The sequence below is a fragment of the Macaca nemestrina genome, chromosome 3, assembly GCF_043159975.1.
Source record: "Macaca nemestrina isolate mMacNem1 chromosome 3, mMacNem.hap1, whole genome shotgun sequence".
Classification (NCBI taxonomy): Eukaryota; Metazoa; Chordata; class Mammalia; order Primates; family Cercopithecidae; genus Macaca; species Macaca nemestrina.
This window is the reverse complement of record NC_092127.1, coordinates 181851623-181973518: the sequence shown is the minus strand read 5'-3', so window position 1 is coordinate 181973518 and position 121896 is coordinate 181851623. Positions and strand designations below refer to the sequence as shown.

Here is a 121896-nt window from a genome sequence, read left to right as displayed (position 1 = left end):
AAAACTTAAAGAAGGTACATAATTTGCCCAAGACTACCCCATTAAGAAATAGCAGAGGCCGGGCGCGGTGGCTCACGCCTGTAATCCCAGCACTTTGGGAGGCCGAGGTGGGTGGATCACAAAGTCAGGAGATTGAGACCATCCTGGCTAACACGGTGAAACCCCATCTCTACTAAAAATACAAAAAATTAGCTGGGCGTGGTGGCGGGCGCCTGTAGTCCCAGCTACTCGGGAGGCTGAGGCAGGAGAATGGCGTGAACCTGGGAGGTGGAGCTTGCAGTGAGCTGAGATCAGGCCACTGCACTCCAGCCTGGGCTACAAAGGGCTCAAAAAAAAAAAAAAAAAAAAAAAGAAAAAGATATAGCAGAGCCAAGATTCAAACTTGGGCAGTCTGGCTTCAGAGCTTCTATCTTTTTAGGTAAACACACAATACTGCTTCTAGAGATTTTGGAGTTATCTTAAAAGCTTTCGTTTTTCCATCATTCAGTATCTTAATAAGACACATAGTCCTCTCAAACATCTCTAATTCACCCCTTTTCTGCTTACACTAATACAGACCTAGTATGGGCCCTACTTACCTTCTGCTTGAACTACTAGTTTCCCTGCTTTTAGCTTCTCATTTCAATCCTTGCACCAAACCAGCTAGCCAGCAATGTTTCTAAAACAAAAAATCTAATGACTCTCGCTCAGTTAAAAACATATTGGCACACTAATTCCTACTGAACAGGACTCAGACACTCTTACGTGTCGTCCGATGAGGTACCTATTACAGTACCTCACTTATAAAGTTGAATATACTGCTTTTTATTTTATTGACACAAACATTTTTCCCCCCACCAAAGTGGGCCCTTTTTGAAGGTGGGGACACAGTTTTGCTCATCTTTTTTTTTTTCTGAGATAGAGTTTCACTCTTGTCACCCAGGCTGGAGTGCAATGGTGCCATCTCAGCTCACTGCAACCTCTGCCTCCCGGGTTCAAACAATTCTCCTGCCTCAGCCTCCCAAGTAGCTGGGATTACAGGCGCCTGACACCACACCCCGCTAATTTTTGTATTTTTTAGTAGAGGCGGGGTTTCACCATGTTGCCCAGGCTAGTCTTAAACTCCTGACTTCAGGGGACCTGCCCACCTCAGCCTCCCAAAGTGCTGGGATTACAGGCATGAGCCACCATTCCCGGCCTGCTCATCTTTAACCCTTATTTCTGCAGTCCCCAACAGCCTACAGGTACAAATGAGGTCACAATATCATTAATATGTGAATCTTAATGATTCATTAAGGTTGAAGTTTAGAACCTAAACTTCAGCAAAATCTCCCTACCCTTAATGCAAAGGGCTTCTGAATTATCAGAAATGTTTTTCATGTGCTCAGTCATAAATTCACTCCCGCTACAGCTACATTGCTACCCCATATGAAAACTGAGCCACTCTCTCTCTCCCATTCTTCCTTGAACCCTGTATTTTCAGGTAGCCATTATGAGCTTAGCTGCCAATGTAGGAAAGAATGGCTTTCTTGTGACATATTGTTAAAGGGGTTCCAGTGGCGGGTTGTTTCAACTCATGTGTTTATGTGAAGTAGCTTTCAACCGTATTTACTTAGAGCCCCTTACCTCCCTGGGCATCAGATATGGTGTCAGGGATCTTAGTCAAGGCAAACTTGAGGTACAGCCATACCACTATAATCAGAATCCCTCCTTCACTCCAACAACGGCTTATTATTAGTACAGCTCATTTCTTCTACCCTTAGGATGGTCTACCTTGCAGGAGTTACCCCAACCAATTCAGTAAAACTTAATTTGGAACTACCTTACAAACTTGCGAGATGTATCTAAAATTGTTTGAATGCTAAAGCATCCACAGCTAATATTCAAATATAACCAAGCTTATATTTGTTTCACTCTTTCCCACTCCTCTCCCCAACTCCACTGCCTTGCCTAGAGCATTGTACATACTAGAGCCCAATGTGTTTTTTAATATGTAATAAAAAATAAAATTCTATGCTAGTTGAGCAGAACTAGTTTATCTGAGAAAAGAAACACAAACATAGGATGAGAGTATCTGGCCCAAGTCCAAAACTACACCAAAATTATTCAATTTAAGGGGAAAAAAGAACCCAGTAAAATACATGGTTCTCAACTGAGATGGATTTGGTTGTTGGTAGGAATCCGATGACTAGTGTACCTGCACCTGTTCTGACACCCTCCAAAGGAATCTGGATCACAAGTGAACTGTCCAAGACCATAAGCCACACCCTTGGGCTAATGCAAGAGGAAGCTGAATCACTTCCTTGAGGCCAAATGCATACAAACAGAATTGCCTCAATTTCCTACTGACACCTTTTTTTTTTTTTAATGACCATTTCCTTATCTTGTTCTTGTAATAGAAACCTTTTAGGGTGATTTGGCTTTTCAGTTTAAAAATATGAATTTTGGGACTTGGCATGGTGGTTCACACCTATACTCCAAGCATCTGGGAGGCCAAGGCAGAAGGATCACTTGAGCCCAGGAGTTCAAAACCAGCCTAGGCAACATAAGGAGACTCCACCTCCACAAAAAAGTTAAAAAATTAGCCAGGTATGGTGGTGCATCCCTGTAGTCCCAGCTACTCAGGAGGCTGAGGTGGGAAGATTGCTTGAGCCCAGGATGGTCCAGCCTGCAATGAGCCATGATGGCGCCGCTGCACTCCAGCCAGGGAGACAGAGCAAGACCCTGCCTCTAAAAACAAAATAAAATATAAATATGAGCTTTTGTTGCTTTGTGCTGTGTTGGTTTTGGTGAAACTGAAGACTTTTAGGGAATGTAGTATTAATGTAGTACCCATCCAATTGCTGACTAGATTATGGTTTGAAATACTGGTAGTGTTTTCATTCAATGGTATTAAATAAACTTCATTTAAAAAGAAATTAGTATAAACGAGGCACAGAAAGACACATACCACATGATCTCACATTTGTGGAATCTGAAAAAGTTAAACTCCTAGAAGTAAAGAGAGGATGATGGTTACCAGAGGCTGTAGGAGTGGGAATGAGTTGTTGATCAAAGGATGTGAAGTATCCGGTAGACAAGGGGAATAGGTTCTGAGATCTATTGGACAGCAGGGTGACTACAGTCAATAATAATGAATATTTAGAGAAGCCAGGGAAACGTAGTGAGACCTTGTCTCTACTAAACATCAAAAAAACTAGCCAGGTATGGTGGTGTGTGCTTGTGATTCCAGCTACTTGGGAGGCTGAGGCTTGAGCCTGGGAGGTCAAGGTGACAGTGAGCTGTGATCCTAACAATGCACTCCAGCCTGGGTGACAGAGCTGCCACCTGTCTCAACAAACTAAACCAAGAGTAAATTTCAAATGTCCCACCATAAAAAAAAAAGATAGGCAAATGAAGTGCTAGATGTGTTAATTAGCTTGATGTAATCATTCCACATTGTAGACATATATCAAAACATCACATTGTATCTTATAAATGTATACAATTATAAATTATCAATCAAAATAATCATAATTTAAAAATTACTAAATGTTGCATAGTTTCTAGTTTAATGTTAACATTATAAACCATATTTGTACCCATTACAAATTGCAGCTATTAAATAATCTTGAAAATCGCATCCCCCCTTTAATGATTTGAAACATGGGACAGTGCAAAGGGCACCTGAATACATGTCATAGTACTTAGGTTCTTGGCTCTTTCACTAAACAGTCACATGATCATGGGCAACCTCTTTAACCTTGATGGCAGTCCATGAGAAAACATGTACAAGTACCTAGTCCAATGCTTGGCATATGATATAGGCACTCAACATCTGTTAAAATTGAAGTTTAACTCATATGAAATAATTTCTATTTTTTAGGAGTTACATACTAAGTTGTAGTATCCTCTTATTTGACATGTAGATCTGGAAATATTCATTTCATCCAAATGAGACTAAGCAAAATGATGTATTATCTGAAAACACTGAATCAAATGGAATAGTATAGTGCTCTTTTTTTTAACCCGCAGATCACAGGCAAATTATAGATTGAAACCACGATATCTTTTTAATAGAAAAATGCCACAGCAATTTAATCAAAGTCTAAGCAAGGACTTTGCCTGCTGCCACAAATACCATGACAAACTGTGGCATTATGAGAAGCAATTAATGAAGAGGATATGATAAATAAAACATGAGTTGGCCAGAATATTTTTACTGATGTCTTCTCATTTGATTTCCTGGTATAAGATGGTCAATTTATCACACCTATAATCCCAGCACTTTGGGAGGCCAAGGTGGGCAGATCGCCTGAGGTCGAGAGTTCGAGACTAGCCTGACCAACATGGAGAAACCCCATCTCTACTAAAAATACAAAATTAGCCAGGCGTGGTGGCGGGCGCCTGTAATCTCAGCTACTCGGGAGGTTGTAGCAGGAGAATCACTTGAACTCGGGAGCTGGAGGTTGCGGTAAGTCGAGATCATGCCATTGCACTCCAGCGTGGGCAACAAGAGCAAAACTCCATCGCTAAAAAACAAACAAACAAAAACAGATAGTCAATTTAACTATCAACTTAATTGAAAAGCCAATGATTGTAACAATTAAAATTTTGGTTAATAAAATTCAATTATTTGTGACTTCATGTGTGAAGGATTTCATCTGCTACTAACAGAAGTATAAAGACAAAAAAAAGTATCAGTTGTAAATGGTCAGTTCATTTGTCAAAACACATTATCTAGTATGGTATTTTCGAATTTATAACTTGTAACATTTTAATCCAACTACAAATTACACTTGAACCACATTTTTAAAAATAAAGATAATCAAGAATGATGAAGTAAAAACCACTCAAGTTCAACTGCTGGATCTGGGATGTAAAATAAGTGACAAAACAGAGAAAGGTGTTGAGTTTTTAAACAGCAAATTTTGACTTTATTCAAATCACATTTTTAAATTTTTTTTGTACTTGGTTTTTGTATTGTTCTTTTGTTTATTTCAAACAACAGCCAACATCATACAAATCACATTCTAAAAAGAAAAAAGAAAGTATAAAAGATTATAATGAAGTTAATTTAATATGTGCATTTATCAAATGTGTCAATGGTATTCTTGAAATAAAGGCATAAAATCTTCAAAATTAAAAAAGCTATTTGGACACAAGAAGCTGAACTTATTGACAAAGGAAAAAAATACATTCAAGTTCCCAGACTAATTTCTTAGTTATTGCACTATTGTTAGTGATAAAGCCTTATTATCATCATTAAAGCATATTGTGAGACAGAAAACAACTCATGTATTTTCTTCTAATATGTCTGGATATGATATGTACAACTTTAAACCTCAGCTAATTAATTAAAAACTATCCAGAGTGACAACACAGTAGCTTATTTAGTTTTTACCACTGCAGAACATTTGGAAGCAATATTTACTATAAGTCTGTACAGACTTCATAATCCACCTCGTTGAAAATAAGCTGCATAACACTTGTAGAGAAATGTAGGAAGATCCGTTAGTACAGGATACACCATGTTGTTTAAATATAACCTCAGACACAACTGAATTAGATATACAGTTAAGTATTTGTTACTTAACAACAGGATACATTTTGAGAAATGTGTCATTAGGCGATTGTCACTGCCCAAACATCTGAGCATACTTACACAAACCCAGATGGTATAGCCTACTACATACTTTGGCTATCAATATAGCCTCTTGCTCCTGGGCTACAAACCAGTACAGCATGTCACTTTACTGTAGGCAATTGTAACACGATGGTTAAGTATTTCTGTATCTAAATGTATTCAAAACTAGGAAAGGTACAGTACAAATACAGTATTACTTCATGGGACCACCATCATATATGCAGTGTTTTGTTAACAGAATGTCATTATATATCAGACAACAGAAATGTATTTTCAGGAATAGAATATCTATTGCTAGATAATATAAATTTTTTTAAATGTTGTGCTACTGCATTCCAGCCTGGGCAACAGAGACCTTATCTCAAAAAAAAAAAAAAAAAAAAAAAGCTTTATGATAAAAAATTTCAAACATAAAAGTAGAAAGAATGGTAATAAATACTCTCCTTTTACCCAATACCTGGCATCAATGATCATCAGCCCACAGAAAATGCAACAAAACTCTGGCATCCAAAGACAGTCTGCTGATTTTACATTATGAAAAGTTATTTTTATTAAATACTCAATACTCCTTGGTCAGTACTTATTTTCTTATTGAAAAGCAATTACTATTTGGCAAACATTTTCAAAGACAATACCTAATAATACCACATATTTTACTGATATTTTCAGCATTTTTTATGAACTATATTTATAATTACAGGGATTTCAACATTCCAACTTATCCAAGGGTTCCAAAAGACATTATTGTTAAAGGCAGTAATCACCCTAGGTACTACATGCTCCCAAAATTTTGCAACATATAGAAAAGGACATTATAATAGAAATTTTGAAATAAAATAAAATCAGAGCTACTGTATTGTTATATCTCACTTCCTGACTCAAGCTTATACAAGCTTTATGGAGGTATACTTGAAATGAATTGCACATGCGTATCAACAGTTCATTCCTTTTCATTGCTGAGTAGTATTCTCATGTGTTCCATTGTATTCCAGTTTATTCACTTGATAGGCACTTTGGTTGTTTCTAAATTTTGGTCATTACAAATAGAGCTACAATGGACATTTGTCTTTGCATGAACAAATATTTCATTTTCTCTTGGGTAAATACCTACAGGTAGAATGGCTAGATCATATATATGATAGATGCATGTTTTAACTTTACAAGAAACTGTCAAAGTATTTTCCAGTGGTTGCTACGTTTTGCATTCTTCATCCTTGGCAATATTCTTTGCTCTAGAATCTGCTTTGTCTAATAATACAGACATTCCAGCTTTAATTGGTGTTACCACGGTATCTTTTTTCAACCTTTTAACCTATTTGGGTCTTTACGTTTAAAGTGTGTGCCTTATAAGAGGCATAAAATTGGATCTTGTTTTATCCAATGCAACAACCTCTAGCTTTTAACTGGGATGCATATATAGCCAGTGGTTCTCAACTGAAGGCAGTTGTATGTCCCCTGCCCCTTTTCCCCCTCCCCCCACAAAAGAAACAGTGGGCAACATCAGGAGTCATTTTTGGTTTTCTTTTATAACCCTTGAAAAAAGGAGGAAAAAAAAAAAAACTTTCTTAGCCTGCAGGCAGTCAAATAGCAGCTTGCAGACCATGGGTTGCTGGTCCCTAGTGTATTTCTACCTGCCTTACTTAACTTCCTTTAACATTTCTTGTACTACACATCTACTGATGAATCCTTTCAGCTCTTGTCTGAAAAAGTATGCTGCTTTTTTATTTCAAAGATATTTTCTCTGGGCATAGACTTTTTTTTTTTTTTTTTGAGACCAAGTCTCCCTCTGTCGCCCAGGCTGGAATGCAGTGGCGTGATCTCAGCTCACTATAACCTCTGCCTTCTGGGTTCAAGTGATTCTCCTGCCTCAGCCTCCTGAGTAGCTGGGATTACAGGTGCCCACCACCACACCCAGCTACTTTTTGCATTTTTAGTAGAGATGGGGCTTGTCCCTGTTGGCCAGGCTGGTCTCAAACTCCTGACCTCAAGTGATTTGCCAGCCTCAGCCTTCCAAAGTGCTGGGATTACAGGTGTGAGTCACCGCACCTGGCCTGGGCACATAATTTTAGGTTGACAGGGTTTTTCTCTGTTCTGTACTTGAAATATGTTGCTCTACTGGCTTCTCAAATTGTTCCCTTTAAGAAATCTAACTTCTCACCTTTGTAACTATTTCCAAGTCACTTGAAAACAGTACCTTTTTGCCACTAGTCCATTTAAGATTTTATCTTTATCATTGGTATTAAACAATTTGATTATGGTGTACTCTGGTTTGGGTTTTTGTGTAAGAGACAGGGTCTCTCCACGTTGCCCAGGCTAGTCTCAAACACCCAGCCTCAAAGCAATCCTCCTGCCTCAGCCTCTCAAAGTGTTGGAATTACAAGCATGAGCCACCACGCCTGGGTAGTATGGGTTTTTTATGCTTCTTGTGCTTGGAGTTCATATCTTCTTGAATCTGTGGGTTTATGGTTTCTATCAAACTTTTAAGCTATCATTTCTTCAAATACTTTGTATGCTCCCTTCCCCTACTCCCATTACACACTAGGGTGCTTAAACTTGTGTACAGCTCACTGATAGACTATTTTTTTTGGTGTGACTTTGATTTGTTTCTATTGCTATGTCTTCTTCAAACTCATGAATCTTTTCTTCCACAATGTGCAATCTGCCATTAATCCCACACAATATGTTTTACATTTCACACATTGCAGTTTTCATCTCTAGAAGTTGGATTGGCATCTATCTTCCAGGCCCCTACCTAACTTTTTGAAAATATGGAATACTGTCTGAATTCTAACATGTCACTTTTTGTCTCATTATGGGTCCTATTTTACTGCTTATTTGCATCCTTGTTAGTTTGGAGATGACACTGTGGATTTTACCTTTCTAGGTGCTGGATGTTTTTGTATCCCTATAAATCTTGAGGTTTGTTCTAGAATTCAGTTAAGCTCCTTAGAAATAGTTTGATGCTTTCAGGCCTTGCTTTAAACGCTTGTTAGGCAGAACAGGGACAGTGTTCAGGCTAGGGCTGTTTCCCACAACTGAGGCAAGACCCATTGTATGTACTCTACCCAATGCTCCATGAATGAGGCTTTCCAGTCTGTCTTGTGGAAACAGCCAATATTCCCAGCTGTCTCTGAACACAACACAATTATAGTCATGTGTTGCTTAATGACAAGAGATATGTTCTGAGGAATGCACCTTTAGGTAATTTCATCATTATGTAACCATGATAGAGTACTTACACAAACCTGGATGGCACAGCCTACTACACACCTAGGCTATATGGCACTGCCTATAGCTTCTAGGCTACAAACCTGTACAGCATTCAGTTACCATACTGAATTTGTCACACATGGTATTTTTGCATCTAAACATACAAAAGGTATAGTAAAAATACAGTATGAAAGATAAAATGGTATACCCGTAAAGGGCACTTACGATGAATGGAGCTTGCAGGACTAGAAGTTGTTCCGGGTAAGTCAGTGAGTGATGAGTGAATATGAAGGCCTAGGACATTATTATAACACTACTGTAGACTTTATAAACACTGCACACTTAGGCTTAAACACATTAAATTTATTTTTAAAATGTTTTTCTTCAATAGTAAATTTTTATTTTATAAACTTAAAAAATTTTTTTTAAATTAACTTTTTGACTCTCTTGTAATAACATTTAGCTTAAAATACATGTTGTACAGCTGTATAAAAATATTTTTTATATCCTTATTTTATAAACTGTATTTAAAACTTTATTTTTACGAGACACAAATACATACACATTAGCCTAGACTTACACAGGGTCACAATTCAACAATATCACTGTCTTCTACTTCCAGATTTTGTCCCATGGGAAGGTCTTCAAGGGCAGTAACATGCACAAAGCTGTCATCTATGACAACAATGCCTTCATCTGTAATACTTTGAAGGATCTGCCTGAAGTTGTTTTACGGTAAACTTCTGAAAAAATATATAAGTAGAAAAAGTATACTCTAAAATAACAATAGGGCAGGTGCAATGGCTCACACCTGTAACCCCAGCACTTTGGGAGGCCAAGGTAGCCAGATCACTTGAGCCCACAAGTTTGAAACCAGCCTGGACAACATGGCAAAATCCCGTCTCTACAAAAAATACAAAAAATTAGCCGGGCATGGTGGCACGTGCCTGTAGTCCCAGCTACTTGGGAGGCTGAGGTGGGGGATCACCAGAGCCCAGAAGGTTGAGGCTGCAGTGAGCCAAGAATGCACTACTGTACTGCACCCTGGGCAACAGAGTGAGACCTCACCTAAAAAAAAAAAAAAAAAAAAAGATAAGAATATTATCAGCAAGACAGTAGACCAGCATCACCACAGACACATAAGACATCATGATTGAGATCTATGACATCACTAGGTAGGTGGTAGGAATTTTCCAGCCCCATTATAATCTTATGCAGTCCATCATTGAACAAAATGTCTTTATGTGATCCAAGACTGTACTGTAATATTTTTGGATGATCCTTTCCTTGGCCTCAGGTCATTTCCTTACATGCAGTGGTCAATACTTACCTGAAGAATCAGGAGCGATTCATTCCAGACCACGAGAATTCTCTTTCTATGCAGCTTTCTCCCTTCTAGCAAACTCTGGCTGCATTGGTCTCACCAGGCTCTGGGCTCTATCAACAGAGGGATTCCACCAGGCTGATATGTTCCTCTCTCCTTGTACTATGGCTTAGAAATTCTCCCAAGGCACTAAACTGAGGCAAACATAGGACTCACTTTGTTTTCTGTTGATCAAGCTTCACTGTCCTTCATTGCCTGATATCCAATATCTTAGAAAACATTGTTTTATATATTTTGTCCATTTTTTATTGTTTCTGGCCTGTCTCAAACTTTTAACCATTACATGCCCGAACAAAAATTAATGCATTCAAGAAAAAAACTGGATAGATTTGTTTTCCACCACTCTGAATCAAAAACTGATTTATACTTGGTGCCTGAAGAATAGGAAATATTATAGCTTACTTCTTTGTAAATATTAAAGAATGATTATGAAACATCAAATGTATATATTTTTTTAAAACTTTCTAGCCCTATGTCATAATGATGTATCATTCTTTTGGAGGAAACAGGATTGTTCATTGCTAAGTAGAATGTAGTAACAAAGAAACAGATTTAACACTGCACCAGGTATGTGAGAACTGCACTTGAGATCCCAAACTGAAATAAACTTATGAATACATAGCACACTCATCACATTAAATAAAATGTTCCCCAATTTTTATTATATTGTTATTTATCTGGGATTATTTCTCCATTTTACATTTAAAAATTAGTGAAATTATATGTAATCATAACTTTTTTCCTTACAAAATAAAGTTATTCATGAAACTTTCACTTTAATCTTTTTTTTTTTTTTTTTTTTTTTTTGAGATGGAGTCTCGCTCTGTAGCCCAGGCTGGAGTGCAGTGGCCGGATCTCAGCTCACTGCAAGCTCCGCCTCCCGGGTTCACGCCATTCTCCGGCCTCAGCCTCCCGAGTAGCTGGGACTACAGGCACCCGCCACCTCGCCCGGCTAGTTTTTTGTATTTCTTAGTAGAGACGGGGTTTCACCCTGTTAGCCAGGATGGTCTCGATCTCCTGACCTCGTGATCCACCCGTCTCAGCCTCCCAAAGTGCTGGGATCACAGGCTTGAGCCACCGCGCCCGGCCCATTTTAATCTTAAAACCTTTTCTCCTTATCAACTCATTTCTTTCATCTTAGAAGATTATCAATGTTATATTTTTTTTGTTTTTTTGAGACAGAGTCTCGCTCTGTTGCCCAGGCTGGAGTGCAGTGGTGTGATGTTGGCTCACTGCAAGCTCCACCTCCCACTTCACACTATTCTCCTGCCTTAGCCTCTGGAGTAGCTGGGACTACAGGCACGTGCCCCTACGCTCAGCTAATTTTTTGTATTTTTAGTAGAGACGGGGTTTCACCATGTTAGCCAGGATGGTCTCAATCTCCTGACCTCATGATCGGTCACCTTGGCCTCCCAAAGTGCTGGGATTACAGGCATGAGCCACTATGCCCGCCCAGTTATGGCTTTTAATGATAAATTAATTTGTCATATACCTACAATCATTGTTTGCATAAATTCCCATCAGTTCACTAGGAATCACAAGAAAAAAAAGCAGTGCGTCTGCCACTACAAAACACTTTATGCATCAAACAGATTAAGCAACCATAAGGTATTTCTGTGATGTGTAACCAGGCTTGTAGAAGACTTTTCCACATCATTGATTTTTTATGTTAAGTCACATAACTTATAGAGGAAAGCTACCTCCCTCTAGTTTTCACTTCCTATATTTTGTTCCATAATTCATTTTCTTCAAATTAAGATTAATTTACACTTAACATTTATAAGACAAGTAGAAATTAACACGGGAAGCAAAGCATACTAGTATATAAAAATGAGGTGAATAAGTACCACAAATAAAAATTATTTAGAACTAAATGACCAACTACTATTATAGTCTATAAAGATTTTCTTGCATTGTTCCTATCCTGGATTTACCAGGCTTCAGGCTTAGATCCTATCTAACCTCTCTAACTATTGCTTTCAAACTTAAGTTTCAGCTACCACACAGGCAGTGCAAAAACAGAACCACTCAAGGAGATGAACCTTCACTATGTCTTAACTTCTCAGTCACAAAACTCCTATTCTGTTTTTTGTTTGTTTGTTTGTTTCTTTTTGAGGCGGAGTTTTGCTGTTGCTGCCCAAGCTGGAGTGCAATGGCGCCATCTCGGCTCACTGCAACCTCTGCCTCCCAGGTTTGAGCAATTCTCCTGCCTCAGGCTACCAAGTAGCTGGGATTACCGGCGCCCACCACCACGCCCCGATAATTTTTTGTATTTTTAGTAGAAATGGGGTTTCACCATGTTAACCAAGCTAGTCTCAAACTTCTGACCTCAGATGATCCGCCTGCCTCAGCCTCCCAAAGTGCTGGGATTACAGGCGTGAGCCACCACACCCGGCCAAAACTCCTGTTCTAGTTGAATAGGCAGAAATGCTATTCTGACTACATCAAACAGAATTCTTTCTGATCCACAGATATCAAAGGTTTATGAGACAAAATTTTAAAAGGGGCAAAAGGTGAAAAAGAGCCCTACTTTTACTATTAAATTAGCTGTCTGACCTTTGGCAAATACTTAGTTTCTCCATCTAAAACCAGAAAGGAGGTTAGAGGAGATATGACTATAGCAGAACATGGCTTATGGAAATTATGCATTATTGCTCTATAATCCTTAATCCATATATATTAGGACACTGTTTCGAAAATATTATTGAAGCCTTTAACCTCCTGGTATGATGCAATAGGATGTTTATAAACTACCACATAAGTAGTATTTTTGCCCTTGCGCCCAAGTAGTCAAACCTGAACCTAATCAAGCATCTAAATTTTACTATTAGTTTACAGAAAATAAACATGAGAGAACAGGTTGAATGATTGTATGAGGATGGAAACAGCCAGATCCTGAATATGGGAAATTCAATCAGACAAATGACCTAACCTCTACAACAAATAAATGTCAACACAAAAAAGGGGGACTCTGTTATATATTAAGAGAGACAAAGATATATCAATAAAATGAACTATGTGGACATAGTTTAGCTTCTAATTCAAAGAAACAAGTTTAAAAACATTTTTTGGCAATAATTATAAAAATCCTAACACTCAATATTAGATATTAGATAAAAATGTTACAGCGTCATATATTTCCTTCAAAATAGTTCTGGCTGACAGAAGGGTAGAGTGCGTGTATATGTGAATGAGTATTACGGTAGGGGGAAGGGGGGGACTTGATAATGGTTGGAGCTAGGTGTTGGGTTGTTGGGTTCATTATACAATTCTTTACCTTTGTGTATATTAAAGTATGATTTTCAATTCTATTAAGTACACATTACCTAATATATCACTAGTCCATGTTAAGGAAATGAAATTCTCGAAGCTAAGAACAAAATCTTAAGAAAACAAAAAGACAAAAAAAGTAGTCACTAACAGCCCAATATAATTATCTAACAAATGATATGTTCTATATTTATTAACAAAATAAACCATGGAAAGCATACATGCAATACAACTCCATTTATATTAAGGTCAAAAAGAGGCTTATTTCGGATATACCGCTAGACAGCCTTAAAACTATAATAAACTCTGAAGACAAGCAAGATAATAGATAACATGAAATTCAAGATGATGGTTTCCCCTGGGAAGGAGGGGAAATATATTCACAAAGGAACACAAGAGGCTTAAAAGATACCTTTATGTTTCTTAATTTGGATGCTGGGTATATATGTTCATCTTATTACTCTTCTGTGGTATAATAAAAAAATATATTTATTCTTTGTCCTTGGTTCCTGGAAGAAAGCTCCTAAAACCCTTACAATTTCCTGATAGGAGGTGTCTTTTATACTTCATAATGTATCCCTTTCAGTTATACCTGAGTTTATGTTAATGAGATGACTCATAAGGGTTGGGAGATAGAGAGGGACCCTAGGTATCTTCAGGATGGAGGTTGGTTACCAGAAAAACCAACTAGGTATTTATAGGACTGAAACTTTTAGCCCATCTCACTATCTCTGACAAGGAGAGAAGAACTGGAAATTGAGTTCAAATAAGTGACTAGTGATTAATGATTAATGAATCATGTCTGATCAATGAAACCCCATAAAAAAACTTTGAAACCATCTGGCTTAAGGGGCTTCCAAACACATTAATGTGCTGGGAGGGTGGCACACACAAAGAGGACATGAAAGTTTTGCATCCTCTGTCCCCCATACCTTCCCCGATGTGTCTCTTCCATTTGGCTGTTCTCGAGTTGTATCCTTTACACAAAAACTGTAGTAGTAAAATAGCGCTTTCCTAAGTTCTGTGAGTCATTCTAGCAAATTATCAAACCTGGGGGGTAGGTCATGGGTATGCCCAAATATGGGGTCAGCCTGGAAGAAGTCCAAGTAGGTTGGGAATACCTGAGACTTGTGGCCGGGCATGTGAAATGGAGGCAGTCTTGTGGGACTGAGCACTTAACCTGTGGCATCTGTGCTAACTTCAGGCAATTAGTATCAAAATTGAATTGCATTGCAGGACATCCAGCTGGTGTCAGGGAATTGCTATTGGAATGATGTATCACTAAATGGGTAGGTGGGTGTGTTTCATACATACTTTCTTTTCTCATAAATGACATATTTAGTAGGAATAATTCAACTACTGTGAATTTAAAAATCAAACAAAAAACTATGGAGTTGCACATACTTTTTAACTTATGGGACAAGTCATTATTCATAGGTCTTAAGTCTCAAAAGAGGCAGGATTGCCTGGATTCTCTCATTTGCAATTTTATCTTTCAATCAAATAAGAATGGCTTCATTAATTTTTTACACAAAACATTATCAATCTGGGCATTTTCTGGCTTATTTCCCAATAACTTACTCAGAATTTGGCACATCAAAAACTTCATTGCTGTTTACCACAGTACTGAAACAAAAACAAACGAAAACTTATTCCCAAGTGGCATTATAACAACTGCTTGATTTTCCCCAAGTTCAGAATGAAGACTTTAATAACTCAAAAGGGGCTACAATTCATGCAAACTAAGAAAAGCTACAATGCTACTTTCATGCATAGGTATACTAAATACACATTTATATAGTCTCAAAATAGTCCTTGTCTGAAATATTTGCTAAATAACAAGAATGCAACAACTTTTTGACCAAAAAAAATGATCTTTTGCATTCCTTCCTAGGTAGGGCATTAATTTATTTACCTAAAATTGGTTTCTTATAATTTTATTTTAAATGTAAGCTACTATTACCTAACAAATCAGCTTTTAATTATAATCTTATTTTAGCCTACAGAAAAATATGTATAAGGTCCTTTTGTTTGAAATGTCACTGTCTTCATTTTTCTCTTTATCTTCCTTCTGTTTGGTGAAATGACATAACAAACTGCTGCAAATTCTGTTTCTCACTCTGCTGTTGGTTCGTATTTGCAGATCATCATAGCTTAATTGATACAATGAACAAATGCCTCTTAAAAAACTGTTTTACTGGCCAGCAGAAATAAAAAACAAACCCTTCACAAATTACACTGATAAAAGTCTCTGTCCCTAACACTATCATAACTCTCAAGAATCTTAACAATTTCACTCTCACCAGGCTGGAGTGCAGTGGCGTGATTTCGGCTCACTGCAACCTCTGCCTCCTGGGTTCAAGCGATTCTCCTGCTTCAGCCTCCTGAGTAGCTGGCACCACATCCAGCTAATTTTTGTATTTTTAGTAGAGACAGGGTTTCACCATGTTGGTCAGGATCTCCTGATCTCATGATCTGCCCGCTTCAGCCTCTCAAAGTGCTAGGATTACAGGCGTGAGCTACCGTGCCGGGCTAAAATCTCTTATCTCTACTCTTTAATAATTATTAATTATCCATCCAGTAGAAAAAACTGAGAAAAATAAACCTGGGTAATATTTACCCAAGTCTCTTGTTTTCGAATTGCTTCTGTCATGGAGCAAGGTGGCACAGATTTTGATCACAAGAGATTTTGATTTTTCTACACATCCTTGAATCTATCTGGAGAAATGTGCTACAGGTACAGTTCAGGAACAACAACAAAAAAAGAAAAAACCCAACACCCAATGGTCCCAATTCAACACTGCTTTTTAAAATTAAGCTATCACACAACGATTTGTTTTTGTTAAACATTTTATCATTCTAACTCATATTCCCAAACTTTTCAGGATTTTACTTATCTATCAAAAAATCCCAATTATATTCCTGTTCTTTCCAATCCCACACCCCCACCCCCCCCACAAAAAAAGCAATACCTCTCATGCTCTTCTCTGCCGATAGGAGTGTAGAACGGATCACTCCATGAAGGGCAATTGTAAATATCTATCATATTTGCAAACACATTTCCTCTTGGATCCAGCAACTCTTTAATTCTTTTCAGAATCTGACAGTTACCCCTGCAAATGTAGAAATGACATGTATTCACTGAACAATTGTTTCTAATATCTAAAGACTGGAAACAACGTCAAGTGTCCACCTATGTGTGATTTACTGTATAAACTGGAGTATATCTACAAAATGGAGTATGTGACAGAAAAAATAAGTTTAATTGAATACTGATAAGGAGGAATATCCAGAATATACAGTAAAACGGGGGGGGGGGGGGGAACATGAACAGTGCAGAAAATATTGAAGGACAGACCCAGCGAAATGAGACTGTATATTCTCATCTGCTTGTATCTCTGCATGAAGACCGGAAGGATAAATAAGAAACTAATTTAAAATGATTACCCGTTGAAGACTATTAGAAATGGTACTGTACAGAGACTAGGAAGTGTTTCTCACTGCATTTCTTTTCATGTAGTTTGAGCCATGTAAAATAAATATTTGCTAATCTTTTGATTAAAAGCTTTAAAAATCCAGTGGGAGAGGCTGGGTGTGGTGGCTCACCCCTGTAATCCCAGCACTTTGGGAGGCCCAGGCGGATGGATCACCTGAGGTCAGGAGTTCGAGACCAGCCTGGCCAACATGGTGAAACCTCGTCTCTACTAAAAATACGAAAATCAGCCGGGCGTGGTGGCGGGCACCTGTAATTCCAGCCACTCGGGAGGCTGAGGCAGGAGCATCGCTTGAACTGGGAGGCGGAGGTTGCAGTGAGCCGAGGTTGTGCCACTACACTCCAGCCTGGGCGAGAGTGAGACTCCGTCTCAAAAAAAAAAAAAAAATCCAGTGGGAGAATCAAAATTTTTTAAAAATTTGACTGTGTAATCCTACAAGAAGTAAGTAGCTTGAGGAAGAGAAATGCTGATAAAGTCGCATTAAGTTTCAGAGTTGAAATTCAAGCTTCGGTATCTAACATTTGTTTCCCTGTTTCTTTAAGGTAGAATTACAAAAAAAACCATATATATGACATATATATGTCAAACCAAAAAATAAAGTATATATTATAAATATATAAGAATATATATATTCTCCTTTATATATTTTTTGTCTCATATATATACACACACACACATATATATAAACTCCAGAAAAATACTTGGTTTGTGACAAAGATGCACTTATTTGCACGAACCTATCTTGTTAATGACCAAGAAATGTGCTCTGTTACAATCATTAGAGGACAGAAATACACATACATATTTAAATCTATGTAATGAAATGCAGGTTTATGTTAAAAAACCAATGACCTGCTAACTGAAAGAGTCGCACACTAATACTATGATTATTAAACACAATGCTATTCTCTAAAGAAGTAAATAGGTGAAATGATATCAGAGTTCAAAATTCTCTAACTCTTCCACAAAGACTGTGAAAATCACCTTGGAGTGTATGAACCAGCGTCCTGGCCCCGCCAGCTCCGGGCTGGGGCGGGCGCGGGCCGGGAGCGCTTACCCCGCCGCAGGAGCGATTCAGCGCCACCACCAGCTTCGCCTGGTTGTGGTGCGGCTGCTGCGCCAGCCGAAAGGCCTCCTTAATCCGCAGCAGTCTCTTTACGCTCCCATGGCTCTGGGACTCTGTCCGGACAAGCCCTGTCGGCGTTCAGCTACAGCCAACCTGCCCACCAATCCAGAGGCAGAGCTCTCCGCGGCGTCTCCTCAGGCTTCTTGTCAGAGGGCCCCAGGCCCCTAAGGAGTCGTTACCGCGCAGGCATTCAAATAACTCCCGCGACAGGAGGAAATCCCGCGAGACTGCCGGCATTGACTAGGGAAGTGGAAATGTGGAGCGGGCACCGCCGACTCTCTCGACTCCCGGACACCGCCCCGGTCTCACGCATGCGCAGAGGGCCTATCCAGGTCTTTCCGGCTGGAATGTGGAATTTGTGAGGTAAGCCGGAAGTGGTGTTGCGCGGGGAATTGTGGGGAGAGTTGAGGTGTACCTCCGCTGCAGGGACCTGAGGTTTGCGGCGCTGGGCCCGGCCGGGTTGCTGCGTCGGGGCTGGAGGTGAGGCGAAAGAAGGACAACCTCTGATGGGAGTGGACCAGAGTCCGCTAAAGCGAAACATTCCAGGGTTCGTTGCGGGGAAATACAGTCTGGTTTTGCCCCCCGTATGAATTGAGGGAAGGTGAGAGCAGCAGCAATCCGGGCCTGAAGGGCGATTGTGCTGGGGTCGGCCGAGGGGTTCAGGCCAAAGTTCTTTGAAATCCTAGTTGGGTACCTGGAGGACGAGAAAACCGGTCAGGAGTCTCCTGGGAAGAGGGTCATATTTTAATCTAGCTAAAGCTGGTACCTGGCAGTTTCCACTCTTAAGGCCTAGTGTACTAACTAATGTGTGCGTAATATCAAAACAGGAAACAAAGGGAAATGCAAGAGATGGAAGGTAATTTTAAGTTAGTGGCTGTATGACAGTTTCGCAGTGCCTTCAGGAAGGTATCCAGCCTTATAAATCCTTTTTTAAAATAGACGATTTCAGACAGACAAAAGTAGAAACGAAACTGTAATACATGTGTACTCACCACTGAATTGGAGAAATAAATGATTATATTAAGTGATTGAAGTCCTTTGTCAGCTCTACCCCATCTCATTCTCTTCCCTTTTGCCCAAGGAAACCACTCTCCCAACCACCTTTATGCAATCAGTAATGTGTACATCTTTTTGCAGCTAGCTTGTTTTACATAATGTTTTTGAGATTTGTCAGTGTTGTATAACTCCACCTCATTCATCTTAATAGCTGAACGGATATTCTATTATTTTAATATGTCACTGTTAAGTATCTCCAGTGCCTGACATACTTTAGGACTGTAGGTAGCTAAATGTTAGTTGAATGTATGACTGCTGTAGCATTTGAACTAAGTAAAAAAGAATAAATAGGACTTCATGTGACCCAACAAGAGTATTCCAGGCAAAGGGAATAGTAGCCAAAAGCAGAGACATGAAAGTGCATGAACTATTTCAAGAATGTCCATACTTTTAGTACTGAAATGTGGAATGTATGGAGATCATGTGATGAACGAGAAACCTGGAAAGATGAGGCTTAACCTTAGAGGATATTATCCTGAAGAGCTTACACAAGCTCGGTGCCATTAAGTGCTTTTCCAGTTATGAAGAAGCTGATTAGAGCTGTATTTTCAGAAGATGATACTCACAGCACACTAGAGATATATCTTAGGATATAAAAGATTAGAGATAGGGAATTTTAGACTATCAAGCATTATAACAACAATCATTGCATTAAGCAAGTAAGACAGCCAGCCAGACTAAAAATCCTAAAACATTCTCCTAGTCCATCATATTATCACATTCCTAAACAATTATTAATATTTCATATTTTCTTCTGACAAACTTGCAACATTTTCTACTTGGGCCTTTTGCTTAGATGATACCTCGCATCCTATTCAGTTAAAAAAGAACTTCCCCATGCTTTCATCACCACATCTACGAGATCCGTTCCCTAATATACTGCCACTGCTATTACTGTAGGTGAACTGTCTGATTTAGGAGGGAGAGTAAACCCTTTAAGAATAACTTTTTAATACAATAGTAACTGAACTAGTGTTATAAACTTCCAAGGGGGCATTGAAACATGAAAAGTAAGAATATGAAAGAATAGAATGGTTAAAAGACAATTGCTTCTAAGAGAATAATGATCCATATATGGAGTAATGTAAAAATAAGATACTCTTTTAATGTATGTTTCTTTTTTTCAGGTAGATTTAGGTTCTAAGCTTTAAAAGCTAAATCTAAATTTACATGTATGTTTTTATAGGATCTTTGTTTCTACTATTTCTTAACATAAGCAGTTTATTATGAAATAGAATCTTCAACAATCCTATTTTAAATAATATGTTGTATTAGCCTTTGTCTTACATATTTCCAAATTGTCCAAATATAGTTGGATAACTTATATGTTACTGACTGTGATAAAAATAGAATGTACATTGTACAGTTTACTACAGGTGTCATTAATTTTCTCATTCTTTCAAATACATTGAGTAACTACCATACAGCAAGCACTGTTCTAGGAACAAGTAGATAAGATTTATTAGTGGAAAATCACTAACCTGAAACCAATCATATGACCATGTTAATGCACCTTGGTGTATGGGAAACTTTCAGCTACAAATATTTGATTACCTTAATTGTAATTCTTAAGGGAGGCTAAATAGATGGATAGCTGAATAAAGTTATTACTTGGAAATATTGCCATGTAGCCACAGGAGCCAATTTCAGTGCACACATCTTAAGCATCAGTGTACACATTTATAGGTCTTTGGTGTTTTTGACCAGCAGAACCCACCTGGGTTATGGAATCACACTGGTGTACTTGATCGTGTTCAGGTATGAACATGCTCTGATTTACATTGAGTACTAATTGAGAATGTCTATTTAAATTAAAGTTCCAGAACTTATGGTTAGGCCAGAACCTCAGGTTTGAACTTCTCTCCTAAAATTCCTCTGGCTTCTCATTAAAGCTGCTTTCAGGCCGGGCGCGGTGGCTCAAGCCTATAATCCCAGCACTTTGGGAGGCCGAGACGGGCGGATCACGAGGTCAGGAGATCGAGACCATCCTGGGTAACACAGTGAAACCCCGTCTCTACTAAAAATACAAAAACTTAGCCGGGTGAGGTGGCAGGCGCCTGTAGTCCCAGCTACTCGGGAGGCTGAGGCAGGAGAATGGCGTGAACCCGGGAGGCGGAGCTTGCAGTGAGCTGAGATCCGGCCACTGCACTCCAGCCTGGGTGACAGAGCGAGACTCTGTCTCAAAAAAAAAAAAAAAAAAAAAAAAGCTGCTTTCAGAGATGTAAGTAAAGAAAGTCAAACAAAAGACTTTGTAGCACATTTTGTTTAGCATGTTTTGTTTAGCACTGTTTTTCTTGAGCTATATATGATAAATATCTAGGGAGAGGTGGCAGAAGGACAAAATTGTAGTATTTTGAGGTTTCTTGGGGGAAAGTTGAAGCATTAAAACATGTTAGCATCCGTACATGAACTTTTAACTATGGAAGGAAGAGTCAGTATTCCCTTTCAGGCAGGTGTTTATCTGGTTTAGACTGCCTCAAGGCTGTATATTGCCCTTCAACTTTTCTTATGCATTAAAAAGAGATCTACATGCATTTGCCTTCAGCAGTGTAGTTCTGATATTGATGACCACCCACTGTGCTGGGACATCCAAGACATATGTACCATAAACTCTTTAGTCCTGCTATTGTCCTTGGCAGAGGACATAAAACCTAATAAGAAAATCTTTTTCCCTTTCCAGCCAAGGTTAGGAATTTGTAACATGTCATCTTTCAAGGAAGCATCTAACCAAGATTAAGTCAAAGGCATCTACCAGGTCCTGAATTCTCTCCCAGATGCACACCTTTTAAGGTACAATCAGGTACCATATGTAATAAATCTCTAGCTATTTAACCATCATTAAAGCATTTAGGACTTTGATTTCCTAGAAAAACTCATGGTCCGCAAAATAATTGTGTTAAACGGTAAAAAACCTGATCAGGAAAAAGAGGTTTAGGGCCAAACTGTACAACTTTGTAACTAGACCAATAATACAAAATAACAGTGTTTTTAAATGTACCCAGGATTTATTTTAATCAGATATGGTAAGATATGCAGATGTGAAAATGATTATCATGAAAGAAGAAATTTTTATACTCCTGGATCCCTAGAAGCAGGAAGCATATAGCACCTTACACCATGCAAGGGTGCCATACCTAGAAGCAGCAGGGTCAGTGGGGAGAGAAAGTACAAGGAATCTGCAGGAAAGCCTTTATTCGGTTTTCTTAGGAAGGAGTGGGCAAAACTGGATAAGCAGGCTTGAACAGGTTTAAAATTGGCTAGTTTAAATAATTTTGGCTGACTTGGGACATAGGGGATATCCCTAGTTGCCTGGTAGCTCGTCCTGGAGTGATTAGGACAGGGCAATATTGGCCAGGAGTGTAAGAACCCAAGATGTCTTGTGTTGGGGGTGGGGGGATTCTGGACTGGTTAGTTTGCATAGGAATTAGCTAACCCTGGGAGAGGTAGTACCTCTGCAGTCATCAAGGAACCACCTAGATACCAGATCATTAACAATACAAAGATAAGAAAATACAATTAATGTAAACAGTCATAATAAACATACAGTATTAACACAGTTAAGACATGTTGAATTTTTAATAAATAAACACTACAGTAAATGTAAGACTGCACCCCTCCCAAAAAATTTGAGGTATTTTGATGGAAAACTATATAAGGAAAAGTTGAAACTACTGTTATGGTCATAAGACTGAAATATACTATGATCCAAGAGAGCAGTGCATCACTACCAAGGCAGGCATGACCAAGATAGGTGCAGCCAAGCAAAAAGGAAGTATGTATGGCGAGTAAGCTATAGTCCTTCATGGCTTGCGGTATTCTGTGTTGCTAATATACTTTCCAACTCCTGATGCCAACTTCTGGGTTTTACTGTTACTGTTTTTCTATTTACTAATCTCGAAGTGGTTTGCCTTACAGAAATAGGCCTAAGCCAATATAAGATAGTGATAAAGAGAGCTATAGACTTTTTGCCTCACCGTCGATGATCTCGGATGTCATAAAGGCCCCCATAGCTGGCAGTAATATTACTTTGTACAGTGATTCTTTAATGTCTTATCTCTGGTCTTATTCCCAGGTCAAGGATGCATTCCAGGAAAGTTCCATAAAAATATACCATCAGCTCCAACCCGATATTTGACCTAGCCATGGAAAACCTCATTGGCTCCTCACTAGATCAGACCATAAAAATGATTCAGGAATGAAAATCTAAGATAAATTCCCACCACTTCAAGATGTTCTTATACAAGTCAACAGTCTAGCAGATCAGCTAGTCTCTTTCATCATCAAGCAGACATACTCAAGGTACCAACACAGCAAAGGCACAAAATGTCTCTATATCAGTGTTTTTCACAGTATATGTGAGACCCATTAGTGAGGCATGAAATCAATTCTGTGAGTCACAATGAACTTTTTTAAAAAAAAACAAAACAAAATAAAATGTAAAATACCAAAGTGTTGAATCCTTTGCCTGAATTGTGCACATTACAAGGAATGCTGAGTTCAATTTCAATATGTGAGAGGGTTATTTGATGGAGGGGATATGATGAATAGAATGTATATTGGCTAAGAAATGGTTTTCAGTCATTTATTCAGGGGTGTCTTGCTTGATTTTTATAATAGCAAGGTTAATGTTGTACAGTCACATTTTATATTACAATTACTTGCAACTAGTTGTGAAGTCTGAGATACTCAGTTGAGATTCAATTGCAAACTTTGAGTGTAGTTTTTGAAAATATGTTATTTAGACTATATATATTTTTTTCTTTTTTGAGTTAATGCCAATTATAACATTTTAATCAAACTGGAACAAATTGCTATTAAAATGGATCATTTCTTTATTAAAAGAAAGAGGAATAGTGAAGTGAAATATACAGAAGCATGTTCAAGTTCATCTGTTGAATCTGGAATTGTGAATAGTGACAATATTGAGAAAAATACTGACTCCAGTCTGCAAACTTCAAGTTCATTTGAGCCGCATTTCAAAAAGAAAAAAGTAAGTGCAAGACGTTATAATGAAGATTACTTAAAATACGGCTTTATCAAATGTGAAAAACCCTTTGAAAATGACAGACCTCAGTGTGTTATTTGTAATAATATTCTTGCAAATGAAAGCTTAAAACCTTCAAAATTAAAAAGGCACTTAGAAACTCAGCATGCTGAACTTATTGATAAGCCTCTTGAATATTTTCAAAGAAAGAAAAAAGATGTAAAGTTATCAACACAATTTCTTAGTAGTTCTACTACTGTTAGTGAGAAAGCCTTATTATCATCATATTTAGTTGCATATCGTGTGGCAAAAGAAAAAATAGCTAACACAGCTGCTGAAAAAATTATTCTTCCAGCGTGTTTGGATATGGTGCGTACAATATTTGATGATAAATCCGCTGATAAATTAAAAACTATACCTAATGATAACACAGTATCTCTTCGAATTTGTACTATTGCAGAACATTTAGAAACAATGCTTATTACTCGGTTACAGTCTGGTATAGATTTTGCAATCCAGCTTGATGAAAGCACTGATATTGGAAGCTGCACAACACTTTTAGTTTATGTCAGATATGCGTGGCAAGATGATTTTATGGAGGATTTTTTGTGTTTTTTAAATTTAACCTCACACCTAAGTGGATTAGATATTTTTACAGAATTAGAAAGGCACATAGTTGGCCAATATAAATTAAACTGGAAAAACTGTAAAGGAATTACAAGTGATGGCACAGCAACCATAACTGGAAAACATAGCAGAGTAATTAAAAAATTACTAGAAGTTACTAATAATGGTGCTGTGTGGAATCATTGTTTTATACATCGTGAAGGTTTAGCATCCAGAGAAATTCCACAGTCTCTCATGGAAGTATTGAAAAATGCAGTGAAAGTTGTTAATTTTATTAAAGGAAGCTCATTGAATAGCCGGCTTCTTGAAACATTTTGTTCAGAGATTGGAACTAACCATACCCACTTACTTTATCATACCAAAGTTCGCTGGTTGTCTCAAGGGAAAATACTAAGCAGGGTTTATGAGCTCAGGAATGAGATTCACTTTTTTCTCATTGAAAAAAAATCTCATTTGGCAAATATTTTTGAAGATGATACTTGGGTAACAAAATTGGCATATTTAACTGATATTTTTAGCATTCTTAATGAACTGAGTTTAAAACTACAGGGGAAAAACAGTGATGTATTCCAACATGTTGAACGTATTCAGGGATTTCGAAAGACGTTATTGTTATGGCAAGTAAGACTTAAAAGTAATCGTCCTAGCTACTACATGTTTCCAAGATTTTTGCAACATATTGAAGAGAATATTATTAATGAAAACATTTTGAAAGAAATAAAGTTAGAGATATTGTTGCATCTCACTTCTCTATCTCAAACTTTTAACCATTTCTTTCCAGAAGAAAAATTTGAAACATTAAGGGAAAACAGTTGGGTAAAAGATCCATTTGCTTTTCGAAACCCTGAATCAATAATTGAGCTAAACTTGGTGCCTGAAGAAGAGAATGAATTATTGCAGCTTAGTTCTTCATATACGTTGAAGAATGATTATGAGACCTTAAGTTTATCAGCATTTTGGATTAAGGTAAAGGAAGACTTTCCATTGTTAAGTAGAAAGAGTGTCCTGCTATTACTACCATTCACAACAACTAGTTTGTGTGAACTAGGGTTTTCCATCTTAACCCAGTTCAAAACAAAGGAAAGAAATGGGCTGAATGGTGCAGCAGCTATGCGGGTAGCATTATCTTCCTGTGTTCCAGACTGGAATGAACTTATGAACAGGCAAGCACACCCATCATAGTAAATAAAATCTTACCTAGTTTTTGTTTTTGCCTTTCTTATTTTGTAGTATTTTTCTATGTTGTATTTAAATGCTACTATAACATTGTGATACTTTTGTTATGTTTTAATTTTTGTTGTATTTAATAAAATTATGTTCATTGAACAAAAATTTAATGAATTTCTGTTAGAGGCCAGGAATTGTTCCAGAGACATTTGGGTTACAAAAGTGAGCAAAACAGATAATTCCCTAGTAGAGTTTATATCCTGGCAAGGAGAAATTGAAAATAAACCTAATAAATAAGCTTTATAATATCTAGAAGCTATTAAGTGCTACAGAAAGAGTAGTAAAAAGGAAGATCAGGGAAGTATTGGGGAACCAAACCATGAAGGGTTCTGAAGACCATTATTGGGCCTCTGGCTTTTGTCAGTGGACTAGAGAACATTGAAGGGTTTAAGCAAAGGAGAGAAATGATCTGAGCTAGGTTTTAATAAACACTCTGGTCACTATTTTAAATGCTTAGGATAAGTCTGAATTAAATGTTACTTTCCCCTCACTGGGCATGGTGGCTCAGACCTGTAATCTCAGCACTTTGGCAGGCCATGGCAGAAGGATCAGTTGAGCCCAGGAGTTCAAGACCATCCTGGGCGACATAGTGAGACCTTGTTTCTACTAAAATTTTTAAAAAAATAAACCACAGGTGTGGTGGTGCACACCTGTAGTCCCAGCTACTCGGGAGGCTGAGGCAGGAGGGTCGCTTGAGCTCAGGAGTTTGAAGTTGCAGTCATCTGTGACTGCACCACGACAGTCCAGCCTGAGCAAGAGTGTGAAACCCTGTCTCAAAAAAATTAAATGTTACTTCCCTAAAGAAAACCTTTTCTAACCACCCTAGGGTAAATCCTCCATTATTACTTTTATTTATTTGTTTTCCTTGTAGTGTATAATATGTAATAATTTTGATTGCTAATTGTCATTCTGCCACCTTGGAGTATATGATTTGTAATTATTTGATTACTATTCTTCCATAGTGGGGGAGATGATGTCCATTTGCCTGATACATAGTGTGTATTCAATATACATTTGCTAAAGAATACATGAATCAATAATACCTAACATCTCTAATTTGCAGTCATTCCCAAGAGTAATTATTAAATATGTGGCAATTTTCTTTGCCTTTTTTACTTTCAAAAATCTAACTTTGACATAACTTCTGTAACCATCCAGAAATGACATTGATGTTACTTCTTCACATTGTTGCTGATGCTTAAGCAATGTATATTGTGTAATATACAACATAGTCTTCAAACTAATTTCAATCTCTGCTTCTCTGTGTACTCCGTTATCCCACTGGGTGATATCATTTGGCATGGTCATTCTCATTAAAATCATACAGCGTAGCAGTACCTTTCCATCTGCTACCGTGCCTAGCCTTATTTAATTTTTCAGATTTTCTATTCTATTGAAGGTAATTGATTTTTTCTTTTTTGATGCTTGAAATAAAGTGTTGAAAAACAATTCTCTGTGAATAGCTCGTATTTCTGCACAGTCTGAATCCCGTGTTTGACCATGTTCGCATCCAAATTAAGAATGTATAAAGGAAACATTCCAGGATAGTGAAGCTAGAGATAGCACCTCCCGTAAACACATCCCAGGGAAGTAAAGATAAAGCCTTCTCTTTTCTCACACCAGGAGGTGAATTTGCCTACATTCCAGAAATAATGAGTAATGTCTCTGGAGAAGATGGGCAGACATGTCAGCAACCCTATAAAAGCCTAGAAACTTAAAATTTGGGGCTCCTGTTCTGTAGTGCAACCCACTCCATGCAGAGGTAACACTTGGCCCTTAGTGTATTACATTACAGGAATTGGAGCATGGGGAACACACACAATGCTACTCTGGCTGCTGTTGTGTTTTGTTTGTTTTTTGTTTTGTTTTGTTTTGTTTGAGACGGAGTCTGGCTTTGTCTCCTAGGCTGGGGTGCAGTGGCGCGATCTCGGCTCACTGCAAGCTCCACCTCCTGGGTTCACGCCATTCTCCTGCCTCAGCCTCTGGAGCAGCTGGTACTACGGGTGCCTGCCACCACGCCCGGCTAGTTTTTTTTTGTATTTTTAGTAGAGACAGGGTTTCACTGTGTTAGCAAGGATGGTCTCGATCTCCTGACCTCGTGATCCAGCTACCTCGGCCTCCCAAAGTGCTGGGATTACAGTCGTGAGCCACCGTGCCTGGCCTCTGGCTGCTGTTTTTATTGTAAATAAGAAACTGTGTCTCTGATCCAGAGGTTTGTGTGTTTCTGTGTCTCCTTTGTAAAATCTCTTTTACCATGTAAGGTAATATTCATGGGTTTCAGGGAGTAGGATGTAGACATCTTTGGGGAGACCATTGTTAAGCCTACTATAGTCCACCCTCTGGTCCCCAGAGACTCATCCATCCCATGTGAAAAATACATTCACCCATCCTAAGGTCCCCATACATCTTAACCCATTATAGCATCAGCTCAAGTGCAAATCTCATCTAAGTTTCAACTAAAGAGTCCCAAATCTTGTATCTAAATTAGATATGGGTGCAGTTCTGAGTATAAATCTATTCTGGGGCAAAGTTTTATATCTAAGGACCTGTGAAACTAGAAAGCAAGTTCTGTGCTGTAAAACAGTAGTGGGACAGAAATACGGTGACAGTCATAGACGTTCCCATTCAAAAAGGGAGAAAATGAAAGCCAAAAAGAAAACACCAATCCCTTTTAAAGTCCCATGGGCAAACTCCACTAGGTTACTAAGCCTGAGAATAGCTGTGGCTCCTACCCTGCCCTCTGCTGGGGCTCCAACCCTCAGAGCCATCCTTTTTGATGAGGAGTACCACATGTCTGCTACTGAATAGTTTTATCAGCCCATTTCCTGCTGGTAGAATTTAGGGAGCTCGATTGCCTTCTTTCATTTCAACCACTCTGTCTCTTTTAGTCGAATTTCACAGTGTTTCTATTGGTAAACAAAACATTGTGAGTCATAGGGATTCACTCCATTGAGAGAGAGGCTCCTCAACAGATGTTTCCTGAATAATCCTAGCTCTACTTGGGGCTTCTGCTGAGATTGGTTGAGGTGGTTTGTGAGTCACATGCCTCTTCAAAGAGCCCTCTGTGTATCAGAATACTGTAATCTTTTGTGCTTCCTAAGCAGCAGCAAAAGACTACCCACACTTACAAATAGTTAAGATAATAAATTTCATATTGTATATATTTTACTACAATTTAAAAATCAAAAACTTTTTAAAGAAGGATATGCAGCCACATTGTTGGCTTTCTCACCAGAGCATGTTTTCCTTACAGTGGATCTCTTAGCTTTGGCATCTTTTGCAATCTGGATGGGCTGAGAATTTCTCAAATCATTAAATCATGGTTTCATTTTCTAACAGTTCTCTCAATTTATCCCTTTTCTCATTTTTCTAAAAGCAACAAGAAAAATCCAAGTCAGACCTTCATCACTGCTTGGAAACTGCAACTATACAAGTTCATTGCTTAAAAGTTCTGTTTTCTTACAATTATAGGACACAATTCATCTAAGCTTTCTACCACTGTATAATAAGAACCCTCTTTCCTTTAGTTTCCAAAAATATGTTTCTCATTTTCTTGTGAGCTCTCACCAGCAGCGCTTTTAACATCTATATTTCTACAGTTTGTGGTGTGTGAAGATTTTTTCTGATATGATACAGGTTTTCTCTACCATGCTTTTCACTTACTTCCAAGCCCTCATAACACCCATATTTTTACTAACAGCCTATTCAAGCATATTTAGGCCTCTTCTATCACATTCCTAAGACTTTTTCCAGTCTTTCTACAGATTATCCAAACCCAAATTATTTCTATAACTTCAGTGTTTGTTACAGCAAAGTTGTCATAATTTTGGGGCCAGAAAAATCTTTCTCTTGACTGAACTCACCTATTCTCCAATCTTGCTTTTTCTTTGGGGTGCCTTCCTCATGGACTCTGGTCAGGATTAAACAAGAATAATAGTCCTACTCCTGGTGACTGCCAAGTTCAACCTTACAAATGAAGAGAAAAGGGGGCAGAAAGAGTGACGGTTTCAGGTACCCAAATCTGTATTTGTTTCCTATTGCTGCTTTAGCAAATTGCCACATAGTGACTTAAAGCAACATAAATTTATTCTTCTTTGGAGTCAAATGTATACTGGGTGAAAGTCAAGGTGTCAGCAGTATTCATTACATCTGGATTATTCAGGGAAGAACGTTTCCTTACCCTTCCAAACTTCTGAAGTCTGCCTACATCCCCTGTCCTATGGCTCCTTCCTGCATCTTCAGAGCCAGCAGCATAATATCTTCAAGCATCTCTCTGCTTTTGCCATCTCATTATTTTCTCTGTGTCTCTGATTTACCTGACTTCCTCCTGTAAGGACTCTTAAGATTACATTGGACTCATCCAGATAATCCAGTCTATTCTCCCCATCTTAAGATCCTTAATTTAATCACATCTGCAAAGGCCTTCTTACTATGTAAAGTAACATATTCGTAGGCTCCAGGGTTTAGGACATGGACATCTTTGCTGGGTTATTTTTCAACCTTCCACAACAGACAATAAACATACAGAACATATAAGATAAGCATTCAAAACCATCATTGAGAGCACCCTACGGAACACATTATTCTAAGGCCTTTAAATGCATAATCTCTCTTCATTCTCTGGCAGTCAAGAATTCTGGCCAAGAAAAGAAACACAGTTTTCAATAAGGAAGCTCAGAAATTACTGATAATTCATAATGATCAAAAGAACAAAGTGAAAATACCTTAGCATTGTGCTCAATTGCTTTAAGTTATAACCGTAATTTTCCTGTCCAATCTCCATCTGCATCCTGTTTACCAATCGAACTAAACTTTCAACTGTTTTCAGAAGTTCCATAGTTTTTCCTTTTCTGCCTTTGCTCAGGCAATTCATTCCATCTGAAATCTCTTTTCCTCCAACTGTATATATCAGCATACTACTATTTCTTCTTCTAGATATTTATATAAGTGGAGTAATAAAGTTTGTGTTCTTTTACATCTAGCTTCTTTCATTTAGGATATTTTTTAAAGATTTGTCATTATTTTGTATTGCTAAATAATATTCTATTGTATGATGATGTTGCAAGTTATTAATCTATTCTCGTTGGACATTTGCATTATTTACTGTTTTGAGTTATGAATTAAGTTTCTACAAACATAGGCACAAATCTTTGCATAGATGTATTTTCATATTTCCTTTGGTAAATACATAGGAGTGGAATATCTTCTTGGGTGAAGTATTTGCTCAACTATTTTTCCAATTTTAAGATGTGGTTGTTTTTCTTATTTTTGTGTTTGTTGGATATAAAATGCTCCAGAAATAAATGCCCGGTGCCACGAAGTAAAACCAGCACTCGGGCAAAAGTTTAATCCTCTCAGCAAGGCAATTGACTTCTGCAGAAGGGTGCCACCTGTGCCAATTAAGATCGCAAGAGCACAGAGAACAAAGGAGACTAGGGGATTTTTATATCCTTAACGCAATTCCTACCTCTGTGTCCCTCCCCCATGGGCTAGGGTCCGACTGCACAATCTGAACTGACCCGACTGGCTACTTGTACGTATTTTTCTAAATATAAAAGGGGAGGGGGACGTGAGGTGCAGAGGTAGAACAGGTGAGACGTGCAGTTTCGGGGACACAATGGGTGCAGGTAACCAAGGGAACAGATGTGAGTTATTGATTAGGGATGACGGAAAAGGGGTAGGCTGTTTTACAGTAACTAGGGGCAAGGAGGAACAGGAAAGTTGAATTTGAGAACAAAAGACAAGGAAGTTAGCAGGCTAAATTTTTGAAGAGAAACTCAGAGAAATTCGTTGTATCTTACAATTCCTCCTTTTTAAATTTTCTTATGATTTTTCTCTTCAAACTTTTTAACATGTCTTGGCTTTGCAGTTTGTTTTGATCTTCTAACAGGAAACGCTTACTTGAATAAGGTGGAGGAGAACTAAGGGAGGCTTTAGTAAGTGCTGTTTGTACAATTTTTTGTATTTGCCCGTGGATGCATGGTATGACACATCACCTAATGAGTACACCTATTATGATTGCAAGAGAAATAAGAATTGAGGCTATGATTCCTTTCTATTTACGAAACCACTTTCCTAGCCATTCTGAAATAGGGTCATCGGCTTCAGAATTTTTAGCTAATTGATTGGATAAAGCAGTAAATCCCTGCAAGGCCTTTGTTATACTTCCATTGGGAGCAGTGTTGTTTGGGATGAAGGTACAATGTTGGGTTTTAATTATAACACAAACCCCACCTTTTTTTGGCTAATAACATATCTAGAGTTATTCTGTTTTCCCAAGCCATTTGGCTAGTAGGCCTTAATTGTTCGGCTGTTCCTTTGATAGCATCCTTGGTATAATTAATAAACTGCTGCTGATTATAATAGATGTAATTTATCCAAGCTACATTTTTATTAATAGTTACCTGTGGAGATATGGATTTAAATCCTGCAGCTATTTGGTCATGGGCTTTGAATCTGTTAGGCACTTCTTGTGGAACTCCGATGACATCTATGTTAACTTGAGAGTCTATTTTTTGTGTGTGTTCTGGTTTTTCTTTTTCTGGTTGGTGAAATGCCAGGGTTAAAGGGATAGCCAATTGGATAAGAGCATAAGTACTACTCTCCAATTACCTGGCAGAGTGTCCAGTAAGTGTCCACCACAATACCACCATACATCTGTTTGAGGATGACTAAGGGCAGACTGATGGGCAAGCTCTTGGAAACTCTTAAGCTCATGGCATCCCGTTAAGCTTCCAAGGAATGCAACATTATCCCCCTGTCGTGACAGACACAAGGTGAAACTGACATTGGGAAAAGGAAGCTGAATGGTCCTCGGGGGCTGATCTGCAGGGTGTTGGACTTCGGGATATAGCAGAGAGAGAGCTTGGCATGATTTGTTGCCCCAAGCCATAGAATCCTGGAAGAGAGCTACCATGCAGCCCATTCCTGGTCAACTGGGAGGCAAGTGGAAAGGGGACTCTCTGGCCCTCCAGCTAGCCGTGCACACAAGCGTAACAACTGCTTTTATTTAATGTGCTTGGGAGGTGAGCATGCGCAATGTGTTTAGGAAGCTGTATGCATGCCATCTGAGGCTTTCTTCCATTTTCCAGGAGAGTGCCCCTGGAAGGTCATACTCCACCATTTTGTCTCTTAATGTACATGACCTGGAAGTTGCTTCTCCCTGGTCTCTGCATTCAATTAACAGTTTAGTGCCTCAGGTGTGGACCATCAGGAAATGGCCTCTCCCTGGTGTCAGCTGCCAATTTATCACTTTTAAAGAGGCAATGTAATAAATGTAATAACCGCCAGACCATCACCCAACATTCCTAGTGGGCGGGGGAAGAACCCTCTCCTGCCCCACTCATGCCTAATTACATGTAACACACAGAACTTTTTCTTTTTTTTCTTTTTTAAGCTCATCAGCTAGTGTTAGTGTTTTTTAATGTATGGCTGAAGTTAGTGTTATATTAGTGTTAGTGTTTTTTATGTGTGGCTTATTCCAGTGTGGCCAAGGGAAGCCACAAGATTGGACAACCCTGTTTTTTGGATACATACCTTTGTCAGATACATGTATTGCAAGTACCTCCCAATTTGTGGATTGCTCATTTTCTTAGTGGTGCTTTTTGAAGAGCAGAATTTTTTAGCTTTGATGAATGTCAATACATAAATTTGTGTTTTGGCTTTTAGTATGTAGAACAAAAATTAAATTTTAAGGCCTTCAACCATCCGAATGGATCCTTCCTCTAGCGAAGGGCATTCCAGAGTTACCTGAAAATCTAGTTCAGGCCATGATGCAAGAGGGGCTTGGACATTATACCCCTCCAGCATTAACATCAACACAGACCTTAAGTCTGATAAGACACATTTACAGTCTATTCTCTCTAAAGCCTACTAACACTGGAGGCTTCATCTGCATGATAAAACCTCTCCACAACTTCTTATTGTAACCTAGACATTCCTTTCGACTGATAGTAACTCTTTCAACCAATTGCCAAGCAGAAAATTTTTAAACCTACCTATGACCTGGAAATTCTTCTCCCCAGCTTTGAATTGTCCTGCCCTTCCACATCGAACCAATGTAAATCTTACATGTATTGACTGATGTATTATGTCTCCCTAGTACAAAAGCAAGCTGTACCCCAGCCACCTTGAACACATGTCATCAGTACCTCCAGAGGCTGTGTGACAGGTGTCACTGGTGTTGTCCTTAACCTTGGCAAAATAAACTTTCTAAATTGACTGAGACCTGTCTTAGGTATCTTAGGTTCATAGGTGTTATAACTAAGACATTTTTGCTTATAAGTTTTTATATTTTCAGATTTTATGTTACGCCTATAACATATTTTTTGGTTAATTTTTATGTATGGTGTGAGGTTCTTTTTCTTTTTTTATGCAGATATTCAGTACCATATGTTTAAAAAGACCATCTTGGTCAGGTACTGTGGCTCACACCTATAATCTCAGCACTTTGGAAGGCCGAGGCAGGTGGACTGCTTGAGTCCAGGAATTGGAGGACAGCCCAGGCAACATGAAAAAACCCCATCTCTACTAAAACTAGAAAAAGTAGCTGGGTGTGGTGGCACACATCTGTAGTCCCAGCTACTGGGGTGGGGATAGGGGCTGAGGTGGGAGGATCACCTAAGCCCAGGAGGTCAGGTTATAGTGAGCTGTGATCATGCCATTGCACTCCAGCCTGGCCAGCAGAGTGAGACACTGTCTCATAAATAAATAAATAAATAAATAAACTACCTATAACTCCACTGAATTACCTTGATGTCTTTATTGAAAAGCAATTGACCATATTTATGTGGGTCTATTTGTAGAACGTTTTCTTGCTGTATTTACCTATACATCTATCTTTACACTAATACCATGATGTCTTTGTTTTTGTAGCTTTATAGTAAGTCTTGAAATTAGACAGTAGTATAGATCCTCCAACTGTGTTCTGATTTCTTAAAATTGTTTTGGCTATACTAGATCTTTTACATTTCCATGTAATTTTTTTTTTATTATTATACTTTAAGTTCTAGGGTACATGTGCACAACGTGCAGGTTTGTTACATATATATACATGAGCCATGCTGGTGTGCTGCACCCATTAACTCATCATTTACATTAGGTATATCTCCTAATACTATCCCACCCCCCTCCCCCCTCCCCAAATAGGACCCGGTGTGTGATGTTCCCCTTCCTGTGTCCAAGTGATCTCATTGTTCAATTCCCATCTATGACTATGAGTGAGAACATACGGTATTTGGTTTTCTGTTCTTGTGATAGTTTGCTGAGAATGATGGTTTCCAGCTGCATCCATGTCCCTACAAAGGACACGAACTCATCCTTTTTTATGGCTGTATAGAATTCCATGGTGTATATGTGCCACATTTTCTTAATCCAGTCTGTCACTGATGGACATTTGGGTTGATTCCAAGTCTTTGCTATTGTGAATAGTGCTGCAATAAACATACGTGTGCATGTGTCTTTATAGCAGCATGATTTATAATCCTTTGGGTATATACCCAGTAATGGGATGGCTGGGTCGAATGGTATTTCTAGTTCTAGATCGTTGAGGAATTGCCACACTGTTTTCCACAATGGTTGAAATAGTTTACAGTCCCACCAACAGTGTAGAAGTGTTCCTATTTCTCCACATCCTCTCCAGCACCTGTTGTTTCCTGATTTTTTAATGATTGCCATTCTAACTGGCAATTCTAACTGGTGTGAGATGGTATCTCATTGTGGTTTTGATTTGCATTTCTCTGATGGCCAGTGATAATGAGCATTTTTTCATTGTCTGTTGGCTGTATGAATATCTTCTTTTGAGAAGTGCCTGTTCATATCCTTTCCCCACTTTTTGATGGGGTTGTTTATTTTTTTCTTGTATATTTGATTGAGTTGTTTATAGGTTCTGGATATTAGCCCTTTGTCAGATGAGTAGATTGCAAAAATTTTCTCCCATTCGGTAGGTTACCTGTTCGCTCTGATGGTAGTTTCTTTTGCTGTGCAGAAGCTCTTTAGTTTAATTAGATCCCATTTGTCAATTTTGGCTTTTGTTGCCATTGCTTTTGGTGTTTTAGACATGAAGTCCTTGCCCATACCTATGTCCTGAATGGTATTACCTAGGTTTTCTTCTAGGGTTTTTATGGTTTTAGGTCTAACATTTAAGTCTCTAATCCATCTTGAATTAATTTTCGTATAAGGAGTAAGAAAAAGATCCAGTTTCAGCTTTCTACTTATGGCTAGCCAATTTTCCCAGCACCATTTATTAAATAGGGAATCTTTTCCCTATTTCTTGTTTTTCTCAGGTTTATCAAAGATCAGATGGCTGTAGATGTGTGGTTTTATTTCTGAGGGCTCTGTTCTGTTCCATTGGCCTATATCTCTGTTTTGGTACCAGTACCATGCTGTTTTGGTTACTATAGCCTTGTAGTATAGTTTGAAGTCAGGTAGCATGATGCCTCCAGCTTTGTTCTTTTGGCTTAGGATTGTCTTGGCAATGTGGGGTCTTTTTTGGTTCCATTATGAACTTTAAAGCAGTTTTTTCCAATTCTGTGAAGAAAGTCATTGGTAGCTTAATGGGGATGGCATTGAATCTATAAATTACCTTGGGCAGTATGGCCATTTTCACAATATTGATTCTTCCTATCCATGAGCATGGTATGTTCTTCCATTTGTTTGTGTCCTCTTTTATTTCACTGAGCAGTGGTTTATAGTTCTCCTTGAAGAGGTCTTTTACATCCCTTGTAAGTTGGATTCCTAGGTATTTTATTCTCTTTGAAGCTATTGTGAATGGGAGTTCGTTCATGATTTGGCTTTCTGTTTGTTACTGGTGTATAAGAATGCTTGTGATTTTTGCACATTGATTTTGTATCCTGAGACTTTGCTGAAGTTGCTTATCAGCTTAAGGAGATTCTGGGCTGAGACAATGTGGTTTTCTAAATATACAATCATGTCATCTGCAAACAGGGACAATTTGACTTCTTCTTTTCCTAACTGAATACCTTTTATTTCTTTCTCTTGCCTGATTGCCCTAGCCAGAACTTCCAACACTATGTTGAATAGCAGTGGTGAGAGAGGGCATCCCTGTCTTGTGCCAGTTTTCAAAGGGAATGCTTCCAGTTTTGCCCATTCAGTATGATATTGGCTGTGGTTTTGTCATAAATAGCTCTTATTATTTTGAGATACGTTCCATCAATACCGAATTTATTGAGAGTTTTTAGCATGAAGGGCTATTGAATTTTGTCAAAGGCCTTTTCTGCATCTATTGAGATAATCATGTGGTTTTTGTCTTTGGTTCTGTTTATATGCTGGATTACATTTATTGATTTGCGTATGTTGAACCAGCCTTGCATCCCAGGGATGAAGCGCACTTGATCATGGTGGATAAGCTTTTTGATGTGCTGCTGGATTCGGTTTGGCAGTATTTTATTGAGGATTTTTGCATCGATGTTCATCAGGGATATTGGTCTAAAATTCTCTTTTTTTGTTGTATCTCTGTCAGGCTTTGGTATCAGGATGATGTTGGTCTCATAAAATGAGTTAGGGAGGATTCCCTCTTTTTCTATTGATTGGAATAATTTCAGAAGGAATGGTACCAACTCCTCCTTGTACCTCTGGTAGAATTCGGCTGTGAATCTATCTGGTCCTGGACTTTTTTTGGTTGGTAGACTATTAATTATTGCCTCAATTTCAGAGCCTGCTATTGGTCTATTCAGGGATTCAACTTCTTCCTGGTTTAGTCTTGGGAGAGTATAAGTCTTTGGGAGAGTCCAGGAAATTATCCATTTCTTCTAGGTTTTCTAGTTTATTTGCATAGAGGTGTTTATAGTATTCTCTGATGGTAGTTTGTATATCTATGGGGTCGGTGGTGATTCCCCTTTATCATTTTTTATTGCGTCTATTTGATTCTTCTCTCTTTTCTTCTTCATTAGTCTTGCTAGCGGTCTGTCAATTTTGTTGATCTTTTCAAAAAACCAACTCCTGGATTCATTGATTTTTTGGAGAGTTTTTTGTGTCTCTATCTCCTTCAGTTCTGCTCTGATCTTAGTTATTTCTTGCCTTCTGCTAGCTTTCGAATGTGTTTGCTCTTGCTTCTCTAGTTCTTTTAATTGTGATGCTAGGGTGTCAATTTTAGATCTTTCCTGCTTTCTTTTGTGGGCATTTAGTGTTATAAATTTCCCTCTACACACTACTTGAAATGTGTCCCAGAGATTCTGGTATGTTGTATCTTTGTTCTCATTGGTTTCAAAGAACATCTTTATTTCTGCCTTCATTTCGTTATGTACGCAGTAGTCATTCAGGAGCAGGTTGTTCAGTTTCCATGTAGTTGAGTGGTTTTGATTGAGTTTCTTAGTCCTGAGTTCTAGTTTGATTGCACTGTGGTCTGAGAGACCGTTTGTTATAATTTCTGTTCTTGTACATTTGCTGAGGAGTGCTTTACTTCCAACTATGTGGTCAATTTTGGAATAAGTGTGATGTGGTGCTGAGAAGAATGTATAGTCTGTTGATTTGGGGTGGAGAGTTCTGTAGATGTCTATTAGGTCTGCTTGGTGCAGAGTTGAGTTCAATTCCTGGATATCCTTGTTGACTTTCTGTCTGGTTGATCTGTCTAATGTTGACAGTGAGGTGTTAAAGTCTCCCATTATTATTGTATAGGAGTCTAAGTCTCTTTGTATGTCTCTAAGGGCTTGCTTTATGAATCTGGGTGCTCCTGTATTGGGTGCATATATATTTAGGATAGTTAGCTCTTCCTAATGAATTCATCCCTTTACCATAATGTAATGGCCTTCTTTGTCTCTTTTGATCTTTGATGGTTTAAAGTCTGTTTTATCAGAGACTAGGATTGCAACCCCTGCTTTTTTTTTTTTTTGTTTTCCATTTGCGTGGTAGATCTTCCTCCATCCCTTTATTTTGAGCCTATGTGTGTCTCTGCATGTGAGATGGGTCTCCTGAATACAGCAAACTGATGGGTCTTGACTATCCAGTTTGCCAGCCTATGTCTTTTAATTGAACCATTTAGTCCGTGTACATTTAAGGTTAATATTGTTATGTGTGAACTTGATCCTGTCATTATGATATTAGCTAGTTATTTTGCTTGCTAGTTGATGCGGTTTCTTTCTAGCCTCGATGGACTTTACATTTTGACATGTTTTTGCAATGGCTGGTACCTGTTGTTCCTTTCCATGTTTAGTGCTTCCTTCAGGGTCTCTTGTAGGGCAGGCCTGGTGGTGACAAAATCTCTAAGCATTTCCTTGTCTGTAAAGGATTTTATTTCTCCTTCACTTATGAAACTTAGTTTAGCTGGATATGAAATTCTGAGTTGAAAATTCTTTTCTTTAAGAATGTTGAATATTGGCCCCCACTCTCTTCTGGCTTGTAGAGTTTCTGCCGAGAGATCTGCTGTTAGTCTGATGGGCTTCCCGTTGTGGGTAACCCGACCTTTCTCTCTGGCTGCCCTTAACATTTTTTCCTTCATTTCAACTTTGGTGAATCTGACAATTATGTGTCTTGGAGCTGCTCTTCTTGAGGAGTACCTTTGTGGCATTCTCTGTATTTCCTGAATTTGAATATTGGCCTGCCTTACTAGGTTGGGGAAGTTCTCCTGGATGATATCCTGCAGAGTGTTTTCCAACTTGGTTCCATTTTCCCCGTCACTTTCAGGCACACCAATCAGACGTATATTTGGTCTTTTCACATAATCCCATATTTCTTCGAGGCTTTGTTCATTTCTTTTTAGTCTTTCTTCTCTACACTTCTTTTCTCACTTCATTTCATTCATTTGATCTTCAATCGCTGATACTCTTTCTTCCAGATGATCGAGTCGGTTACTAAAGCTTGTGCATTTGTCACATAGTTCTTGTGTTATGGTTTTCATCTCTATCAGTTCTTTTAAGGACTTCTCTACATTGGTTATTCTAGTTAGCCATTCATCAAATGTTTTTTCAAGGTTTTTAGTTTCTTTGCACTGGTTACGTAGTTCCTCCTTTAGCTCTGAGAAGTTTGATCGACTGAAGCCTTCTTCTCTCAACTCGTCAAAGTCATTCTCCGTCCAGCTTTGTTCCGTTGCTGGCAATGAGCTGAGTTCCTTTGGAGGGGGAGATGCGCTCTGATTTTTTGAATTTCCAGCTTTTCTGCATTGCTTTTCCCCCATCTTTGTGGTTTTATCTGCCTTTGGTCTTTGATGATGGTGATGTACTGATGGGGTTTTGGTGTGGGTGTCCTTTCTGTTTGCTAGTTTTCCTTCTAACAATCAGGACCCTCAGCTGTAGGTCTGTTGGAGTTTGCTTGAGATCCACTCCAGACCCTGTTTGCCTGGGTATCAGCAGCGGAGGCTGCAGAAGATATAATATTGCTGAACAGCAAGTGTTGCTGTCTGATTCTTGCTCTGGAAGCTTGGTCTCAGGGGTGTACCCTGCCATGTGAGGTGTGAGGTGTCAGTCTGCACCTAGTCGGGGATGTCTCCCAGTTAGGCTACTCAGGGGTCAGGGACCCACTTGAGCAGGCAGTCTGTCTGTTCTCAGATCTCAGCCTCCATGCTGGGAGATCCACTGCTCTCTTCAAAGCTGTCAGACAGGGGCATTTACCTCTGCCGAGGTTTCTGCTGCTTTTTGTTTAGCTATGACCTGTCCCCAGTGGAGGAGTCTACAGAGGCAGGCCGGCCTCCTTGAGCTGTGGTGGGCTCCACCCAATTCGAGCTTCCTGGTGGGTTTGTTTACCTACTTAAGCCTCAGCAATGGCGGGCACCCCTCCCCCAGCATCACTGCAGCCTTGCAGTTAGATCTCAGACTGCTGTGCTAGCAATGAGGGAGGTTCCAAGGGCGTGGGACCCTCTGGGTCAGGTGTGGGATATAATCTCCTGGTGTGCCGTTTGCCACGACCCTTGGTAAAGCGCAGTATTAGGGTGGGAGTTACCGGATTTTCCAGGTGTTGTGTGTCTCAATTTCCTTTGGCTAGGAAAAGGAATTCCCTTCCCCCTTGTGCTTCCCATGTGAGGCGATGCCTCACCCTGCTTCAGCTCTTGCTGATAGGGCTGCACCTGTGGACCAGCGTCAACTGTCCGACATGCCCCAGTGAGATGAACCCGGTACCTCAGTTGAAAATGCAGAAATCACCCATCTTCTGTGTTGTTCATGCTGGGAGCTGGAGGCTGGATCTGTTCCTATTCGGCCATCTTGGGCACGCCCCCCCATGTAATTTTTTAAATGTGCTTTTCAATTTCTTTTTTTTTTTTTAAATATTTGGGATTTTGATTGGAATTGCACTGAATCTAAAGATCAATATGGAGAAACTTTACATTGTAACAGTATTGAGTCTCCCAATCCATGAAAGTGATATATCTCTCAAAGTAGTCAAGTCTTCCCTCAATTCTTTCTCTCTCTCTCTCTCTTTCTTTTTTTGTTTTTTTAGAGACAGGGTCTCACTGTGTCACCCAGGCTAGACTGCAGTGGTGTGATCTCAGCTCACTGCAACCTTGGTCTCATGGGTTCAAGCGATTCTCCTGCCTCAGCCTCCCAAGTAGCTGGGACTATAGGTGTGTGCCACCACTCCCAGCTAATTTTTGTATTTTTAGTAGAGATGGGGTTTCACCATGTTGGCCAGGCTAGTCTTGAACTCCTCACCTCAAGTGATCTGCCCGCCTCAGGCTCCCAAAGTGTTCTCTCAATTCTCTGAGCAGTGTTTTGTAATTTGCTGTGTATGTGTATTGAATGTCATTCTTGATCTGGGTGCTGGTTATTCTTTTTGTGAACATTCATTGACCCATTTAAGATTTGTGTACTTTTCAGTATGTTTGTTTTATTTCAATAAAATGGTTGAATTAAAGGATATGAAATACCTACCTTAAAAGTCCAAAAACCTTCTATTAGGGAGAATCTCAAACATATATAATAGTAGAAAGAATTTTATAATCAACTCTCATATACCTTTCAACCAATAATGATAAACATCAATGCAAGGCCAATCTTGATTTATCTATATCACAATTCCTTACCATTCTCCCCTTTCCTAGATTATTTTGAAGCTAATCCCAGACCTAATTCCATCTGTAAATGTTTCAGTATGTATTTCTAAAAGATAAGCACTATTTTAAAACCACAATACCATAATATCATTATTATAACTAGAAAAACTTAACATTGGTTACTGAATATTTAGACTGTCTAAAATTCAAATTCATTGGTTGTGTCATAATTTTTTTTTACAGTTTGTTTAAGTTAGTATTTAAACAAACTTCACAAAATGCATTTATTTAGTCTTGTAATTATCTTTTAATTACAGATTAAAAGATAATTTTAATCTGTAAAATTATTTTACATATTTTACATACATATTTTAAACCTTTAGGTTTCCCTCCTTTTTCTTTACATTTAATTATTGAAGAAAGTGAATCATTTGTTCTGAAAGATTTTCTACATTCTGGATTTTGCTAATTACAATACCTGCAGTCAGTGCTGTGCTAGTAATTATATAATAATATTTCTGGGTAGGGTTGAGATGGGGTGAATGGGCTCTGCTTTGTAGTATTTTCTGGTTTTCTTGATGTAAATACTACCACCATAGTGATTTCAAGCTGCCAACATGATGCCACTGAATGCAGAATTGGGAAAAGATGTGTAGTAGCACAACTTTACATAATATTTCTACTGTAAAAATGAAATAGATATAAATATCCCCAAGAGCATAAATAGCAGCAACATGTAGTAAAATAATTAAGAAGTTATGTATTTTGGATGTTTATTACCTTTGCTTTTATTTATTTATTTATTGAGACAGAGTCTCGCTTTGTAGTCCAGGCTGGAGTGCAGTGGCATGGTCTCAGCTTACTGCAAGCTCTGCCTCCCAGGTTCACACCATTCTCCTGCCTCAGCCTCTCAAGTAGCTGGGACTACAGTTGCCAGCCACCACACCCAGCTAATTTTTTGTATTTTTTGTGGAGATGGGGTTTCACCATGTTAGCCAGGATGGTCTCAATATCCTGACCTTGTGATCCACCTGCCTCAGCCTCCCAAAGTGCTGGGATTACAGGCGTGAGCCACCGCACCCAGCCTGCTTTTTTTTTTTTTTTTTTTTTTGAGACGGAATCTCACGCTGTTGCCCAGGCTGGAGTGCAGTGGCGCGATCTCGGCTCACTGCAAGCTCCGCCTCCCGGGTTCCCGCCATTCTCCTGCCTCAGCCTCCTGAGTAGCTGGGACTACAGGCGCCCGCCACCGCGCCCGGCTAATTTTTTGTATTTTTAGTAGAGACGGGGTTTCACTGTGGTCTCGATCTCCTGACCTTGTGATCCGCCCGCCTCGGCCTCCCAAAGTGCTGGGATTACAGGCTTGAGCCACCGCGCCCGGCCCAGCCTGCTTTTAATATAATTTATTTTGTTATAGGTTTATATAATTTAATTTTTAATTATGACTGTGTTTAACAAATGGCTCACAGATTTTTGAAAATGTATCTGTCAAATATTGTCAGCCAGTTTCAGTGCATGGCTGCCTGTAGTATCATTTAACATATCCCTCTATCCCCTATATTTCCTGAAAACTGTAGTTAAATCTGAAGGTTTGCTAGATTCAGATTAGACAGATAGATAGACAGACAGATGCATGGATACTTCAAAAGTAGTGCTGTGTATTTCCTGTTGCCTCACACATCAAGATAAAGTCATGTTTTGAGGGTTTGTGAGGTATAAAAGACTTCTTCCCTCAAAAAAAACTCATCCCCCATTACAATAAACAAAATGAATATGAACAAAATGAAAAAGGAGTAAACCATGAGGGAAAAGAGAAAAGAAGAGGAGTTGTCAGGAACAGAATTTGGGATGATGGAAAGAAAATGAAGAAGGGGTAACAATTTAGTTGGCCAGTGAAGGACGAAACCTCAGCTGGCTAGTGGGGAAAGAGAATGTAAGCTGTGAAGAAAGTTGTTTGATACCATGAACCCTCAAAAGAAAGAGGAATTGGAAGAACAGTCTGTCACTAAGATGGAAGTGGGAGTGAATGTAGGGCTGGAAGTCAAAAAAGTAGTTGTAAGTCCAAGAATGCCCTCCCTAATCCTATGCAGCAATATATTTCCTGAAGAATGAACCAAGGATTCTAGGTTGTGGGGTACCAGGCATTGCTGAGGCCAGAGCTTCTACTAAAAATGTGGTGAGAGAGGAGGTATAAGTGAAAATCTTTATACTGAATAGTGAGATTCCTCCGTCCACCTTCTCCCACTCAGCTCCACATTGCTAGCATCCAGGCTTATATCCTTCCAGGTAGAAAATAGGAATATTAGGCTGGGCACAGTGGCTCATGCCTGTAATCCCAGCACTTTGGGAGACCGAGGCAGGTGGATCACGAGGTCAGGAGATCGAGACCATCCTGGCTAACACAGTGAATCCCTGTCTCTACAAAAAATACAAAAATTTAGCCAGGTGTGTTGGTGGGCACTTGTAGTCCCAGCTACTCAGGAGGCTGAGGCGGGAGAATGGTGTGAACCCAGGAGGTGGAGTTTGCAGTGAGCCGAGATCACACCACTCCACGCCAGCCTGGACAACAGAACGAGACTCTGTCTCAAAAAAAAAAAAAAAGGAATATTACTCTCTGGAAAAATGGACTGTCAAAGAGAAAATGACAGGAATCTCTTAGTGATAAAGTGCAGTATGTTAATCCTACAGGGCAGCCCACCCTTTGATAAATTCTAACCATGTGCCTTGAGCCTGCTTCTGATTAGTGCCTGATATGGTATGGCTCTGTCCCCACCCAAATCTCATCTTGAATTGTAGTTCCCACAATTCCCTCATGTCATGTGAGGGACTCAGTGGGAGGTAATTGAATCATGGGGGTGGGTATTTCCCATTTTCATAATAGTGAATAAGTTTCACAAGATCTGATGGTTTTATAAAGAGGAGTTCCCCTGCGCAAGCTCTCTCTTGCCTGCTGCCAGGTAAGACATGCCTTTTGCCTCCTGCCATGATCATGAGGCCTCCCTAGCTATGTGGAACTGTGAGTCCATTAAACCTCTTTTTCTTTATAAATTACCCAGTCTCGGGTATGTCTTTATCAGCAGTGTGACAATGAACTGATACAGTTCCTTATATTTTTCTGTGTTTGTAAAAATAATCAGCCAAAAGTCATCAGTTTATTTGAGGGAAACTTCTCACATTAAAGTCAGTCATCAAAATGGAAATATGGCATTCAAAGGAAACAGACGTTGGCAGAAGAAAATTTAAAAGAAAAATGAAAAACCTACATCTGTAATAAAAGCTTCAGAAATATTCACAAAACAGCAAGAGAAGATTATAAAAAGCAAAAAGACCTGAACAGGTAGAACACAACTGTATATATGTATATATAGATATATAGATATAGTATAAATAAAAAAACAGTAGAGAAGTTGGAAGATAATGATAAATTTATATTCAAGAAAGCATAAGAAGACAAAGTAAATAAAAAATAGAAGGGGAAAATATAGAAAATTAGGGACTAGGAAATCTAACAAGGAAATCATTCCTATATGAGTAATAGGAATTTCAGAAAAAGAAAACAAATTTGGAGGAGGGAAAATTACCAAAAAAATTGACAAAATATCTCAGTATTTAAAGACATGAGTTTGCAGGTTAAAAGGGCCCATGGATTGTCCAGTACAATGAAAAACAACTACCTTTGCCCAAGTTCATCTCTGAAATTTCATACTCCTAAGAATAGAAGGAAATTCTGAAAACTTTCAGATGGAAAAAAACAGCCCAAAGAACAAAAAACAAAGCAAACAACAACAAAAAAAGGTCAAATAAACAGGAATAGGAAAATGGGTTCAGATTTCTCAACAGCAACACAGAAAACAATGGAACACAGTCTTCAAATTTTTGAAGGGAAATGCTTTCCAATGCAAAAATCTTCCCAACCAAATTCTCAATCAAATGTGAGGTTAGAATAATGATACTTTGAATTCTTATGCAAAAATCTCAGAAACCCAACCAAATTCTCAATTAAATATGAAGGTAGAATAATGATATTTCGAATTTTTATGCAAAAATATCAGAAAGTTTAGTCCCTATGTATCTTCTCAAGAAGCTATTGGAAGATGTGCTCCATAAAACAAGAAAGAGGAGGATGTGAGATCTAGTTGTATTAGTTTGTTTTCATGATGCTCATAAAGACATACCTGAAACTGGGAACAAAAAGAAGGTTAATTGGGCTGGGTGCGGTGGCTCATGCCTGTAATCCCAGCACTTTGGGAGGCCGAGGCGGGCAGATCACTAGGTCAGGAGATCGAGACCATCCTGGCTAACATGGTGAAAACCCGTCTCTACTAAAAATAGAAAAAATTAGCTGGGCATGGTGACGGGTGCCTGTAGTCCCAGCTACTCAGGAGGCTGAGGCAGGAGAATGGTGTGAACCTGGGAGGCAGAGCTTGCTGTGAGCTGAGATCGCACCACCTGGGCCACAGAGCAACTCAGTCTCAAAAAAAAAAAAAAAAAAAAGAGGGTTAATTTGACTTACAGTTCTGCATGGGTGGGGAGGCCTCAGAATCATGGCATGAGGTGAAAGGCACTTCTTGCATGGCAGCAGCAAGAGGAAAATGAGAAAGAAGCAAAAGTGGAAACCCCTGATAAACCCATCAGATCTTGTGAGACTTATTCACTATCACAAGAATAGCACGGGAAAGACCAGCCCCCATGAATCAATTACCCCCACCCAGCTCTCTCCCACAACACGTGGGAATTCTGGGAGCTACAGTTCAATATGAGATTTGGGTGGGGACACAGCCAAACCATATCACTCCACCCCTGGCCCCTCCAAATCTCATGTCCTCACATTTCCAAACCAATCATGCCTTCTCAACAGTCCCTCAAATTCTTAACTCATTTCAACATTAGCCCAAAAGTCCACAGTTCAAAGTTCCATCTGAGACAACGCAAGTCCCTTCTGCCTATGAGCCTGTAATATTGAAAGCAAGCTAGTTACTTTCTAGATAATGATTACCTCCAGGGTAAACAAGAGGTTTACAACAAATAAAATGTAATAATGTCCCAAACAGAATAATGTCCCAAACAGAAACATCAAAAAATAGCATATAGGCATTGTATTAGTCTGTTCTTGCATTGCTATAGATACCTGAAACTGGTAATTTATAAGAAAAAGAGGTTTAATTGGCTCACAGTTCTGCAGGCTGTACAGGAAGCACAGTGGCTTCTACATCTGGAGAGGCTTCAGGAAGTTTCCAAATGTGGTGGAAGGCAAAGAGGGAGTGAGGGGTCTTACATGGTGGCCAAAGGGAGCAAGAGAGAGAGGGAGGAGGTGCTACCCCCCCCCTTTTTTTTGAGACGGAGTCTCACTCTGTCACCAGGCTGGAGTGCAGTGGTGATATCTCAGCTCACTGTACCCTCCACCTCCCAGGTTCAAGCGATTCTCCTGTCTCAGCCTCTGGAATAGCTGGGATTACAGGCACATGCCACCACACCCAGATAATTTTTGTATTTTTAGTAGAGATGGGTTTCACCATGTTGGCCAGGATGGTCTCAATCCCTTGACCTCATGATTCCCACCCACCCCCCTGGCACCAGACTCCAAAAGTGCTGGGATTACAGGCGTGAGCCAAGGTGCCCTGCCAGTGCTACACAGTTTAAAGCAACCAGATCTCACTCACTATCATGAGAACAGCACCAAGGGGATGGTGCTAGACTATTCATGAGAAACCCATCCCCATGATCAAATCACCTCCCACCAGGCCTTACCTCCAACAGTGGGGATTACAATTTAACATGAGATTTGGTGGGACAAGCCATACCAGGGATGCATGAAAGGAAAATCTTGGGTTTCCAAAATTACTAAACTAAAGGGAAAAGTCAGGCTGGGAACTGCTCAGGGCAAACCTGCCTCACATTCTATTCAAAGTCATTCAGCTGCTCACTGAGATATATGCATAGTCTGATGGCCTCCTTTGGAAAGGTTTATCAGAAACTCAAAAGAAGGCAACCATTTGTCTCTTACCTACCTGAGACCTGGAAGCCCCCTCCCTGCTTCAAGTTGTCCCTGCCTTTCTGGATGGAACCAATGTACTTCTTAACATACATTGATTGATGTCTCATGTCTCCCTAAAATGTGTAAAACCAAGCTGTGCCCTGAGCACCTTGGGCACATGTTGTCAGGACCTCCTGAGGCTGTGTCATGGACAAGCGTCCTCAATCTTGGTAAAATAAACTTTCTAAATTAACTGAGACCTGTCTCAAATTTTGGGTGTTCACACATGTTATTTAGAAATATGGAAGTAAACACCAGGAACAAAACTTGAAAGGATTAAAAATGCTTACCTCTGGAAAGTGGATTTAACTTAAGGAGGAACTGAACAGGAGAAAGCAGATTTTGGTTATAGAAAGAAAGAGATTCAAATAAAACAGTACAGAACACCTGTTCTGTCCTCCCTTGTGTTTATCAAGTGCTTGCCAGGCACTCAAAGTTCATTGCTGTCATTACTTTAAGAATTGAGGACTTGGGCCTCCACGTGGTATTCTATTAATACTGGCTCTCTTAAACTGACTGTCTCCAGGATTTTGCATCTATCAGGAAGGGAGATTGTGACCTCTAACAAGTTACAGTGGGCAGTAGGTATCCATGGAGAACTGGTTCCAGGACCTGGACAGCAAAATCCACAGATGCTCAAGGCCCTTATATTAAATGGTGTAGTACGGTATTTGCACATCCTCTCCTATAATTCACATCATCTTCAGATTCCTTATAATATCAAGTACCATGTAATTGTTACATAAGTAGTTGTTACATTGTATTATTTAGGGAATTATGACAAGGAAAAAAAGTCCGTACATGTTCAGTACAGAGGCAAGCATTCTTTTTTTCCTCAAATGTTTCTCATCCGTGGTTAGTTGAATTTGGATGATGAATCCGCAAATCTGGAGGGCCGAACATGCTTAACTTCCCTAAGGTTAAACATTGCTAAAGCGAGAATAATTATAAACTTAGCTAGGAAGGGTGTTGCGGAAAGCAATGAATATTATACTTGCAAAGTGCTTGGCACGTTATTGTGGTTATTATTTCCTGAAAACAAACAGAAACCACTTATTGGTTGGTGTGAAAGAGGGCATCTGTCAAAGTTGTTGTCCTTTGGAGCCAGAAAAGTCTTTCTTCTATGATGACTCACCTCTCCTCACCTCTCCTCCAACCTCGCAGCTTCTTTGGGGCTCCCTCCCGGAGGACACCGGTCAAGATTAGCCTGGGCCACAGTGCACCGGTCCTGTTCTGGGTGATGTTCCAAGCTCACTTTTTTATTTTTTTAATTTTTATTATTTATTTATTATTACTTTTTTAAACAGGGTGTCACTCTGTCGCCCAGGGCTGGAGTGCAGTGGTGCCATCACTGCTCGCTGCAGCCTCGATTCCCTGGGGTCAAGCCTCCTCCCATCTCAACCTCGCAGGTAGCTGAGACTACAGGTGCGCACCACCAAGACCGGCTAATTTTTGTATTTTTTGTACAGAGGAGGTTTGTTACCTATATGTTACTCAGGTTTGTCTCGATCTCCTAGACTCAAGCGATCCGCCCGCCTCGGCCTCCCAAAGTGCTGGGATTACAGGCATGAGCCACCGCACCCCGCCCCAAGCTCAGTCTTGAAATAGACTGGAACGGGAAACGGAAAACAGCAAGGTTTTCCTCCGACCAGCGAGAGTCGCTCCTACGAGCGAGAGTCCCGCCCTGCATCAGTTTGCGGAGCCCCTTTAGTAGAAGGAGAGAAGGGGAGTCGAGGAGGCACGGGACTGGAGGGACCGAAGTTCCCCAATGGCGGCCCGGGGGTGCGCGGTCTCGCGGCTGCTCCAGCTTCTGCTGCTGCTGCTGCCGCTGCTGGCTGAGGGCGGGGCGCCCTCGCCGTGGCACGGGGAAGGCACCAGCCCACAGCTGCGGGACATCTTCCTGGGCCGCTGCGCCGAGTACCGCGCACTGCTGAGCTCGGAGCAGCGGTGAGGCCGCGGGCCGGGTGGGAAGGGAAGCGGGGGGCGGGAAGAGGCGACAGTGAAGAGGGCCTGGGGAGGGGAATACTGGAGCTAAAGGTCGGGGTGAGGGGACAATGAGAGAGGCCTTGAGGGGAGAGGTGAGTGTGGAGACAGTGATGGTCCTGAAGGATGCGGGCAAGTGAGGAGGGGACTGTGAAGTGTGTCTGCAGGTGAGGGGTGCGCTGTGCGGGGTCTAGAGATGAGGAGTGTGTGTGTGTGTGTGTGTGTGTTCTAGAGGTGAGGGGTGTGTGTGTGTTCTAGAGGTGAGGGGGGTGTGTGTGTGTCTGCTCTAGAGGTGAGGGTTTGTGTGTGTGTGCTCTAGAGGTGACGGGTGTGTGTGTGCGTGTGTTCTAGAAGTGAGGGGGTGTATGTGTGTTCTAGAGGTGAGGGGTGTGTGTGTGTGTGCTCTAGAAGTGAGGGATGTGTGTGTGTTCTAGGGGTGAGGGCTGTGTGTGTGTGTGCTCTAGAGGTGAGGGCTTGTGTGTGTGTGCTCTAGAGGTGAGGGGTGTGTGTGTGCACGTGTGTTCTGGAAGTGAGGGGTGTGTGTGTGTTCTAGAAGTGAGGGATGTGTGTGTGTGCTTTAGAGGTGAGGGGTGTGTGTGTGTGTTCTAGAGGTGAGGGGTGCGTGCGTGTGTTCTAGAGGTGAAGTGTGTGTGTGTGTTCTAGAAGTGAGGGGTGTGTGTATGTGCTCTACTAGTGAGGGGTGTGTGTGTGCACTCTAGTGGTGAGGGGTGTGTGTGTTTTCTAGAGGTGAGGGGTGCGTGCATGTGTTCTAGAGGTGAAGTGTGTGTGTGTTCTAGAAGTGAGGGGTATGTGTGTGCTCTAGAGGTGAGGGGTTTGTCTGTGTTCTAGAAGTAAGGAGTGCGTGTGTGTGCTTTAGAGGTGAGGGGTGTGCATGTGTGTTCTAGAGGTGAGAGGTGTGTGTTTGTGTTCTAGAGGTGAAGGGTGTGTGCATGTGTTCTAGAGGTGAGGTGTGTGTGTTCTAGAGGTGAGGGGTGTGTGTGTGCACGTGCACTCTAGAGGTGTGTGTGTGTTCTAGAGGTGAGGGGTGTGTGCGTGTGTGTGTTCTGGAGGTGAGGTGTGTGTGTGTGTGTTCTAGAAGTGAAGTGTGCATGTGTGTGTTCTAGAGGTGAGGGGTGTGTGCACGTGCGTTCTAGAGGTGAGGGGTGTGTGTGTGCACTATAGAGGTGAGGGGTGTGTGTGTGTGTGTTCTAGAGGTGGGGGTGCTTGCATGTGTTCTAGAGGTGAGAGGTGTGTGTGTGTGTGTTCTAGAGGTGAGGGGTGTGTGTGTGCACTTGCACTCTAGAGATGGGGGGAGTGTGTGTGTGTTCTAGAGGTGAGGGGTGTGGGGTGTGTGCATGTGTGTGTTCTGGAGGTGAGGGGTATGTGTGTGTTCTAGAAGTGAGGTGTGCATGTATGTGTTCTAGAGGTGAGGGGTGTGTGTGCACGTGCGTTCTAGAGGTGAGGGGTGTGTGTGTGTGCACGTGTGCTCTAGAGGTGAGGGGTGTGTGTGTGTTCTAGAAGTGAGGGGTGTGTGCATGTGTTCTAGAGGTGAGGGGTGTGTGTGTGCACTCTACATGTGAGGGGTGTGTGTATGTTCTAGGGGTGAGGGGTGTGTGTGTGTGTTCTAGAGGTGAGGAGTGTGTGTGTGTTCTAGAGGTGAGGGGTGTGTGCATGTGTTCTAGAGGTGAGGGGTGTGTGTGTGTGTGTTCTATAGGTGAGGGGTGTGTGTTCTAGAGGTGATATGTGTGTGTTTGTTCTAGAGGTGAGGGGTGTGTGTGTTCTAGAGGTGAGGGGTGTGTGTGTGTTCTAGGGGTGACAGGTGTGTGTGTTCTAGAGGTGAGCAGTGTGTGTGTGTTCTAGAGGTGAGGGATATGTGTGTGTTCTAGAAGTGAGGGGGGGTGTGTGTGTTCTAGAGGTGAAGTGTGTGTGTTCTAGAGGTGAGGGGTGTGTGTGCATGTGTTCTAGAGGTGAGGGGTGTGTGTGTATTCTAGAGGTGAGGGGTGTGTGTGTAGTCTAGAGGTGAGGGGTGTGTGCATGTGTTCTAGCAGTGAGGGGTGTGTGCATGTGTGTTCTAGAGGTGAGAGGTGTGTGTGTGTGTGTTCTAGAGGTGAGGGGTGTGTGCATGTGTTCTAGAGGTGAGGGGTGTGTGTGTGTGTGTTCTGGAGGTGAGGGGTGTGTGTTCTAGAGGTGAGATGTGTGTGTGTTCTAGAGGTGAGGGGTATGTGTGTTCTAGAGGTGAGGGGTGTGTGTGTGTTCTAGAGGTGAGGGATGTGTGTGTGTTCTAGAGGTGAGGGATGTGTGTGCGTGTGTTCTAGAGGTGAAGGGTGTGTGTGTGTGTGTGTTCTAGAGGTGAGGGATGTGTGTGTGTGTTCTAGAGGTTAGGGATGTGTGTGTGTTCTAGAGGTGAGGGGTGTGTGTGTGTGTGTGTGTTCTAGAGGTGAAGGGGGTGTGTGTGTATGTTCTAGAAGTGAGGGGTGTGTGTGCCTGTGTTCTAGAGGTGAGGTGTGTGTGTGTGTTCTAGAGGTGAGGGGTATGTGTGCATGTGTTCTAGAGATGAGGGGGGTGTGTGTGTATTCTAGAGGTGAGGGGGGTGTGCATGTGTTCTAGCAGTGAGGGGTGTGTCTGTGTATTAGTCTGTTTTCACACTGCTATGAAGAAATACCACAGACTGGGTAATTTATACAGGAAAGAGGTTTAATTGACTCACAGTTCCTTATTGCTGGGGAGGCCTCAGGAAACTTACAACCATGGCGAAAGTCAAGGCAAAGGAGAAGCAGGTGCCTTCTTCACAGGACGGGAGGATAGAGCGAGTGCAAGTAGGGGCAAATGCCAGACACTTATAAAACCATCATATCTTGTGAGACTCACTCACTATCAAGAGAACAGCATGGGGGAAACCACAATCATGATTCAATTACCTACCATCTGGTCTCTCCCTAGACACCTAGGGATTATTGAGATTACAATTCAAGATGAGATTTTGTTGGGGACACAAAGTCTAACCATATCAGTGTGTGTGTGTGTGTGTGTGTGTGTGTGTGTTCTAGAGGTGAGGGGTGTGTGTGTATTCTAGAGGTAAGGAGACTGTGTGTGTTCTAGAGGTGAGGGGTGTGCGTTCTAGAGGTGAGGGAGGTGTGTGTGTTCTAGAGGTGAGGGGTGTGTGTGTGTGTTCTAGAGGTGAGGTGTGTGTGTTCTAGAGGTGAGGGGTGTCTGTGTGTTCTAGAGGTGAGGGGTGTGTGTGTGTGTTCTAGAGGTGAGGGGGTGTGTGTGTGTATTCCAGAGGTGAAGGGTGTGTGTTCTAGAGGTGAGATGTGTGTGTGTGTTCTAGAGGTAAGGGGTGTGTGTTCTAGAGGTGAGGGAGGTGTGTGTGTGTATTCTAGAGGTGAGGGGTGTGTGTGTGTTCTAGAGGTGAGGGGTGTGTGTGTGTTCTAGAGGTGAGGAGTGTGTGTGTGTTCTAGAGGTGAGGGGTGTGTGTTCTAGAGGTGAGGGGGGTGTGTGTGTGTTCTAGAGGTGAGAGGTGTGTGTGTGTTCTAGAGGTGAGGGGGCTACGTGTTTGTTCTAGAGGTGAGGGGTGTGTGTGTGTTCTAGAGGTGAGGGGTGTGTGTGTGTTCTAGAGGTGAGGGGTGTGTGTGTGTGTTCTAGAGGTGAGGTGTGTGTGTTCTAGAGGTGAGGGGTGTCTGTGTGTTCTAGAGGTGAGGGGTGTGTGTGTGTGTGTGTTCTAGAGGTGAGGGGGTGTGTGTGTGTATTCCAGAGGTGAAGGGTGTGTGTTCTAGAGGTGAGATGTGTGTGTGTGTTCTAGAGGTGAGGGGTGTGTGTGTGTGTTCTAGAGGTAAGGGGTGTGTGTTCTAGAGGTGAGGGAGGTGTGTGTGTGTATTCTAGAGGTGAGGGGTGTGTGTGTGTTCTAGAGGTGAGGGGTGTGTGTGTGTTCTAGAGGTGAGGAGTGTGTGTGTGTTCTAGAGGTGAGGGGTGTGTGTTCTAGAGGTGAGGGGGGTGTGTGTGTGTTCTAGAGGTGAGGGGTGTGTGTGTGTTCTAGAGGTGAGGGGGCTACGTGTTTGTTCTAGAGGTGAGGGGTGTGTGTGTGTTCTAGAGGTGAGGGGTGTGTGTGTGTGTTCTAGAGGTAAGGGGTGTGTGTTCTAGAGGTGAGGGAGGTGTGTGTGTGTATTCTAGAGGTGAGGGGTGTGTGTGTGTTCTAGAGGTGAGGGGTGTGTGTGTGTTCTAGAGGTGAGGGGTGTGTGTGTGTGTTCTAGAGGTAAGGGGTGTGTGTTCTAGAGGTGAGGGAGGTGTGTGTGTGTATTCTAGAGGTGAGGGGGGTGTGTGTGTGTTCTAGAGGTGAGAGGTGTGTGTGTGTTCTAGAGGTGAGGGGGCTACGTGTTTGTTCTAGAGGTGAGGGGTGTGTGTGTGTTCTAGAGGTGAGGGGTGTGTGTGTGTTCTAGAGGTGAGGGGTGTGTGTGTGTGTTCTAGAGGTGAGGTGTGTGTGTTCTAGAGGTGAGGGGTGTCTGTGTGTTCTAGAGGTGAGGGGTGTGTGTGTGTGTGTGTTCTAGAGGTGAGGGGGTGTGTGTGTGTATTCCAGAGGTGAAGGGTGTGTGTTCTAGAGGTGAGATGTGTGTGTGTGTTCTAGAGGTGAGGGGTGTGTGTGTGTGTTCTAGAGGTAAGGGGTGTGTGTTCTAGAGGTGAGGGAGGTGTGTGTGTGTATTCTAGAGGTGAGGGGTGTGTGTGTGTTCTAGAGGTGAGGGGTGTGTGTGTGTTCTAGAGGTGAGGAGTGTGTGTGTGTTCTAGAGGTGAGGGGTGTGTGTTCTAGAGGTGAGGGGGGTGTGTGTGTGTTCTAGAGGTGAGGGGTGTGTGTGTGTTCTAGAGGTGAGGGGGCTACGTGTTTGTTCTAGAGGTGAGGGGTGTGTGTGTGTTCTAGAGGTGAGGGGTGTGTGTTCTAGAGGTGAGATGTGTGTGTGTGTGTTCTAGAGGTGAGGGGTGTATGTTCTAGAGGTGGGGGGGTGTGTGCGTTCTAGAGGTAAGAGGTGTTTTAGAGGTGAGATGTGTATTTGTTCTAGAGGTGAGGGGTGTGTGTGTGTTCTAGAGGTGAGGGGTGTGTGTGTGTATTCTAGAGGTGAGGGGTGTGTGTGTGTTCTAGAGGTGAGGGGTGTGTGTGTGTGTTCTAGAGGTGAGGGGTGTGTGTTCTAGAGGTGAGATGTGTGTGTGTGTGTGTTCTAGAGGTGAGGGGTGTATGTTCTAGAGGTGAGGGGGGTGTGTGTGTTCTAGAGGTGAGAGGTGTTTTAGAGGTGAGATGTGTATTTGTTCTAGAGGTGAGGGGTGTGTGTGTGTGTTCTAGAGGTGAGGGGGTGTGTGTGTGTTCTAGAGGTGAGATATGTGTGTTTATTCTAGAGGTGAGGGGGATGTGTATGTGTAGTCTAGAGGTGAGCGGTGTGTGTGTGTGTGTGTGTGTGTGTGTGGTCTGGAGGTGAGGGATGTGTGTGTGGTCTAGAGGTGTGGGGTGTATGTGTGTGTGAGTGTGAAGGAGGGTGGAGAGGTATCCCTCTAGAAGTGAGGGTGGGGTAGAGGTGAACTGGGTAACAGCCCATTGCCACCCAGCAGATGTTCGGTCTGAGCCCTCAGAACCCAGAATGTGGTCTCAGGTTGAATTCCTTGAGTCCAGTCCTTCCGGAATTCAAATTTCAGAACCCCTAAATCTGGAGGATTTCTGAAGTTTGGGTCTTTCTTACCAGCGCTGCATTTCTTACTGATTTTTGTTCCTTCTGTGGGCCCCCCTTTTCTTGTGTTTGCGATGTCTTTCTTGTGCTGATCGTTTTTACTGTCGCACATTTCAGGCAAATAAAAAACAGCAGAGAATAATATAAGAACCACCTGTGTTACACACCACCCAGTATGAGAAACAGAAAGTCACAAATGCCGTGGGAAATATTTTTTGAAAACTAGGATGGACCTCAAGAGGGGCTGGCACTGGAGGGTGCACCTGCTTTGCCAGGGGTGGAAGCCTCTTGCAGCGTTGGACCTCCCTCCTAACATCACACATCCTGCTGGCTGGCCTGGCCTGGCCTCACCTGGTCCCCGAGGTCCACAGTGGACCTGAACAACGAGACTGCCCCCACTGTTAGTTCTAAATGAAGAGGCACCTGCTGTATAGTTGACTGAAATTGTCACCTCCTGCTAGGTGCCATTTCTACTCGTCTTTGTGAGCCTGGGGGCAAGGCTGTATTCCTTAGCTCTGAGAAATCTGTGCAGTGCCTTCTGAGAGGCAATTCCAGTGTCAGATTTCTGAATCTGTCACCTGAGCCGTGATAATTTGTTGTCTTTTTTGTAAGCCTACTTCCACAGAGTCACTATATGACAAAATCTCTTGTAGAGCTCTTAGAGAAATGGAAATACTTCACATTACATCATGATGTGCATGTGTGTGTTCTTCCCAACTTGTACTTTTGCACAGGAACAAGAACTGCACAGCCATCTGGGAAGCCTTTAAAGTGGCGCTGGACAAGGATCCCTGCTCCGTGCTTCCCTCGGACTATGACCTTTTTATTAACTTGTCCAGGCACTCTATTCCCAGAGATAAGGTAATGCTACAACCGTCTTGGGTAAAACTTTGTTCTCTGTCTCTACAGAAGTGGATGGTGCATGGGCCAGGTGTGAGATTAGCTGTCCCCTGCATCCTGCAATGTCACAGAAACATCAAGCAGCACACATAATGTGTGTGCTGAGCTCTCTGTGGGAAGCTAGCTTTGTTTCTGTATTAGTCCGTTGTCACATTGCTATAAAGAAATGCCTGAGACTGGGTAATTTATAAAGAAAAGAGGTTTAATTGGTTTCACAGTTCCACAGGCTGTACAGGAAGAATGGCAACATCTACTTCTGGGAGGCCTCTGGGAGCTTTTACTCCAGTGGAAGGCAAAGTGGGAGCAGGTGTCTTACATGGCACGAGCAGGACCAAGGGCAGAGGGAGGTGCCACAGGCTTGTAAATAACTGGATCTTCTGAGAACTCCACCAGGAGAACAGCACCAATGGGGGAAATCCACCCCCATAATCCAATCACGTTGCACCAGGCCCCACCTTTAACATAGGGGATTACAATTTGACAAGAGACATAAATCCAAACCATATCAGTTTCCAACAGTGGTTCTAGATCTCCAGCTGGTTGTGGGCAGAAGAAAAATTTCCTAAGTTTGCAAGTCAGTGTGAGAATCAGCACAGGGACATAAGGACATGGCCGTACCTGTCACACTGGGCCTCCACATCTGGTCAATTCTAAATAACCTTCATCCTAACTGGCCCAATGGCCTGAACCTTGAGTAATTCAGAAAACTCTCAATCTCAGTATCCTTCTGGGAGACCAGTCTCTCCATTTAATGGGTCTTAAGATTATATTTATTCAGTACCAGTTGATTTAAGAAAACCACATATCTATATTCTGTCTACAGTCTAAGGTCTAATAAAGTGAAAATAAATGAGAAAATTTCCATAAACCCTTGCTTAAAAAAATACCTCAAGTTTAAAGAATGCTAGACACCATTTTTGTTTCTGTGACATAAACATTCTTAACCTGATTTTTTTCCACTGTGTGTTATTTGTAAAGGCAAGTAAGTGGAACTGTGAGGTTCAAAGATAGAAGAGACTGAAAACATGATTTTGAGTATATGCTGTTCTTTGAACCTCGCTGTCTTCCTGTCACTAAAAGCGCGGAAGCCAACTTTTTTACCTTCTCTTTCAGAGATTCGGTGCTAGTTGATGAACTCAGTAAATACTTCCTGGGCTATTTGTTTGCCCAGTCATTGGTACTAAGGGTTAAGGCTGTAACAGTGAAAAACAGCCCCCACCCTTGGGGACCTTCTAGTCTAAATATAAACTGATTGGACTACTGAGGATCAGATGAAATAGTGACTGGGGCATTTGGGTTATTGTTATATGAAAACACTATAGTGGAAACTATGAAGTATAATATGAAAGCAATGTGTTTTTGAGGCACTTGACACTTTAGGAAGTGCTTTCTGTGGCTTCATATTATCCTGGCCACAGCTGTGGAAGAAGATAAAGGGCTCATGCTCTGCATTTTCCAGAAGTAGAAACTGAGAAACAGGGAGATTGCATGCCTTGGTCAAGATTACATATCTAATACATGACAGAGCCAGGATTCCAGCCCAGGTCCCTTGATCATTCTTAATGCAGGGAATCTTACCACATGCGTGTATATTTAGTACTAGTGAGAAAATATTCCATTAACATTTGCACGATACCCTGGGAATAAAGGGAGGAGAGATGCTAGCAGTCTTTGAATGAATAAATAAAGACAACGAATAAGAACGTTCAGTTGTTGTGCAGCAGGTCAGAGTTGAATGAGAACTGGATTGCCCAACCTGCCTTGATAATGCTGTGCCTGAAGAGTCTGATTTTGTGTTGTATTTTGATGTTTTGTTTGTCTTTCCTTAGTCCCTGTTCTGGGAAAATAGCCACCTCCTTGTTAACAGCTTTGCAGGAAACACCCGTCGTTTTATGCCCCTGAGTGATGTTCTGTATGGCAGGGTTGCAGATTTCTTGAGCTGGTGTCGACAGAAAAATGCCTCTGGTAAGACTCCTGCACAAATCACAGGAGACTTAAGACCTCCTATTTACTATGCATTACCATTTGTGCTAAATGCTTTCATATGCATTTATTTCACTTGATCCTCTCCGAGTCCTCTGAAATAAGTGACAAGAATAGTTAATAATAACAATACTGGAGAATACTTATCTTTTGCGGGTGCCAGTCTAAGCACTTTGTGTGTGTGTGTGTGTGTGTGTATACACACATATATACATATAAATGAGTGTGTGTGTGTGTGTGTGTGTATATATATACACTCATTTAATGCCCACAACAGCCTCATGGGATCCTATCATAATCCCCATTTTGATAAATGAGGAAATTGAGGCACAGCAAGATTAAGAAAACTGCTCGGGGGGCATAGCTAGTAAGCAGCAGACAGTCTGACTCCACAGCCCATTTTCTCAAGCTTGCACAACTCTGCCTTACTATCCTCACTTGTCCAGAGGGGGAAGCTGAGGCTTAGAGAGGTTAAATGACTGGAAGTGGTAAGGCTGGGTCTCAGCCCTGTCCTGATGGATTCTGAAGCCTGTGCTCTTTAACACCACTCCAGGCCGCCGGCAGATATTTCGAGATCCAAGTTACAAGGAAAGTTAGAGTCACAAGAGCTGGCCTGAATGCTCTGCAAACTCTCCTCATTCATCCAACTGTGGTGCTAGGAGCTGGAGACACAGCAGTCCCTATCTTCGGGGAGCTTATAGTCTCATGGGGGGCATTAGCTCGAGTGATATAATGCAGGAAAAATGGTGTTCTGAGGAGTAGCAGAGTGAGACACCAGCCTCACCAGGGCATCAGGGAAGCTTCAGGAGGGAGGCTAGCAAGAAAAGGAGGTGAGGGAGTGTTCCCATCATGAAGACTGGAGATCCTTCCTGGGTATCAGAGTCACTTCAAAAGTTAACTTAATATCAGGCCGGGCATGGTGGCTCACGCCTGTAATCCCAGCACTTTGGGAGCCCAAGGTGAGTGGATCATTTGAGGTCACGAGTTCGAGATCAGCCTGGCCAACATGAAGAAACCCCATCTCTACTAAAAATACAAAAAAATTAGCCAAGTGTGGTGATGCATGCCTGTAATCACAGCTACTCAGGAGGCTGAGGCAGGAGAAACCCTCGAACCCTGGAGATGGAGGTTGCACTGAGGTGAGATCACACCACTGCACTCTAACCTGGACAGCAGAGTGAGACTCGGCACAAAAACGAAAAAAAAAGAGTTAACCTAATATCAGTTCTGTTTATTTCTGCTCCATTTGTCCATCAAACTAAAATTTATAGTGTCTACTATGTGCTTGACCCTCATCTTCTAGACAGTAGGAACACAGCAGAGAATGAAAGAGGAAATTAATACCCCATGCTTACATTATAGGAGGGCAGAAAAAACAATAAACAGGCAAGTGAAATATATAGTCTGTCTTAAGATTATAAGGACTATGGAGAAAAATAAAACAGGTAATAAGGACAAAAAAGGTTGAGAGTGGAGGGCTGGGGAGAGGAAAGTGTTGCATTTTTACCTAGATGCCTAAGGAAAACCTCACTGAGAGGCTGATATTTGAACAACGAGATGAGAAAGAACATTTTCTGACGGGAGAACAGCAATTGCAGAGACCCTGAGGTGGGAGCGTGTGTGACATATTTAACAGCAAAGAGGACAGTGGGCAAAGAGGAAAGTGCAAGCTATGAGGCTGGAGGAATAAAGGAGGGCCTGGTGGCACAGGATGTTGTGAGGCCTCTGCTTTTCACTGTGAGTGAGATGGGCAGCATTGCAGGTTCCAGGTCAAATGGACACAGCCAATCTTTCAATGGAGAATTTCCAGGAAGTGTTTGTTTGATGATGATGCAGAGGGTGGGGAGAAGGAGGGGAGGAATGTGATGAAAAACACATAAAGAAAGGAAGAGCATTCCAGAAAACCACCAGTTATTTCTTCCTCACTTCGCTGCCCTTTTCTATCTATGCCCTCCTATCAGGGCTCTTTGTGTCAGAAAGAAGCGAACTCCAGCAGTTCAGGTCAGCCAAGTAACTGTATGTGTATGTCATGGAATCCTGTGGGGCCAGTAGCAATGGTGATGAGGTTTTTTATTTATTGACCCAGAAAGAGGCATATTTTTAAGCGAAAAATAAACTTACATAACCCTGTGATAGGTATGAGGCTATTCAAATAGAAACACATATACACAATACATCTATGAAAATATACACACAGAAAAAAGTCAAGAAAATAGCAAACCCAAACCATTGACAGCAGCTCTTTTTTATTTTATTTATTTTTATTTTAAAATCAGTGTTATTTTTTGAGACAGGGTCTCACTCTGCCGCCCAGGCTGGAATGCAGTGGTGTGATCCTAGCTCATTGCAGCCTTGAACTCCTGTGCTCAAGGGATCCTCTTGCCTCAGCCTCTTAAGTAGCTAGACTACAGGCACACACCACCACACTAGGCTGTTTTTAAAATTATTTTTGTAGACATATGGTCTTGTCATGTTGCCCAGGCTGGTCTTGAACTCCTGACTTCAAATAATCCTCGTGCCTCAGCCTCCCAAAGCACTGGGATTACAGGCATGAGCCACTGTACCTGGCCTTGGTTCTTTTTTCAAATTTTTATTTTTATTTTATTTTTGATTGACAGATGAAAATTGTATATATTTATGGCATACAATGTGATGTTTTGATACATATATACATTGTGTAATAATCAAATCAGGGTAATTAGCATATCCATCATCTTAAACATTTACTATTTCTTTGTGGTGAGACATTCAAAATCCTCTCTACTAGTTATTTTGAAATATGCATACACTATTGTTAGCTATAGCCACTCTATTGTGCATTACAGCCCCAGCGCTTATTCCTCCTATGTAACTGTAACATTGTTGACCAGCCTCTTCCCATCTCCCTTATCCATTCCCCTTCCCAGCCTCTGGTAGCCACTATTCTACCCCCAACTTCTATGACATCTGCTTTTGAAGATTCCACTTTCAAGTGAGATCATGCAATATTTGTTTTCCTGTACCTGGCTTATTTCACTTGACATAATGTCCTCCAGGTTCATCCATGTTGTTGCAAATGGCTCAATAGTATTCCGTTATGTATATATGCCATATTTTCTTTTTTTTAAATGGAGTCTCTGTCTGTCGCCCAGGCCAGAGTACAGTGGCACGATCTCAGCTCACTGCAGCCTCCGCCCCCCAGGTTCAAGCAATTCTCCTGCCTCAGCCTCCTGAGTAGCTGGGACTACAGGTGCATGCCACCACACCCAGTTACTTTTTGTATTTTTAGTAGAGATGGGGTTTCACCATGTTGGCCAGTCTGGTCTTGAACTCCTGACCTCAGGTAATCCACCCACCTCGGCTTCCTAAAATGCTGAGATTACAGGCATGAGCCACTGTGCTCGGTCTATTTTCTTATCTATTAATCAGTTGATGGACACAGATTGATTCTGTATCTTGGCTATTATGAATAATGCCATTAATAGCAGTTCTTGCTAGGAATATGAGGTCAACTTGTAAATCAGAAATTTTTTTTCTTTATAGAGTATATGGTAAGCATGTTCCACATCCCATTGATCTGCTGGGGTCTTTAATCTGTCCTTAAACATTTTTAAATGTAATATATTTTGACATTTTGTATATTTTTCAATTGTATAAAATTTCTGTTCTCTGGCTAAGCATTATCGCTCTTAATCCTTTTTTTTCCTTGCATTTACTACTAAGATAATGGCTAACGATTTAATTTTTGGAGACGGCACTTCTCCCAATAAAGCAAAGGGTTTTTGTTGCTGTTTGTGGGTTTTTAAACATTACTTTACTAGTGCTCCAGGAGAGAAATAACCCAGCTAATATGCTGAGGCTCAGTGGTCAGCTAGGCTCACTCACTAGCCAGCTATTTAGTTCTCTGCCTTCCTCACATTTGTGGTGAGAAAAATGACCAACGTCTTTAGTATCATGGACAAAGTGGTCCCTCACCAGGCTCCTTGTGGATCAAGTGGGAAGAACTGTGGATGTTAAACTTGTACACATTGTACAGAATGGAGGCTAAGTACGCGTCATGGAACTGGGATATATTGTAAGTTAATTCTTCTCTGAGATAGATAATCTTTGGAATAAAATGTGTTTGTCTACTTACCCCTTAGGACTCGATTACCAATCCTGCCCTACATCAGAAGACTGTGAAAATAATCCTGTGGATTCCTTTTGGAAAAGGGCATCCATCCAGGTAATGCTGGGATGATATCTGAGTGGTTGAGCGTGTGTGGGACCCATAGAGATGGAACACAGTGATTCAGAGTCTGGGCCCCAGGTCATCAATCAACTTCTCTGAGCCTCACTTTCCACTTTTACCACATCATGATTCATGCTCTTTGCTATATAAAGTTGTGAGAATTTAAGGAAATAAAATGCTTAATGCAGTGCCTGGCACAGAGAAAACATTCCATAAATGTTCACTATGCATGAGGCTTTTAATTAGTCATTATTATTTCCATTATGTCATGGTTATCATTAGTATTTCAAAGCAATGATTTCGATTGCTACATAAAATGGGGCAACTCCTGCTTTATGGAAGACCCTAGTACACCTGAGATCAAGTTGTGGGGATCAGAAATGTTCACAAGACTAATATTAACGGGAGAGGAACTGATAGGAGATGGAGGATAAGCTGGAGACACAGAAATGGTCCCCTGAAGGTAGGTCTGTTTCCCAGAGAATGATGTCACCAGAACTGATGACAGCTATCAGTAGCTATAGCATGCCAGTGACTACAGAATTCTCTGTCATGAGAATCAGAATAAAGATTACAAATAAAGAGGGTTAAGTTCTTAGTTCAGTGCCTGGCAAAGAGCTGTTGACTATTAAACATTAGCTAGGTTGACCAGGTGGATGTCAGGGCACTTCCACCCACCACCGTCAACCCCATTTCAGGACTATCCATGTCTTTTTTTGTCTCATCTTCTACCCTAGATCCTCAGGTGTCCACTAGGTAGATTGTTAGTCAGGGTGAGAAGGACCTTGGCCAAATCCTCCATGGTGGCTGCAGTTTGGAGCTAAGCAGAGGATCCCTCCCAGATAAAACATATTCTGTTTATTACTGTGCTCTGCTGCCTACCCCAAGAGAGCACCATTTGCTCCCACTACCTGTAGGTTTCATCTTGAGCACAGACTTCAGTCAGTTGGCAGCAGCTGCCAGAGCCCTTCATTGAGAACTGGGAGGCTACAGAGATGTCCTCATCTGAAAGTGGGATCAAACAGTAACTCAGGGGAGATGTCAGCATTACATGTAAAGGAACCATTTATTTTACCCAGTGGGTCTGCCAGACTTTCAAGTGTGTGCTGCAAACTACCACCTTATACTTCCTCCAATTCTATAATGGAAATATAATAATAGTGCCCACATTTTTTGAGCCCTTGGCATTTGCTGTGTAGTCGAAGCATGAGGAGAATTAGTGTGGTATAGTGATGAGAAGCGGATTTGAACCTTAGCAGATAAGTATTCAATAAATGTTAGCAGTTATTATTTTAAATATTTTCATCTTTTTTTTTTTGAGACAGAGTCTCACTCTGTCGATCTCAGCTCACTACAACCTCCGCCTCCTGGGTTCAAGTGGTTCTTCTGCCTCAGTCTCCTGAGTAGCTAGAACTACAGGCGCGTGCCACCATGCCCAGCTAATTTTTGTATTTTTAGTAGAGATAGGGTTTCACCATATTGGCCAGGCTGGTCTCGAACTCCTGACCTCGTGATCTGCCCGCCTCAGCCTCCCAAAGTGCTGGGATTAAAGGCGTGAGCCACTGTGCCTGGCCAAATATTTTCATCTTTATGACAATTATATGAGGCAGAGACTTTTATCAGGTAATAACGTAATAAAATACCTTATTTTACAGATAATAAAGTAAGGTACAGAGAGGTCAAGAAGCTTGACTAGGGTTATGGAACTGACAAGTAGGGGAGCTAGGATTTGAAACCAGGCAGGCTGACTCGAGATCAGACTTTCAACCACAACGTTATACAGCCTCATTGCATCTGCATACTTTTTATTTTTATTTTTATCTTTTTTTTTTTTTTTTTTTTTTGAGACAGAGTCTCTCTGTGTCACCCAGGCTGGAGTGCAGTGGCACATTCTCAGCTCACTGCAACCTCCACCTCCCAGGTTCAAGCAATTCTCCCACATCAGCCTCCCGAGTAGCTGGGACTGCAGGTGCGTGTCACCACGCCCAGCTAATTTTTGCATTTTTAGTTGAGACAGGTTTTTGCCATGTTAGCCAGGCTGGTCTCAAACTCCTGACCTCAGGTGATCTGCCCACCTCAGTCTCCCAAAATGCTGAGATTACAGGCATGAGCCACCATGCCTGGCTCTGCACACATTTTTTTTAAAAATATTTTTTTTCTTTTTGTCAGTGTAATAGCTGCTCATAATAGTGATTGACACATACAGAAAATATAAATTAATCACCCACATTCCTACCACCTAAAGGCAACCCATTTAGCATAGTGGTGACCAGGTATTGGCATTTAAGAATTTAACTATGACTGTTAGCACTATTTGGAAGCAATCTGAGACATGGATAACATGGAGTATATTGTTTGATATTGAGTATCATTTTGCTAGGGAATGAACCCAGCCACCTATACATCAGTGCCACATATTTCACCTCTACACCTCCTTCATTCTACTATAAACATTTTATGAGGGAAATTACATGCTCCAGTAGTATTTTGAAGTGGAGATTTTGGAATTTCTGTAGACCTGTCGCTCCGTTGGGAATCCTAGACTTCGGCCCATGTATTTTTAACACAGTAAAGCTCATGCTCCTCCAACGACTGTTGCATTTTGCTTTGAAAGTAAGCACTTCCTATGCTATTGCAAATACTGTAGACTTTTACTAATGGCTGGTTAATATTTCAGACACTTAAGTATCACAGTTTACTTACCATCCCCTTGTTAAGTATTTGGTATTGGTTATAATATTTCAGTATTACAAAGAATGCTGCACCACACATCTTTGTGCACAATGCTCCTGGTAGTCCTTAGTGCTGTTTGCCAGATAATTCTGGCTTGTCTTTTGAGCCCACCATTTGCACTTCCCTGCCTCATGAAATTATTTACATGTGACTTACACTGGCCAATCAGTTGCAAGCGGGAGTGATGTGTGTGACTTTTGGGTGGAAGCCTTTAAGAAGTGGTCCATGATTTGTCACTGTCTCCTCCCTTTCCTGGCAATCAGAGATTTTGCAGATGTGTCCCAGAATGAGGACACGTGCAACAAAACCCCAGTGGGCCTGTGATAAACATGTAGTGTGAGCATGATATAAATCATTGTTGTTTTAAAGTCACTGCAGTTTCGAGGTTCTTTGCTAAGGGAGCATAACCTACTTTATTATAGCTGATAAGATACTGCATATTTTCTATTATCTTCTTGGGGTAGATTCCCAGACATGGATTACTGAGTCTATGAGTTTTTTGACATTTCAAGGCAATTTGCTTTCCAAAATAAACCAATTTGCATTTCTACTAAGCCATATGAAATGCCACATTTATCATATCCTTGCCATTATTTAGAACTGACAATTTGTAAAAATGCTCATTTCATAGCAGAAAAATGTCACGTCTTTATTTGCTAAAAATACTTGGTTCTTCTCATAGTATTCAAAGGATAGTTCTGGGGTGATCCACGTCATGCTGAATGGTTCAGAGCCAACAGGAGCCTATCCCATCAAAGGGTAAGAACACCAGCACATTCAAACACAACAGAGAATGCCCAAATATTTATTTAATTGTTTCAAACAGAGGCTAAAGAAAATTATCCTAGTCCCCATCTCATGCTTGCTTCTGTAAATTCAGGTAAAGCAAAACAGATGAATGACCTGGTGATCAGAGCCATGTCTATAGAGTTAAACCATTAACAGCTGATGAATACTGGAATAAAAAGTAAACTAAAAATAAAAGCTAAAGAAGAAAAACTTCTAAAAGCCCTTTTTTTTTTTAAAAGAAGAGTAATGATAAATTAAAAACTGAAATGGAAAAAATATCATATTGCTTTAGGGCTTTAAGAAATGTTTCTCAGTTTTTTTGCAGATTATGAAATTCCAAACCTCCAGAAGGAAAAGATTACACGAATTGAGATCTGGGTTATGCATGAAATTGGGGGACCCAATGTGTAAGTTATGGTGATATTGATGATGATAATTGCACAAGTTTGTTTTTCTTGATTATGATATGATCAAGTTCGTTTAACATTTTCAGTTTGGGGGAAATGACAGCCTTCTTTGTTTCTAACGGGGTTGGTAGAGAAAGACAGAAGCTTGACTTCCTGGGAATGCCACTAGTCAGTCCTGAGCCCAGAGAGAAAACCTCCTTTATCCGGGATATTCTTCTCAGCCAGCAAAGACAGTGTTCCTTTCTGAGTGACTTGGGTAGCTTTGGATGGGCGAGTTCCTTATGCATTTGTGAGGGTCTAAGTCATTTTCTCCTTCTGGTCATTTGAAATTCAAAAGCCCTCACCAGTGGTTCTCAGAATTAACCTAAGGACTCTATAATTAAGACGTCATTCTCAGAGAACAACCAGCTCTTCAACTGGGTCTTGAATAACTGGTTAAGAAAACTTTTATGATCCACATTTTCTGGGAAGCCACATGAGTTTATATGTAAATGCAAACTTAAACTCATCCTTCTCAGCAGTGAAGGGCACTGCTGGCACAAACTCAAGACAAAAAAGTTAAATTGATTTGGTTTAAAGAAAAGCCAACGAGGCCACAGCCTAAATAAAGCTGGACAGCCATGATGGAGCTTCAGAAACAAGCTGGGGCCTTGTCCTTCGGAACAGTCCCTCTGTGCTACCTGGAGGAAGGTATTACTAACCCCAAGGAGTGGAGGTCCCATTGAAAGTGTTTAGGAGAAAGTCAGTGAATTCCCTGTGTCTGTGTCAGCCCCCAGGACTCTCTAAGACTCACCATATAAGGGGTAATTTTTCCCCTGTCCCTTGGGCAATAGATCGTGATAAATTTGCAAACTACTTAATTATACCAAGATCTGCATTCCCCTTCTCAGAAGACAAATTATACTTATTTTTGCATGAAAAATGCATATCGTTGTTCTAATTTTTGTGAGAAGTTGCTCTGTCTAGAAGTTATACTTGCTTGTTATTTTACTGTATCTGTCAGAGGAAGCACAAAACCTACCTCTAATGAGGTAAGGGGATTGGCATTCAACGTCATCTCAGCCCATCATTTCTGCTGTATGAGAGGTTACAAAAGGAGTCAGAGCACCTGGTAGTACATTTGAGCCACAGGGTGGAGGTGCAGGTCATGATCTAAGGAAGTAGGACTCTTGGCTCACATTTTAGGGAAAACATATTAGCACCATAGTTAATAAAATTATAATGTATTAGGGATTATTATTGTTAAATAAGTAGATTTTAGCTGCTCTTGTCACACAAAAAAGTAACTATGTGAGATGATAGATGGTTAATCTGCTTTGCTATAATGACCAATTTACTATCTATATGTATCTAATGACATCATGCTGTACATCTCAAATATACAAAATAAAACTTATTTAAAAAATAAAACTCATAAGCAAAGAGCTGAACACAGCATGGCTAACACCTGATTGTGTTTAGCATGGTTTGGGCTGCCTTTATTCAAATAAACAGTTTATAGTTATTTATTTATTTATTTATTTATTTATTTATTTATTTTTTGAGACAGAATTTCGCTCTTGTTGCCCAGGCTGGAGTGTAGTGCAACCTCAGCCTCCCGAGTTCAAGTGATTCTCCTGACTCAACCTCCTGACTGCTGGGATTACAGGTGTCCACTAGCACGTCCAGCTGATTTTTTGTATTTTAGTAGAGGCAAGGTTTCACCATGTTGGCCAGGCTGGTCTCGAATTGCTGAACTCAGGTGATCCACCTACCTCAGCCTCCCAAAGTGCTAGGATTACAGGGGTGAACCACCATGCCCAGCCTTTATAGTTATTTTAATAACACATTCACTTATCTCTGTGTCCAGGTGTCCTGCAGCCTAAATGTCGTTGCTTACTGAAAAAAAAATTCTAAGTAGTGAGCCTGGCCCAGAGTAAGGCATTGTCCCAGGTATTGGCAAAGTTCTAAAAAATGATGTTATTCAACACTGTGCTTTCTTCATTCCTGTAATGCCTGGAATTCCACTTCTGTAAAAATTTCCAGTTGCTCATTTCCTCCCTGTACACTCCCACTCTATTAATTTTATGGTGGTGAGGCTGTTTACCATCCCATTTCATGTAAAGTCAGGGTCCTGTTTGTAATATATCGTGCCTAATAACCACAGTTGGTGGTGGTGTGTATCTACCTCTGTTTGCATTTGTAAATTCTCCCTGCTTGATTGTGACCATTACTGAAAGCAGGTAAGAATCACTGTTGGAAACACATGAAAAAATGCTCATCATCACTCACCATCAGAGAAATGCAAATCAAATCCACAATGAGATACCATCTCACACCAGTTAGAATGGCAATCATTAAAAAATCAGGAAACAACAGGTGCTGGAGAGGATGTGGAGAAATAGGAACACTTTTACACTGTTGGTGGGACTGTAAACTAGTTCAACCATTGTGGAAAACAATGTGGCGATCCCTCAAGGATCTAGAACTAGAAATATCATTTGACCCAGTCATCCCATTACTGGGTATATACCCAAAGGATTATAAATCATGCTGCTATAAAGACACATGCACACGTATGTTTATTGCAGCACTATTCACAATAGCAAAGACTTGGAATCAATCCAAATGTCCATCAGTGACAGACTGGATTAATAAAATGTGGCACATATACACCATGGAATACTATGCAGCCAAAAAAAAAAAAGAATGAGTTTGTGTCCTTTGTAGGGACATGGATGCAGCTGGAAACCATCATTCTCAGCAAACTATCGCAAGAACAGAAAACCAAACACCGCATGTTCTCACTCATAGGTGGGAAATGAACAATGAGATGACTTGGACACAGGAAGGGGAACATCACACACCGGGGCCTATTGTGGGGAGGGGGGAGGGGGAAGGGATAGCATTAGGAGATATACCTAATGTAAATGATGATATAATGGGTGCAGCACAGCAACATGGCACATGTATATGTACGTAACAAACCTGCACGTTGTGCACATGTACCCTAGAACTTAAAGTATAATAATAATAATAAAAACACACACACACACACACACAATCACTGTTGGTATGAGTGTGGGAAATTGCCACTCTCATACTTTATCAGGGTGTAATTTGGCCATTCATATAAAAGCCTTAAACTGGATTCAAATCTTTGATGCCAGAAAACCTACTTTCAGGAATTTATACCAACGGAACAAATAATTAATAATGTGTATGAAAATGAAGTTCCAGTCAGTGACTGTCTGGGCTGGTGGCATGGGAGGTAAGAATTTACCAAGACAGTTGTAGGTAAAGAAAGACAGATTTATTAGAGAAAGTATGAAAATATGTTGCAAGGGTGCAACTGGCAGGTCAGCAAGAGACAAGCTGACTGCAGGGAGACAAAGGCTTACCGGGAATTTTACAGAACGGTGCTTGTGCTGTGTGCTGAAGAGCACTTGTGCAGTTCTGATAACACCAAGGTTGCAGTGAGCTAACTTGCCTTTTTCTATCAGCTGAGCGTCTGGTGATAGGTGGCCTTGGGAAGGTTGTGAGTTATTTGTGCAGGAAGCCTATGTGCCCTGGACCATGAAGAAGGTAGACTTATAGCTTATCTGCTTTGTCTTTTTGCTTTCCCCTGCTCCTGCCAGCCTGACTCCGTTTTCCTAATTAGGACTCCACACCAACAAAGTTTGTTCTAGTGTAAATGGCATTGAAATAAAAGAATCGACCTAGGTCTTCAACAAGAGAGGATGGGTTCTATGAGTGTTGGTCTGTTTATGTAAGGGAGACCATGCTGGAGCTCAAAATAATGGCAGAGAAGTGTGTGTGTTTGTATGTGTGTGTGTGCAGACGGGACCTAAAACAGACTACAAAACACATTGGATAGCAGAGAGCCATTGCTGTATTTTAAAAATCTTGAGAAATAAATATATTTTAAAAGTCTAGACCTATATACACCAAAATGTTAACAGCAGCTATCTCTAGGGGTGTGAGATTTGGGGTAATTTTAAAAAATTTTTGTTTATTTGCATTTTCTAATATTTTTAAATCTGTATGTTTTGGTGGTTACTTAAAACTTCAAATGAATATACTGTAGTGTAGGGTGAACAAATTGGCAGGTAGCAATGTGCCGAGCCCCTGGAGCACATTGCAGATATGTGTCACTGTCTGGGGACAGACTACACAGGTGGCTGACACCACGTGCATGCACTGGCCCTGGCTTTCCCAGCGCTCCCGGCTGCCCAGCTTCAGGTCTGGTTCTGGGGTCTTCAGAGCATCATCTCCTGGGTCCTGCAGGTTTACCAGAAGCAGCCCTCTTTAAACCAGAGACATTCCTCTTTTCTTTCTGGGAGTAGAATATCCAGGAGCACATGGTCAAAAGAAATTATGATTATCCCAGAAAAAACTTCCTCTTCCACCTCTTATTTGCTTACTTTTTAATTATGTATTTTTATGTTTTAGGGAATCCTGCGGGGAAGGCACCATGAAAGTCCTAGAAAAGAGGCTGAAGGACATGGGGTTCCAGTACAGCTGTATTAATGATTACCGGTAGGTGGCCTATATATCAATGTGTACTTGTAGAGGCGGTGTGTGATTTTGGAGGAGGTGGGCTGCCAAAAAGGTATTGCTGGTTCTCAGCTCTGAAGGCCATGGGGTGGTGTCTTCTGGGTGGCCTCTTGGTGTGGAGGCAAGGAGCACCTTCTGGCCTGGGTTTGGCCAGGGCCCCACCTACTGCTGTCCAGAGTCCATCTTCATGGCATTTAAAGGACACACAGAGCAGCACTTTCTCATTTGCTCATGCCTAGTTCTCTCCTCACTGTGCTTACTGTGCAGTGAGACATGGGAGGACAGGGACTAATGAAGTTCCTATGTCTTTGGATCTCTGTGGGATCCTTGTGCATGACAGGTGCTAAGGTGGGAGTTCGTTTGAGATATTTACAGACACATCTTGACCACAGACCAATAGGAAAATAATAGTAACTACCACTTGGTGAGCACCTATGGGCGAGACCCTTTATATACTTATAATCAGATATCATTTATGGGCCTTCTTGCTTGTAATTAAAAAAAAAAAAAAACTTGGCTCGAGCCCTAAGGTAGTTGCAAGCCATCTCTGGACTCAAATCCCTGCCTCTCACTCTCTCTGCCTCAGCCCCCAAGACTGTGGACCTGCTGATTCTGCAAGGGGCTGGAATCCAACACTGCAAAAGCTGAGTGGCTTTCTTGAACATTTCTGAGTGTCGCAGGGTGGAAATGACGTCAGTGGTCTTCTCTTGTTGCCAAACACCCTTGATTATCCTGCTTTTCTGCCACTTTCTGCCTTCCCAGCAGCCCCATGGACTGGATCATTCTCCCAGCTGAGCAAAGCACCCTAAATGTGTGAACCACTCCCTCCCACTCCATGCCTCCTCAAGACAAGGAGCCCCTCAAGGCTGTTCTGTTACCTGTACCTTTTACTCATATATTATTGCCAATGCCCTCAAAAGTTAGATGTTGTTTATCACCCCCTCTTAAAAACAAAACAAGGGAAATGTCCTTTTCTGGAAATATAATCTATGTACAGAAAAATATACAAAACATGAGTACACAGGTGGATGAAGTTTCCCCCATTTAGCGCATACCTGCAACCAGCCCTCAGACCAATAAACAGAACATAACCAGCATCCCCAGAGGCTCCCATTGACCTCTTTTGGCCACCAACCCCATAGTAACCACTCTCCAGATTTGTAATGTCATTTATTAGTTTTATCTGTCTTTAAGCTTTAAACTCAGTGACAGAGCTGAGTTTTGAACCCAGCTTTGCATGGTCTTAAAGCATGCTCTTTCCCTCATGCTACCAAGCTCTTCCTTCCTTAATAAAAGCTCCAGTAGTAAATTTAAAAAAATATTCAATTCTTGGCTGAGCGCGGTGGCTCATACCTGTAATCCCAGCACTTTGGAAGGCCAAGGTGGGCGGATAACGAGGTCAGGAATTCGAGGCCAGCCTGGCCAACATGGTGAAACCCCGTCTCTACTAAAAATACAAAAATTAGCTGGGCGTGGTGGTGGGTGCCTGTAATCCCAGCTACTCGGGAGGCTGAGGCAGGAGAATCACTTGAACCCAGGAGGTGGAGATTGCAGTGAGCCGAGATCATACCGTTGCACTCCAGCCTGGGTGACAAGAACAAGACTCCATCTCAAAAAACCAAAAGAATTCAATTCTTACTCCAAAACAGCTCAATAGCCAAGCACAGTGGCATGCACCTGTAGTTCCAGCTACTTGGGAGTCTGAGGTGGGAGGATTGCTTGGCCCAGGAGTTCAAGGGAACAGTGAGCTATGATGGGGCCACTACACTCTAGCCTAGGTGACAGAGCAAGACCTGGTCTCAAAATAAAACAAAGCAAACTCCCTGCCATCAACCCCTCAATACCAAACCAAACAAAGCAAAAAAACAAGCTCAATGATGGAGAAAATTGTAGCTAAAATTTTTGCATTCACAACCGCTTTGCTTTGTTTTTATGTCATTGGGCTGAGCTGTAATAGCCGGGCCAGAGCCCAAGTCTCCTTCCCCCTTACAGCTGCCCTGGGTCTGGACTTATATCCTTCCTCTCCATTGGTGTCCCCACCTCAGTCGGCCTCAGGGCTCTTCTCTTCCAAGCCTGACTCAGTAACGAAACGAGGAAGCTCCCATTTCTTTACTGCCCATAAGTTTTTTCTGTGTTAGTGTCAGGAGCAGAGAGGATACAATAAAAGGTATAACATGGGAAAGTGACAAGGGTTAACATGACAAATCCAACTCCAACCCAGATGTGAGAACCTCCTGCCCCTCACAATTCAGGTGGCACTGCCTTCTGCCCCACATCAGTTGAAGGTTCTCCCTGAGGTGCTTGCCCATTTTGGAGGGGGCTTATCTTTTCACAGCCTCCCTTACCTCCCGGTTGGTTTCTGCCAGCACTGTGTTGAATCAGATTCAGTGAAACTCCATGCCTGTTTTTGGACGTACACAATGACAGATAATTACTCTTATTAAAAATATGTGCATCAGATAGACATTAATGAAAGGTAGCTGAGTCAAGGACAGAAGACATGGCATGCCATAGAGAGAACAGTACCACGTTCCTGTTCTTCCATAGTCCCCTGCAGTGATCCTGCCACAGAGATCCTGTCTAGGCTTGTCTCCTACCTAACTCCCCATGTGCCACCAAGACCTGGCTCCTGTCTTCATTGCTGCTTCCCTTCCCCACACTTGGTGCCTTGGAACTTCACATCTTCTCCCTCTACTGTGCACAGAAAGTTAGCGTTCCTTTCTGATGCCTGAGCGCTGACCATCACCCATGTGGTTCAAGTCCACCCTTCTGCCCAAAGTACTTATCAGGTTGTACTGTAATGTCATATGTGCATATAGAAGTGGTTAGAAGCTCGGGCCCTGGAGTCAGCCTGCATAATTCAAGTTCAGCCCTTCAACTGGCTGCTATGAGAACTTGGGCAGGTTACTGTGGTCAGCTTTGTAATTGTAAACTGGAGAAGATAAAGCACCTATTCCATTTGGTTGTTATGAGGATTAAATGACATGATCCTCACAGAAGATATAATCAAATGTCTTGGTACATAGTAAGTGCTTGATAAATGCTGGCTAATATTTTTATTTGTTTTATTTTTTCTAGACACAGGTCCTCACTCTGTTTTCCAGGCTGGAGTGCAGTGGTGCGATCATAGTTCACTGCAGCCTTGAACTCCTGGGCCTCCCGCCTCAGCCTCCTGAGTAGCCGAGACTATAGGCGTGAGCCTCTGCACCCAGATAATTTTTAGACTTTTTTTTTTGTAGAGCCAGCGTCTCGCTATGTTGCCCAGGCTGGTCTCAAACTCCTGGTCTCAAGCAGTCCTCCTGCCTCAACCTCCCAAAGCGCTGGGATTACAGGCATAAGCCACCATGCTGGGCCACTAATATTTTTAGAGGAAATAGTTTGTGTATTCTTTGAGGTCAGAGACTACTGTATCTCCAGGACTTTTCATGCAAGCCATAAATGTTTCATGGATGAAAGTTATTTAAATAACCCCTTAAATATTATTTTCTTTCCGTAGACCAGTGAAGCTCTTACAGTGTGTGGACCACAGCACTCATCCTGACTGTGCCTTAAATTCGTAAGTAAATGTCTTAACTCAGGTCGTTCTTTCCCAAGATAACCATCTCCTTTCAGAAGTTTTCAGTTCACAAACATGAACATATTATCAAACGCAGATGTAAGTGTGCTCATTTGGTTCTGGTTTGGCATTATTTTTATTTATATGTATCTGTCTTAGTTTTTGTACAAAAAGCAATCACGCTACACATAACATCCTGCTGTGAGCTTTCTTCACTTGCCGGTGTAATGCAGCCATCCTTTGAAGTTTGTTCATACTTTCTGTCCCAGTCTGCTAGTGGCTGTAGAGCAATCTGTAGGATGGTCACACCACCTTTTATGTAATCCCTTCTGAGTCATGGGCTGGCTTGTTTGTACGTTGTTGTAGTAGTTTTTTTTAGCTATTATAAACAATACTGAAATATAATCCTTGATTATATGCTTTAAGCTGTTGTGCAAGTATTTGTGTAGGATAGATTCCCAGAAATGGAACTGCTGGGTCAAAGAATGTGTGTATTTTAAATTTTGGTGTGTTCTGCAAAATTCTGATATGTTTCAGAAAGGCTGTGCCAGGATACACTCCCACCACCAGTCTATGCTGGGAGCACCCCTTCTCCACTCCTCCACACTATGCATTTTCTACATCCATATCTGTATCTGTGCCTGTACCTATAACCATATCACTTTAGCCAATCTTAGGGGTAAAACATAGCGCATTATTGTCATTTCAGTTTGTGTTGGCCGGGAGATTTCTGATCCCTCCACTTGAATTCTCTTATGAAATCTATTTACTAACATCATGTTTGTCCTGCCAATCCACCTCAGGTGTGCTTTCCTCTATGAGACTTTCCTCATTCTCCACGTGGATTGAGGAACTCTCTTCTCTTTGCTCCCAAGGACTTTGTGCACAATCTGATGACAGTGCTTTACTTTTCCTAGCCCTGCTGTCGTTCATTCTTTACCATCTGCCTGCCTCACTCTGCCTTCCTCTTTGTGTTTCTCTTAGTATTTTTCATTAGAGTTGCACATAGTGGGTGCACCATCAATGCCTGCAGGATCCATTTGTCCATCTACAAGAGAAGAGAACTAATCGGAGTGCACAGCAACTATATGCTAGGCATTTGTTGTGTGCACTACATAAAATACTAACTAGTAAGTTTAAGAGAGTCAGGCTGAGCATGGTGGCTCATGCCTGTAATCCCAGCACTTTGGGAGGCTGAGGCAGGTGGATCACCTGAGGTCAGGAGTTCGAGACCGGCCTGACCAACATGGTGAAAGCCCATCTCTACTAAATACAAAACATTAGCCGGGAGTGGTGGTGCATGCCTGTAATCCCAGCTACTTGGGAGGCTGAGGCAGGGGAATCACTTGAACCCAGTAGGCGGAGGTTGCAGTGAGCCGAGATTGCGCCAGTGCACTCCAGCCTGGGCAACAAGTGTGAAACTCCATCTCAAAAAATAAAATAAAATGAAATAAAATAAAATAAAATAAATAAGATAGAGAAAGAGAAAGAGATAAAGCACATGCCCTGGTGAGCTGGCTTGTCATCCCCATATAATTCTTCTTCCTTCTTCATTTAGTAATAGAACCCTTGAATTTTAAATGGGTTCATGGCTATCAAGAATAACGATCCTAGCTTCCCTACCCACTGTGGCCAAGTGACATGTGCAATTTCTGGGTTTAGCACTTGAAAGGAAGGGGCATACATTCCCTTTCTCCTTTTATGCTGGCTGGTATATGGGCCCACAAGATGTGGAGGTGAGCTGTCTTCAACTGGGCGTGGCAGAGCAACACAGCAAAAGGAAGCCGGGTGCCTCTGTACCATGGTGTCACTCTACCAGCCCTGGAGAGTTACTGAGAGAGAAATAAACATCTATCTTCTCTAAGCCACTGTCATTCAGACAGAAGCCAGACTTTCATTTGATCTGGTGTGGGTAGGTTCATATTCTCCCTTCAGAAGCAAAGAAACTCTGGCTCAGAGAAGTTAATGAAGGACTCACCCAAGACCACCCAGCTAGTGCAGGCAGAACCAGGATCTGAAGGAGTCTGAGAACTGTCAAAATTCACTCTGACAGATTTCTTGCTCTTTGGGCCGGAAATTAGGACAACAGACCCATCATCTCCAGCATGTATTCTAGGAGCCAACATCCCAGGGTTCGGTGATGGATTTAAGTCCTCTCCTCATGCTCTAATGCTATTCGTTCCCTGTGAATCTGGCATACATCGTTTCTGAGTCCTCTCACAGTAGATAAAGAACAGCCTGTGAACCTGGGTCTCTCACAGGAGATAAAGAACAGCCTGTGAACCTGGGTCTCTCACAGGAGATAAAGAACAGCCTGTGAACCTGGGTCTCTCACAGGAGATAAAGAACAGCCTGTGAACCTGGGTCCTTCCTTTCCTCACCTGAAAATGAAGTCCACCCTCACATCGCTGCTGCTCAAAAACCTTCAAAGTTCTCTACCACCAAGTTCAGACTTCTGGTCCCATCTTCCAGGTTCATCATACTCTTTCCAGACACGTCACCCACTGCTTCTCACCTGGAACTTTTATTTCAAGGCTAGTTTTGATCCACTTCCCGTAAGATATTACATGCTTTCTTGCTCATTGGCCTGTGGAAACACCGTTTTGGCAGCAGTAAGCACTCTGTTCTTACTGAGTTAGTCAGATGATCTGAAATTGTCAGTTTTCTTATCTACAAAGCCTCCGTGAGGTTACTCTGATCCCTGATCTCAATATTTAAAATTATAGCCTCCATCTCACAACTGTGGCTCTTCAAAACCCTCATGTGACTGTATTTTTTTCTTTTTTATAGTATTTATCTTCTGACTGACCTACTTGTGAAGTTCATTCTTTTTTTTTTGTTATTTTTATTTTTATTTTTATTTTTTTTTTGAGACAAGGTCTCTCTCTGTCACCCAGGCTGTAGTGCAGTGGCACAATTACGGCTCACTGCAGCCTTGACCTCCTGGGCTCACGTGATCCTCCCATCTCAGCCTCCCAAATAGCTGGGGAAACAGGCACTCACCACTATGCCCAGCTAACTTTTAAGTTTGTGTTTTTTTTTTTTTTTTTTTTTTTTGTAGAGATGAGGTCTCACTATATTACCCATGCTGGGAAGTTCATTCCTTAGCACCTCCCACCTGTTAGAACATGAGCTCCAGGAAGTCAGGGACTTTGACCTGTTTTGTTCACTGGTGATGGTATTCTAAGGACCTAAAACAGAGCTTGTAACCTGGTAGACACTTAGGAATGAATGAATGCACCAAATAGATGAATGAATGACTGAATGATTGGATTCTACCCTGGAAAGGCATAGATTTAAGAAGAACGACGTTCAAAGGTGCTGGGCAACCAAAAGGAATGACAAATGCTCTACGACAGCTTCAGAGAAGTGCCCAGAGGCTGCATATGCAGAAGTTCTACGTTTTGATTGCAAGAAAAACAATCCTTCTGTGGGTCACTTATGTGGAAAAGGGGGGAATGAAGTTGTTGAAAAGATTTAGTGGTATAGACTTTCTAAGGAACCTGCAACCTTGTAAGGCTTGGATAGGGAAGTGTCCGTGGTGTTAGAATTACTTAGGATTGTATGGGTTTACTCTTTGTCTCATTATTAAGACTATCAACCTATACAGAAACAGACCATGTAAAATTCCTTGTTGTAAAACCCATTGCACCCTACACCACCATTCCTGAAATGGGCAAATGGTGCCATCCTAGCACCAGTGCCTTGGGTTAGCTCCCCTGCTGCAGGAAGCATAAGGAGAACGAGGGCAGCTCTTCTTACTTCTCCTTGGTATTTCTTTTTTCTTTTCTTTTCTTTTTTTTTTTTTTTTCCTGAGACGGAGTCTCGCTCTGTCGCCCAGGCTGGAGTGCAGTGGCGTGATCTTGGCTTATTGCAACCTCCACATCCTGGGTTCAAGCAATTCCCCTGCCTCAGCCTCCTGAGTTTTCTCAGTATTTCTGAGCACTTTGCAGTGTCAGGCTTCCAGCTGGCACTCTGGAGTGATCATCTCATTTTACTCCAACCACGTTCCTGGAAGGAGGACAGTTTGATTGTCAGCAATGATGCTGGTTCAGAGAGATTAAGCGGTCACTCAGTGTAACTCAGAGGCAGAAGCAAAACCGACGTTTGTCTGTGTGTAAAGTTCTCTTTCTTCCTACCACACCACACTGCCTTAAATTGTCTCTGGGGCTCACACCACAGCAGGTAGGTAAGGGGTTTGCAGTTCCTGACCTGTTCTTTCCTGTGTGTGGGCATTCTTTCAGTGACTGTTGGTAGACATTTTTTGACAATTCTGCCCGATTCCTTTGAATGTCAAGGATAAAACTCTCTTTCACTCTGCCAAGTTTTTCTCCAACTTTCATCACCCTGGCAGGAATTTTACTAATCTCTTTTTTAAACATTCTAGTAGTGAATATTCATGGATAATTTACAAAAGAGAAACCACAAATAGCAAATGTACAAGATTATTTAATCGCTCTAATAATAATGGAATACAAATTCAGCAAGGTGTCATTTTCACCTAAACTTTTTTGACATACATTAAAACATAGCAGAAAAGTGTTTTAGAGATGTTATTCAAGCTTGATATCACTGTAAATTGATAAAGTGCTTTGGGAAAACAATTTGACAATATGCGTCAAGAATTAGAAAAGTATCACAGTCTTCGACCTAGGTCAGACTTTAGGGTACTTTTGGTGCCCTATTCTAAAGAAGTGATTCAAAAGGCGCATACAGCTTATAAGCTCAAATATGTTCGCCAGAGCATTCTTTATAATACTGAAATATTGGGAACTAGACCCAAATATCCACTGACAAGTAAATGGTTACATCACAGGGTATACTTACTGGAGAGAGTAGAATGTAGCTCTTAAGGACAATGGTAGAAAAATCATATGGCAAGCAGAAGACCACATGAATAATCTAAGAGGAAACCGTAGATTATAAGGTCAATAAGCACCAACCTTAGTGCTTATAGATTATAATATTGGCCAAAAATTCAGTAGACTTTTAATCTGCAGGATTGGTGATGATATGAGAAAACAGACATATAGTATTGGAATGAGGACTCAGTGTGGCGCTGAGGGCCAAGGGCAAACATCAGATCTCTTAACTTGGCCAGAAGTCTCTGTCCTAAATGCCCCAGGCCGCAGAGACAGGACTACTCATCTCTACTTGTTTAGGAATAGTGGGGTAAAGGGCTTTTAATCTGAAAAAGTTTCAAATGAAATAAACAACTGTTGATGTAAATCCACCCATGTTATTGTTTTGTGGTAAATTTAGGGACAATCTGTATGTTTTGGTATTTAATTATTGGCAATATTTTAGAGAATGTAGCATATAAGAACAGCTGTTGGATTAAACCTGTGATGCCAGTATATGGGTTACTATTAAGTAACTAATTCTTTTTCTTTTTCCCTTTTTTTTTTTTTTTTTTTGGAGACAGGTTCTCACTCTGTCATCCAGGCATGGAGTGCAGTGGTGTGATCATGGCTTATTGTAGTCTCAACCTCGTGGGTTCAAGTGATCCTCCTGCCTCGTCCTCTCATGTGGCTGAGACTAGAGGCCCATGCCACCACTACTGGAAATTTTTCTTTTCTTTTTTCCTTCCTTCCTTCCTTTTTTTTTTTTTTGATGGAGTCTCGCTCTGTCACCCAGGCTAGAGTTCAGTGGCTTGATCTTGGCTCATCACTGCAGCCTCCACCTCCCGGGCTCAAGTGATTCTCCTGCCACAGCCTGCCGAGTAGCTGGGACTACAAATGTGAGCCACCACGCCTGGCTGACTTTTGTATTTTTAGTGGAGATGAGGTTTTACCATGTTGGCCAGGCTGGTCTCAAACTCCTGACTTTAGGTGATCCTCCTGCCTTGGCCTCCCAAAGTGCTGGGATTATAGGTGTGAACCACCATGCCCAGCCAAGTAACTGATTTTAGGCTTGGGACTTTTAGTAGGAAGTTATAAGAGAATTTTACTAAGTTTTGAACCAGTAGTGGAATTTGTAAAATAATTAAGATTAAATTTTATACATTTATTAGGTTTACTACAATCAAGTAATTGAGAAAGTTTGGCTAATTTAAAGTCATTTAAAATTTTTTTAGAAAGATATAATATTTTAATACTTAAGTCAAAAATAACCTGAAGCCTTGCCCAGTGGCTCATGCCTGTAACCCTAGCACTTTCAGAGGTCAATGTGGGAGGATCACTTGAGTCCAGGCATTCAAGACCAGCCTAGGCAACATGGTGAGACCCCGCCTCTACAAGCAAACAAACAAAAAATTAGTTGGGTATGTTGGTGTGCACCTATGGTCCCAGCTACTCAGGAGTCTGAGGCAGGAGGATTCTCTAAACCCAGGAGGGTCAATGCTTCAGTGAGCTGTAGTCACGCCACTGCACTCCAGCCTGGGTGACAGAATGAGACCCTTTCTCAAAGAATAATAATAATAATTTAACCTGAAATAACTTGAGTTTAAAACATCATGTGAATTAAGTAACTGTGACACATCCTTAAGAGTGACTGTCAGAGTTCACTAGGTTTTTAAATAGTACAGTGTGATTTGTAAATTAAATAAAAGGGCATGGGAAAATTAGGCTTTTGAGTGTATAAATATAATAACAAGAATTAATTTTAAAAATCAAAGTAACTGCAAACAGTGCAGTTACCCCTCAAGTATAGTCTCACATTGACAAGAAAAGCTTTTTAAGTTACAAAGTGACAAACCAATGCACAGAATATGAACCCAGACATGTAAAGCAGAAGAAAGCAAAACAGCATATTTCTATTTGTGCATGATAATGGATGTAAGTGATAGAAATAGGTCTGAGAAAGTAAACTCCAAGCTGCTAACTGTGGGTTCCTTCTAGGCAAAGGAATAGGAACTGGCAAAAGATGAAGGGAGACTGTAATTATTAGTGTATTTAATTATGTGTCATTTTATTTTTTTAAAAGTAAAGAAAAATGTAACCTTATGTTAATTAGTTAATTATTTGAAAGCAAAAGTCATTTTAAATTTTGAGTGAATCAAGTCTGGGACATTAACTGCATCACAGGTGCAATTGTACAAAATGTCCAGTAGGTGGAGCCCTAATACAAACCTGTGGGTGAGATTTCTTTAGCAAAAAAGAAAGGAGGACCAGCATTCAAATGGAGTCAGGAACTTTTAAGGACAGGGCCGCTAGTCCAGAGCCATGGGATATATTTCCAAGCCAACATTAGATGGTCTCATAATTTTAAAAACTCATATTTTAGTTAGTTTAAAAGAATTCAGTAATTTCTGTTTTTACAAACCCAGTGGTAAGATGCTGTTTACTATGAATAGGGTCCATATTTTGGGCAGGCCCTCTGTTGATGTCTTTGTGTCAGGACACTTAAACTCTGATAACGTAGCCATCAGTAGGGAACCTGGCTAACACCGTGTTCCATTCATACAATAAAAATTCATCCACAAGGAAGAATGAGTTAACTCCCTGTGTACCAATATGGAAGCATGTTCAAGATATGATGCAACACACGTTGTAGATTCCTTTTGTGCTTAGATAAAAGGATATCTAAAGACATTTAAGGATAACTTGCAGGGCAGCAGCAGGTCCTGTTGTCTAGAGAAGGTTTTTGCTCGGGAAACAATGTCTTGAGATGGTATTTCAATGACATGTGTGCTTAGGATTTCAGAAATAGGAATTAGTTCTATTAGGCAGGTTTAGCATGCATGTGTGCATTGCATTCCTGGAAAGAGAACTCAAACTGTCAAAGTTGGTTTTCTATGGAAAATGCAAATGGAGAGACTAAGAGACTTTTACTTTCCACTTTATAACTTCCTATATACTATGTAAATTTCTCCACGGTGTGCACAATTTGCTTTTTTCTTTCTTTCTTTCTTTCTTTCTTTCTTTCTTTCTTTTTTTTTTTTTTACTGGTAGCAGTATAATTTATTCAAATGTGCCTTAATATAGGTGCTAGGGCTTGCCTATGGTGCTCTTGATATATAAGGCCAGGACATTCTGCCAGTTTTTCTTGAGCAATGTCACCAAGAAGTTGACAGGCAGGTGAATGTTACACACAAGCTCATTGTCTGTCCTTTTCACGTGGCCAACAGCCACAGCCAGACATAACACCTTCTTCATTTGGAACTTGATTATGCACTTCATCTCATCCACTTTGGCCACCATGTTTTTGTTGTGTGCGAGCAGGGAGGGGAAATTTCCTGCCTTATTTAGACCTGGGCCGAGAATTCGTGGGATGTGCTTGATCAGAGACTCTGAGGCCAAAAATGCATCATACTCTTGGCCAGCTTCTTGACCAATTTTCTATTCTTGTTGAGTTTTCTCAGTACTTTGTTTTCCATGTGGGGGATATCCACAGCCTTCACCTTGTCACAGTGCTGCTGGTTTTCAGGACACACACGGAGAACTTGGGGCGGGGAGTGGACTTAAGCCTGACGGTGCCCGAGAATCACTTGTCCTTCTGGGAAGTCATAGTTCTTCAAGCTGATCTGCAACTCCACCGTCTCCAGAAACTTGGGGTCCTTGCGCTGGTTCCAGTGCAGGACTTCCCGCACCGCCTCCTACAGGGTGTCACGGGAGACTGCTGCTCCTGGCTTCTCCCTCCACGCTAACCAGAAAAGAGACTAATACTGCACATATATTTTTGAGTGTAGATTCCATACACCAATACTGACACTTTCTCTATTTCCTTGTTAATTTGCAGGGCAGCAGCCACTACTCAAAGAAAAGCCCCAAGTCCTTATGCAGAACAAAGTGCGGTTCTTATCATTCCCCTCCTTCTGGTGCTGGCTTCCGGGACTCAACGGTAACTGTGAACTGTGTTGCTCTAACCCTCCCCCAGCCCTGCAGCCTCCCCTTGCAATCATCATTCCTGTTCTGTGTATACCAAATGATTCTGTTGTCTAAAGAAGCTCTTTGCGGGGAAAACGATGTCCTGAAATGGTATTTCAATGAGACATATGCACAGGATTTCAGAAACAAGAAATTAGTTTTATTTGGCAGATTAAAAAATGCTGCATTAGAATTAAAGCAAGTTATTTTCTTATTTTTATAATGACACAAAGCACTGGGAGTCAGACTGCTTGTATATTATCAAACATTTTTAGAGAATTCTAATAAAGCTGTATTTTACATCATCTATATTTTCCTGTATCTCCTGTATCTCCACACACACTGCATGCTTGTTGATCACTTAAGATATATGTGTACTATATAAATGTATGCATATATATTTTGTCTGCAAAGATTTCATTTATTTGGTATAAAGATGTTCAGTTACTGGTTCCTTTTTGTTTTGAGAGACAGAGTTTCGCTCCTTTGCCCAGGCTGGAGTGAAGTGGTGAGATCTCAGCTCACTGCAACCTCCACTTCCAGAATTCAAGCGATTCTCCTGCCTCAGCCTCCCGAGTAGCTGGGATTGCAGGTGACTGCCACCATGCCCAGCTAATTTTTGTATTTTTAGTAGAGACAGGGTTTCACCATGTTGGCCACCATGTTGGCCAGGCCAGTCTCAAACTCCTGATCTAAGGTGATCCACCCGCCTCAGCCTCCCAAAGTGCTAGGATTACAGGCGTGAGCCACCACACCCAGCCATAATTGTTACTTATAATGAGGGAAAAACCCAAAATGTCCAGCAATATTTACATATTTACTGAAACTGTTTGGAACTTGTATTAGTTTGTTCTTGCATTGCTGTAAAGAACTACCTGAGACTGGGTAATTTACAACAAAAATTAAAAAGAGGTTTAATTGACTCACAGTTCTGTGTCCAGAATTGGTTCCTTCTGGTGGGTTCTTGGTCTCGCTGACTTCAAGAATGAAGCCGTGGACCTTCGTGGTAGTGTTACAGCTCTTAAAGATGGTGTGTCTGGAGTTTGTTCCTTCAGACGTGCCCGGAGTTTCTTCCTTCTGATGGGTTCGTGGTCTCGCTGACTTTAAGAATGAAGCTGTGGACCTTTGCGGTGAGTGTTACAGCTCTTAAAGGTGGTGTGGACCCAAAGAGTGAGCAGCAGCAAGATTTATTGTAAAGAGCAAAAGAACACAACTTCCACACCGTGGAAGGGGACCCAAGTGGGTTGCCATTGCTGGCTCTGTGGCCAGCTTTTATGCCTTTATTTGGCCCCACCCACGTCCTGCTGATTGGTCCATTTTACAGAGTGCTGATTGGTCCTTTTTACAGAGTGATGATTGGTGTATTTATAATCCTTTAGCTAGACACAGAGTGCTGATTGGTACATTTTTACAGAGTGCTAATTGGTGCATTTACAATCCTTCAGCTAGACACAGAGCACTGATTGGTGTGTTTTTACAGAGTGCTGATTAGTGCATTTACAATCATTTAGCTAGACAGAAAAGTTCTCCAAGTCCCCACTCGACCCAGGAAGTCCAGCTGTCTTCACCTCTCACTTCCACAGGCTTACAGGAAGCATGGCTGGGGAGGCCTCAGGAAACTTTTGATCATTGTGGAAGGCAAAAGGGAAGCAGGCATGTCTTACATGGCCAGAGAAGGAGGAAGGGAGTGAAGGGGGAGGTGCTACATGCTTTCAAACAACCAGATCTTGTGAGAACTCTGTCATGAGACAGCACTAGGGGGATGGTGCTAAACCATTAGAAACCACCTACATGAGCCAATCACCTCCCACCAGGCCTCACCTTCAACAATTCAATATGAAATTTAGGTGGGGATACAGAGCCAAACCATATCAGAACCATTTACATGGGTTTTAATATATTTGTAGAATGGAGTATAATTCAACAAGTAAAAGCCATGTTTACCAATTCAAATGTTCTTCAAATGGTGAATGAATAAACTAACTGGTAAATCTATACCATGGAATACTACTCAGCAATAAAGGTAACTACCTTGATATATGCAGCAATATGGATGAAACTAAAATGTGAGAGCTGCCACACCAAAAGGCTACCAGCTGTATGATTCTATTTATATGAGATCCTCAAAAAGGTGGAACTGTAGGAGCGGAGGGCAGACCAGTGATTGTGGGGGTTGAGGATGATTAGGACTAGAGGGAGGAGCTGACTGCAAAGTGACACTGAGAGAAAAATTTGGGGAGCGATGGAACTGCTCTGTGTCTTGATTGTGGTAGTGACTGCATGAATCCATGTGTTTGTCAACACTCATGGACCTGTATATGAAAAAGAGTAAATTTTATTTTATGTAAGCTAAAAAGAAATGTTTTCAAAGAACATTTAATCACATAGGAAAATGTGTAAGAGATAAAATATAAAACTTTATCGTATGATGCAAATGTCTAAAGTATGATACAAATTTAATATATTATGAATGTGTGTGCAGATGATATACATATATTATAAATGAACGACACAAAAGAAAATAAACCAAAAGGCCAAGCAGTTTTCTCCAAACGGTGGTCTTATTTTATATCTGACTTTTGATATTTTTGTGTTTTCCAAATTTTCTCCAGTGAGTATGTGTTGCTTTTATTATCAGAAAAAGAGAAACACAAACACACACACACACACACACACACACAGACACACACATCATATGTGTAGTAATTTGACCCAACATAAAACATTTCCAGAAGGGAAAAACAAAACCAAAAGCTCATCACAGACACTTCTGTTATCTCTTTACTGCTTGTTTGACCTAAAGCAAGTGTGGGTCATTAGGCTTGAAAGCTGATGATTCTAATTCTGATGCCCCAGGGCCAGCAAGTGGCAGAGGAGCTCCTTACCTTCCTGTAGGGTGCTATAGATCTCTGTAGAGAAAACGACCATGCAGCCCCTGGTGACCCCAGGCAGCAGCAGGACTTCTCTCCAGCCCTACAGTTCTGAATACCAAGCTCTCTCTTCCTTACCCTGCCACCCCCATCTCTGGAGAGATCCTCCTGGCAGTGTCGTTACTCAATTTTTGTGGACACTTGACCAAATATTCACTATAAAACTAGGAAAACACACAGCTTTATGGTTATTGCATGTATATAGATATATATTAGGTTGGTGCAAAAATAATTGTGGTTTTTGCCATTAAAAGTAGGGGCAAAAACTTGAGCTCAGGAGTTTGAGACCAGCCTGGGCAACATAGTGAAACCCCGTCTCCACTAAAAATACAAAAATTAGCTGGGTGTGTTGGTGTGTGCCTGCCCAGCTACTTGGGAGGCAAAGCAGGAAAATTGCTTGAACCTGGAAGATGGAGGTTGCAGTGAGCTGAGATCGCGCCAGAGCACTCCAGCTTGGATGACAGAGTGAGAATCTCTCTCTCAAAAAAATAAATAAACAAACAAACAACAACAAAAAAAACCCCTGCTATTTGAAAAACAAAAAAGCCTGATATTACTTTTAATGGCAAAAACTGCAATTACTTGCACCAACCTAATAGAGAAAACACAATGTATTTAAAACTCAACCTTGTGAATATCTAGAGATCCTCTCAGACATTGGGCTGACTTCAGTCTCTTTCATTTGAAATCACACAATGGCTTTTTAACTTGTTTCCTGTGCCTTCTGCCTCTTTCTCTTCCGACTTTTCATCTCCCATCATTACCCCCACTTTGTGGGGTCTACACACAGGTCTGCCCTGCCCCTGGTGCTCAATCCAGGGGTTGTCCCTACATTGCAGGAGGGGCCAGGCTACTTGACTGTCACCATCGGTCACCTTCGTCATGACCACAGCAAGCATTCACTCACTTATACTTGTCATGCCTTCCAGTTTCCATGACCAGCATACTCCAAAGCACCTGGCAAAACAGTGGATTCCTTCCTCCGTGGGATGCTATGGGGCCAGGTTTTGGTAGCATTACCGAAACACCAGGGTTTTCTCTAGGTCCTGCTGCTCACTGCACCGAAAGCAAGTCACTGAGATGAGCATTGCCAGAGAAGAAGGCTTTTTGGGTGCTGCAGCCAAGAAGAAGGGGAGATCAGTCTCAAAATTGTCTCCTTGGCCAGTCGACTAAACTTAGGGGTTTATATAGCAGGAAGGAAATGTAACTATATGTGAGAAAACAGGAATGAGGGAGGGGTAAGGAAGAGAAGCTGCTAAATAGGAATCATGATTGATGAAGGGTCTGGCATCTAATTGTGTGGATGTGGTGGTCTGGTGAGTTTTGGTTCCTTGATACTAACTGGGTGGCCTAAGGGTCAGTTTCCTGAGGAAGGAATTCAGATAAGACAAATGTAAGTTTCAACCTTTAAGATGAGAAGGTCAATTTTCATGTTTATCCAAAAAACAGTAGACATCTCTTCTCTGGGCCAGCTGGGCTGGTTTCAGTCAGACACTGCCACAGGGAGCAGGCAGGGGCGGGAACCAGGCCACACTCAGAAGGGTTAAGGAAAGAGACTATGGGAAGGGAGACTGCAGAGAAATGAAATCCATGAAAATCTGGCATGTGGTAGAATGTTCATTTGGTTAGCCACTGGTGTGTATTGTAAAAGTGGTATCAGCTTCTTACAGAAGATGTGCTCAGCTGGGCTCCTCTAACCAAGTTGCTTGGTGCTCTACCCAGACATGCTCTCTACTCTCTCCCTCCTCAGGGTCTTTGAATATGTTGGTCTCTCTGTGTTGATTTTCCTTCCTGCCCTGTCTCCCATCTGGCAGACACTAAGACATACCTTAAACATCACCTCCTCCCTGGATCCTTCTGTTGACCTCTCTCCCTGAAAAAGAGCAAATAATTCCCTAACCGGGCCCATCTCCATGGTGTTAGCATTATTTGGGTCCTTGCCTGACTTCACCCTGGGACTGTGGCTTCTTTGTAGACTCACCCATCTTTGCAGCCCTAGCCTAGCCCTGCCTGGATGAAGTAGACCTTCCATGTGTGAATAAACTAAGTTTAATAGAGGAAAACACAGGGTGGGGGATTATTTAGCATTCTTTTGTTGGAGGAGGCCAAGGAGGGTACAAGGGAAGATTAATAGCATGGTGTGCCATGCTTTCCTGTATTTATGCCATACTTCCATAAAACACTTGAAGTGTGTGATATTGCTAGGGTGTGTGAGGGGAGCAGTGAGGGAAGATGACAAGCAGCATAAGACTTTTGGGTACTCAGAGAAAGAGAAAAAGACGCAACCAACCAACTTCCAATTCATAATTCATGGTTTGTCTCAGGACCGTCTGGCTCCTCAGGCCAATCCCATGGGAGCCCCAGCCAAGGGGTGTCTCTTAGGCCAAGCTTGGAGAACACAGTGTCTGCTGCCTTCATGTTGCCTGGGTTACCATGGGACTTAGCCACTCACAGCACAGTGACCTGCGACTCAATTACAGAAATGCCATTTTGAGTTCCACAGGAAAAAATAAGGCTTTATTTTTAAAAACTAAACATAACTTCACTTTTTCCTGAATATAAGAGTAATAATGGTTGCTTACTTGAAAAAATCTACACAACACAGAAAAATTAGGAAGAAGGCAATAAATCTCATCTGTCATACCACATGCAGAGTATCAGACATTTTTCTATGTGTTTTTATGCTCATATTTATATTTTTAGACCTAAGAGGCTATGTGGGACATTAGGAGTGCAGCCCAGAGCAGAACCATCCAACTGCCAGTGCTAGCCTTTGCACAAGGTAAATCACAAGTTTCAAACATATCATTGCCTCCTGACTGGTCTCTCTGCTTCTGCTTGGTTTCTCCTTCAGCCTAACTTCCACAATGCTGCCAGAGCAATGTCCTACGCTAGGGTCCTGAGTGCATTGCCCTCTTGCTCAAAATCAGCAATGGTTTCCTACCCTTGGCAAGATAGATTTCAAATTTTACAATCTGCTGTTCAAGAAGCCAGGCCCAGTGGCTCATGCCTATAATTCCAGCACTTTGGGAGGCCAAGGTGGGTGGATCACTTGAGGTCAGGAGCCCTGGACAACATGGTGAAACCCTGTCTTCACTAAAAATACAAAAATTAGCTGGGCGTGGTGGCACGTGCGTGTAATCCCAGGTACTCCAAAGGTTGAGGCAGGAGAATAGCTTGAACCGGGGAGGCAGAGGTTGCAGTGAGCCAAGATTGCTTCACTGCACTCCAGCCTGGGTGATAGAGTGAGACTCTGTCTCCAAAAAATAAATAAATAAAATAAAATAAAATAAATCTGCTATTCAAGATCTTTCCATTTGCCCCTAAACTGCCTTACTAGGTCTGTGTCCCAGGAGACCCCACTGCACTCTCCATGAACTCTCAGAATACTATCAGTTCCCTATTCTCAACATAAGCCTTTGGATCTGGTACCTTTGCTCACCTCCTCCTTGAAGCCTTACTTAGTTCTAGATCCATTTGTTTTTATATCTCTCTTGAGGACAGCAACTTTACCTCTTTGTCTTTGTGTCCGTCATAATGCTTTACCCTGACCAGCCACGACCTCATCGGCATTTGATCAGATTGAGTGAGATCCTTGGGTTTAGGGAATCAAGACAAGGGAAATGTGGAGGCAGCCTAACATTGTGGCAAAGAGCATGGACTCTGGCACCTAACAGGTTGGCCCACGTCCTGCCTTCAGCACTTGCTCGCTCTGTGGCCTTGGGCAAGTCACTTACCTGACCTGAGCTGTATCACCTTGTGTGTAAGCAGGGAATATAAGTACTCATAATTCAATGAGTGAATGTGCATAAAGAACCCAGAACAGTGCCAGGTGTATAGTAGATCAGCCCTGTGTAAGTGTTATTTGCTAGCATTGTTGTTATTACTACTAGAGTTGTTTGATAGCTGTCTAAACACCATCTGCAATACAGCACTCTCTGCAGATCAGAAGTTACTGTGCACTGGGCATTCTGTGAAGTATTTTCATACACGGCCCCTTTCAATCCTCACTCGACCCCATGGAATCAGTTCTCTTATTATTCTATTTTACAGATGAGAAAACATAGACATAGAAAGCTTTTCTTATGTGGCCAAGGTCACCTCTCTTGGCCTCGGTTCCTCCCTGGTCTGGGCAGCAAGGGTGGGTGGCAGGGAGCCTTGGCAAAAACAGCTAAGAAAACCAGCCTCGTGTGTCTTCAACAAACAGGTCCCAGCACCAGCTCCATGCCTGGCACACTTAATGGGTACTTAATGTTTTTCTACCAAGTGAATGAACAATGCTAAGCATTTGACCAAAAGAGAAATGCACATGGAAGACCCCTGAGCACAAGGACTATGTGGGCACATGAAGAACTGAGGTCTACTCTTTCCTCTCCTGCCCTAGGTACCAGGTACTTTACACTTGGCTGTATTCCCTCTAGCACGATAGACTTGGTAACAAGGGACTTTCTGAACCTGAAGAGGAAACTGTTCAGGTGAGGAGTCTATGATGTTGGTCAATATAAAAGGAGAAAAAAAATCCTAAAAACATTCCTAAATATTGGTTGATTTAAAAATATATGTTGGAAGGTATAAGAGTTTGATAAAAATAAAATTAACTAAAAAATCCTTGATGACCTTGATGGGAAGTGGGAATGGCCGCGCCTTGGCCAGCTGATGGCTTACCTGTTTGAAGTTCACCTTCAACACAATTGTTACAGACTGAACTGCGTTCCCTCAAATTCATAGTTCGTTACGGCACCCTACTAAGCCAACATGACAATGAACATTTCCAAAGTAAAGACTAGAAGCAGGCATGTGCCAAGTGAACACTAGCTTTTTAAAATTTCTTCAGCTGTGAAAATTGAGGTTTGCCAAAAGGTGCCAAATGAACATGGCTGATTGAGAAGTAATCCCGGTTCCACTAACCTGAGAGACAGCCCAGGCAAGCTGACCTGGCTCCTAAGGCTCATTTCCATTTAGTCAGTCTTTCTGAAGTTTCCCAGGGTGAGAAAGTGGAACTCAGGACAATGAATCGTCATTGGAGACTCTGCAGTTGCTGGAACTTAATTCACAGGCATTTGAAACCCAGAACTCAGCTTTACTCTTCTCAGGAGACTTTTGGCACCAAAGAGAAGGGCAAATTGAAAGCCCATGCTGGAGAACAGGGCACAGCTGTTGCTGAGACTGGGAGCTTGTTTTTAAAGACCTGGTGAGGGTTTCAAACACCCACATGCATAACCAATGAAGCAGGTTGGAAAATCTGAGCTATGCTTATTTCACCATAATTACTCATTACTTGAAGTCTTATGTATTCGTGTTTTCTTGGTAGTCTCTTTAGAACATATTTCAATATGAGACGTATATGTATTAAATCACTCCACTTAACATTTTAGGAATACAGTTTTGTTTTTCCCCTAAAAGATGTATAACGCAGCAGGTTCTCTAAAGCACATGTACTCATTGTTATGTGATTTGGGCCTTTGAAAGTTCTTTTATCATGTAGCTATTAAAGGGTAGCTGTCAGAATTACCCAAACTCTTCACTGAAATGACTTACTTATTTGAGAAAAATACATGTTAAAAAGCCAAACCAAGTGTGTGTGTGTGTGTGTGTGTGTGTGTGTTTCTCCCCTGCACAAAAGCAGAAGGGTTTTCATTTGGCTTGTGCCAGCTGTACCTTATGACTTTGCTATAGGACATGTGACATAGTAACTCTAAGACGGTGCTTGTAAAATTTTTAAATAGTTAACATACAGTGGCAAGCTCTCAGGGGAACACATTAAACTTGATTGAATTTTGGAGGGTACAATGATCTGTACAGAATTATAATCAGAGTGAAGTCATTGTTCACCATTGCTGCTATTAATAAAATTTGGTGATAGGAGGGGGAAGGAGAAAGGGAGGGAGGGAAGTGGGTGAGAGAGAGAAAAGGAGAGGGAGAGACAGAGAGAGAGAGAGACAGAGAAAGAGAGGGAGGAAGGGAGAGAGATAGAGATAGAGGGAGGAAGGGAAAGAGATAGAGATAGAGAGAGAGAGGGAGAGAGTGTCTCTCCTGACCCTCACTGGCTGATAACTAAATTAGTTGGGGGAGGGGGGTACTGAGTCTCGTTCTGTCACTCAGGCTGGAGTGCAGTGGCACCATCTCGTCTCACTGCAACCTCTGCCTCCCAGGTTCAAGTGATTCTCATGCCTTGGCCTCCCTAGTAGCTGGGACTACAAGGGAGGCGCCACTATGCCTGGCAAATTTTTTGTATTCTTTTTACTAGAGACAGGGTTTTGCCATGTTGGCCAGGCTGGTCTCAAACTCCTAACTGCAGTGATCTGCCCACCTTGGCTTCCCAAAGTGCTAGGATTATAGGCATGAGCCACCATGTCGGGCCTAAATTAGTAGTTATTATCTACTTTCATTTGTGTGATGAAGATTAAACAGAGTCCTTTGGGATTGTGCACTAGGGGAAACCTTAGATAGTCTAGCATCAGGAGAGGAGGCTTTCCAGAAAAAGTGTTCCTTAAGTTGAGCCTGGAAAGATGAGGGCTATTAGCCAGATGAGAGGTGAGGCTGTGAGGGAGTAGACTGGAAGTATTTTCAGGTAGGGAGACTCATCTACACAAAGGTTTATGTTCCCAACTACTGAGTTTGTCTTCAGCATTTACGCTTTATTTATTTAACAGATTTATTAATTTGTTAAATTATAACAAATATGTGACAGCAGAGCTGAGGATATTAAAATAAAATGTAATTTTATTTCTTATATCATATGTTGGTGAAGAAGGAGCAGCAACAGAGGCTGGAGCATTATTTACAAACCAGATTATTTGTCTGGAGATTCCCAGGGCAGCAACTGGGACAGGGGCTCCTGAATCCCTCAGACTTTAGGCCATAAGCCAATGACCATTTTCTGTAAAAGGTGAAATAATACTTTCAGCTTTGCTGGCCATGCAACCTCTGTCGCAACTACTCACCTCCACGGTTCATGAGGGGTCCACAGGGTTCATGATCCCTCATGAACGGCAGAGTTGAGTAGCTGCGACAGAGGTTGCATATATTTACTCAGTCAATATTTACTGATGATATTGATTAGGAGTCTTGGGAAGAGCAGTGACAGTGTTTGGCATTATATCCAGGGACAAAAGATTGGATTTGGCCCTGTTACTTACTCCTCCTCCAACAAAGTTGTCAAACGGGGTTGCTACAGACAAGTCGAATCACAGATTGGAGATCAGCTCCCATTATGTAACAGCTGGATTGTCAGGCTTCCCTCTAGGGGCCATCCCTGTCTACAGCTGGGGTGGACAGGCCAGGGAGGACACCATACTTGGAGTAGAGTAACCTTGTCCAGGAGTAAAACATGGTCCAAGAATTCTGTGCTCCTAGCAATCCTATTATTATAGCAGTGCTTCCTGATGAGAGAGGAAAGGTAAGAAGAGGAAAGCTGAGGCAGATAGATGGGGAAAGTACTGAAACATTCTGTTCACGTCCTCAATAACCTCCATGAAAAATCAGTCATAGGTGCTCCAAACCTCCAAGGGGCTTCCAACATTGTGTGCAGGGAAAGCTGTAATTCACAGCCTTATTGAGAGCACGTGTCAATGGCCCATAGCAGGGGCCCATTCTGGCTTTTGTACAACCCCAGAGACACACGTGGGTTTTCCGTTTTTAAATGGTTGAAAAAATCAAAAGAAGAACATTATTTCATGGCATCTGAAAACTACATGAAGCTCAAATTTTAGTGTATAAAGTTTTACTGGAACTCAGCCATGCTCGTTCGTTTATGCTTATCTACTCCGCTTTCGAGCTACTGCAGAGTTGAGTAGTGGCAACAGAGGTTGCCACAAAGCGAAAAGTATTATCTCACCTTTTAGAGCAAATGTTCATTGGTTTATGGCCTAAAGTCTGAAGGATTCAGGAGCCCCTGTCCTGGATGCTGCCCTGGAAATCTCCAGATGCATAATATGGTTGGTGCATAATGCCTGGGTCTCTGTTGCTGCTGCCTCCTTCACCGGCACACAGTATAAACAAATAAAACTCCATTTTATTTTAACATGCTCAGCTCTGCTGCCAAAGCTGTGATAAGCTCAGAAGCAGTGTTTCAGGGTTTGGGATGGAGAAGAAGGTGGTCTCTTCTCTTGCGCATCAAGGGATCCTCTTTATTATTTAAGCCAGATTACATTTGCTATGGTTTGAATGTTTGTCCCTCCAAACCTCATGCTGAGATTTGATCTTCAATGTGGCCACGTTCAGAGGTGGGGTCTAGTGGGAGGTGTTTGGGTCATGGGGGTCGATCCCTCATGAATTCATTACTGCTCTCCCTTGGGGGTGGGTGAGTGAGTTCTCACTCTGTTAGTTCCTATGAAAGCTGATTGTTAAAAAGAGCCTGGCACCTGTCTCCCTCCCTCCTTGGCTTCCCCTCCCGCCACGTGATCTCTTTGCACACTCTGGCTCCCCTTCCACTTCCACCATGAGTTGAAGCAGCCTGAGGCCTTCACCAGATGCAGATGCCCAATCTTGAACTTTCCAGCCACCAGAATTTTGAGCCAAATAAACCGCTTTTCTTTATAAACTGCTCAGGCTCAGGTATTCTGTTATAGCAACACTAAACAGGCTAAGACACAGTTTTTGACTGACTTTGAATTTCTTTAGAAAGCAGACCCTGTGACAGAGAATAGGTCCAGGGAGCTTATTTGGGAGGTGATAAACTACCTGAAGATACAGGAAACACTGACGAAGAAGTGGGAATTGAGTTAGGGACGGCAGGAAGCCAATACAGTGTTATCAGGCTGTTAGCACTGAAGGAAACTAGGGTTGAAGCCTGCCGGGGAACTAAGGTGTACAGTGCAGAATGTACCTCAGACTGATTGTACCTGAGACAGGAGGAGGTTGAGATATTTATCCATTTGTCAGTCATGGGTTCAGGACTGTTCCCAAGAGGACATGGGCCTGCCCTTAGATGGCAACTGGCACCAGCTGCAGCAGAGATGGGATGGACAGAAAACAAATTCATATGAAGTTTCAGATGAACCACTTATTTACAAGGAGGACAGTTTTGAAATTAATTTTTCCTTATAATTTAAGGTACATAAAGGATGCATAAACAGACCTTTTGAAGTATGTGCAAATCATGAACCCACTTTCAGTTTGTTGCACCAACTTCCAAAAGTTACAATGTCAGAGGAAACAACAAAATTCCCTTGCATAACTTTACATTTAAATTAAATTCAGACACCAAGATGGTGACCCCCATGGATCTTCACAGAGCTTCAAGCCAAAGTTTTTGACACTGAACAGAAGGTGAAGCTTACAGACATACCGACTAGACAGCTAAACAGAACAAAAAAGCATGCACATCTTACAGATGCAGAGATCATGACTTCAGTGGATGAGACTAACCTGTATGAAGGTGTAGGATATATGTATGAAGACAAAGAATGTTTATTCTTCAATCCAAGGAGGCAGTTCACAATAAGCTGTTAGAAAGTCAGAAAATAGAAGAAGAAAAGAAAATTAAAGAACCAAAACAGAAAAAATCCTACCTAGAGCAGAATGTTAAGGAAGCTGAGGGCAACATCTGGGAGATGCTGATGGCACAAAACGCCCAGTTGGGAGCCTCTGGGGGAAGCTCTTCCTCTTGCCCCTCCTATTCCTGGCAAGGGCAGAGAGGTCTGTGCAGGGAAACACTCTCTCTTCTGCCCTGATGGATGTTTTACCTAGATGGCCTAGCAATATCACATGTTCTACATAATCCTGAGCCCCTCTTGTATCCCAATCCTGAGATTTTTACCCTGGCTTTGCCTCCCCTGCTCAGAACACTCTTTTCTGTTGGTGTGAGTCATGAGCTCCCAGGAAAGGGAAGATGGGAGCCAGGACTGATAGGAGGCTCTGTCTGAGGCTTCCATTAGGGACGTTGGTCAGGCCAATAAACGGCATCTGTCCCACTCTGCTACATCTGCTTTTCTTGAGCCGAGGGATAGGAATGGAGGGTGAGAGAGGCAGTGCTTATCTCCATCACAGCTCCTGCTCCCTCTGCATTGGAGTCTTTCTTTCCTTGGAGGATGGGATCTTGTCCTCTTACTTTTCCTTTTCTGGATCTTTGACTGACCCCTTCACCTTCTGGGCCTCTGTGTAGTATACAGATGAGGAAGAAAGAAGACTTATACCCGTAACTGAATTTAAGTGAAAAGAAGAGTGGTTCCTTTATGGCAGTCTGCCTACAGATTCCTTTCCCTGCTTTCTCTCATACCTTCTGTATTAGTCAATTTGAACACTGCTATAAAGAGCTGCTCGAGACTGGGCAATTTCTAAGGGAAAGAGGTTTAATTGACTCACAGTCCTACATGGTTGCGGAGGCCTCAGGAAACTTACAAATCATGGTGGAAGGCCAAGGGGAAGCAAGGCACATTCTTCACAAGGTGGCAGGAAAGGGAATGACACAGGAGGAACTACCAAACACTTATAAACCCATCAGCTCTTGTGAGAGCTCACTCACCATCAGGAGAACAGTGTGGGGGAAACCGCCCCCATGATGCAATCACCTCCACCTAGAGTCTCTCCCTTGACACATGGGATTATGGGGATTACAATTTAAGATGAGATTTTGGGTGGAGACACAGGCAAACCATATCACATTCCAAAAGAAAGTTCAACAATAAGCAGCACTTCCAAGACTCTCTCCCTCTGGCCAATATCATAAGATGGACACTGTAATCGTGAGGCTTAGGGGCAGAGTAGTGCTGGAGCTGGCTTATACCCGCTCAGGAGGGCTGGTTGTTCAATTTACATGAATTTTGTTGCAAGCCACTTGTTAAATACACCCATTACAAAAATTATATAAATTTGAAAACCGTGTTAAAAACAAGGATAATGAATGTTCAAAGCTCAAAAAAAAATTCAGACTAACACAGAACTGATTTGTATGAAGAGTTAAATTTTTTGGAAAAAATTTTCTGTAAGTCATTGCTTCTAGATGTACTAAAATTTATATAATGAAATATTTTTTCAGATTTATTCCAATGCTATAAAACATGTTTAGCATTTCAGTAGCAGTTGTATTAGCAGAAAATTCTTCTAAAATTTAAAATTATTAAAATTATCTGCAACTTTGCAGGTTATAAAAGTGTTTGATATAACTTTCAATTATATTGATCAATAATGAAGTTGCAAAAAGCATAAATGTTGATACCTAATAAATAAATTTACAGAACAATGAATTAGAGAAATCTCATAACAAATCAAGGTGTCACATTAAGAAAGTATTATTGTTTACTATATCATATAAAATTATATATTATACATTGAATTATATACAAATATAAAATTATGACACCGATATTTTCTTGCAATTTGTAAGTTTGTGTTATTATTCATGATCACTATTACTCTGATTACATTTTATTAGTAATATAATATTTTTAAAGGAAAATGTATTGTTTTAGTATATTTAGCTTAGCTGTACTTTTTTTTCTGCTTTTTGAACAAAGTGCTTCACATTTTCATTTTGCATTGCCTCCAAAATTATGTAGTCGGCCCTGCCTTTAAAATCATGGTTTCTTCTAGGTAATATAGCTGAAATGTCAGGATCCAGGTTGTGCACTGTCTGCAGAGCCCTCTCTTGTTCTTAAGGTCGTTCAAAATCAAGAGCCTTCTGAATTACACGATTAATGGATCAGAACCATATTCCCAAATGTGGTTTGTGCTGTCTTCAAAATCCAGAGAACCCTTCCATGGGCTGTACTTCTTTCATAGTGGTAGGAAGATGAAATAACATATCCTTTATTTTGTAGGGGATACTCTGGAATGTCCCCAGACCACTGGCTCACTATAATCTCAGTCCCAAATCTGTGTAGGGTTTATCTCCCACCCTCTGGCCTGCATGTGTTTTAGTAGGGCATCTCGAAGCCTTGCCACCTTATGATTACTAATTTTACTTAACATGATGTTATCAATATAAGGGGGCCAGACTGACGTTACATAGAATGTTTAGACAAAGATTAAGGTTCTTTTAGACTACACAGGGATGGAGGAGAGTAGACCTAACATAGCCCTTGGGCAAGATGGTGAGTTACCTGCATAGTCAAGGTGAATGAACTGCATTTTATTCTTCTTCCCAAAGGAGACTGAAAATCAGGTATTTGCAGTATACCAAGAGTCAAAGGCTGTTATAATTTGCTGTCATAAAATACCACCATCTGGTACTGCAACTGCAAACTGGGGCTACCACTTGGCTAAATTATCTGACATAGTCCATTTAGTGTTTGGTTTTTTTCCAGGGGTTAGATTGATGAATTAAAGGAGGATATGATGAAATCACCACACTGTTCTTTCTTTTTGAGTCTCTAAGGGTGGTTCCAAGCCCTTGCATTACGCTGTGTCTTAGTTTATTTCCTACTGCTGTAACAGAACACCATAGACTGGGTAATTTGTAAAGACAAGAAACATTTCTCACAGTTCTGGAGACTGGGAAGTTTAAGAACGTGGCACTAGCAACTGGTGGGGCCATTCCATGGCAGAAGGCATAGCAAAGTGAAGAAACATGTGCATGAGGCAGGGAGAGAAGTGTGCCAAACTCATAATTTTTACCAGGATTCCTGCAATAACCAGCCCACTCCTGTGATAACACCATGAATCCCTTCATGAGGGCTCTGCCTCTTAAAGGCCCCACCCCTTAATATGGTTACTGTGACAATTGGATCTCATCATAAGTCTGGAGGGAACAATTAAGCCATAGAAACCTAGGATGTGGTATTGCTTTGGAATGGTGGTCACCTTCAGGGTGTTTACTACATCTTTCCTACCATAATGGCTCTTACTCCACAGGTCAAAGAACAAATGTGAGAGGGGGCTAGGGAAATTATCACAGGATGGGTCCTGACAAACTTAGTCCTGGAGTCCATTTGTCATCTAGCCTCAGTAAGTCCTTATTTGACTGAGCGGACCCATGACTGTGTTTTGGGTCTTGTAGCACTGACAGCTCGGACTCTGTGATCAAGTCATTAGAAGATCTCAGTATTTCCGTTCCTCCAAATATGCAGGAACTCCAATAAATGGGTATGGGTCCCTTTGGGGAAGGGTTGGGAGAATCACTATGTTATATGCTTGCTGTGGCTTACAGGACTCTTCTTCTCCCATAAGTGATTAAATCTGGGCCTGAGGAAGTCTGGGAACTGGGTATCAGACTGTGATCGTCCATTGTGGTAGCTGACATCATCAACATTTGGCTCTCTTGCTCTTGACCACTTTTGATTGTAAAGGTCAAGCAATATCCTTATGAACTGCACATCTGAGAGCTCTTAGGAACCATGGGATATATTATCCACAGTTTCAGATTCCTGTCTGTCAGGCCCCTTTTTGCCATGTTGCTTTTGTGCCATTATGGTAGTCATGGCTGCCTTGCTACCACCAAGCCTCCACTATTCTGGAATCCTATTTTGCTTTTGGTACTAGGAATCCCAGTCCCATGATAATATCGCTATCATCAATCCTGCCCTTCAGAATATAAACCACTTTGGAGCTTTTCCGTGAAGCCAGTACCCGCATCACTATCACATTCTTTTTTTTTTTTTTTGAGACGAAGTCCCGCGGTGTCGCCCAGGCTGGAGTGCAGTGGCGCGATCTCCGCGCACTGCAAGCTCCGCCTCCTGGGTTCACGCCATTCTCCTGCCTCAGCTTCCCGAGTAGCTGGGACAGCAGGCACCCGCCACCGCGCCCGGCTAATTTTTTGTATTTTTAGTAGAGACAGGGTTTCACCGTATTCTTGATCTCCTGACCTCGTGATGCACCCGCCTCGGCCTCCCAGAGTGCTGGGATTGCAGGTGTGAGCCACCGCGCCCGGCCACTATCACATTCTTTATTGTTTTAATGAAGAGCATCTTCTTGGACTCTCCTGGAAACATTGTCAACTGGTATGTTATTCTATGTCATTCTTTGGAGTAAGCTTATCTCCCTGAGCCAAAGCACTGTAGTAAATAAATCTCATCTAGTTTTAAAAAACATTTATTTATTTATTCATTAGAGACAAGTTCTCACCATCTCCCAGTCTGGAGCACAGTGGTCCCATCATGGTTCACTGAAGCCTGGAATTCCTAGGCTCATGTGATCTTCCTTCCTCAGTCTCCTGAGTAGCTAGGACTACAGGCACAAGTCACCATGCCCAGCTAATATTTTAAATTCTTATTTTTTGTAGAGATGGGGTCTTGTCATGTTGCCAAGGCTGGTCTCAAATTCCTGGCCTCAAGCAATCCTTCTTCCTTGGCCTCCCAAAGTGTTGGGATTACAGGCATGAGCCACCATGTCCGGCCAATCTTATCTAATTTATTTCAGGCTAGCTTTTCTCCAGATTTCAATGAGCCATTCCTACAGTTTTATTAGGGCCAGCTCTAAGTGCCTTGCCAGGTCACTAAATTTTGAGTCATGAGAGAGTACCCTTTTATCAATTCATTCTTTCTTATCCAGCCTTGTATACTCCATACCACCATTACCAGTCCAACACTATACTTACGCATGTTTTTCCAATTCCTGACATGTATTTAGGCAAATCCTACAATTCTTTTGGTTAACAATCCCTTTTCTCCAAAATAAGGGACAGTATTTCCCAGGAGCATGATGCCGATACTAGAGCTTAGTTATTGGTCTAGAAGCAGTGAAGGGAGCCAGGTTCTGAAGAGGGCAAGTGTCCTCTTGCAATGCAAGGCTGTGCACAGTTTCCAGGCAAAGGGAGCTGCTATCCTTCAGTAAGACGGGGAGAAAGCGACTCCTGCCAACTTACTGGGGGGTCATGGGAATCTGGGGGTTCAAGGTTAGCCATTATATAGGCAAAGATGTCGCTATCCCATCTCAGAGTCTTACTCCTTCCCCACCAAGGCCTTGACTTTAATGAAGGATATCTGCCAGGGCTGGGAATAGGGAGCAAGTTTTCTTGATTATTCTGCCGTGATCACAATGAACATGCTGTGCTTGTAGGATTTTCAGTCTACCCTCTGGCTGCAGGCGGTGAGGGCTCGTTCAGTGTTGAGGGCCATTGAGGTCTTCTGACTTCACACTACACCCGAGTTGATAGTTGGTAGTTGATCTGATCCTGTTATTTTCTTCCCTCAGCACATGATGGTAGTGGAAAGCAACAGCTAATTCCACATTCCTTATCATTACCATTTTATGACATCTCTCAGTTGCTGTAAATAGCATGTGAGTCAGTGCATCTCTTCCTCTTTTTTCCATCATAGTTCACTTCATGCAAGAGTCACAGTAATTGAAATGCCACAGCACACCAGAGGAAGGGAGGATTGAGACAAGGGAGGGAAGCGGCCCATAAAGGATGCATTACCAAGCAAGTTGTCACTGAGGGCAACTGGAGCTTAATCCTGTGGGGACCTTTGGCTGGCAGTGTAGCACATTTCTCAGAGTTAATTAATCAAAGGCATGGGGAAGCTGAGGCCTCTATCCTGCATTCCTGCCAGTCATTGGTTGCTCCCAGGGAGGATGTTAATTCCTGACACTTCCAGGCTGCCCTGTGTGGGGGCAGAACAGGTGTTGGAAGTCAGAGAAGGCTCTCAGGCAGTCACAGGTGCTTCCTATTGGAAGCTGGGAGGATGTGTCCAGAAATGGCCATTGCCAAGATGGATAAGCACGAGACACCAGCACTTTCTGCTACAAGTGGGTTTTCTGTCACTTGATCCAAATGCTTCCCAGTTGAGAGTCTGGATTTTATTGTTGTTGTTGTTATTTTACTTTATTCAGGGGATCTTTTCTGGGATCCTTTCAATTTTGCCTCTACCTCACAATTCATTATTGCTACAGATCTGCCTTCATTAATGAAAGAGTTACTACCCTATCACTCTCCTGGTCATTTTTTTATTTTTTCAAAGCAAAGAATACCTCTGGAAATAACTTCTTCAATTAGGACTAAAGAGCTTCCCTGTTTAGTAGCGTAACAAACCTGAAAGGTAGCACATGTGGCATTCATGAGCAAATGACAGTAAAGAGTATTTTTCATTATTTGAAATTTCTTTTTTGTGGGTACATAGTAGCATATATTTATGAGGTACATGAGATGTTTTGAAACAGGCATGCAATGTGAAATAAGCACATCATGAAGAATGGGGTATTCATCCCCCCGCCGAGCATTTATCCTTTGAGCTACAAACAATCCAATTACACTTTGTAAGTTATTTTAAAATATACAATTAAGTTATTATTGACTATGGTCACCCTATTGTGTTATCAAATAGTAGGTCTTATTCATTCTTTTTTTTTTTGTATCCATTAACCATCCCCACCTACCTCTCATCCCCTCACTACCCTTCCCAGTCTCTGGTAACTATCCTTCTACTTTCTATGTCCATGAGTTCAAGTGGTTTGGTTTTTATTTTATTTTATTTTTGGAGACAGAGTTTTGCTCTTGCTGCCCAATCTCCACCTCCCAGGTTCAAGCGATTCTCCTGCCTCAGCCTCCTGAGTGGCTGGGATTACCGGTGCCCACCACTATGCCCGGCTAATTTTTGTATTTTTAGTAGAGACGGAGTTTCACTCTGTTGTCCAGACTGGTCTCAAACTCCTGGCCTCAGTTGATCCACCAGCCTCAGTCTCCCAAAGTGCTGGGATTACAGGAGTGAGCCACTGCGCCCAGCCTGGTGTGAATTTTAGATCTCACAAATAAGTGTGAACATATGATGTTTGTTTTTCTGTGCCTGGCTTATTTCACTCAACATAAGCAAAGAGTATTTGAAAATCCATTCCAATCCCTTCAGGTGAAAGACTTTTAATATGTCTCTGCTTAGAACTAGAGAGATGTTTATTAATTAACTGTGAAAGAGAGCTGGGCGAATAAGACAGACGTTGCTCTCAAGGAACTACTATCCAGAGTTATGCTGTCCAGTATGGTAGCCACGAAACACTTGCAGCTACTGAGCATTTGAGATATGGCTAGTGCCAGCTAAGATGGGCTGTAAGTGTACAATGAACACCATATTTCAAAGACTTAGTACAAAGATAAAAGAATATAAAATATCACATTAATAATTGTTATATTGATTATGTGTAGAAATGATCATGCTTCTTTTGGATATGTTGGGTTAATTAAAATATATTTTAACATTAATTGTAACTGGGTTTTTTTGTTCCTTAATAATATAGCTACTTAAAAAAAGGTAAAATTTTATACATGGCTCACATTATATTTCTATTGGTCAGTGCTGATCAAGAAAAAATTGTCAGGTGGTCCACCATGAATTATAATATCAGTCAAAACTCATTATAGTAGGTTCTGGAAATACAAAGGTGAATCCACATGATTTTCTATCCTCTAGTAGCTCTCAGCCTAGTGTTTGGAGAACACAAACAGTAACATTTAATTGAGAAGACAGGCCTACCAGAGGTGTGAATCAGGTGTAACAGAGTTCATGTTCTAAAGAGACTTACACTAGGGTGGGGGTGGTGCATGGAGTGGATAGGCAGGTGGGTGAGCAGGTTAGAGAAGATTTTAAAGAGGAGGGGATATATGAATTAATTTGTCGCAAGAGTGGGGTTTTACAAGGTAGAAAAGTGTGTAGTGTGTGTGGTGTTAAGCCTGTGAGTTGAAATAACTTCCCCTTACAATCCCCTTTAATTGAAAAAAATCTCAGGGAACATTCTGATTGGCAGGGCTGGAGTCACATGATCACCATGGGCCAATGACTACAGCTAGCTGAGTTGACTATTATAATTGACTAGCTATGACCAGGAAGGTGGTACCATGAAAGAAGACAGGTATTTTTATTCAGAAGAGAAAGAGAAGAAATTCCTCAAAAGAAAGGTAGCACTGGTCCATAAAAGGAGGCTGCTGGGAAGATTCAATACTCTTGCTACATAGTGGAGATCTAGATATATACATTATAGTCACTACTGTGTATACAGTATATATAGATATACACTATATCCATGTATGTAAATCTATGTGCATACACTATATGTATATCTATAGATCTATATTTAATTACTGTATGTTTATCTTATAGATATACATAGATATAATGTATACATCCACATATAGTATGCATACATCTATGTATATACATCTATGTATAGATGTACTGTGTATAGTGCATATAAATATACACTGTAGTCACTATTTTCTTTATCTTAATATGTTTATGTCTTAGTCTCTTTTCCCATCACAGCACACAAAATCCAGCACTTCTTCTCCTTTGTGTATTATGACAATTTATTTCTTGCAACGACTCATGGCAGTGGGGAATGTGGCTTGCGTAAGACTAGAAAATGAATTACTGCCGTTTTATAAACATGTTAAGGAGAGTTAGTTTTGTCCTGAAAGCAATGGAAAACCATAAAAGATTTAAAAACTTTGACAAGAGAGATGTATGATCAGATTTGTGCTTTGATCCTTAATTCATTAAACAGATATCATTGTTTGTTTATGAGTTCCAGGTGTTCTTCTAAGTGCTAAGATCTACTCAGTAAATGGGCAATTGTGCATATGTTCTTGTAGCGCACATACTAGTGGGTGGAGATAATAAATAGCTTGTATAAGGAATAAATTGTATTTTCGAAGGTGATGCATGCTCCAGGAAATAATACAACATGGAAAGCTAGGCTGGGGGCTATGGTTTTAAATGAGAAGTCTGGATAGGCCTCATCAAGAAGATGATGTTTAAACAAAGATTTGAAGGAGTGAAGGAATCAAGCCTTTTTTTTTTTTTTTTTTTTTTTGAGACAGAGTTTCGCTCTTGTTGCCCATAATAGAGTGCAATGGCACAATCTCGGCTCACTGCAACCCCCGCCTCCGGGGTTCAAGTGATTCTCCTGCCTCAGCCTCCTGAGTAGCTGGGATTACAGGCGTGCACCACCATGCCCAGCTAATTTTGTATTTTTAGTAGAGACAGGGTTTCTCCATATTGGTCAGGCTGGTCTCGAACTCCTGACCTCAGGTGATCCACCGACTTGGCCTCCCCAGCCATTCTTATATCTGTAGAATGAACATTTCAAGCAGAGGGAGCAGAAGCAAAGGCCCCGTGGTAGCCACGTGTCTGAACTATTTGAGGAACGGCAAGGAGGCCAGGATGGCAGGATCAAGGTGAGGGAAGAAAATAGGCTAGATCAGGTCAGGCCTTGCAGTCTATTTCACTGTCTTTTGTTGGAATGAGATGGAAAGCCAGTAAAGGCCCATTGGAGACAGCCTTCTGGCCACTGTACATTGATGCTGGTTGACAATGTAAATAGTAAATATAAATCACTAAGAAGATATAAATCACTAAGAAGATAAAGTGATTTAAATATAAATAACAAAGAAATATTTAAATATAAATCACTAAGAAATATAAATATGAATCACTAAGAGATATTTAAATATAAATCACTAAGAAGATAAAGTGGCTGTTCTCTTAGCATGTCATCTGGCAATATATCACCCTCCATCTTCATCTCTCTGATATAAATGTCATATCCAAAAATACACCACACTGCATTCTTCCTCTAAAATTTCAGATTAGATATGTTCCGACCTTTGTCTAAGCTGTCTCTATCTCTGGGGCTCAGATACATCAGGGCTGATAGCATGGGGCTTTCAGAAGTCCATTTGTAGGAGGGACAATTTTCAGATAAAGGCGGTCTGGAAAAGGGAGAAGAATTAGAAGGTATCCATCATATCTGTAGCAGATATTTGTTATGTATGTGTGTGCTCCTGTGTGTATATGTAGAAACCAAACATCCTGAATGGCTCCTGATCGCGCCAGTGGGTGTCCTCTGTCCTTGCATCATTATTAGTAGCATCCCTCTCCATTAGGTGAGGAGATGGAGTAGGGTCTTTAAGAATGTTACGAGACACAGAGCCACAAACAGTATTGGAATAAAACCCGGCTCTCAAAGTGTGGCCCAGCCATGGCACAGCTGGAGGTTCACAGAGATGGTGCCCATCCAAGGCAATGATGGGACATACATAAACTGCCTTGCAGGCAGGGAGAATCCAGTTCGGTCAGGCCCTATCCAGACACACAAAAGGCACACTCAAATTAGGAAAATTGGAGGAGGTTTAATAGGGACTATCTGCAAAGCACTGATGTGTGCAGAGATGCACCAACGCCTCACGGAGTAAGGCATCAGGCAGGTCGTGGGAATCTGGAAGGAGAGAGTCCCACGGAGAGGTTACCTCGAGAAGAGCAGTGGCCTCTGTCAAGGAACCCAGTGGCCTGAGGCAACCCTGCAGGGAGGAAGCCAGCTGAGGGAGTGGATAACCGGACTTCAGCCACCTTCCTTCCTCTGGGAGAGCCTGCTGGGGCTGGATCCAGGGCAGAGAGCCAAAGGGAGAGGCTGGAGGATCTGGAAGGCCAAGCGGGGGGTGTGAGGTCACAGCTTCTTCGTGTGTATCACCAGTGGGGATTGAGAGGAGAGGAAAACCACGATGGAGGCCATGGGACTGTGGGCAGCTTTTTTGAGCACAGGTGAGATAATCCCTGCGATGACCCCCAGAAATATTGAGAGGGAGGCTCTTTGAAAGGGGATGGTGTTCTGCAGAACAATACAGGCTTCATGAGCCACTGAAATAGAGGTTGTTGGATTAGTGTGACCCCATTGTGAACCCTGGCCTAAAGGGACCCAAGGAAACAGGGGTATGTTTAGTTTAGGAACATTGCTGAATTTCCAGATGTTCTTCTCTGAAACATGCACAGATCTATGATTGTCTCCTCTCTAAGGGTTGTGTGCAGTTTCTTACCTTCTGTGAACCGGCTGTGAACTCAGTGCCCCTGGGTGGTAGCAGAAGCATGAATGCTGAGAGGAAGGATGTGGCCGTCAGCACTGTGTGGTTTTGAATGAGATAAAGAATCAGCGACGGATGTAGCTGCACACATACTTTATTTTGTTGATTTTCCAATTGATGAAGTATTTGATAAGCATGCCTGATAAGATGGATAAAATGGGCTCTTTCCCAATGGTCCATTTTTGTAATTTAAGTACTTCGATTTGTTTTAGATTACATTTGGTGATTTTTATGTTGTTTCTGAAAAAGGTAATATAGACACATGGCTTAAAAATAAAACACTATGAAAAAATCTCATTCCCACTCCTGTCCCCTGTTCTGTTCCCACACCTCTTATTCCGATGACCATTTGTTTAAAGATTCATGTAGATCCGTCTAGGGTTTCTTTGCAAAAAGGCAAGCACATAAACACATGTTATTACTCCCTACCTTTTCTTACACAGAAGGAAGCATTCAATACAAAATACTTTGTACCCCTTAATAGTACATCCTGGAGATTATTCCGTATCAATACATACAGAGATCCCTCACTTTATTTTTTACAGCTGCATAATATTCCATGGGAGAGATGTTTTGTAATTTATTTAACCCACCCCGTTAGGAACATCATTCAGGTTGTTTGCAATCAGTTTTTCTCTTTAAAAAAAAATTTTTTTTTGAGATGGAGTCTCGCTCTGTTGCCCAGGCTGGAGTGCAGTGGTGCAATCTCGGCTCACTGCAACCTCCGCCTCTCAGGTTCAAGCAATTCTCCTGCTTCGCCTCTTGAGTAGCTGGGATTACAGGCACGTGCCACCATGCCTGGCTAATTTTTGTATTTTTAATAGAGACGGGATTTCACCATGTTGGTCAGGCTGGTCTCAAACTCCCGACCTCTCGATCTGCCCGCCTCAGCCTCCCAAAGTTCTGGGATTACAGGCGTGAACCACCGTGCCCAGTGCCAGTTTATCTTATAAACAATGCTGCAATGACTAATCTGGTATATTTATTATCTTTCATGTGGGCAGAGATATTTGTAGGTTGAATTCCTAGAAATGGGGTCAGTAAGTCAAAGAGTAAATGCATTTACAATATTAATGTATTCACTTTTCACTGAATCTCTGTAGTTTAGCAATGAATTGAACAACTGCATATTATTTATGGGTGAAAATCCCCAAAGAAAAAAGAAATGCTGTGTCCAGATGTAACTTTCAGTCAATGTAGAGTGATGGTTACCACCAGTGATGAATGTCTCGGAGTGTTTGTGCATCTGTGAGTGTGTGTGTGTGCTCACTTGTGTACTCTGAAACCCTATTTGGAAAAAAAAAAAAAAACACTTCACCATCGGGTTATTAGACAGATAATCACTTCACTCCACTTTCCAATCAATGAGTTTCTTATTCCAGCTTATATTCCGATAGTCCAAAGTTTCCAGGGAATAAACGTAAAACAATCCGAGAGCTCTGAAGTTCTCCACAGGGCAAGTACCATGTAAACTGATAGATGATGTTAAGGTTCTCAAGGTGGAGACTAAACAGTTCTCCCATTCTCTGCGACATAAACGTAAACTTAAAAATTACATGGTAAGCTAGATCTTCATTTTGAAAATAACCATGGAATTTAAAAAAATAAAACTAAAACAAAACATACCACCATGAACAAAAAAACTCACAACAAAACAAGGGGAAAAACCGACTTTCTGGTGTTTTTGCTAAAAGACAGCAGGGTGGATTGGGGAAAGCTCTTCTCATAAAAGTGCTAGACAATCTGGCCTTTTAAAGGGTCTTGAAACAGAGTATGCAGTAAAACTGAGCTGTCGAAGACCCTCAGAGATGGTCTCACCTGGCTAGTTCTATGAAGCGCCTAGCAAGAGGAAAGTTTTTCTTTCTCATTTTCACTAATGTGGTTTGTGGTTAAAGAGGTGCATACCAACAGCAGGTCTGGGATGTGAGATGTGTTTGAAAAATTGTTGAATTTATATTTTGCAATACCAGCCTGACTCAGGAAATGACACTCAACTGCATTTTCTTGACCTGAGTGGAGATTAGTTGAGGATATGTTTGATAGGTTAACAAATGTCGAGAAACATTTTGACATAGGCCGTGTTACATGTAATTAGTTTTGTGAAGAAGATGCCCTTAATGGGTGTATTTTCTCTGAATGACTCAGGCCTTCATCATGGGCTTGGGTTATCGTAACATCCAGCAGGTATGTTGGGCTGTGGAGAGCTGTTTTTCCCCTAGTGGCCTTGGAGGGTGAGGTTTGGAGGGCTATTCACATTTTTCTGTGCATGGCACAGCTGTGCAGTGGCCAACCATATCTTTCGAAGATGCTCATTTGTTGGGGTTCAGGATGCACCACCCCAAAACATACTGTGGGACATAAGATATGCCACCCCAAAATACACTTCTTGGCATATTTCAAGCTGGTTACTCAGATAAACTGCAGACGCAGGAGTATCTCTGAAAAGCTGCCCTTTGTAAAAGAAATTTATGCCTATTGTAAATTGAAAGTTACGTTTCTTGTAAAAGAAATCTACATTAGTAAAACTAGCTGTATCAGGAAGAGGGCTGTTCCTAGATAATTTTTATTACCTGAGATACTTCATTTGCATAACAAGACAAACTTTTACTCACCTTATATTTCCTCCCTCCCCTTCTCATAGCTTGTCTCTACCACCCCGGGAAGCCCCAAGCTCCTCCTATTCCTTTCTGTAGCTCAGGCTACTATATAAGCTTCAATCATCTGGTCTTTCTTCAACTCTCACATTTTCATGGGATCCCTGTGCCAATGTATGTAGTTAGACATAGTTTTTTTCTTGCTAATCTGTTATATGCCGATTTAATTCATAGCCCTGCCGAAGAACCAAGGAGGGTGGAGGAAGACAATTTGGTTCTCCCTGCACGAACTGCAGTGTATTTTTGTGGGCCCAAGGTCAAATACCAGCTCCACTGTCCTAGACCTGTGACCTTGCCTGAACGGAATAATAATCCTCCTGTCTAGAAAGAGGACAAAAGCACACACCTCCTAGACTGTTCTGAATAGTGGTCCCCTGTTAAAGAAAACTTCTTCTCAACCTCCCTCCCTCTTCACCACTTCTTTCCATTAATATTACAGAGAATCCTTTACAGGGAATTTCTTTTTTTTAAAAATTATTTATTTATTTTGAGACAGAGTTTCACTCTTGTTGCCCAGGCCGGAGTGCAATGGCGCGATCTCGGCTCTCTGCAACCTCCATCTCCTGGGTTCGAGCGATTTTCCTGCCTCAACCTCCCAAGTAGCTTGGACTACAGGCATGGGCCACCACCCCTGGCTAATTTTTGTATTTTTAGTAGAGACAGGGTTTCTCCATGTTGGTCAGGCTGGTCTCGAACTCCCGGCCTCAGGTGATCCGCCCTCCTTGGCCTCCCAAAGTGCTGGGATTACAGGCATGGGCCACCACGCCCGGTGGGAATTTCTTAAACATTAAATGTTTAATGTTTTAAAAACCCAATAACATCAGCATTTTTAATAATAATTTTTATTGTAAATTGATAATTTATAATTGTGTATATTTCTGGGGTACAAAATGATGTTATAATTTATAAATACAATGTAAGAAAATTAAATTAAGCTGGTTAACATATCCATCACCTCAAATATTTAGCATTTTTATCAACTTTTATTTTAGTTTCAGGGGGTACATGGGCAGGTTTGTTACACAGGCAAATTGTGTGTCACTGGGGTTTGGTATGCTACTGATCTTATCACCCAGGTAGTGAGCATAGTACCCGATAGCTGGTTTTTCAACCCTCCCTCCCCTTCCACTCTCTCTCCTGTAGTAGTCCCCAGAGTCTATTGTTTCCATCTTTATGTCCATGTGTACTCAATGTTTAGCTTTCACTTAAACGTGAGAACATGTGGCATTTGATTTTCTGTTCCTGCATCAATACACTTAGGACAATGGCCTCTACTATCCTAAGCTGCATCTTTTGCAGCTGTATCCATGTTGCTGCAAAAGATGTGGAATACTATGCAGCCATAAAAAAGAATGAAATCATATCCTTAGCCTTTTTTGTCATGAGAACATTCGAAATTTACTCTTAGCAATTTTGAAATGTACAATACTGTTTATTAACTATATTCACCACACTATGCAATAGATCTCAAAAAAACTTCCATATTCCTCCTGAGATTTTCATATCTTATTCATCATCTCCCTAATACCCTTACCCTCCAGCCTCTGTAACCACCCGTCTATTCTCTGTTTCTATGAGTTTGATTGTTTTAGATTCTTCATTTAAGTGAGAATATGCAATCTTATTTAAGATCAATTAGTTAAGTTTCAGTGTGTATAAAGTATTTGGTGTCAATGCCTATACATTTCTATAGAATGAAACAGGACAAAACCTTTCCCACCTGAGCCACAACCTGAATGCTGGTGTTGTCTTCATTGCAGGTGGGCCATGGAGCTACGGCCTACACACCTCACTGCCTTTTGTAGGGAATCATGGCTAAGAGTCAATGCTTGGAATCAGGTGCACAGGGATCAAGTCCCATTTCCACCACATATATGTGTGTGTCCTCAGTTAAGTTACCTGACCTCTGTCTGCTGTAGGCAAAATTCTTAGTTACAAATTCTTAGTATATCAAAACCATCTCCTGGTGCATATTACAGAATATTAGGAAGCTCAAGCATCTCAGGGATGGGGAAGGACTAAGGAAATAGCCAAGAATAACATCCAGATTATACTACTGGTCCGCTACAGAGCCCACTACCCAGATTTCTGGGTGAAAGAACATGATGTGCTGCTCAAGGTCTGACTGGTAGAACTCCCAGCAGTGGTACCTCTGAAATGCTGTGTTCACCACGCTCAAGTTTTCAAATCTGTAAAACGGGTATAGTAATAATATTTACCTCATGGGGTTATTTTGAAGCTTTAATAACACGGTGTACAGAGACCTCAGTATGGTGTTTGGCACTTAGTCAATGCTTAGTTAATGTTTCCTCTTCATTTCCTCCTTCATTTTCTTCTACCTAAACTTCTCTATTTTCTTTTTTCTGCTTTTCTTTTTCTTTCTCTACCTTCTTCCTCCTCCTGTTTTTCTCACTTTTTCACTTCTCTTCCATCCCCTTTCTTCTTCCTCATTCCTTCTTTCTCTTCCTAAGAGTTGGTAAGAGGCAGCGTATGGCTATTCTGCCAATGGAAACAATTTTCCCTGTTTCTGTGACAGGGGGTGTCATGGGGTACAGCGCCAAAGAGCTACTATTTAGTTGGATAGTACCATAAATTAATAAATGCTCAATACCCCGCTTTCTCCTTTTCTTTCCCCCCTCCACTCCCAGTATTTACCCACTGGCATCAAATCTGGAATGGGCTATCTTCATATCAGAACCAGGAAAAATGGTAGGGAGTTGCACCAGAAACTATAAACCCTATGCGAGGAGGGATTTTGTTTAACATCTTTTTTTGAGATTGAATTTACAAACATAAAATTTACCCTGAAAGTATATGGTTCAGTAGTTTTTAGTATATTCAGTTTTGTGACTATCACACACGTTTACAACATTCCTCTCAACCCCAAGAAAATCCCATTCCTGTTGGGCTGTCACTCCTCATCCACCACCATCCAGCCCTAGGGAACTTCTAATCTACTTTCTGTCTCTATGGATTTGCCTATTCTGGATATCTCATGTAAATGGGATGATACAATATGTTACTTCTTGTGACTAGCTTCTTACACTTAGCATGTTTTCGAGGTACGCCCATGTTGTGGTATGTGTAAGCACTTCATTTTTTTTTTTTTTGGCTCAATAATATTTCACTGTGTGGGCAAATCACATTTTGCTTATCCATTCATCAGTTAAGGACATTTGGGTTGTTTCTGTTTTTCAATTATTATAATTCCTTTATGAACCTTCATGTACATTTCTGTGTGAACATATGTTTTCATATCTCTTGGGTAGATATCCAGGGGTGGAATTTCCAGGTCATGTTCACTCTGCTTAACATTTTGCGGAATTGCCAGATTATTTTCCAAAGCAGCTGAGGACAGAGATTTTTGTCTGATTTGTTCACTGCTGATCAAGTGCTGACATATGGTAAACTTAAAACTATTTATTAAATAAATTGAATAAATGAATTAATAGTTGTCTGCTAAAGATATTATTTTTCCTTATAATATGTAAACATGCATAAACGAATATATACATATATAAATATAAATGTAAGAAATATAAATACATATAAATATATATGTATATATTTATTTATTTTTCCAGATAAGATCTCCCTCTTTTACCCTGGCTGAAGTGCAGTGGTGTGATCTTGGCTCACTGCAGTCTCCGCCTCCTGGGCTCAGGTGATCCTCCTCCTTCAGCCTCCTGAGTAGCTGGGACCACAGGTATGCACCACCATGCCTACCTTTTTTTTTTTTGGTATTTTTAGTAGAGATGGGGTCTCACCATGTTGCCCAGGCTGGTTTCAAATTCCTAAGTACTCTGCCTGCCTTGGCCTTTCAAAGTGCTGGCATTACAGATGTGAGCCCCTGCACCCAGTCAACATATTTTTGTTTAAACATTACATATGGCATATAGTTTTGTTTTGTTTTGTTTTTGAGACGGAGTTTCACTCTTGTTGCCCAGGCTGGGGTGCTGTGGCGTGACCTTGGCTCACCTCAACCTCCGCCTCCTGGGTTCAAGCGATTCTTGTGCCTCAGCCTCCTGAGTAGCTGGGATTACAGGCATGCGCCACCACGCCTGGCTAATTTTCTGTATTTTTTAGTATAGACGGGGTTTCTCCATGGGCATATAGTTTTTTAAAGTGGCAATTGCTGTTTGTTAAAAATGGAGTTTTAAAATTCTACTGTAGCTGTGCATTTCTAGGAAAGAGGTTTTTTTTGGCATGTTGTCCTGAGTGCCACCTTCTCACTCGGAAAGGAAAAGAAATTAACTGAGCATGAAACTTAAGTGAGATAAAATTGTATGTGGCAATACATGTATACAATAAAACAGGGAATGTATTGAAGTGCTAAAAAATAAGAAAGTAGTTTCTTTATTGTTATCTTCCAGTCTGTTGCTAGCTTGGTAGCTAGAAAACCAAGCTTTAGGACATAAAATATGATAAAATAATTTATGAATGAGAATCTGGATGAAGTTGTAATTTTAGTTCATTCACCATTCTCTCACGTTTGCCACCACATTTCTGTGCTTGAGCTTGCATGATGGTGTGCACAGTGATAGATTATTTTTATGTGATAGAAATTCCTTCTCCTGGATAGAATATAGACATGCACAGAACAGACACCTTGTCTTGAAGGTCTTTATATTCCTGGAACCCGGCCCACAGCCAGGTAAATAGCAGAGGCTCAACACAGGTTTTGAGTGTATAAATGAATGAATGAGTGAGCTTTTGTTACATGATTTTCATGTTTATGTGCTATTTTCTTTTTTTGTAGATGGTTTTAAGAACTTAATTTGGCTGGGCGCAGTGGCTCATGCCTGTAATCCCAGCACTTTAGGAGGCCAAGCCAGGCCGAGGCAGGCAGATCAGGAGCCTGGCCAATATGGTGAACCTCCGTCTCTACTAAAAATACAAAAATTATCCAGGTATGGTGGCATGTGCCTGTAGTCCCACCTACTGGGGAGGCTGAGGCAGAAGAATCGCTTGAACCCAGGTGGCAGAGGTTGCAGTGAGCCGAGATCGCGCCACTGCTCTCCAGCCTGGGCGACAGAGTAAGACTCCATCTCAAAAAAAAAAAAAAAAAAAAAGAACTTAATTTCAAAACTGTGCATACATATGCGTGTGTATGTATGTATACAACTTTCCTTTTATACACATATACCCATATATACATATATATATACACACACACACATAAGTAGAAGGATAAGTAAAAACATAATTTTCTCTAGGTACTATGATTATGGGTGATTTTTATAATCTTATTTGTAACTGCTTATATTTTATTATATTTAAAGTTTATTTCATTTAAAAATATTTAATTAAAAATAAAGATTGAATACATTCAAAGCATACAAGCTTACAACAATCAAATGAACACATCCATCACCACCCATGTTGTATATTAGATTCTCTGAACTTAGAACTGAAAGTTTGTACTTTTTGACCATTTCTCCATTTCTGCCAACCCCAACCTGCTGACAATCAACATTCTACTCTCTGCTATGAGTTTGGTTTTCTTAGAGTCCACATATGAGTGCAATCATGCAGTATTTATCTTTCTGTGTCAGGCTTATTTCACTTAGCATAATGTACTCCAGGTTCATCCAAATTGTCACAAATGGCAGGATTTACTTTTTTTTTTAATGGCTGAGTGATATTCTATTGTATATATGTACCACAATTTTTTAATGTATTCATCCCTTGATGAATACGATGGATACTTAGGTTGATTTCAAATCTTGGCTATTGTGAATAATGCTATAATGAACATGAGGTTATTTTCCTATTACTTTTCAAAAAACCACGCATTACACTATTGATCTGGAAATGTACAATAAATGCATTTTTGAAAAGAAAAAATGATTTCTAGGTACTTGATGATGTTTTTGACAATCTAATTTAAAGAGCTGAGTTACTTTTTTCTACATGAATTTTAAAGATTATAGCTTTAGAATATGTTTTTAAATCAAATAAATAAAAATGCTATTTCAGAAGAATATTTGTCCATGTATGTATAGAGGAGGAAAAACAATCAAAAAGGAAGGATATTTAAAGATAAGCTAAAATATGTATCATATAAAGTGGAGTTAAAATCTTAGGATATAAATTCCAGGAAAAATGTATATATAATACACCAAAATATTAATATTAATGCTATTGATTTCTGATTCTTGAAGTTACAAGTAGTTGTATTTTTTCTTTGTACTCTTATTTTTCAAAATTATATGTAAGCACACAATTGCTATTACAACCTGAAAAATTATTTGTAGAGCTTATTACTTTTTACAAAGGAATGTCTTTCTGAAATATACATTTGAACTTTGCTTTGATTACTAATTATTTAGTAAAATATTAATAAGCAGAATTTTACAATTTATTAGAGTAAGAAAAATTTACTGTCAGGAAACATAACAAAATAACCAAGACATTCTTCAGTTGGTAAGTGGATAAACTGTGGTACCTCCAGATAAATGAACATTATTCAGTGCTAAAAAGAAATGAGCTCTTAAGCCATGAAAAGACATGGAGGAACCTTAAATGCATATTGCTAAGTGAATGAAGCCAATCTGAAAAGGTTACATGTTGTGTGATTCCAGCTGTATGACATTCTGGAAAAGGCAAAACTGCAGTGACAGTAAACAAACAAACAACAATGGTTGTCTGAGGTTGAAGAGAGGAAGTGATGAATGAGCAGTTTAACAATTCTGTATGATACTATAATGGTGTGTGGAAGTCACTCTACCTTTCTTAAAACCTCTAGAATGTACAATATCAAGAGGGAGTGCCAGTGTAAACTATGGGCTTTGGGTGATAATGACATGTCAATGTTGGCTCATGGATATTAACAAATGTACCCCTCTGGGTGGGATGTTGATAGTAGGGGAGACTGCATGTGTAGGGAGAAGGAAGAACAGGAAAACATTCTGTATTTTTTGTTGGATTTTGCTGTAAACCTAAAGCTGCTCTAAAAAAATAAAATAAAATAAAATAAAAACACAGTGAATGATATTCAGTATCCTTATTTTCAATGAATTATACTTAGGGCTTTCTTTTGGAATTTTTGTTTGCTTTTGTTTTTCGCTTGCTCTGAAAAATGCTGCATTGAGAAAGCATTGCACAGTCGCTTCTTAAATATTCAAGAATATGTTCCTCCCCTCAGCTGAGATATTTGACCTTCAGCCTCTTTGTGTTAGAATATAAGAATGGCAAGTGTAATTGTCCCAGGGAATCAAGTAAACATCTTATTAGAAAATCTTTTGAGAAAATTTTGGCACAAGTTGGCGTTCTGGGTGTGTTTAAAATGCATATAAAGAATGGATCATATATAAACTTTGTCCATGTGCTATGATGGGCTAAATTGGATATCAGAATGGGTTTTAAGAAATAGATATATTCAGCATCTATTCACCCTATTTCTGGTGACGACACCCTGATTTTCCTCTGGAGAGCTGCTCATTACTTTACTCTCAGCCGATGTGAGGCTCCACCCCCAAGATCAGGCCCACAGAAAGTGACTCGGACCCAATCTAATTAGAGCACTCCAGTCCCTTGCCACAGTGACGGGCTCATAAATGGGCTCAATGAATGCTCATGGCAAGAAATTTATTAAGTGACTAGAATGAGGTGGTGTGTGTGTGTGTATGTGTGTGTGTTTTGCAAAGTATAGAAGAGCATGAATTCCGGAGCCCTATTGCTTAGGTTTGAATCCCAGTTCCCCACTTCCACCACCAACCAGCTAGGTAAACTTGGAAAAGTCACTTCTCTGGGCTTCAGGCCTCAGTCTCTTTCCTGTAAGATAGGGTCAAAAATACTACTTATCTCATGGGGTTCTGATGAGGATTGAACAAGTTAACTTTTGTGGAGCACAGCACGGTGTTTGTCTCAACATTTTCACTTGGATATGTAACAGGCATCTTAAACTCGACATACCTCAAATGAATTCTCCTTTCATAGTCTTTCTCCACTCAGTAAATGACAACTCCATCCTTTCAATTGCTCAAGCCAAAAATCTTGGAGTTGTGTCTGACCACTCTCATTGTCTCTTTACTCCATCAGTAAATCCTGTCTGTTGTACCTTTAAAATATATTCAGAATTTAATTGCATCTGCTGATGCCAACCCAGTTCAAGGTACCATCATCTCTTGTCTGGATTATGGCACCATGGCTTCCAAAATGGCCTTGTTGCTTTTGTCCCCGCCCCACTTCCGTTTCTGCTCAATAAACAGCCAGAGTGAGCCTGACAAAACACGTCAGGACATGTCACTCTTTTGCACCAGTGCCTATCTATCTCCGGGTCCCAAACACACAATTACATCTCTATCCTTATCTCCCACATATTTCCTCCTTGTTCTTCCTGTGCCATATACCTGTTACTTGACTTCTGCTGTTCTCTGAACACACCAGGCTTGCTTCTAACTTAGGGCCTTTGCAATTCAGAAAGCATTGCATAGTTGCTTCTTAAATATTCAAGAATGTGTTCTTGAATACATTCTTCTGTCTGGAGCCCTCTTCCCCCAGATTTCACCTCACCTTCTTCAGATTCTTACCCAAGTGCCACCTTCTGAGTAAGACCTTCCTTGGTCCTTTACCCAAAATTGCAACCTTCCCCCCAGTCCTTATCCTGTTCTCTGCTGAGTTTGTTTCTTAGCCCTCACCATCACCTCACATGTGCTATGGTTTACTTATCTTGTCTATTATGTGTCTATTTCCCTTTAAAACATAAGCTTCTGGCGACTGAATTTGTTTAACTGCTATAAACCCAGTACTAAAATAGTTCATGGTGCTCAGTAAATATTTAATGCACAAATGGCTGAATAAGGGGATGCAAGTAAAAAGAATAGGATTACAGTGTGATACTCATCAACATATAGTTGTGCAGTGCCCTCTAAGCACCAGGGACTTGCTAGCCACTGAGGATGTACCTGAGACAAAGATTGTTTGGCATCCTTCTACAATCTAGTTGGGGATGGAGGTGGGGTGGAAAAACTGTCCCAAAAAATCAGGAAGTGTAGGATGCATATGTTTATCCATGATATAAGCTTATAATCCAGACATGAAGGGCTGTAAAAGATGTCTCAGATTTGGAGTGTCTAAACTGTCACCTGAAGGTTAAGGAATAGCAACTGGGTGAAGGAGGTGGGGCAGTGGGAGAGCTGAAAAGTCACCAGCTCTGTTAAGCTGTGGTCAGACCTAAGGGAGGATGTGGCTGAGAAGTTGACTTCTGATGAACTATCTTTACTCTGATGAAATAAACAAGGAAGCCTAGAATGAAGGGCAGGCAGCCCAAGTGAATTAAAAGCATTCTGAGGCATCTTGCCAAGTTCTATTTACTCTTATTTCATTAAAAATACAGAAAGAGTAGTAAATACAAGATTCAGCCTTGCTCAGTTTCAGGATGTGGGAGGAGAAATCATGCAGCTGTCTTACATGAATCTGCTAGAAAGAAGCAGGTCACAGGTGCTCTGTGTGGCATCAACGAGCATGCTTTTCTGCTGTTTTTGATATTCAGCATTTATCTATTAGTCTTTTCGTGATTGTATCCTGCATTTCAGGAGGCACAAAACATATTAAGGAGACAAAGACCTCCCTAAAAAAAACCAGGTTAACCCTGAGCTTCCTGGTGACACTCAAAGCCTTCTGACCAGGAGAAGTGTGAAGAAAAGGCGAGAACAATCCCTGGACCAACCAAAGCCCACACGCTGCTGCATCTCGCGCCCAGTGGCCACGTCCCACCGCCATTGCCAGCATGCCCAAGAGAATGGCGGAAGGGGATGCTATAGGAGATAAGGCCAAGGTGAAGGATGAACCACACAGTAGATCTGCAAGTTGTCTGCTACGCCTGCCCCTCCAAAGCCAGAGTCGAAGCCTAAAAAGGCCCCTGCAAAGAAGGGAGAAAATGTACCCAAAGGAAAAAAAGGGAAAAGTTGATGCTGGCAAGGAGTGGATAACCCTGCAGAAAATGGAGATGCCCGAACAGACTAGGCACACAGAAAGCTGAAGGTGCTGGAGGTGCTGAGGAAGTGTGTGCATTTTTGAAAACTATGTACTTCTGGTGGCTGCACAGTTTGAAATGCTGCTTTTTATCTTTTTTTAGGTTTTTTTTTGAGACGGAGTCTTGTTCTTTCGCCAGGCTGGAGTGTAATGGTGTGATCTCAGCTCACGGCAAACTCTACCTCCGGGTTTCAAGCGATTCTCCTGCCTCAACCTCCTGAGTAGCTGGGACTACAGGCACGCGCCACCACGTTCAGCTAATTTTTTTGTATTTTTAGTAGAGAAGGGCTTTCTCCATGTTGGCCGGGATGGTCTCAATCTCCTGATCTCATGATCTGCCCACCTCGGCTTCCCAAAGTGCTGGGGTTACAGGCGTGACCCACCGTGCCTGGCCCTACTTTTTTTTTTTTTTTAATCCAGTTTTATAAAAATCAGAATTTTGTTTTACTCTTTTAAAGCTATGTTGTTAGTACACAGAACACTTTATTGTCTTTTGGGGAAGGGGCATATGTCACTAATAGAATGTCTCTGAAGCTGGATTGATGTGGGGAAAACATCTTTCCCTTCTAGTTTTTAATTTTTTTTTTTAATCTTTAGTAGACATGGAATTTCACCATGTTGGCCAGGCTGGTCTCGAACTCCCGACCTCAAGTGATCTGCCCATCTAGGCCTCCTCAAGAGTTGGGATTACAGGCATGAGCCACCATGCCCAGCCCCCTTCTAGTTTTGAAAGATTTCCTCTTGGCTGCCAGGAGGAGGGATTCCCTGACTTTGACCACATGGTCACCTTGGCACAAAAGCCTTGTAGTGTGGAAAAACAAATTCATTCATTTTTTTTTTTTTTTTTTTTTTTTTTTTTGAGACTGAGTCTGGCTCTGTCGCCCAGGCTGGAGTGCAGTGGCCGGATCTCAGCTCACTGCAAGCTCCGCCTCCCGGGTTTATGCCATTCTCCTGCCTCAGCCTCCGGAGTAGCTGGGACCACAGGCGCCCGCCACCTCGCCCGGCTAGTTTTTTGTATTTTTTAGTAGAGACGGGGTTTCACCGTGTTAGCCAGGATGGTCTCGATCTCCTGACCTTGTGATCCGCCCGTCTCGGCCTCCCAAAGTGCTGGGATTACAGGCTTGATCATTCATTTTTAATTCCTCTTCTTCCTTTCCATCTTTCAGCATAGACTTATCTCCCTTAAATCCAGACACCTGTTGGGACCTGGCCCCCAATAATTGGTTACCAGTGTGTCAGGCAATCTGAACTTTCCAGTGATGCCACTGAGATGGTGCCCCTCAAAAGAGCAGCGGTTCCGATTCTAGATTGTGGGTCTTCAGATAACCCTGACTTTCAGGAAGTGAAATAAAAATGACAGAATTCAAAGTTGTTAAACAATGTGCTAAATGTGAAATGTCAACCCTCACTCTAAACTTTCTCTGTGCAGAGCATCAGTCGAAGACTTCATGGGTTTTACAGTGGCTTTCTGATTTTTGGTAGTCCATGGAAGAAGAGAGTTTGAAAGTTGTTGCATACTGTTAATGACTGTCTGCCCATGTGCTGCTGAAATACCATGAGTGCTGATGGACAGTATCTTTAATAAAGCTGAATACAGTTTGGCTTGGGGGGAAAAAAAGGCTTCCTGAGAGCTGCCACAGATCTGTACCCGAGAGCATGTTTCCAGAAGTTCCTACTATGGACCGTAAGTCCCATTTGAGAACAGACTGAGCCTGTCAACTGTAAGCCTTTGTTTTCACATTTACAAGATGAAAGTCATCACATGTTTACATGATGGCAGTGTTGTGAGGGTACTGTTCACAAAGGACCTGACGCTCAAAGATGTTAGCAATTATTGTTGAAAGAATAAAACAAGAATTATGCATGAATTGTAGCATCTCCCTTTTCTCCCTTTAACATTGTGCTTTATTCCTCAGCAAATGAGCCAACAGATTCTTGTTGATAGATGGTTTTAGCCGGTGAATCCGATGAAGACCTTGGATCTGTTGGTGAATGTCCAGCCTGTTGTCACTGAGTTTGAACTGTGGGAGAGGGAGTTGTTTATTCCGCCGGCATTGC

At 41.3% G+C, this 121896-nt stretch overlaps 2 protein-coding genes, 2 long non-coding RNA genes and 1 pseudogene across 15 annotated transcripts; 3 read left to right on the top strand and 2 right to left on the bottom strand.

Annotated features, from left to right (window-relative positions):
- Positions 1-3511: 3511 nt before the first annotated feature.
- On the bottom strand, positions 3512-18086 carry LOC105487907 (uncharacterized). Of its 4 annotated transcripts, none has more exons than XR_011621446.1 (6): positions 17948-18086; positions 16442-16582; positions 15051-15095; positions 10146-10333; positions 9396-9558; positions 3512-4490 (listed from the first exon to the last, which is right to left on the bottom strand). It is a non-coding gene; the product is annotated as an uncharacterized lncRNA (long non-coding RNA). The 4 variants fall into 4 exon arrangements; XR_011621448.1 differs by lacking the exon at positions 3512-4490 and adding an exon at positions 13526-13582 and having other exon boundaries at positions 4500-9558; XR_003019453.2 differs by lacking the exon at positions 9396-9558.
- A 233-nt stretch (positions 18087-18319) lies between these two features.
- Positions 18320-29872, top strand: LOC105487908 (family with sequence similarity 200 member B). Of its 8 annotated transcripts, none has more exons than XM_011751568.3 (3): positions 18320-18452; positions 21826-21935; positions 23218-29872. In XM_011751568.3, exon 3 carries the CDS (start codon positions 23965-23967, stop codon positions 25936-25938), a length of 1974 nt encoding a protein of 657 aa, XP_011749870.1. In that variant the 5' UTR covers positions 18320-18452; positions 21826-21935; positions 23218-23964; the 3' UTR covers positions 25939-29872. The 8 variants fall into 8 exon arrangements, with proteins under 8 accessions (XP_011749870.1, XP_011749873.1, XP_011749867.1 ...); XM_011751565.2 differs by lacking the exon at positions 18320-18452 and adding an exon at positions 18459-18569; XM_011751567.2 differs by lacking the exon at positions 18320-18452 and adding an exon at positions 18498-18636.
- A 69-nt stretch (positions 29873-29941) lies between these two features.
- LOC105487910 (bone marrow stromal cell antigen 1) lies at positions 29942-83866 on the top strand. Of its 2 annotated transcripts, none has more exons than XM_011751576.2 (9): positions 29942-29994; positions 56371-56497; positions 58366-58501; positions 62641-62723; positions 66145-66221; positions 66566-66658; positions 71090-71176; positions 74691-74750; positions 83430-83866. In XM_011751576.2, exons 1-9 carry the CDS (start codon positions 29957-29959, stop codon positions 83533-83535), a joined length of 807 nt encoding a protein of 268 aa, XP_011749878.2. In that variant the 5' UTR covers positions 29942-29956; the 3' UTR covers positions 83536-83866. The 2 variants fall into 2 exon arrangements, with proteins under 2 accessions (XP_011749878.2, XP_011749876.1); XM_011751574.3 differs by lacking the exon at positions 29942-29994 and adding an exon at positions 49509-49898.
- Positions 50036-56364, top strand: LOC139362450 (uncharacterized). The gene is made up of 3 exons (XR_011621449.1): positions 50036-50139; positions 50174-53057; positions 54843-56364. It is a non-coding gene; the product is annotated as an uncharacterized lncRNA (long non-coding RNA).
- On the bottom strand, positions 82645-83328 carry LOC139362131 (large ribosomal subunit protein uL1 pseudogene; annotated as a pseudogene).
- Positions 83867-121896: the final 38030 nt, after the last annotated feature.

What these genes read in the sequence shown, in the direction of transcription:
- LOC105487908 (XM_011751568.3), top strand. Translation starts at nt 23,965, where the DNA reads ATGGATCATTTCTTTATTAAAAGAAAGAGGAATAGTGAAGTGAAATAT.
- LOC105487910 (XM_011751574.3), top strand. Translation starts at nt 49,720, where the DNA reads ATGGCGGCCCGGGGGTGCGCGGTCTCGCGGCTGCTCCAGCTTCTGCTG. An exon ending in GGAAAAGGGCATCCATCCAG is followed by an intron (nt 62,724 to 66,144) that starts GTAATGCTGGGA and finishes TTCTTCTCATAG; the next exon opens with TATTCAAAGGATAGTTCTGG. An exon ending in CCTGACTGTGCCTTAAATTC is followed by an intron (nt 74,751 to 83,429) that starts GTAAGTAAATGT and finishes GTTAATTTGCAG; the next exon opens with GGCAGCAGCCACTACTCAAA.